Source organism: Pseudophryne corroboree, chromosome 2 (genome assembly GCF_028390025.1).
Source record: "Pseudophryne corroboree isolate aPseCor3 chromosome 2, aPseCor3.hap2, whole genome shotgun sequence".
NCBI classification, from domain to species: domain Eukaryota; kingdom Metazoa; phylum Chordata; class Amphibia; order Anura; family Myobatrachidae; genus Pseudophryne; species Pseudophryne corroboree.
The window spans coordinates 319,062,475-319,206,653 of record NC_086445.1 but is presented as its reverse complement, the minus strand read 5'-3'; the positions used below and the strand labels follow the sequence as shown (position 1 = coordinate 319,206,653).

At 48.1% G+C, this 144,179-nt stretch overlaps 1 protein-coding gene across 1 annotated transcript; it reads left to right on the top strand.

Annotated features, from left to right (window-relative positions):
- The first annotated feature begins 66,743 nt into the window (after positions 1 to 66,743).
- On the top strand, positions 66,744 to 137,503 carry FBXL3 (F-box and leucine rich repeat protein 3). The gene is made up of 5 exons (XM_063952966.1): positions 66,744 to 67,093; positions 125,504 to 125,870; positions 133,776 to 133,898; positions 135,844 to 136,015; positions 136,378 to 137,503. The coding sequence occupies exons 2-5, from the start codon at positions 125,505 to 125,507 to the stop codon at positions 137,019 to 137,021; spliced, it is 1,305 nt and encodes a 434-aa protein (XP_063809036.1). The 5' UTR covers positions 66,744 to 67,093; position 125,504; the 3' UTR covers positions 137,022 to 137,503.
- The last annotated feature ends 6,676 nt before the right edge of the window (positions 137,504 to 144,179 follow it).

The window sequence follows — 144,179 nt, the reverse complement described above, 5'->3', positions numbered from 1 at the left end:
CCCCTCGGGCAGCCGCCCAAGATGAGCCCACCTTCCTTGTGGAATGGGCTTTTAGAGATTTAGGCTGCGGTAGGCCCACCGCAGAATGCGCAAGCTGAATAGTGCTACAAATCCAGCGCGCTATAGTCTGCTTAGAAGCAGGAGCACCCAGCTTGTTGGGTGCATCTAGGATAAACAGCTAGTCAGTTTTCCTGACTCCAGCCGTCCTGGAAATATAATTTTTCAGGGCCCTGACTACATCCAGTAACTTGGAATCCTCCAGGTCCCTAGTAGCCGCAGGCACCACAATAGGTTGGTACAAGTGAAAACCTGATACCACCTTCGGGAGAAAGTGAGGACGAGTCCTCAACTCTGCCCTATCCATATGGAAAGTCAGGTAAGGGCCTTTTTTATGACAAAGCCGCCAATTCTGACACATGCCTGGCCGAAGCCAGAGCCAACACATGACCACTTTTCATGTGAGATATTTCAAATCCACGGTTTTAAGTGGCTCAAACCAATGTGATTCCAGGAACTCCAAAACCACATTGAGATCCCAAGGTGCCACTGGGGCACAAAGAAGGGGCTGAATATGCAGCACTCCCTTACAACGTCTGAACTTCAGGCTGACATCCTTCCTGGCTTTGATCAGGATAAGAATGACTTCCTCCGGAATGCCTTTTACACTCAGGATCCGGTGTTCAACCGCCATGCCGTCAATGCAGCCGCGGTAAGTCTTTGAACAGACAGGGCCCCTGCTGCAGCAGATCCTGTCTGAGTGACAGAGGCCATGGGTCCTCTGAGATCATCTCCTGAAGTTCCAGGTACCAAGTCCTTCTTGGCCAATCCGGAACAATGAGTATAGTTCTTACTCCTCTTTTTCTTATTATCATCAGTACCTTGGGTAAAAGAGGGAGAGGAGGGAACACATAAACCGACTGGTACACCCGCTGTGTCACTAGAGCGTCCACAGCGATCGCCTGAGGTTCTCTTGACCTGGCGCAATATCTTTTTTATTGAGGCGGGACGCCATCATGTCCACCTGTGGTCTTTCCCAACGGTTTACCAGCATTTGGAAGACTTCTGGATGAAGTTCCTATTCTCCCGGGTGGAGTCTGCTGCGGAAGTCTGCTTCCCAGTTGTCCACTCCCAGAATGAACACTGCTGCCAGTGCTACCACATGATTTTCCGCCCAACGGGGAATCCCTGTGGCTTCTGCCATCGCCCTCCTGCTTCTTGTGCCGCCCTGCCTGTTTACATGGGCGAGCGCCGTGATGTTGTCTGATTGGATCAGTACGGCTGGTGAAGCAGGGGCCTTGTTTTGCTTAGGGCCTTGTAAATGGCTCTTATCTCCAGAAAATTTATGTTAAGTGAAAAACTCCTGTTTGGACATAGTCCTTGGAATTTTATTCCCTGTGTGACTGCACCCCAGCCCCGAAGGCTGGCATCTGTGGTCACCAGGACCCAGTCCTGTATTCCGAATCTGCGGCCCTCTAGTAGATGAGCCCTCTGCAGCCACCACCGCAGCGACACCCTGGTTCTTGCCGACCGGGTTATCTGCTGCTGTATCTGGAGATGGGACCCGGACCATTTGTCCAACAGGTCCCACTGGAAAATCCTTGCGTGGAACTTTCCGAATGGAATTGCTTCGTACGAAGCTACCATTTTTCCCAGGACTCGTGTGCATTGATGTACCGACACCTGTCCCGGTCTTAGGAGGTTTCTGACTAGAGATGACAACTCCTCGGCTTTTTCCATTGGAAGAAATACTTTCTTCTGGTCTGTTTCCAGAATCATTCCCAGGAACAGAAGACGTGTCGTCGGGACCAGCTGTGACTTTGGAATTGAGAATCCAGTCCTGCTGTTGCAGCACTTCCCGAGAAAGTGCTACCCCCTTACCAACTGTTCCTTGGACCTCGCCTTTATCAGGAGATCATCCAAGTACGGGATAATTAAAACTCCCTTCTTGCGAAGGAGTATCATCATTTCGGTCATTACCCATGGTAAAGACCCTCGGTGCCGTGGATAATCCAAACGGCAGCGTCTGGAACTGATAGTGACAGTCCTGTACCACAATCTGGAGGTACTCCTGGTGAGGAGGGTAAATGGGGACATGCAGGTAAGTATCCTTGATGTCCAGAGAGACCCTGTAATCCCCCTCGTCCAGGATCGCAATAATCGCCCTGAGCGATTCCATCTTGAACTTGAATCTTTTGTTATATGTGTTCAAGGATTTTAAAGTTAAGATGGGTCTCACCGAACCGTCCGGTTTCGGTACCACAAACATTGTGGAAAAGTAACCCTTTTCCTGTTGAAGGAGGGGTACCTTGATAATCACTTGCTGTGAATACAGTTTTTTGGATAGCCACCAACACTGCCTCCCTGGCAGAGGGAGTTGCCGGTAAGGCAGATTTTAGGAAACGGCGGGGGGGGAGACGTCTCGAATTCCAGCCTGTACCTCTGAGATACTGTTTGAAGAACCCAGGGATCCACCTGTGAGAGAGCCCACTGTGCGCTGAAATTTCTGAGACGGGCCCCCACCGTACCCGGGTCCGCCTGAGCAGCCCCAGCGTCATGCTGTGGACTTACCGGACGCAGGGGAGGACTTCTGCTCCCGGGAACTAGCTGTGTGCTGCAGCTTTTTCCCTCTACCTTTTCCTCTTGGCAGAAAAGATGAGCCTCTAGCCCTCTACTTTTCTGGGGCCGAAGGGACTGTACCTGATAATACAGTGCTTACTTTTGCTGTGGGGTAGCTTGTGGCAAAAGTTTTGATTTCCCAGCCGTAGCTGTGGAAACGAGGTCTGAAAGACCATCCCCAAACAGTTCCACCCCCTTCTAGGGCAAACTTCCATGTGCCGTTTTGAACCGGCATCGCCCGACCATTGCCGAGTCCATAACCCCCGTCTGGCGGCAATGGTTTTACATAGCGCTTATTAGTGATGCCAGTCGGCAAATATCCCTCTGTGCATCACGCATGTATAAGACAGCGTCTTTTATATGCTCTATTTTCAGCAAAATATTGTCCCTATCTATAGTATAAATATTATCCGACAGGGAATCTGACCACGCAGCTGCCGCACTGCACATCCATGCCGAGGCAATAGCAGGTCTCAATATAATGCCCGTGTGTGTGTATATAGCTTTAAGGGTAGTTTTCTGCTTTCTATCAGCAGGTCCTTCAGGGCGGCCGTATCCGTGACGGTAGTGCCACCTTTTTTAATAAGCGTGTAACCGCTTTATCTACCCTAGGGGTTATTTCCCAACGTGACCTATCCTCTGGCGGAAAAGGGTACGCTGCTTAGAAATTATCAATTTCTTATCGGGGGAAGTCCACGCTTCCTCACACACCTCATATCAATTCCTCAGATGCAGGAAAACTACTGGTAGTTTTCTGTCACCAAACATAATACCCTTTTTTGTGGTATCTGGGGTATTATCAGAAATGTGTAATACATTTTTCATTGCCTCAATCATGTAACGGGTGGCCCTATTGGAAGGTACACTAGTCTCATCGTCGTCGACACTGGAGTCGGTATCCGTGTCAACATCTGTGTCTGCCATCTGAGGTAGCGGGCGTTTTAGAGCCCCTGATGACATGTGAGACGCTTGGACAGGCACAAGCTGAGCAGCCGGCTGTCCTATGTCGTCAAACCTTTTATGTAAGGAGTTGACACTGTCACGTAATTCCTTCCATAAGTCCATCCACACCGGTGTCGACCCCGCATGGGGGTGACATCCCATTCACAGGCATTTGCTCCGCCTCCACATCATTATACTCATCATACATGTCGACACAGCAGTACCGACACACAGCACACACACAGGGAATGCTCTGACAGAGGACAGGACCCCACAAAGCCCTTTGGGGAGACAGAGGGAGAGTATGCCAGCACACACCAGAGCGCTATATATCACAGGGATATCACCTATAGAGAGTGTTTTCCCTTATAGCTGCATAATAATAAGAATTTACTTACCGATAATTCTATTTCTCGTAGTCCGTAGTGGATGCTGGGGACTCCGTAAGGACCATGGGGAATAGCGGCTCCGCAGGAGACTGGGCACAAAAGTAAAGCTTTAGAACTACCTGGTGTGCACTGGCTCCTCCCCCTATGACCCTCCTCCAAGCCTCAGTTAGGATACTGTGCCCGGACGAGCGTACACAATAAGGAAGGATTTTGAATCCCGGGTAAGACTCATACCAGCCACACCAATCACACCGTACAACTCGTGATCTAAACCCAGTTAACAGCATGATAACAGAGGAGCCTCTAGAAAAGATGGCTCACTACAGCAAATTCCCGATTTTTTGGTAACAATAACTATGTACCAGTATTGCAGACAATCCGCACTTGGGATGGGCGCCCAGCATCCACTACGGACTACGAGAAATAGAATTATCGGTAAGTAAATTCTTATTTTCTCTAACGTCCTAAGTGGATGCTGGGAACTCCGTAAGGACCATGGGGATTATACCAAAGCTCCCAAACGGGCGGGAGAGTGCGGATGACTCTGCAGCACCAAATGAGAGAACTCCAGGTCCTCCTCAGCCAGGGTATCAATTTTGTAGAATTTTACAAACTTATTTGCTCCTGACCAAGTAGCTGCTCGGCAAAGTTGTAAAGCCGAGACCCCTCGGGCAGCCGCCCAAGATGAGCCCATCTTCCTTGTGGAGTGGGCATTTACAGATTTTTGGCTGTGGCAGGCCTGCCACAGAATGTGCAAGCTGAATTGTACTACAAATCCAACGAGCAATAGTCAGCTTAGAAGCAGGAGCACCCAGCTTGTTGGGTGCATACAGGATAAACAGCGAGTCAGATTTTCTGACTCCAGTCGTCCTGGAACATATATTTTCAGGGCCCTGATAACGTCTAGCAACTTGGAGTCCTCCAAGTCCCTAGTAGCCGCAGGCACCACAATAGGTTGGTTCAGGTGAAACGCTGAAACCACCTTAGGGAGAAACTGAGGACGAGTCCTCAATTCCGCCCTGTCCGAATGGAAAATCAGATAAGGGCTTTTACAGGATAAAGCCGCCAATTCTGACACGCGCCTGGCCCAGGCCAGGGCCAACAGCATGACCACTTTCCATGTGAGATATTTTAACTCCACAGATTTAAGTGGTTCAAACCAATGTGACTTTTGGAACCCAAAAACTACATTGAGATCTCAAGGTGCCACTGGAGGCACAAAAGGAGGCTGTATATGCAGTACCCCTTTTACAACGTCTGAACTTCAGGGACTGAAGCTAGTTCTTTTTGGAAGAAAATTGACAGGGCCGAAATTTGAACCTTAATGGACCCCAATTTCAGGCCCATAGACACTCCTGTTTGCAGGAAATGTAGGAATCGACCCAGTTGAATTTCCTCCGTCGGGCCTTACTGGCCTCGCACCACGCAACATATTTTCGCCAAATGCGGTGATAATGTTTTGCGGTTACATCCTTCCTGGCTTTGATCAGGATAGGGATGACTTCATCCGGAATGCCTTTTTTCCTTCAGGATCCGGCGTTCAACCGCCATGCCGTCAAACGCAGCCGCGGTAAGTCTTGGAACAGACAGGGTCCTTGCTGGAGCAGGTCCCTTCTTAGAGGTAGAGGCCACGGATCCTCCGTGAGCAGCTCTTGAAGTTCCGGTTACCAAGTCCTTCTTGGCCAATCCGGAGCCACGAATATAGTGCTTACTCCTCTCCATCTTATCAATCTCAGTATCTTGGGTATGAGAGGCAGATGAGGGAACACATACACTGACTGGTACACCCACGGTGTTACCAGAGCGTCTACAGCTATTGCCTGAGGGTCCCTTGACCTGGCGCAATACCTGTCGAGTTTTTCCCAACGGTTTATAATCATGTGGAAGACTTCTGGGTGAAGTCCCCACTCTCCCGGGTGGAGGTCGTGTCTGCTGAGGAAGTCTGCTTCCCAGTTGTCCACTCCCGGAATTGCTGACAGTGCTATCACATGATTTTCCGCCCAGCGAAGAATCCTTACAGCTTCTGCCATTGCCCTCCTGCTTCTTGTAAACAACAAAATGGTAGTACTTTCAAATGAGCGCAGTAAGTAATAGAGTGCTGCCCAGGTCCAAAAACAAAGGAGACAAACACAAATCTCCAGCAGTAGATACAAGAAAAAAGTGATATTGGACCCCTGGCGCACTGTAATAGTAGACGCTATTTCTTACTCCTATTACTAAATAATGGAGTCAACATGTGCTGATTATCACACAACACTAGCAATATTTATTAAAACACAATCCCCAGCTGGGAATGGACAATGGTATTAAAACAAACAGGTAATAAAAGGAAAAATCTCTCACCATATTGCATAGCCGCGGTGGGCTAGCTTTAAAGAGATAGCTGGGGTCCTAGGCTGAATTGCCCAGCACCACCGCAGCAGGATTGGATAAGGACAGACGTGGTGGTGATTCGGGAACCGGTGACTGTAAGCTGATACGCCTGCTGCGGTGGTGCTGGGCAATTCAGCCTAGGACCCCAGCTATCTCTTTAAAGCTAGCCCACCGCGGCTATGCAATATGGTGAGAGATTTTTCCTCAATTTAAGAAGGACTTTGAGCACGGAAAGCACTTTATGAAAGCACTGGGTTCCCTTCCATTCACCGCATTTCTGTATATTTGTTTTATTACCTGTTTGTTTTAATACCATTGTCCACTCCTGCTTCTTGTGCCACCCTGTCTGTTTACGTGGGTGACTGCCGTGATGTTGTCCGACTAGATCAACACCGGCTGACCTTGAAGCAGAGGTCTTGCTAAGCTTAGAGCATTGTAAATGGCCCTTAGCTTCAGGATATTTATGTGAAGTGATGTCTCCAGGCTTGACCATAAGCCCTGGAAATTCCTTCCCTGTGTGACTGCTCCCCAGCCTCGCAGGCTGGCATCCGTGGTCACCAGGACCCAGTCCTGAATGCCGAATCTGCGGCCCTCTAGAAGATGAGCACTCTGCAACCAACACAGGAGGGACACCCTTGTTCTTGGTGACAGGGTTATCCGCTGATGCATCTGAAGATGCGACCCGGACCATTTGTCCAGCAGGTCCCACTGGAAAGTTCTTGCGTGGAATCTGCCGAATGGGATTGCTTCGTAGGAAGCCACCATTTTACCCAGAACCCTTGTGCATTGATGCACTGAGACTTGGCTCGGTTTTAGGAGGTTCCTGACTAGCTCGGATAACTCCCTGGCTTTCTCCTCCGGGAGAAACACCTTTTTCTGGACTGTGTCCAGGATCATCCCTAGGAACAGAAGACGAGTCGTCGGAACCAGCTGCGATTTTGGAATATTGAGAATCGAATCGTGCTGCCGCAACACTACCTGAGATAGTGCTACACCGACCTCCAACTGTTCCCTGGATCTTACCCTTATCAGGGAATCGTCCAAGTAAGGGATAACTAAAATTCCCTTCCTTCGAAGGAATATCATCATTTCGGCCATTACCTTGGTAAAGACCCGGGGTGCCGTGGACCATCCATACGGCAGCGTCTGAACTGATAGTGACAGTTCTGTACCATAAACCTGAGGTACCCTTGGTGAGAAGGGTAAATTTGGACATGAAGGTAAGCATCCTCGATGTCCCGAGACATCATGTAGTCCCCTTCTTCCAGGTTCGCAATCACTGCTCTGAGTGACTCAATCTTGAATTTGAACCTCTGTATGTAAGTGTTCAAAGATTTTAGATTTAGAATCGGTCTCACCGAGCCGTCCGGCTTCGGTACCACAACAGTGTGGAATAATACCCCGTTCCCTGTTGCAGGAGGGGTACCTTGATTATCACCTGCTGGGAATACAGCTTGTGAATGGCTTCCAAAACTGTCTCCCTGTCAGAAGGAGACATCGGTAAAGCCGACTTTAGGAAACGGCGAGGGGGAGACGTCTCGAATTCCAATTTGTACCCCTGAGATATCACCTGAAGGATCCAGGGGTCTACTTGCGAGTGAGCCCACTGCGCGCTGAAATTCATTGAGACGGGCCCCCCACCGTGCCTGATTCTGCTTGTAAAGCCCCAGCGTCATACTGAGGGCTTGGCATAGGCGGGAGAGGGTTTCTGTTCCTGGGAACTGGCTGATTTCTGCAGCCTTTTTCCTCTCCCTCTGTCACGGGGCAGAAATGAGGAACCTTTTGCCCGCTTGTCCACGAAAAGACTGCGCCTGATAATACGGCGTCTTCTCATGTTGCTTCCAAATGCCGTTTGAAATCCGCATCACCTGACCACTGTCGTGTCCATAACCCTCTACTGGTAGAAATGGACAACGCACTTAGACTTGATGCCAGTCGGCAAATATTCCGCTGTGCATCACGCATATATAGAAATGCATCTTTTAAATGCTCTATAGGCAAAAATATACTGTCCCTATCTAGGGTATCAATATTTTCAGTCAGGGAATCCGACCACGCCAACCCAGCACTGCACATCCAGGCTGAGGCGATTGCTGGTCGCAGTATAACACCAGTATGTGTGTAAATACATTTTAGGATACCCTCCTGCTTTCTATCAGCAGGATCCTTAAGGGCGGCCATCTCAGGAGAGGGTAGAGCCCTTACAAGCGTGTGAGCGCTTTATCCACCCTAGGGGGTGTTTCCCAACGCACCCTAACCTCTGGCGGGAAAGGATATAATGCCAATAACATTTTAGAAATTATCAGTTGTTATCGGGGGAAACCCACGCATCATCACACACCTCATTTAATTTCTCAGATTCAGGAAAAATAAGAATTTACTTACCGATAATTCTATTTCTCGTAGTCCGTAGTGGATGCTGGGAACTCCGTAAGGACCATGGAGAATAGCGGCTCCGCAGGAGACTGGGCACAAAAGTAAAAGCTTTCTGACTAGCTGGTGTGCACTGGCTCCTCCCCCTATGACCCTCCTCCAAGCCTCAGTTAGGATACTGTGCCCGGACGAGCGTACATAATAAGGAAGGATCTTGAATCCCGGGTAAGACTCATACCAGCCACACCAATCACACTGTACAACTTGTGATCTGAACCCAGTTAACAGTATGATAAACGTAGGAGCCTCTGAAAAGATGGCTCACAACAATAAACAACCCGATTTTTGTAACAATAACTATATACAAGTATTGCAGACAATCCGCACTTGGGATGGGCGCCCAGCATCCACTACGGACTACGAGAAATAGAATTATCGGTAAGTAAATTCTTATTTTCTCTGACGTCCTAGTGGATGCTGGGAACTCCGTAAGGACCATGGGGATTATACCAAAGCTCTCAAACGGGCGGGAGAGTGCGGATGACTCTGCAGCACCGAATGAGAGAACTCCAGGTCCTCCTCAGCCAGGGTATCAAATTTGTAAAATTTAGCAAACGTGTTTGCCCCTGACCAAGTAGCTGCTCGGCAAAGTTGTAAAGCCGAGACCCCTCGGGCAGCCGCCCAAGATGAGCCCACTTTCCTTGTGGAATGGGCTTTTACAGATTTTGGCTGTGGCAGGCCTGCCACAGAATGTGCAAGCTGAATTGTACTACAAATCCAACGAGCAATCGTCTGCTTAGAAGCAGGAGCACCCAGCTTGTTGGGTGCATACAGGATAAACAGCGAGTCAGATTTTCTGACTCCAGCCGTCCTGGAAACATATATTTTCAGGGCCCTGACTACGTCCAGCAACTTGGAGTCCTCCAAGTCCCTAGTAGCCGCAGGCACCACAATAGGCTGGTTCATGTGAAACGCTGAAACCACCTTAGGGAGAAATTGAGGGCGAGTCCTCAGTTCTGCCCTGTCTGAATGAAAAATTAGGTAAGGGCTTTTATATGACAAAGCCGCCAATTCTGAGACACGCCTGGCTGAAGCCAGGGCTAACAGCATGACCACTTTCCATGTGAGATATTTCAATTCCACAGTGGTGAGTGGTTCAAACCAATGTGATTTTAGGAGACTCAACACTACATTGAGATCCCAAGGTGCCACTGGAGGCACAAAAGGAGGCTGTATATGCAGTACCCCTTTGACAAACGTCTGAACTTCAGGCACTGAAGCCAGTTCTTTTTGGAAGAAGATCGACAGGGCCGAAATTTGAACCTTAATGGACCCTAATTTTAGGCCCATAGATAGTCCTGTTTGCAGGAAATGCAGGAAACGACCCAGTTGAAATTCCTCTGTAGGGGCCTTCTTGGCCTCACACCACGCAACATATTTTCGCCAAATGCGGTGATAATGTTTTGCGGTTACATCCTTCCTGGCCTTGACCAGGGTAGGGATGACTTCATCTGGAATGCCTTTTTCCTTCAGGATCCGGCGTTCAACCTCCATGCCGTCAAACGCAGCCGCGGTAAGTCTTGGAACAGACAAGGTCCCTGCTGGAGCAGGTCCTTCCTTAGAGGTAGAGGCCACGGGTCCTCTGTGAGCATCTCTTGAAGTTCCGGGTACCAAGTCCTTCTTGGTCAATCCGGAGCCACGAGTATAGTTCTTACTCCTCTCCGTCTTATAATTCTCAATACCTTGGGTATGAGAGGCAGAGGAGGGAACACATACACTGACTGGTACACCCACGGTGTTACCAGAGCGTCCACAGCTATTGCCTGAGGGTCCCTTGACCTGGCGCAATACCTGTCTAGTTTTTTGTTGAGGCGGGACGCCATCATGTCCACCTTTGGTTTTTCCCAACGGTTTACAATCATGTGGAAGACTTCTAGATGAAGTCCCCACTCTCCCGGGTGGAGGTCGTGTCTGCTGAGGAAGTCTGCTTCCCAGTTGTCCACTCCCGGAATGAACACTGCTGACAGTGCTATCACATGATTTTCCGCCCAGCGAAGAATCCTTGCAGCTTCTGCCATTGCCCTCCTGCTTCTTGTGCCGCCCTGTCTGTTTACGTGGGCGACTGCCGTGATGTTGTCCGATTGGATCAATACCGACTGACCCTGAAGCAGAGGCCTTGCTTGGCTTAGGGCATTGTAAATTGCCCTTAGTTCCAGGATATTTATGTGAAGAGACGTTTCCATGCTTGACCACAAGCCCTGGAAATTTCTTCCCTGTGTGACTGCTCCCCAGCCTCTCAGGCTGGCATCCGTGGTTACCAGAATCCAGTCCTGAATGCCGAATCTGCGGCCCTCTAGAAGATGAGCACTCTGCAACCACCACAGGAGAGACACCCTTGTCCTTGGAGATAGGGTTATCCGCTGATGCATCTGAAGATGCGATCCGGACCATTTGTCCAGCAGATCCCACTGAAAAGTTCTTGCATGGAATCTTCCGAATGGAATCGCTTCGTAAGAAGCCACCATCTTTCCCAGGACCCTTGTGCATTGATGCACTGACACTTGTCCAGGTTTCAGGAGGTTCCTGACTAGCTCGGATAACTCCCTGGCCTTCTCCTCCGGGAGAAACACCTTTTTCTGGACTGTGTCCAGAATCATCCCTAGGAACAGTAGACGTGTTGTTGGAATCAGCTGCGATTTTGGAATATTTAGAATCCACCCGTGCTGACGTAGCACCACCTGAGATAGTGCTACTCCGACCTCTAACTGTTCCCTCGATCTTGCCCTTATCAGGAGATCGTCCAAGTAAGGGATAATTAAGACGCCTTTTCTTCGAAGAAGAATCATCATTTCGGCCATTACCTTGGTAAAGACCCGTGGTGCCGTGGACAATCCAAACGGCAGCGTCTGAAACTGATAATGACAGTTCTGTACCACAAACTAGAGATGAGCGCCTGAAATTTTTCGGGTTTTGTGTTTTGGTTTTGGGTTCGGTTCCGCGGCCGTGTTTTGGGTTCGAACGCGTTTTGGCAAAACCTCACCGAATTATTTTTGTCGGATTCGGGTGTGTTTTGGATTCGGGTGTTTTTTTCCAAAAACACTAAAAAACAGCTTAAATCATAGAATTTGGGGGTCATTTTGATCCCAAAGTATTATTAACCTCAAAAACCATAATTTACACTCATTTTCAGTCTATTCTGAATACCTCACACCTCACAATATTATTTTTAGTCCTAAAATTTGCACCGAGGTCGCTGTGTGAGTAAGATAAGCGACCCTAGTGGCCGACACAAACACCGGGCCCATCTAGGAGTGGCACTGCAGTGTCACGCAGGATGTCCCTTCCAAAAAACCCTCCCCAAACAGCACATGACGCAAAGAAAAAAAGAGGCGCAATGAGGTAGCTGTGTGAGTAAGATTAGCGACCCTAGTGGCCGACACAAACACCGGGCCCATCTAGGAGTGGCACTGCAGTGTCACGCAGGATGGCCCTTCCAAAAAACCCTCCCCAAACAGCACATGACGCAAAGAAAAAAAGAGGCGCAATGAGGTAGCTGACTGTGTGAGTAAGATTAGCGACCCTAGTGGCCGACACAAACACCGGGCCCATCTAGGAGTGGCACTGCAGTGTCACGCAGGATGGCCCTTCCAAAAAACCCTCCCCAAACAGCACATGACGCAAAGAAAAAAAGAGGCGCAATGAGGTAGCTGACTGTGTGAGTAAGATTAGCGACCCTAGTGGCCGACACAAACACCGGGCCCATCTAGGAGTGGCACTGCAGTGTCACGCAGGATGTCCCTTCCAAAAAACCCTCCCCAAACAGCACATGACGCAAAGAAAAAAAGAGGCGCAATGAGGTAGCTGTGTGAGTAAGATTAGCGACCCTAGTGGCCGACACAAACACCGGGCCCATCTAGGAGTGGCACTGCAGTGTCACGCAGGATGTCCCTTCCAAAAAACCCTCCCCAAACAGCACATGACGCAAAGAAAAAAAGAGGCGCAATGAGGTAGCTGTGTGAGTAAGATTAGCGACCCTAGTGGCCGACACAAACACCGGGCCCATCTAGGAGTGGCACTGCAGTGTCACGCAGGATGTCCCTTCCAAAAAACCCTCCCCAAACAGCACATGACGCAAAGAAAAAAAGAGGCGCAATGAGGTAGCTGACTGTGTGAGTAAGATTAGCGACCCTAGTGGCCGACACAAACACCGGGCCCATTTAGGAGTGGCACTGCAGTGTCACGCAGGATGTCCCTTCCAAAAAACCCTCCCCAATCAGCACATGATGCAAAGAAAAAGAAAAGAAAAAAGAGGTGCAAGATGGAATTATCCTTGGGCCCTCCCACCCACCCTTATGTTGTATAAACAAAACAGGACATGCACACTTTAACCAACCCATCATTTCAGTGACAGGGTCTGCCACACGACTGTGACTGATATGACGGGTTGGTTTGGACCCCCCCCAAAAAAAGAAGCAATTAATCTCTCCTTGCACAAACTGGCTCTACAGAGGCAAGATGTCCACCTCATCTTCACCCTCCGATATATCACCGTGTACATCCCCCTCCTCACAGATTATCAATTCGTCCCCACTGGAATCCACCATCTCAGCTCCCTGTGTACTTTGTGGAGGCAATTGCTGCTGGTCAATGTCTCCGCGGAGGAATTGATTATAATTCATTTTAATGAACATCATCTTCTCCACATTTTCTGGATGTAACCTCGTACGCCGATTGCTGACAAGGTGAGCGGCGGCACTAAACACTCTTTCGGAGTACACACTTGTGGGAGGGCAACTTAGGTAGAATAAAGCCAGTTTGTGCAAGGGCCTCCAAATTGCCTCTTTTTCCTGCCAGTATAAGTACGGACTGTGTGACGTGCCTACTTGGATGCGGTCACTCATATAATCCTCCACCATTCTATCAATGTTGAGAGAATCATATGCAGTGACAGTAGACGACATGTCCGTAATCGTTGTCAGGTCCTTCAGTCCGGACCAGATGTCAGCATCAGCAGTCGCTCCAGACTGCCCTGCATCACCGCCAGCGGGTGGGCTCGGAATTCTGAGCCTTTTCCTCGCACCCCCAGTTGCGGGAGAATGTGAAGGAGGAGATGTTGACAGGTCGCGTTCCGCTTGACTTGACAATTTTGTCACCAGCAGGTCTTTCAACCCCAGCAGACCTGTGTCTGCCGGAAAGAGAGATCCAAGGTAGGCTTTAAATCTAGGATCGAGCACTGTGGCCAAAATGTAGTGCTCTGATTTCAACAGATTGACCACCCGTGAATCCTTGTTAAGCGAATTAAGGGCTGCATCCACAAGTCCCACATGCCTAGCGGAATCGCTCCCTTTTAGCTCCTTCTTCAATGCCTCCAGCTTCTTCTGCAAAAGCCTGATGAGGGGAATGACCTGACTCAGGCTGGCAGTGTCTGAACTGACTTCACGTGTGGCAAGTTCAAAGGGCATCAGAACCTTGCACAACGTTGAAATCATTCTCCACTGCACTTGAGACAGGTGCATTCCATCTCCTATATCGTACTCAATTGTATAGGCTTGAATGGCCTTTTGCTGCTCCTCCAACCTCTGAAGCATATAGAGGGTTGAATTCCACCTCGTTACCACTTCTTGCTTCAGATGATGGCAGGGCAGGTTCAGTAGTTTTTGGTGGTGCTCCAGTCTTCTGTACGTGGTGCCTGTACGCCGAAAGTGTCCCGCAATTTTTCTGGCCACCGACAGCATCTCTTGCACGCCCCTGTCGTTTTTAAAAAAATTCTGCACCACCAAATTCAAGGTATGTGCAAAACATGGGACGTGCTGGAATTTGCCCATATTTAATGCACACACAATATTGCTGGCGTTGTCCGATGCCACAAATCCACAGGAGAGTCCAATTGGGGTAAGCCATTCCGCGATGATCTTCCTCAGTTGCCGTAAGAGGTTTTCAGCTGTGTGCGTATTCTGGAAAGCGGTGATACAAAGCGTAGCCTGCCTAGGAAAGAGTTGGCGTTTGCGAGATGCTGCTACTGGTGCCGCCGCTGCTGTTCTTGCGGCGGGAGTCCATACATCTACCCAGTGGGCTGTCACAGTCATATAGTCCTGACCCTGCCCTGCTCCACTTGTCCACATGTCCGTGGTTAAGTGGACATTGGGTACAACTGCATTTTTTAGGAGACTGGTGAGTCTTTTTCTGACGTCCGTGTACATTCTCGGTATCGCCTGCCTAGAGAAGTGGAACCTAGATGGTATTTGGTAACGGGGGCACACTGCCTCAATAAATTGTCTAGTTCCCTGTGAACTAACGGCGGATACCGGACGCACGTCTAACACCAACATAGTTGTCAAGGACTCAGTTATCCGCTTTGCAGTAGGATGACTGCTGTGATATTTCATCTTCCTCGCAAAGGACTGTTGAACAGTCAATTGCTTACTGGAAGTAGTACAAGTGGGCTTACGACTTCCCCTCTGGGATGACCATCGACTCCCAGCGGCAACAACAGCAGCGCCAGCAGCAGTAGGCGTTACACGCAAGGATGCATCGGAGGAATCCCAGGCAGGAGAGGACTCGTCAGACTTGCCAGTGACATGGCCTGCAGGACTATTGGCATTCCTGGGGAAGGAGGAAATTGACACTGAGGGAGTTGGTGGGGTGGTTTGCGTGAGCTTGGTTACAAGAGGAAGGGATTTACTGGTCAGTGGACTGCTTCCGCTGTCACCCAAAGTTTTTGAACTTGTCACTGACTTATTATGAATGCGCTGCAGGTGACGTATAAGGGAGGATGTTCCGAGGTGGTTAACGTCCTTACCCCTACTTATTACAGCTTGACAAAGGGAACACACGGCTTGACACCTGTTGTCCGCATTTCTGGTGAAATACCTCCACACCGAAGAGCTGATTTTTTTGGTATTTTCACCTGGCATGTCAACGGCCATATTCCTCCCACGGACAACAGGTGTCTCCCCGGGTGCCTGACTTAAACAAACCACCTCACCATCAGAATCCTCCTGGTCAATTTCCTCCCCAGCGCCAGCAACACCCATATCCTCCTCATCCTGGTGTACTTCAACACTGACATCTTCAATCTGACTATCAGGAACTGGACTGCGGGTGCTCCTTCCAGCACTTGCAGGGGGCGTGCAAATGGTGGAAGGCGCATGCTCTTCACGTCCAGTGTTGGGAAGGTCAGGCATCGCAACCGACACAATTGGACTCTCCTTGTGGATTTGGGATTTCAAAGAACGCACAGTTCTTTGCGGTGCTTTTGCCAGCTTGAGTCTTTTCAGTTTTCTAGCGAGAGGCTGAGTGCTTCCATCCTCATGTGAAGCTGAACCACTAGCCATGAACATAGGCCAGGGCCTCAGCCGTTCCTTGCCACTCCGTGTGGTAAATGGCATATTGGCAAGTTTACGCTTCTCCTCCGACAATTTTATTTTAGGTTTTGGAGTCCTTTTTTTACTGATATTTGGTGTTTTGGTTTTGACATGCTCTGTACTATGCCATTGGGCATCGGCCTTGGCAGACGACGTTGCTGGCATTTCATCGTCTCGGCCATGACTAGTGGCAGCAGCTTCAGCACGAGGTGGAAGTGGATCTTGATCTTTCCCTAATTTTGGAACCTCAACATTTTTGTTCTCCATATTTTAATAGGCACAACTAAAAGGCACCTCAGGTAAACAATGCAGATGGATGGATTGGATACTAGTATACAATTATGGACGGGCTGCCGAGTGCCGACACAGAGGTAGCCACAGCCGTGAACTACCGCACTGTACTGTGTCTGCTGCTAATATATAGACTGGTTGATAAAGAGATAGTATACTCGTAACTAGTATGTATGTATAAAGAAAGAAAAAAAAACCACGGTTAGGTCACTGGTATATACAATTATGGACGGGCTGCCGAGTGCCGACACAGAGGTAGCCACAGCCGTGAACTACCGCACTGTACTGTGTCTGCTGCTAATATATAGACTGGTTGATAAAGAGATAGTATACTCGTAACTAGTATGTATGTATAAAGAAAGAAAAAAAAACCACGGTTAGGTGGTATATACAATTATGGACGGGCTGCCGAGTGCCGACACAGAGGTAGCCACAGCCGTGAACTACCGCACTGTACTGTGTCTGCTGCTAATATATAGACTGGTTGATAAAGAGATAGTATACTCGTAACTAGTATGTATGTATAAAGAAAGAAAAAAAAACCACGGTTAGGTCACTGGTATATACAATTATGGACGGGCTGCCGAGTGCCGACACAGAGGTAGCCACAGCCGTGAACTACCGCACTGTACTGTGTCTGCTGCTAATATATAGACTGGTTGATAAAGAGATAGTATACTCGTAACTAGTATGTATGTATAAAGAAAGAAAAAAAAACCACGGTTAGGTCACTGGTATATACAATTATGGACGGGCTGCCGAGTGCCGACACAGAGGTAGCCACAGCCGTGAACTACCGCACTGTACTGTGTCTGCTGCTAATATATAGACTGGTTGATAAAGAGATAGTATACTCGTAACTAGTATGTATGTATAAAGAAAGAAAAAAAACCCACGGTTAGGTCACTGGTATATACAATTATGGACGGGCTGCGGAGTGCCGACACAGAGGTAGCCACAGCCGTGAACTACCGCACTGTACTGTGTCTGCTGCTAATATATAGACTGGTTGATAAAGAGATAGTATACTCGTAACTAGTATGTATGTATAAAGAAAGAAAAAAAAACCACGGTTAGGTGGTATATACAATTATGGACGGGCTGCCGAGTGCCGACACAGAGGTAGCCACAGCCGTGAACTACCGCACTGTACTGTGTCTGCTGCTAATATATAGACTGGTTGATAAAGAGATAGTATACTCGTAACTAGTATGTATGTATAAAGAAAGAAAAAAAAACCACGGTTAGGTCACTGGTATATACAATTATGGACGGGCTGCCGAGTGCCGACACAGAGGTAGCCACAGCCGTGAACTACCGCACTGTACTGTGTCTGCTGCTAATATATAGACTGGTTGATAAAGAGATAGTATACTCGTAACTAGTATGTATGTATAAAGAAAGAAAAAAAAACCACGGTTAGGTCACTGGTATATACAATTATGGACGGGCTGCCGAGTGCCGACACAGAGGTAGCCACAGCCGTGAACTACCGCACTGTACTGTGTCTGCTGCTAATATATAGACTGGTTGATAAAGAGATAGTATACTCGTAACTAGTATGTATGTATAAAGAAAGAAAAAAAACCCACGGTTAGGTCACTGGTATATACAATTATGGACGGGCTGCGGAGTGCCGACACAGAGGTAGCCACAGCCGTGAACTACCGCACTGTACTGTGTCTGCTGCTAATATATAGACTGGTTGATAAAGAGATAGTATACTCGTAACTAGTATGTATGTATAAAGAAAGAAAAAAAAACCACGGTTAGGTGGTATATACAATTATGGACGGGCTGCCGAGTGCCGACACAGAGGTAGCCACAGCCGTGAACTACCGCACTGTACTGTGTCTGCTGCTAATATATAGACTGGTTGATAAAGAGATAGTATACTCGTAACTAGTATGTATGTATAAAGAAAGAAAAAAAAACCACGGTTAGGTCACTGGTATATACAATTATGGACGGGCTGCCGAGTGCCGACACAGAGGTAGCCACAGCCGTGAACTACCGCACTGTACACTGGTTGATAAAGAGATAGTAGTATACTCGTAACAACTAGTATGACGACGGTATAAAGAATGAAAAAAAAACCACGGTTAGGTGGTATATAATACAATTATGGTTGGACGGACTGCCTGCCGAGTGCCGACACAGAGGTAGCCACAGCCGTGAACTACCGCACTGTACACTGGTTGATAAAGAGATAGTAGTATACTCGTAACAACTAGTATGACGACGGTATAAAGAATGAAAAAAAAACCACGGTTAGGTGGTATATAATACAATTATGGTTGGACGGACTGCCTGCCGAGTGCCGACACAGAGGTAGCCACAGCCGTGAACTACCGCACTGTACACTGGTTGATAAAGAGATAGTAGTATACTCGTAACAACTAGTATGACGACGGTATAAAGAACGAAAAAAAAACCACGGTTAGGTGGTATATATTATAATACAATTATGGATGGACGGACTGCCTGCCGAGTTCCGACACAGAGGTAGCCACAGCCGTGAACTACCGCACTGTACACTGGTTGATAAAGAGATAGTAGTATACTCGTAACAACTAGTATGACGACGGTATAAAGAACGAAAAAAAAACCACGGTTAGGTGGTATATATTATAATACAATTATGGATGGACGGACTGCCTGCCGAGTGCCGACACAGAGGTAGCCACAGCCGTGAACTACCGCACTGTACTGTGTCTGCTGCTAATATAGACTGGTTGATAAAGAGATAGTATACAATACTACTAATATACTGGTGGTCAGGCACTGGTCACCACTAGTCACACTGGCAGTGGCACTCCTGCAGCAAAAGTGTGCACTGTTTAATTTTAATATAATATTATTTATCATGTACTCCTGGCTCCTGCTATAACAACCTGCAGTGCTCCCCAGTCTCCCCCACAATTATAAGCTTTATATACAATACATTGATGTGCAGCACACTGGGCTGAGCAGTGCACACAGACTGAGTCACTGTGTGACTGTGTATCGTTTTTTTCAGGCAGAGAACGGATATATTAAATAAAACAAACAACTGCACTGTCTCTGGTGGTCACTGGTCACTGTGGTCGTCAGTCACTAAACTCTGTCTGCACTCTGCACTCTCTTCTAATCTACAGTATCACAGCAATCTCTCTCTCTCTTCTAAATCTAATCTAAATGGAGAGGACGCCAGCCACGTCCTCTCCCTATCAATCTCAATGCACGTGTGAAAATGGCGGCGACGCGCGGCTCCTTATATAGAATCCGAGTCTCGCGAGAATCCGACAGCGTCATGATGACGTTCGGGCGCGCTCGGGTTAACCGAGCAAGGCGGGAAGATCCGAGTCGCTCGGACCCGTGAAAAAAAAAGTGAAGTTCGTGCGGGTTCGGATTCAAAGAAACCGAACCCGCTCATCTCTACCACAAACCTGAGGTACCCTTGGTGAGAAGGGTAGATTGGGACATGATCGCTGAAATTTTTGAGGCGGCCCCCCACCGTACCTGGCTCCGCCTGTGGAGCCCCACCGTCATGCGGCGGACTTGGAAGAAGCGGGGGAGGACTTTTGATCCTGGGAACCTGCTGTTTGTTGCAGCCTTTTTCCCCTACCTCTGCCTCTGGACAGAAAAGACCCGCCTTTTCCTCGCCTGTTTTTCTGGGTCCGAAAGGACTGTACCTGATAAAACGGCGCTTTCTTAGGCTGTGAGGGAACATGGGGTAAAAATGCTGACTTCCCAGCTGTTGCTGTGGAAACTAGGTCCGAGAGACCATCCCCGAATAACTCCTCACCCTTATAAGGCAAAACTTCCATGTGCCTTTTGGAATCTGCATCCCCTGTCCACTGCCGAGTCCATAAGCCTCTCCTAGCAGAAATGGACAATGCACTTATTTTAGATGCCAGCCGGCAGATCTCCCTCTGTGCATCTCTCATGTATAAGACTGAGTCTTTTATATGCTCTATGGTTAGCAGAATAGTGTCCCTGTCTAGGGTGTCAATATTTTCTGACAGGGAATCTGACCATGCAGCGGCAGCACTGCACATCCATGCTGACGCAATAGCTGGTCTAAGTATAATGCCTGAGTGTGTATATACAGACTTCAGGATCGCCTCCTGCTTTCTATCCGCAGGCTCCTTCAGGGCGGCCGTATCCGGAGACGGAAGTGCCACCTTTTTAGACAAACGTGTGAGCGCTTTATCCACCCTAGGAGGTGTTTCCCAACGTGCCCTATCCTCTGGCGGGAAAGGGAACGCCATTAGTAATTTTTTAGAGATTACCAATCTTTTATCGGGGAAAGCCCACGCTTCTTCACACACTTCATTTAATTCTTCAGATGGGGGAAAAAAATAAGATTTTACTAACCGGTAAATCTATTTCTCGTAGTCCGTAGTGGATGCTGGGGACTCCGTAAGGACCATGGGGAATAGACGGCTCCGCAGGAGACTGGGCACATCTAAAGAAAGCTTTAGGACTATCTGGTGTGCACTGGCTCCTCCCCCTATGACCCTCCTCCAAGCCTCAGTTAGGACACTGTGCCCGGAAGAGCTGACACAATAAGGAAGGATTTTGAATCCCGGGTAAGACTCATACCAGCCACACCAATCACACCGTATAACTCGTGATAGGAACCCCGGTTAACAGTATGATAACAATGGAACCTCTGAATAGATGGTTCGCAATAACAACCCGATTTGTGTAACAATAACTATTTACAAGTATTGCAGACAATCCGCACTTGGGATGGGCGCCCAGCATCCACTACGGACTACGAGAAATAGATTTACCGGTGAGTAAAATCTTATTTTCTCTGACGTCCTAGTGGATGCTGGGGACTCCGTAAGGACCATGGGGATCATACCAAAGCTCCCAAACGGGCGGGAGAGTGCGGATGACTCTGCAGCACCGAATGAGAGAACTCCAGGTCCTCCTCAGCCAGGGAATCAAATTTATAAAATTTTGCAAACGTGTTTGCCCCTGACCAAGTAGCAGCTCGGCCAAGTTGTAAAGCCGAGACCCCTCGGGCAGCCGCCCAAGATGAGCCCACCTTCCTTGTGGAATGGGCTTTTAGAGATTTAGGCTGCGGTAGGCCCACCGCAGAATGCGCAAGCTGAATAGTGCTACAAATCCAGCGCGCTATAGTCTGCTTAGAAGCAGGAGCACCCAGCTTGTTGGGTGCATCTAGGATAAACAGCTAGTCAGTTTTCCTGACTCCAGCCGTCCTGGAAATATAATTTTTCAGGGCCCTGACTACATCCAGTAACTTGGAATCCTCCAGGTCCCTAGTAGCCGCAGGCACCACAATAGGTTGGTACAAGTGAAAACCTGATACCACCTTCGGGAGAAAGTGAGGACGAGTCCTCAACTCTGCCCTATCCATATGGAAAGTCAGGTAAGGGCCTTTTTTATGACAAAGCCGCCAATTCTGACACATGCCTGGCCGAAGCCAGAGCCAACACATGACCACTTTTCATGTGAGATATTTCAAATCCACGGTTTTAAGTGGCTCAAACCAATGTGATTCCAGGAACTCCAAAACCACATTGAGATCCCAAGGTGCCACTGGGGCACAAAGAAGGGGCTGAATATGCAGCACTCCCTTACAACGTCTGAACTTCAGGCTGACATCCTTCCTGGCTTTGATCAGGATAAGAATGACTTCCTCCGGAATGCCTTTTACACTCAGGATCCGGTGTTCAACCGCCATGCCGTCAATGCAGCCGCGGTAAGTCTTTGAACAGACAGGGCCCCTGCTGCAGCAGATCCTGTCTGAGTGACAGAGGCCATGGGTCCTCTGAGATCATCTCCTGAAGTTCCAGGTACCAAGTCCTTCTTGGCCAATCCGGAACAATGAGTATAGTTCTTACTCCTCTTTTTCTTATTATCATCAGTACCTTGGGTAAAAGAGGGAGAGGAGGGAACACATAAACCGACTGGTACACCCGCGGTGTCACTAGAGCGTCCACAGCGATCGCCTGAGGTTCTCTTGACCTGGCGCAAAATCTTTTTTATTGAGGCGGGACGCCATCATGTCCACCTGTGGTCTTTCCCAACGGTTTACCAGCATTTGGAAGACTTCTGGATGAAGTCCCTATTCTCCCGGGTGGAGTCTGCTGCGGAAGTCTGCTTCCCAGTTGTCCACTCCCAGAATGAACACTGCTGCCAGTGCTACCACATGATTTTCCGCCCAACGGGGAATCCCTGTGGCTTCTGCCATCGCCCTCCTGCTTCTTGTGCCGCCCTGCCTGTTTACATGGGCGAGCGCCGTGATGTTGTCTGATTGGATCAGTACGGCTGGTGAAGCAGGGGCCTTGTTTTGCTTAGGGCCTTGTAAATGGCTCTTATCTCCAGAAAATTTATGTTAAGTGAAAAACTCCTGTTTGGACATAGTCCTTGGAATTTTATTCCCTGTGTGACTGCACCCCAGCCCCGAAGGCTGGCATCTGTGGTCACCAGGACCCAGTCCTGTATTCCGAATCTGCGGCCCTCTAGTAGATGAGCCCTCTGCAGCCACCACCGCAGCGACACCCTGGTTCTTGCCGACCGGGTTATCTGCTGCTGTATCTGGAGATGGGACCTGGACCATTTGTCCAACAGGTCCCACTGGAAAATCCTTGCGTGGAACTTTCCGAATGGAATTGCTTCGTACGAAGCTACCATTTTTCCCAGGACTCGTGTGCATTGATGTACCGACACCTGTCCCGGTCTTAGGAGGTTTCTGACTAGAGATGACAACTCCTCGGCTTTTTCCATTGGAAGAAATACTTTCTTCTGGTCTGTTTCCAGAATCATTCCCAGGAACAGAAGACGTGTCGTCGGGACCAGCTGTGACTTTGGAATTGAGAATCCAGTCCTGCTGTTGCAGCACTTCCCGAGAAAGTGCTACCCCCTTACCAACTGTTCCTTGGACCTCGCCTTTATCAGGAGATCGTCCAAGTACGGGATAATTAAAACTCCCTTCTTGCGAAGGAGTATCATCATTTCGGTCATTACCCATGGTAAAGACCCTCGGTGCCGTGGATAATCCAAACGGCAGCGTCTGGAACTGATAGTGACAGTCCTGTACCACAATCTTGAGGTACTCCTGGTGAGGAGGGTAAATGGGGACATGCAGGTAAGTATCCTTGATGTCCAGAGAGACCCTGTAATCCCCCTCGTCCAGGATCGCAATAATCGCCCTGAGCGATTCCATCTTGAACTTGAATCTTTTGTTATATGTGTTCAAGGATTTTAAAGTTAAGATGGGTCTCACCGAACCGTCCGGTTTCGGTACCACAAACATTGTGGAAAAGTAACCCTTTTCCTGTTGAAGGAGGGGTACCTTGATAATCACTTGCTGTGAATACAGTTTTTTGGATAGCCACCAACACTGCCTCCCTGGCAGAGGGAGTTGCCGGTAAGGCAGATTTTAGGAAACGGCGGGGGGGAGACGTCTCGAATTCCAGCCTGTACCTCTGAGATACTGTTTGAAGAACCCAGGGATCCACCTGTGAGAGAGCCCACTGTGCGCTGAAATTTCTGAGACGGGCCCCCACCGTACCCGGGTCCGCCTTAGCAGCCCCAGCGTCATGCTGTGGACTTACCGGACGCAGGGGAGGACTTCTGCTCCCGGGAACTAGCTGTGTGCTGCAGCTTTTTCCCTCTACCTTTTCCTCTTGGCAGAAAAGATGAGCCTCTAGCCCTCTACTTTTCTGGGGCCGAAGGGACTGTACCTGATAATACAGTGCTTACTTTTGCTGTGGGGTAGCTTGTGGCAAAAGTTTTGATTTCCCAGCCGTAGCTGTGGAAACGAGGTCTGAAAGACCATCCCCAAACAGTTCCACCCCCTTCTAGGGCAAACTTCCATGTGCCGTTTTGAACCGGCATCGCCCGACCATTGCCGAGTCCATAACCCCCGTCTGGCGGCAATGGTTTTACATAGCGCTTATTAGTGATGCCAGTCGGCAAATATCCCTCTGTGCATCACGCATGTATAAGACAGCGTCTTTTATATGCTCTATTTTCAGCAAAATATTGTCCCTATCTATAGTATAAATATTATCCGACAGGGAATCTGACCACGCAGCTGCCGCACTGCACATCCATGCCGAGGCAATAGCAGGTCTCAATATAATGCCCGTGTGTGTGTATATAGCTTTAAGGGTAGTTTTCTGCTTTCTATCAGCAGGTCCTTCAGGGCGGCCGTATCCGTGACGGTAGTGCCACCTTTTTTAATAAGCGTGTAACCGCTTTATCTACCCTAGGGGTTATTTCCCAACGTGACCTATCCTCTGGCGGAAAAGGGTACGCTGCTTAGAAATTATCAATTTCTTATCGGGGGAAGTCCACGCTTCCTCACACACCTCATATCAATTCCTCAGATGCAGGAAAACTACTGGTAGTTTTCTGTCACCAAACATAATACCCTTTTTTGTGGTATCTGGGGTATTATCAGAAATGTGTAATACATTTTTCATTGCCTCAATCATGTAACGGGTGGCCCTATTGGAAGGTACACTAGTCTCATCGTCGTCGACACTGGAGTCGGTATCCGTGTCAACATCTGTGTCTGCCATCTGAGGTAGCGGGCATTTTAGAGCCCCTGATGACATGTGAGATGCTTGGACAGGCACAAGCTGAGCAGCCGGCTGTCCTATGTCGTCAAACCTTTTATGTAAGGAGTTGACACTGTCACGTAATTCCTTCCATAAGTCCATCCACACCGGTGTCGACCCCGCAGGGGGTGACATCCCATTCACAGGCATTTGCTCCGCCTCCACATCATTATACTCATCATACATGTCGACACAGCAGTACCGACACACAGCACACACACAGGGAATGCTCTGACAGAGGACAGGACCCCACAAAGCCCTTTGGGGAGACAGAGGGAGAGTATGCCAGCACACACCAGAGCGCTATATATCACAGGGATATCACCTATAGAGAGTGTTTTCCCTTATAGCTGCATAATAATAAGAATTTACTTACCGATAATTCTATTTCTCGTAGTCCGTAGTGGATGCTGGGGACTCCGTAAGGACCATGGGGAATAGCGGCTCCGCAGGAGACTGGGCACAAAAGTAAAGCTTTAGAACTACCTGGTGTGCACTGGCTCCTCCCCCTATGACCCTCCTCCAAGCCTCAGTTAGGATACTGTGCCCGGACGAGCGTACACAATAAGGAAGGATTTTGAATCCCGGGTAAGACTCATACCAGCCACACCAATCACACCGTACAACTCGTGATCTAAACCCAGTTAACAGCATGATAACAGAGGAGCCTCTAGAAAAGATGGCTCACTACAGCAATAACCCGATTTTTTGGTAACAATAACTATGTACCAGTATTGCAGACAATCCGCACTTGGGATGGGCGCCCAGCATCCACTACGGACTACGAGAAATAGAATTATCGGTAAGTAAATTCTTATTTTCTCTAACGTCCTAAGTGGATGCTGGGAACTCCGTAAGGACCATGGGGATTATACCAAAGCTCCCAAACGGGCGGGAGAGTGCGGATGACTCTGCAGCACCAAATGAGAGAACTCCAGGTCCTCCTCAGCCAGGGTATCAATTTTGTAGAATTTTACAAACGTATTTGCTCCTGACCAAGTAGCTGCTCGGCAAAGTTGTAAAGCCGAGACCCCTCGGGCAGCCGCCCAAGATGAGCCCATCTTCCTTGTGGAGTGGGCATTTACAGATTTTTGGCTGTGGCAGGCCTGCCACAGAATGTGCAAGCTGAATTGTACTACAAATCCAACGAGCAATAGTCTGCTTAGAAGCAGGAGCACCCAGCTTGTTGGGTGCATACAGGATAAACAGCGAGTCAGATTTTCTGACTCCAGTCGTCCTGGAACATATATTTTCAGGGCCCTGATAACGTCTAGCAACTTGGAGTCCTCCAAGTCCCTAGTAGCCGCAGGCACCACAATAGGTTGGTTCAGGTGAAACGCTGAAACCACCTTAGGGAGAAACTGAGGACGAGTCCTCAATTCCGCCCTGTCCGAATGGAAAATCAGATAAGGGCTTTTACAGGATAAAGCCGCCAATTCTGACACGCGCCTGGCCCAGGCCAGGGCCAACAGCATGACCACTTTCCATGTGAGATATTTTAACTCCACAGATTTAAGTGGTTCAAACCAATGTGACTTTTGGAACCCAAAAACTACATTGAGATCTCAAGGTGCCACTGGAGGCACAAAAGGAGGCTGTATATGCAGTACCCCTTTTACAACGTCTGAACTTCAGGGACTGAAGCTAGTTCTTTTTGGAAGAAAATTGACAGGGCCGAAATTTGAACCTTAATGGACCCCAATTTCAGGCCCATAGACACTCCTGTTTGCAGGAAATGTAGGAATCGACCCAGTTGAATTTCCTCCGTCGGGCCTTACTGGCCTCGCACCACGCAACATATTTTCGCCAAATGCGGTGATAATGTTTTGCGGTTACATCCTTCCTGGCTTTGATCAGGATAGGGATGACTTCATCCGGAATGCCTTTTTTCCTTCAGGATCCGGCGTTCAACCGCCATGCCGTCAAACGCAGCCGCGGTAAGTCTTGGAACAGACAGGGTCCTTACTGGAGCAGGTCCCTTCTTAGAGGTAGAGGCCACGGATCCTCCGTGAGCATCTCTTGAAGTTCCGGTTACCAAGTCCTTCTTGGCCAATCCGGAGCCACGAATATAGTGCTTACTCCTCTCCATCTTATCAATCTCAGTATCTTGGGTATGAGAGGCAGATGAGGGAACACATACACTGACTGGTACACCCACGGTGTTACCAGAGCGTCTACAGCTATTGCCTGAGGGTCCCTTGACCTGGCGCAATACCTGTCGAGTTTTTCCCAACGGTTTATAATCATGTGGAAGACTTCTGGGTGAAGTCCCCACTCTCCCGGGTGGAGGTTGTGTCTGCTGAGGAAGTCTGCTTCCCAGTTGTCCACTCCCGGAATTGCTGACAGTGCTATCACATGATTTTCCGCCCAGCGAAGAATCCTTACAGCTTCTGCCATTGCCCTCCTGCTTCTTGTAAACAACAAAATGGTAGTACTTTCAAATGAGCGCAGTAAGTAATAGAGTGCTGCCCAGGTCCAAAAACAAAGGAGACAAACACAAATCTCCAGCAGTAGATACAAGAAAAAAGTGATATTGGACCCCTGGCGCACTGTAATAGTAGACGCTATTTCTTACTCCTATTACTAAATAATGGAGTCAACATGTGCTGATTATCACACAACACTAGCAATATTTATTAAAACACAATCCCCAGCTGGGAATGGACAATGGTATTAAAACAAACAGGTAATAAAAGGAAAAATCTCTCACCATATTGCATAGCCGCGGTGGGCTAGCTTTAAAGAGATAGCTGGGGTCCTAGGCTGAATTGCCCAGCACCACCGCAGCAGGATTGGATAAGGACAGACGTGGTGGTGATTCGGGAACCGGTGACTGTAAGCTGATACGCCTGCTGCGGTGGTGCTGGGCAATTCAGCCTAGGACCCCAGCTATCTCTTTAAAGCTAGCCCACCGCGGCTATGCAATATGGTGAGAGATTTTTCCTCAATTTAAGAAGGACTTTGAGCACGGAAAGCACTTTATGAAAGCACTGGGTTCCCTTCCATTCACCGCATTTCTGTATATTTGTTTTATTACCTGTTTGTTTTAATACCATTGTCCACTCCTGCTTCTTGTGCCACCCTGTCTGTTTACGTGGGTGACTGCCGTGATGTTGTCCGACTGGATCAACACCGGCTGACCTTGAAGCAGAGGTCTTGCTAAGCTTAGAGCATTGTAAATGGCCCTTAGCTTCAGGAAATTTATGTGAAGTGATGTCTCCAGGCTTGACCATAAGCCCTGGAAATTCCTTCCCTGTGTGACTGCTCCCCAGCCTCGCAGGCTGGCATCCGTGGTCACCAGGACCCAGTCCTGAATGCCGAATCTGCGGCCCTCTAGAAGATGAGCACTCTGCAACCAACACAGGACCAACAATGTGATTTTAGGAGACTCAACACTACATTGAGATCCCAAGGTGCCACTGGGGCACAAAGAAGGGGCTGAATATGCAGCACTCCCTTACAACGTCTGAACTTCAGGCTGACATCCTTCCTGGCTTTGATCAGGATAAGAATGACTTCCTCCGGAATGCCTTTTACACTCAGGATCCGGTGTTCAACCGCCATGCCGTCAATGCAGCCGCGGTAAGTCTTTGAACAGACAGGGCCCCTGCTGCAGCAGATCCTGTCTGAGTGACAGAGGCCATGGGTCCTCTGAGATCATCTCCTGAAGTTCCAGGTACCAAGTCCTTCTTGGCCAATCCGGAACAATGAGTATAGTTCTTACTCCTCTTTTTCTTATTATCATCAGTACCTTGGGTAAAAGAGGGAGAGGAGGGAACACATAAACCGACTGGTACACCCGCGGTGTCACTAGAGCGTCCACAGCGATCGCCTGAGGTTCTCTTGACCTGGCGCAATATCTTTTTTATTGAGGCGGGACGCCATCATGTCCACCTGTGGTCTTTCCCAACGGTTTACCAGCATTTGGAAGACTTCTGGATGAAGTCCCTATTCTCCCGGGTGGAGTCTGCTGCGGAAGTCTGCTTCCCAGTTGTCCACTCCCAGAATGAACACTGCTGCCAGTGCTACCACATGATTTTCCGCCCAACAGGGAATCCCTGTGGCTTCTGCCATCGCCCTCCTGCTTCTTGTGCCGCCCTGCCTGTTTACATGGGCGAGCGCCGTGATGTTGTCTGATTGGATCAGTACGGCTGGTGAAGCAGGGGCCTTGTTTTGCTTAGGGCCTTGTAAATGGCTCTTATCTCCAGAAAATTTATGTTAAGTGAAAAACTCCTGTTTGGACATAGTCCTTGGAATTTTATTCCCTGTGTGACTGCACCCCAGCCCCGAAGGCTGGCATCTGTGGTCACCAGGACCCAGTCCTGTATTCCGAATCTGCGGCCCTCTAGTAGATGAGCCCTCTGCAGCCACCACCGCAGCGACACCCTGGTTCTTGCCGACCGGGTTATCTGCTGCTGTATCTGGAGATGGGACCCGGACCATTTGTCCAACAGGTCCCACTGGAAAATCCTTGCGTGGAACTTTCCGAATGGAATTGCTTCGTACGAAGCTACCATTTTTCCCAGGACTCGTGTGCATTGATGTACCGACACCTGTCCCGGTCTTAGGAGGTTTCTGACTAGAGATGACAACTCCTCGGCTTTTTCCATTGGAAGAAATACTTTCTTCTGGTCTGTTTCCAGAATCATTCCCAGGAACAGAAGACGTGTCGTCGGGACCAGCTGTGACTTTGGAATTGAGAATCCAGTCCTGCTGTTGCAGCACTTCCCGAGAAAGTGCTACCCCCTTACCAACTGTTCCTTGGACCTCGCCTTTATCAGGAGATCGTCCAAGTACGGGATAATTAAAACTCCCTTCTTGCGAAGGAGTATCATCATTTCGGTCATTACCCATGGTAAAGACCCTCGGTGCCGTGGATAATCCAAACGGCAGCGTCTGGAACTGATAGTGACAGTCCTGTACCACAATCTTGAGGTACTCCTGGTGAGGAGGGTAAATGGGGACATGCAGGTAAGTATCCTTGATGTCCAGAGAGACCCTGTAATCCCCCTCGTCCAGGATCGCAATAATCGCCCTGAGCGATTCCATCTTGAACTTGAATCTTTTGTTATATGTGTTCAAGGATTTTAAAGTTAAGATGGGTCTCACCGAACCGTCCGGTTTCGGTACCACAAACATTGTGGAAAAGTAACCCTTTTCCTGTTGAAGGAGGGGTACCTTGATAATCACTTGCTGTGAATACAGTTTTTTGGATAGCCACCAACACTGCCTCCCTGGCAGAGGGAGTTGCCGGTAAGGCAGATTTTAGGAAACGGCGGGGGGGAGACGTCTCGAATTCCAGCCTGTACCTCTGAGATACTGTTTGAAGAACCCAGGGATCCACCTGTGAGAGAGCCCACTGTGCGCTGAAATTTCTGAGACGGGCCCCCACCGTACCCGGGTCCGCCTGAGCAGCCCCAGCGTCATGCTGTGGACTTACCGGACGCAGGGGAGGACTTCTGCTCCCGGGAACTAGCTGTGTGCTGCAGCTTTTTCCCTCTACCTTTTCCTCTTGGCAGAAAAGATGAGCCTCTAGCCCTCTACTTTTCTGGGGCCGAAGGGACTGTACCTGATAATACAGTGCTTACTTTTGCTGTGGGGTAGCTTGTGGCAAAAGTTTTGATTTCCCAGCCGTAGCTGTGGAAACGAGGTCTGAAAGACCATCCCCAAACAGTTCCACCCCCTTCTAGGGCAAACTTCCATGTGCCGTTTTGAACCGGCATCGCCCGACCATTGCCGAGTCCATAACCCCCGTCTGGCGGCAATGGTTTTACATAGCGCTTATTAGTGATGCCAGTCGGCAAATATCCCTCTGTGCATCACGCATGTATAAGACAGCGTCTTTTATATGCTCTATTTTCAGCAAAATATTGTCCCTATCTATAGTATAAATATTATCCGACAGGGAATCTGACCACGCAGCTGCCGCACTGCACATCCATGCCGAGGCAATAGCAGGTCTCAATATAATGCCCGTGTGTGTGTATATAGCTTTAAGGGTAGTTTTCTGCTTTCTATCAGCAGGTCCTTCAGGGCGGCCGTATCCGTGACGGTAGTGCCACCTTTTTTAATAAGCGTGTAACCGCTTTATCTACCCTAGGGGTTATTTCCCAACGTGACCTATCCTCTGGCGGAAAAGGGTACGCTGCTTAGAAATTATCAATTTCTTATCGGGGGAAGTCCACGCTTCCTCACACACCTCATATCAATTCCTCAGATGCAGGAAAACTACTGGTAGTTTTCTGTCACCAAACATAATACCCTTTTTTGTGGTATCTGGGGTATTATCAGAAATGTGTAATACATTTTTCATTGCCTCAATCATGTAACGGGTGGCCCTATTGGAAGGTACACTAGTCTCATCGTCGTCGACACTGGAGTCGGTATCCGTGTCAACATCTGTGTCTGCCATCTGAGGTAGCGGGCGTTTTAGAGCCCCTGATGACATGTGAGACGCTTGGACAGGCACAAGCTGAGCAGCCGGCTGTCCTATGTCGTCAAACCTTTTATGTAAGGAGTTGACACTGTCACGTAATTCCTTCCATAAGTCCATCCACACCGGTGTCGACCCCGCAGGGGGTGACATCCCATTCACAGGCATTTGCTCCGCCTCCACATCATTATACTCATCATACATGTCGACACAGCAGTACCGACACACAGCACACACACAGGGAATGCTCTGACAGAGGACAGGACCCCACAAAGCCCTTTGGGGAGACAGAGGGAGAGTATGCCAGCACACACCAGAGCGCTATATATCACAGGGATATCACCTATAGAGAGTGTTTTCCCTTATAGCTGCATAATAATAAGAATTTACTTACCGATAATTCTATTTCTCGTAGTCCGTAGTGGATGCTGGGGACTCCGTAAGGACCATGGGGAATAGCGGCTCCGCAGGAGACTGGGCACAAAAGTAAAGCTTTAGAACTACCTGGTGTGCACTGGCTCCTCCCCCTATGACCCTCCTCCAAGCCTCAGTTAGGATACTGTGCCCGGACGAGCGTACACAATAAGGAAGGATTTTGAATCCCGGGTAAGACTCATACCAGCCACACCAATCACACCGTACAACTCGTGATCTAAACCCAGTTAACAGCATGATAACAGAGGAGCCTCTAGAAAAGATGGCTCACTACAGCAATATAACCCGATTTTTTGGTAACAATAACTATGTACCAGTATTGCAGACAATCCGCACTTGGGATGGGCGCCCAGCATCCACTACGGACTACGAGAAATAGAATTATCGGTAAGTAAATTCTTATTTTCTCTAACGTCCTAAGTGGATGCTGGGAACTCCGTAAGGACCATGGGGATTATACCAAAGCTCCCAAACGGGCGGGAGAGTGCGGATGACTCTGCAGCACCAAATGAGAGAACTCCAGGTCCTCCTCAGCCAGGGTATCAATTTTGTAGAATTTTACAAACGTATTTGCTCCTGACCAAGTAGCTGCTCGGCAAAGTTGTAAAGCCGAGACCCCTCGGGCAGCCGCCCAAGATGAGCCCATCTTCCTTGTGGAGTGGGCATTTACAGATTTTTGGCTGTGGCAGGCCTGCCACAGAATGTGCAAGCTGAATTGTACTACAAATCCAACGAGCAATAGTCTGCTTAGAAGCAGGAGCACCCAGCTTGTTGGGTGCATACAGGATAAACAGCGAGTCAGATTTTCTGACTCCAGTCGTCCTGGAACATATATTTTCAGGGCCCTGATAACGTCTAGCAACTTGGAGTCCTCCAAGTCCCTAGTAGCCGCAGGCACCACAATAGGTTGGTTCAGGTGAAACGCTGAAACCACCTTAGGGAGAAACTGAGGACGAGTCCTCAATTCCGCCCTGTCTGAATGGAAAATCAGATAAGGGCTTTTACAGGATAAAGCCGCCAATTCTGACACGCGCCTGGCCCAGGCCAGGGCCAACAGCATGACCACTTTCCATGTGAGATATTTTAACTCCACAGATTTAAGTGGTTCAAACCAATGTGACTTTTGGAACCCAAAAACTACATTGAGATCTCAAGGTGCCACTGGAGGCACAAAAGGAGGCTGTATATGCAGTACCCCTTTTAAAACGTCTGAACTTCAGGGACTGAAGCTAGTTCTTTTTGGAAGAAAATTGACAGGGCCGAAATTTGAACCTTAATGGACCCCAATTTCAGGCCCATAGACACTCCTGTTTGCAGGAAATGTAGGAATCGACCCAGTTGAATTTCCTCCGTCGGGCCTTACTGGCCTCGCACCACGCAACATATTTTCGCCAAATGCGGTGATAATGTTTTGCGGTTACATCTTCCTGGCTTTGATCAGGATAGGGATGACTTCATCCGGAATGCCTTTTTTCCTTCAGGATCCGGCGTTCAACCGCCATGCCGTCAAACGCAGCCGCGGTAAGTCTTGGAACAGACAGGGTCCTTGCTGGAGCAGGTCCCTTCTTAGAGGTAGAGGCCACGGATCCTCCGTGAGCATCTCTTGAAGTTCCGGTTACCAAGTCCTTCTTGGCCAATCCGGAGCCACGAATATAGTGCTTACTCCTCTCCATCTTATCAATCTCAGTATCTTGGGTATGAGAGGCAGATGAGGGAACACATACACTGACTGGTACACCCACGGTGTTACCAGAGCGTCTACAGCTATTGCCTGAGGGTCCCTTGACCTGGCGCAATACCTGTCGAGTTTTTCCCAACGGTTTATAATCATGTGGAAGACTTCTGGGTGAAGTCCCCACTCTCCCGGGTGGAGGTTGTGTCTGCTGAGGAAGTCTGCTTCCCAGTTGTCCACTCCCGGAATTGCTGACAGTGCTATCACATGATTTTCCGCCCAGCGAAGAATCCTTACAGCTTCTGCCATTGCCCTCCTGCTTCTTGTAAACAACAAAATGGTAGTACTTTCAAATGAGCGCAGTAAGTAATAGAGTGCTGCCCAGGTCCAAAAACAAAGGAGACAAACACAAATCTCCAGCAGTAGATACAAGAAAAAAGTGATATTGGACCCCTGGCGCACTGTAATAGTAGACGCTATTTCTTACTCCTATTACTAAATAATGGAGTCAACATGTGCTGATTATCACACAACACTAGCAATATTTATTAAAACACAATCCCCAGCTGGGAATGGACAATGGTATTAAAACAAACAGGTAATAAAAGGAAAAATCTCTCACCATATTGCATAGCCGCGGTGGGCTAGCTTTAAAGAGATAGCTGGGGTCCTAGGCTGAATTGCCCAGCACCACCGCAGCAGGATTGGATAAGGACAGACGTGGTGGTGATTCGGGAACCGGTGACTGTAAGCTGATACGCCTGCTGCGGTGGTGCTGGGCAATTCAGCCTAGGACCCCAGCTATCTCTTTAAAGCTAGCCCACCGCGGCTATGCAATATGGTGAGAGATTTTTCCTCAATTTAAGAAGGACTTTGAGCACGGAAAGCACTTTATGAAAGCACTGGGTTCCCTTCCATTCACCGCATTTCTGTATATTTGTTTTATTACCTGTTTGTTTTAATACCATTGTCCACTCCTGCTTCTTGTGCCACCCTGTCTGTTTACGTGGGTGACTGCCGTGATGTTGTCCGACTGGATCAACACCGGCTGACCTTGAAGCAGAGGTCTTGCTAAGCTTAGAGCATTGTAAATGGCCCTTAGCTTCAGGAAATTTATGTGAAGTGATGTCTCCAGGCTTGACCATAAGCCCTGGAAATTCCTTCCCTGTGTGACTGCTCCCCAGCCTCGCAGGCTGGCATCCGTGGTCACCAGGACCCAGTCCTGAATGCCGAATCAGCGGCCCTCTAGAAGATGAGCACTCTGCAACCAACACAGGACCAACAATGTGATTTTAGGAGACTCAACACTACATTGAGATCCCAAGGTGCCACTGGGGCACAAAGAAGGGGCTGAATATGCAGCACTCCCTTACAACGTCTGAACTTCAGGCTGACATCCTTCCTGGCTTTGATCAGGATAAGAATGACTTCCTCCGGAATGCCTTTTACACTCAGGATCCGGTGTTCAACCGCCATGCCGTCAATGCAGCCGCGGTAAGTCTTTGAACAGACAGGGCCCCTGCTGCAGCAGATCCTGTCTGAGTGACAGAGGCCATGGGTCCTCTGAGATCATCTCCTGAAGTTCCAGGTACCAAGTCCTTCTTGGCCAATCCGGAACAATGAGTATAGTTCTTACTCCTCTTTTTCTTATTATCATCAGTACCTTGGGTAAAAGAGGGAGAGGAGGGAACACATAAACCGACTGGTACACCCGCGGTGTCACTAGAGCGTCCACAGCGATCGCCTGAGGTTCTCTTGACCTGGCGCAATATCTTTTTTATTGAGGCGGGACGCCATCATGTCCACCTGTGGTCTTTCCCAACGGTTTACCAGCATTTGGAAGACTTCTGGATGAAGTCCCTATTCTCCCGGGTGGAGTCTGCTGCGGAAGTCTGCTTCCCAGTTGTCCACTCCCAGAATGAACACTGCTGCCAGTGCTACCACATGATTTTCCGCCCAACAGGGAATCCCTGTGGCTTCTGCCATCGCCCTCCTGCTTCTTGTGCCGCCCTGCCTGTTTACATGGGCGAGCGCCGTGATGTTGTCTGATTGGATCAGTACGGCTGGTGAAGCAGGGGCCTTGTTTTGCTTAGGGCCTTGTAAATGGCTCTTATCTCCAGAAAATTTATGTTAAGTGAAAAACTCCTGTTTGGACATAGTCCTTGGAATTTTATTCCCTGTGTGACTGCACCCCAGCCCCGAAGGCTGGCATCTGTGGTCACCAGGACCCAGTCCTGTATTCCGAATCTGCGGCCCTCTAGTAGATGAGCCCTCTGCAGCCACCACCGCAGCGACACCCTGGTTCTTGCCGACCGGGTTATCTGCTGCTGTATCTGGAGATGGGACCCGGACCATTTGTCCAACAGGTCCCACTGGAAAATCCTTGCGTGGAACTTTCCGAATGGAATTGCTTCGTACGAAGCTACCATTTTTCCCAGGACTCGTGTGCATTGATGTACCGACACCTGTCCCGGTCTTAGGAGGTTTCTGACTAGAGATGACAACTCCTCGGCTTTTTCCATTGGAAGAAATACTTTCTTCTGGTCTGTTTCCAGAATCATTCCCAGGAACAGAAGACGTGTCGTCGGGACCAGCTGTGACTTTGGAATTGAGAATCCAGTCCTGCTGTTGCAGCACTTCCCGAGAAAGTGCTACCCCCTTATCAACTGTTCCTTGGACCTCGCCTTTATCAGGAGATCGTCCAAGTACGGGATAATTAAAACTCCCTTCTTGCGAAGGAGTATCATCATTTCGGTCATTACCCATGGTAAAGACCCTCGGTGCCGTGGATAATCCAAACGGCAGCGTCTGGAACTGATAGTGACAGTCCTGTACCACAATCTTGAGGTACTCCTGGTGAGGAGGGTAAATGGGGACATGCAGGTAAGTATCCTTGATGTCCAGAGAGACCCTGTAATCCCCCTCGTCCAGGATCGCAATAATCGCCCTGAGCGATTCCATCTTGAACTTGAATCTTTTGTTATATGTGTTCAAGGATTTTAAAGTTAAGATGGGTCTCACCGAACCGTCCGGTTTCGGTACCACAAACATTGTGGAAAAGTAACCCTTTTCCTGTTGAAGGAGGGGTACCTTGATAATCACTTGCTGTGAATACAGTTTTTTGGATAGCCACCAACACTGCCTCCCTGGCAGAGGGAGTTGCCGGTAAGGCAGATTTTAGGAAACGGCGGGGGGGAGACGTCTCGAATTCCAGCCTGTACCTCTGAGATACTGTTTGAAGAACCCAGGGATCCACCTGTGAGAGAGCCCACTGTGCGCTGAAATTTCTGAGACGGGCCCCCACCGTACCCGGGTCCGCCTGAGCAGCCCCAGCGTCATGCTGTGGACTTACCGGACGCAGGGGAGGACTTCTGCTCCCGGGAACTAGCTGTGTGCTGCAGCTTTTTCCCTCTACCTTTTCCTCTTGGCAGAAAAGATGAGCCTCTAGCCCTCTACTTTTCTGGGGCCGAAGGGACTGTACCTGATAATACAGTGCTTACTTTTGCTGTGGGGTAGCTTGTGGCAAAAGTTTTGATTTCCCAGCCGTAGCTGTGGAAACGAGGTCTGAAAGACCATCCCCAAACAGTTCCACCCCCTTCTAGGGCAAACTTCCATGTGCCGTTTTGAACCGGCATCGCCCGACCATTGCCGAGTCCATAACCCCCGTCTGGCGGCAATGGTTTTACATAGCGCTTATTAGTGATGCCAGTCGGCAAATATCCCTCTGTGCATCACGCATGTATAAGACAGCGTCTTTTATATGCTCTATTTTCAGCAAAATATTGTCCCTATCTATAGTATAAATATTATCCGACAGGGAATCTGACCACGCAGCTGCCGCACTGCACATCCATGCCGAGGCAATAGCAGGTCTCAATATAATGCCCGTGTGTGTGTATATAGCTTTAAGGGTAGTTTTCTGCTTTCTATCAGCAGGTCCTTCAGGGCGGCCGTATCCGTGACGGTAGTGCCACCTTTTTTAATAAGCGTGTAACCGCTTTATCTACCCTAGGGGTTATTTCCCAACGTGACCTATCCTCTGGCGGAAAAGGGTACGCTGCTTAGAAATTATCAATTTCTTATCGGGGGAAGTCCACGCTTCCTCACACACCTCATATCAATTCCTCAGATGCAGGAAAACTACTGGTAGTTTTCTGTCACCAAACATAATACCCTTTTTTGTGGTATCTGGGGTATTATCAGAAATGTGTAATACATTTTTCATTGCCTCAATCATGTAACGGGTGGCCCTATTGGAAGGTACACTAGTCTCATCGTCGTCGACACTGGAGTCGGTATCCGTGTCAACATCTGTGTCTGCCATCTGAGGTAGCGGGCGTTTTAGAGCCCCTGATGACATGTGAGACGCTTGGACAGGCACAAGCTGAGCAGCCGGCTGTCCTATGTCGTCAAACCTTTTATGTAAGGAGTTGACACTGTCACGTAATTCCTTCCATAAGTCCATCCACACCGGTGTCGACCCCGCAGGGGGTGACATCCCATTCACAGGCATTTGCTCCGCCTCCACATCATTATACTCATCATACATGTCGACACAGCAGTACCGACACACAGCACACACACAGGGAATGCTCTGACAGAGGACAGGACCCCACAAAGCCCTTTGGGGAGACAGAGGGAGAGTATGCCAGCACACACCAGAGCGCTATATATCACAGGGATATCACCTATAGAGAGTGTTTTCCCTTATAGCTGCATAATAATAAGAATTTACTTACCGATAATTCTATTTCTCATAGTCCGTAGTGGATGCTGGGGACTCCGTAAGGACCATGGGGAATAGCGGCTCCGCAGGAGACTGGGCACAAAAGTAAAGCTTTAGAACTACCTGGTGTGCACTGGCTCCTCCCCCTATGACCCTCCTCCAAGCCTCAGTTAGGATACTGTGCCCGGACGAGCGTACACAATAAGGAAGGATTTTGAATCCCGGGTAAGACTCATACCAGCCACACCAATCACACCGTACAACTCGTGATCTAAACCCAGTTAACAGCATGATAACAGAGGAGCCTCTAGAAAAGATGGCTCACTACAGCAATAACCCGATTTTTTGGTAACAATAACTATGTACCAGTATTGCAGACAATCCGCACTTGGGATGGGCGCCCAGCATCCACTACGGACTACGAGAAATAGAATTATCGGTAAGTAAATTCTTATTTTCTCTAACGTCCTAAGTGGATGCTGGGAACTCCGTAAGGACCATGGGGATTATACCAAAGCTCCCAAACGGGCGGGAGAGTGCGGATGACTCTGCAGCACCAAATGAGAGAACTCCAGGTCCTCCTCAGCCAGGGTATCAATTTTGTAGAATTTTACAAACTTATTTGCTCCTGACCAAGTAGCTGCTCGGCAAAGTTGTAAAGCCGAGACCCCTCGGGCAGCCGCCCAAGATGAGCCCATCTTCCTTGTGGAGTGGGCATTTACAGATTTTTGGCTGTGGCAGGCCTGCCACAGAATGTGCAAGCTGAATTGTACTACAAATCCAACGAGCAATAGTCTGCTTAGAAGCAGGAGCACCCAGCTTGTTGGGTGCATACAGGATAAACAGCGAGTCAGATTTTCTGACTCCAGTCGTCCTGGAACATATATTTTCAGGGCCCTGATAACGTCTAGCAACTTGGAGTCCTCCAAGTCCCTAGTAGCCGCAGGCACCACAATAGGTTGGTTCAGGTGAAACGCTGAAACCACCTTAGGGAGAAACTGAGGACGAGTCCTCAATTCCGCCCTGTCCGAATGGAAAATCAGATAAGGGCTTTTACAGGATAAAGCCGCCAATTCTGACACGCGCCTGGCCCAGGCCAGGGCCAACAGCATGACCACTTTCCATGTGAGATATTTTAACTCCACAGATTTAAGTGGTTCAAACCAATGTGACTTTTGGAACCCAAAAACTACATTGAGATCTCAAGGTGCCACTGGAGGCACAAAAGGAGGCTGTATATGCAGTACCCCTTTTAAAACGTCTGAACTTCAGGGACTGAAGCTAGTTCTTTTTGGAAGAAAATTGACAGGGCCGAAATTTGAACCTTAATGGACCCCAATTTCAGGCCCATAGACACTCCTGTTTGCAGGAAATGTAGGAATCGACCCAGTTGAATTTCCTCCGTCGGGCCTTACTGGCCTCGCACCACGCAACATATTTTCGCCAAATGCGGTGATAATGTTTTGCGGTTACATCTTCCTGGCTTTGATCAGGATAGGGATGACTTCATCCGGAATGCCTTTTTTCCTTCAGGATCCGGCGTTCAACCGCCATGCCGTCAAACGCAGCCGCGGTAAGTCTTGGAACAGACAGGGTCCTTGCTGGAGCAGGTCCCTTCTTAGAGGTAGAGGCCACGGATCCTCCGTGAGCATCTCTTGAAGTTCCGGTTACCAAGTCCTTCTTGGCCAATCCGGAGCCACGAATATAGTGCTTACTCCTCTCCATCTTATCAATCTCAGTATCTTGGGTATGAGAGGCAGATGAGGGAACACATACACTGACTGGTACACCCACGGTGTTACCAGAGCGTCTACAGCTATTGCCTGAGGGTCCCTTGACCTGGCGCAATACCTGTCGAGTTTTTCCCAACGGTTTATAATCATGTGGAAGACTTCTGGGTGAAGTCCCCACTCTCCCGGGTGGAGGTCGTGTCTGCTGAGGAAGTCTGCTTCCCAGTTGTCCACTCCCGGAATTGCTGACAGTGCTATCACATGATTTTCCGCCCAGCGAAGAATCCTTACAGCTTCTGCCATTGCCCTCCTGCTTCTTGTAAACAACAAAATGGTAGTACTTTCAAATGAGCGCAGTAAGTAATAGAGTGCTGCCCAGGTCCAAAAACAAAGGAGACAAACACAAATCTCCAGCAGTAGATACAAGAAAAAAGTGATATTGGACCCCTGGCACACTGTAATAGTAGATGCTATTTCTTACTCCTATTACTAAATAATGGAGTCAACATGTGCTGATTATCACACAACACTAGCAATATTTATTAAAACACAATCCCCAGCTGGGAATGGACAATGGTATTAAAACAAACAGGTAATAAAAGGAAAAATCTCTCACCATATTGCATAGCCGCGGTGGGCTAGCTTTAAAGAGATAGCTGGGGTCCTAGGCTGAATTGCCCAGCACCACCGCAGCAGGATTGGATAAGGACAGACGTGGTGGTGATTCGGGAACCGGTGACTGTAAGCTGATACGCCTGCTGCGGTGGTGCTGGGCAATTCAGCCTAGGACCCCAGCTATCTCTTTAAAGCTAGCCCACCGCGGTTATGCAATATGGTGAGAGATTTTTCCTCAATTTAAGAAGGACTTTGAGCACGGAAAGCACTTTATGAAAGCACTGGGTTCCCTTCCATTCACCGCATTTCTGTATATTTGTTTTATTACCTGTTTGTTTTAATACCATTGTCCACTCCTGCTTCTTGTGCCACCCTGTCTGTTTACGTGGGTGACTGCCGTGATGTTGTCCGACTGGATCAACACCGGCTGACCTTGAAGCAGAGGTCTTGCTAAGCTTAGAGCATTGTAAATGGCCCTTAGCTTCAGGATATTTATGTGAAGTGATGTCTCCAGGCTTGACCATAAGCCCTGGAAATTCCTTCCCTGTGTGACTGCTCCCCAGCCTCGCAGGCTGGCATCCGTGGTCACCAGGACCCAGTCCTGAATGCCGAATCTGCGGCCCTCTAGAAGATGAGCACTCTGCAACCAACACAGGAGGGACACTCTTGTTCTTGGTGACAGGGTTATCCGCTGATGCATCAGAAGATGCGACCCGGACCATTTGTCCAGCAGGTCCCACTGGAAAGTTCTTGCGTGGAATCTGCCGAATGGGATTGCTTCGTAGGAAGCCACCATTTTACCCAGAACCCTTGTGCATTGATGCACTGAGACTTGGCTCGGTTTTAGGAGGTTCCTGACTAGCTCGGATAACTCCCTGGCTTTCTCCTCCGGGAGAAACACCTTTTTCTGGACTGTGTCCAGGATCATCCCTAGGAACAGAAGACGAGTCGTCGGAACCAGCTGCGATTTTGGAATATTGAGAATCCAATCGTGCTGCCGCAACACTACCTGAGATAGTGCTACACCGACCTCCAACTGTTCCCTGGATCTTACCCTTATCAGGGAATCGTCCAAGTAAGGGATAACTAAAATTCCCTTCCTTCGAAGGAATATCATCATTTCGGCCATTACCTTGGTAAAGACCCGGGGTGCCGTGGACCATCCATACGGCAGCGTCTGAACTGATAGTGACAGTTCTGTACCATAAACCTGAGGTACCCTTGGTGAGAAGGGTAAATTTGGACATGAAGGTAAGCATCCTCGATGTCCCGAGACATCATGTAGTCCCCTTCTTCCAGGTTCGCAATCACTGCTCTGAGTGACTCAATCTTGAATTTGAACCTCTGTATGTAAGTGTTCAAAGATTTTAGATTTAGAATCGGTCTCACCGAGCCGTCCGGCTTCGGTACCACAACAGTGTGGAATAATACTCCGTTCCCTGTTGCAGGAGGGGTACCTTGATTATCACCTGCTGGGAATACAGCTTGTGAATGGCTTCCAAAACTGTCTCCCTGTCAGAAGGAGACATCGGTAAAGCCGACTTTAGGAAACGGCGAGGGGGAGACGTCTCGAATTCCAATTTGTACCCCTGAGATATCACCTGAAGGATCCAGGGGTCTACTTGCGAGTGAGCCCACTGCGCGCTGAAATTCATTGAGACGGGCCCCCCACCGTGCCTGATTCTGCTTGTAAAGCCCCAGCGTCATACTGAGGGCTTGGCATAGGCGGGAGAGGGTTTCTGTTCCTGGGAACTGGCTGATTTCTGCAGCCTTTTTCCTCTCCCTCTGTCACGGGGCAGAAATGAGGAACCTTTTGCCCGCTTGTCCACGAAAAGACTGCGCCTGATAATACGGCGTCTTCTCATGTTGCTTCCAAATGCCGTTTGAAATCCGCATCACCTGACCACTGTCGTGTCCATAACCCTCTACTGGTAGAAATGGACAACGCACTTAGACTTGATGCCAGTCGGCAAATATTCCGCTGTGCATCACGCATATATAGAAATGCATCTTTTAAATGCTCTATAGGCAAAAATATACTGTCCCTATCTAGGGTATCAATATTTTCAGTCAGGGAATCCGACCACGCCAACCCAGCACTGCACATCCAGGCTGAGGCGATTGCTGGTCGCAGTATAACACCAGTATGTGTGTAAATACATTTTAGGATACCCTCCTGCTTTCTATCAGCAGGATCCTTAAGGGCGGCCATCTCAGGAGAGGGTAGAGCCCTTACAAGCGTGTGAGCGCTTTATCCACCCTAGGGGGTGTTTCCCAACGCACCCTAACCTCTGGCGGGAAAGGATATAATGCCAATAACATTTTAGAAATTATCAGTTGTTATCGGGGGAAACCCACGCATCATCACACACCTCATTTAATTTCTCAGATTCAGGAAAAATAAGAATTTACTTACCGATAATTCTATTTCTCGTAGTCCGTAGTGGATGCTGGGAACTCCGTAAGGACCATGGAGAATAGCGGCTCCGCAGGAGACTGGGCACAAAAGTAAAAGCTTTCTGACTAGCTGGTGTGCACTGGCTCCTCCCCCTATGACCCTCCTCCAAGCCTCAGTTAGGATACTGTGCCCGGACGAGCGTACATAATAAGGAAGGATCTTGAATCCCGGGTAAGACTCATACCAGCCACACCAATCACACCGTACAACTTGTGATCTGAACCCAGTTAACAGTATGATAAACGTAGGAGCCTCTGAAAAGATGGCTCACAACAATAAACAACCCGATTTTTGTAACAATAACTATATACAAGTATTGCAGACAATCCGCACTTGGGATGGGCGCCCAGCATCCACTACGGACTACGAGAAATAGAATTATCGGTAAGTAAATTCTTATTTTCTCTGACGTCCTAGTGGATGCTGGGAACTCCGTAAGGACCATGGGGATTATACCAAAGCTCCCAAACGGGCGGGAGAGTGCGGATGACTCTGCAGCACCGAATGAGAGAACTCCAGGTCCTCCTCAGCCAGGGTATCAAATTTGTAAAATTTAGCAAACGTGTTTGCCCCTGACCAAGTAGCTGCTCGGCAAAGTTGTAAAGCCGAGACCCCTCGGGCAGCCGCCCAAGATGAGCCCACTTTCCTTGTGGAATGGGCTTTTACAGATTTTGGCTGTGGCAGGCCTGCCACAGAATGTGCAAGCTGAATTGTACTACAAATCCAACGAGCAATCGTCTGCTTAGAAGCAGGAGCACCCAGCTTGTTGGGTGCATACAGGATAAACAGCGAGTCAGATTTTCTGACTCCAGCCGTCCTGGAAACATATATTTTCAGGGCCCTGACTACGTCCAGCAACTTGGAGTCCTCCAAGTCCCTAGTAGCCGCAGGCACCACAATAGGCTGGTTCATGTGAAACGCTGAAACCACCTTAGGGAGAAATTGAGGGCGAGTCCTCAGTTCTGCCCTGTCTGAATGAAAAATTAGGTAAGGGCTTTTATATGACAAAGCCGCCAATTCTGAGACACGCCTGGCTGAAGCCAGGGCTAACAGCATGACCACTTTCCATGTGAGATATTTCAATTCCACAGTGGTGAGTGGTTCAAACCAATGTGATTTTAGGAGACTCAACACTACATTGAGATCCCAAGGTGCCACTGGAGGCACAAAAGGAGGCTGTATATGCAGTACCCCTTTGACAAACGTCTGAACTTCAGGCACTGAAGCCAGTTCTTTTTGGAAGAAGATCGACAGGGCCGAAATTTGAACCTTAATGGACCCTAATTTTAGGCCCATAGATAGTCCTGTTTGCAGGAAATGCAGGAAACGACCCAGTTGAAATTCCTCTGTAGGGGCCTTCTTGGCCTCACACCACGCAACATATTTTCGCCAAATGCGGTGATAATGTTTTGCGGTTACATCCTTCCTGGCCTTGACCAGGGTAGGGATGACTTCATCTGGAATGCCTTTTTCCTTCAGGATCCGGCGTTCAACCTCCATGCCGTCAAACGCAGCCGCGGTAAGTCTTGGAACAGACAAGGTCCCTGCTGGAGCAGGTCCTTCCTTAGAGGTAGAGGCCACGGGTCCTCTGTGAGCATCTCTTGAAGTTCCGGGTACCAAGTCCTTCTTGGCCAATCCGGAGCCACGAGTATAGTTCTTACTCCTCTCCGTCTTATAATTCTCAATACCTTGGGTATGAGAGGCAGAGGAGGGAACACATACACTGACTGGTACACCCACGGTGTTACCAGAGCGTCCACAGCTATTGCCTGAGGGTCCCTTGACCTGGCGCAATACCTGTCTAGTTTTTTGTTGAGGCGGGACGCCATCATGTCCACCTTTGGTTTTTCCCAACGGTTTACAATCATGTGGAAGACTTCTGGATGAAGTCCCCACTCTCCCGGGTGGAGGTCGTGTCTGCTGAGGAAGTCTGCTTCCCAGTTGTCCACTCCCGGAATTGCTGACAGTGCTATCACATGATTTTCCGCCCAGCGAAGAATCCTTACAGCTTCTGCCATTGCCCTCCTGCTTCTTGTAAACAACAAAATGGTAGTACTTTCAAATGAGCGCAGTAAGTAATAGAGTGCTGCCCAGGTCCAAAAACAAAGGAGACAAACACAAATCTCCAGCAGTAGATACAAGAAAAAAGTGATATTGGACCCCTGGCGCACTGTAATAGTAGATGCTATTTCTTACTCCTATTACTAAATAATGGAGTCAACATGTGCTGATTATCACACAACACTAGCAATATTTATTAAAACACAATCCCCAGCTGGGAATGGACAATGGTATTAAAACAAACAGGTAATAAAAGGAAAAATCTCTCACCATATTGCATAGCCGCGGTGGGCTAGCTTTAAAGAGATAGCTGGGGTCCTAGGCTGAATTGCCCAGCACCACCGCAGCAGGATTGGATAAGGACAGACGTGGTGGTGATTCGGGAACCGGTGACTGTAAGCTGATACGCCTGCTGCGGTGGTGCTGGGCAATTCAGCCTAGGACCCCAGCTATCTCTTTAAAGCTAGCCCACCGCGGTTATGCAATATGGTGAGAGATTTTTCCTCAATTTAAGAAGGACTTTGAGCACGGAAAGCACTTTATGAAAGCACTGGGTTCCCTTCCATTCACCGCATTTCTGTATATTTGTTTTATTACCTGTTTGTTTTAATACCATTGTCCACTCCTGCTTCTTGTGCCACCCTGTCTGTTTACGTGGGTGACTGCCGTGATGTTGTCCGACTGGATCAACACCGGCTGACCTTGAAGCAGAGGTCTTGCTAAGCTTAGAGCATTGTAAATGGCCCTTAGCTTCAGGATATTTATGTGAAGTGATGTCTCCAGGCTTGACCATAAGCCCTGGAAATTCCTTCCCTGTGTGACTGCTCCCCAGCCTCGCAGGCTGGCATCCGTGGTCACCAGGACCCAGTCCTGAATGCCGAATCTGCGGCCCTCTAGAAGATGAGCACTCTGCAACCAACACAGGAGGGACACCCTTGTTCTTCGTGACAGGGTTATCCGCTGATGCATCTGAAGATGCGACCTGGACCATTTGTCCAGCAGGTCCCACTGGAAAGTTCTTGCGTGGAATCTGCCGAATGGGATTGCTTCGTAGGAAGCCACCATTTTACCCAGAACCCTTGTGCATTGATGCACTGAGACTTGGCTCGGTTTTAGGAGGTTCCTGACTAGCTCGGATAACTCCCTGGCTTTCTCCTCCGGGAGAAACACCTTTTTCTGGACTGTGTCCAGGATCATCCCTAGGAACAGAAGACGAGTCGTCGGAACCAGCTGCGATTTTGGAATATTGAGAATCCAATCGTGCTGCCGCAACACTACCTGAGATAGTGCTACACCGACCTCCAACTGTTCCCTGGATCTTACCCTTATCAGGGAATCGTCCAAGTAAGGGATAACTAAAATTCCCTTCCTTCGAAGGAATATCATCATTTCGGCCATTACCTTGGTAAAGACTCGGGGTGCCGTGGACCATCCATACGGCAGCGTCTGAACTGATAGTGACAGTTCTGTACCATAAACCTGAGGTACCCTTGGTGAGAAGGGTAAATTTGGACATGAAGGTAAGCATCCTCGATGTCCCGAGACATCATGTAGTCCCCTTCTTCCAGGTTCGCAATCACTGCTCTGAGTGACTCAATCTTGAATTTGAACCTCTGTATGTAAGTGTTCAAAGATTTTAGATTTAGAATCGGTCTCACCGAGCCGTCCGGCTTCGGTACCACAACAGTGTGGAATAATACCCCGTTCCCTGTTGCAGGAGGGGTACCTTGATTATCACCTGCTGGGAATACAGCTTGTGAATGGCTTCCAAAACTGTCTCCCTGTCAGAAGGAGACATCGGTAAAGCCGACTTTAGGAAACGGCGAGGGGGAGACGTCTCGAATTCCAATTTGTACCCCTGAGATATCACCTGAAGGATCCAGGGGTCTACTTGCGAGTGAGCCCACTGCGCGCTGAAATTCATTGAGACGGGCCCCCCACCGTGCCTGATTCTGCTTGTAAAGCCCCAGCGTCATACTGAGGGCTTGGCATAGGCGGGAGAGGGTTTCTGTTCCTGGGAACTGGCTGATTTCTGCAGCCTTTTTCCTCTCCCTCTGTCACGGGGCAGAAATGAGGAACCTTTTGCCCGCTTGTCCACGAAAAGACTGCGCCTGATAATACGGCGTCTTCTCATGTTGCTTCCAAATGCCGTTTGAAATCCGCATCACCTGACCACTGTCGTGTCCATAACCCTCTACTGGTAGAAATGGACAACGCACTTAGACTTGATGCCAGTCGGCAAATATTCCGCTGTGCATCACGCATATATAGAAATGCATCTTTTAAATGCTCTATAGGCAAAAATATACTGTCCCTATCTAGGGTATCAATATTTTCAGTCAGGGAATCCGACCACGCCAACCCAGCACTGCACATCCAGGCTGAGGCGATTGCTGGTCGCAGTATAACACCAGTATGTGTGTAAATACATTTTAGGATACCCTCCTGCTTTCTATCAGCAGGATCCTTAAGGGCGGCCATCTCAGGAGAGGGTAGAGCCCTTACAAGCGTGTGAGCGCTTTATCCACCCTAGGGGGTGTTTCCCAACGCACCCTAACCTCTGGCGGGAAAGGATATAATGCCAATAACATTTTAGAAATTATCAGTTGTTATCGGGGGAAACCCACGCATCATCACACACCTCATTTAATTTCTCAGATTCAGGAAAAATAAGAATTTACTTACCGATAATTCTATTTCTCGTAGTCCGTAGTGGATGCTGGGAACTCCGTAAGGACCATGGAGAATAGCGGCTCCGCAGGAGACTGGGCACAAAAGTAAAAGCTTTCTGACTAGCTGGTGTGCACTGGCTCCTCCCCCTATGACCCTCCTCCAAGCCTCAGTTAGGATACTGTGCCCGGACGAGCGTACATAATAAGGAAGGATCTTGAATCCCGGGTAAGACTCATACCAGCCACACCAATCACACCGTACAACTTGTGATCTGAACCCAGTTAACAGTATGATAAACGTAGGAGCCTCTGAAAAGATGGCTCACAACAATAAACAACCCGATTTTTGTAACAATAACTATATACAAGTATTGCAGACAATCCGCACTTGGGATGGGCGCCCAGCATCCACTACGGACTACGAGAAATAGAATTATCGGTAAGTAAATTCTTATTTTCTCTGACGTCCTAGTGGATGCTGGGAACTCCGTAAGGACCATGGGGATTATACCAAAGCTCCCAAACGGGCGGGAGAGTGCGGATGACTCTGCAGCACCGAATGAGAGAACTCCAGGTCCTCCTCAGCCAGGGTATCAAATTTGTAAAATTTAGCAAACGTGTTTGCCCCTGACCAAGTAGCTGCTCGGCAAAGTTGTAAAGCCGAGACCCCTCGGGCAGCCGCCCAAGATGAGCCCACTTTCCTTGTGGAATGGGCTTTTACAGATTTTGGCTGTGGCAGGCCTGCCACAGAATGTGCAAGCTGAATTGTACTACAAATCCAACGAGCAATCGTCTGCTTAGAAGCAGGAGCACCCAGCTTGTTGGGTGCATACAGGATAAACAGCGAGTCAGATTTTCTGACTCCAGCCGTCCTGGAAACATATATTTTCAGGGCCCTGACTACGTCCAGCAACTTGGAGTCCTCCAAGTCCCTAGTAGCCGCAGGCACCACAATAGGCTGGTTCATGTGAAACGCTGAAACCACCTTAGGGAGAAATTGAGGGCGAGTCCTCAGTTCTGCCCTGTCTGAATGAAAAATTAGGTAAGGGCTTTTATATGACAAAGCCGCCAATTCTGAGACACGCCTGGCTGAAGCCAGGGCTAACAGCATGACCACTTTCCATGTGAGATATTTCAATTCCACAGTGGTGAGTGGTTCAAACCAATGTGATTTTAGGAGACTCAACACTACATTGAGATCCCAAGGTGCCACTGGAGGCACAAAAGGAGGCTGTATATGCAGTACCCCTTTGACAAACGTCTGAACTTCAGGCACTGAAGCCAGTTCTTTTTGGAAGAAGATCGACAGGGCCGAAATTTGAACCTTAATGGACCCTAATTTTAGGCCCATAGATAGTCCTGTTTGCAGGAAATGCAGGAAACGACCCAGTTGAAATTCCTCTGTAGGGGCCTTCTTGGCCTCACACCACGCAACATATTTTCGCCAAATGCGGTGATAATGTTTTGCGGTTACATCCTTCCTGGCCTTGACCAGGGTAGGGATGACTTCATCTGGAATGCCTTTTTCCTTCAGGATCCGGCGTTCAACCTCCATGCCGTCAAACGCAGCCGCGGTAAGTCTTGGAACAGACAAGGTCCCTGCTGGAGCAGGTCCTTCCTTAGAGGTAGAGGCCACGGGTCCTCTGTGAGCATCTCTTGAAGTTCCGGTTACCAATTCCTTCTTGGCCAATCCGGAGCCACGAGTATAGTTCTTACTCCTCTCCGTCTTATAATTCTCAATACCTTGGGTATGAGAGGCAGAGGAGGGAACACATACACTGACTGGTACACCCACGGTGTTACCAGAGCGTCCACAGCTATTGCCTGAGGGTCCCTTGACCTGGCGCAATACCTGTCTAGTTTTTTGTTGAGGCGGGACGCCATCATGTCCACCTTTGGTTTTTCCCAACGGTTTACAATCATGTGGAAGACTTCTGGATGAAGTCCCCACTCTCCCGGGTGGAGGTCGTGTCTGCTGAGGAAGTCTGCTTCCCAGTTGTCCACTCCCGGAATGAACACTGCTGACAGTGCTATCACATGATTTTCCGCCCAGCGAAGAATCCTTGCAGCTTCTGCCATTGCCCTCCTGCTTCTTGTGCCGCCCTGTCTGTTTACGTGGGCGACTGCCGTGATGTTGTCCGATTGGATCAATACCGACTGACCCTGAAGCAGAGGCCTTGCTTGGCTTAGGGCATTGTAAATTGCCCTTAGTTCCAGGATATTTATGTGAAGAGACGTTTCCATGCTTGACCACAAGCCCTGGAAATTTCTTCCCTGTGTGACTGCTCCCCAGCCTCTCAGGCTGGCATCCGTGGTCACCAGAATCCAGTCCTGAATGCCGAATCTGCGGCCCTCTAGAAGATGAGCACTCTGCAACCACCACAGGAGAGACACCCTTGTCCTTGGAGATAGGGTTATCCGCTGATGCATCTGAAGATGCGATCCGGACCATTTGTCCAGCAGATCCCACTGAAAAGTTCTTGCATGGAATCTTCCGAATGGAATCGCTTCGTAAGAAGCCACCATCTTTCCCAGGACCCTTGTGCATTGATGCACTGACACTTGTCCTGGTTTCAGGAGGTTCCTGACTAGCTCGGATAACTCCCTGGCCTTCTCCTCCGGGAGAAACACCTTTTTCTGGACTGTGTCCAGAATCATCCCTAGGAACAGTAGACGTGTTGTTGGAATCAGCTGCGATTTTGGAATATTTAGAATCCACCCGTGCTGACGTAGCACCACCTGAGATAGTGCTACTCCGACCTCTAACTGTTCCCTCGATCTTGCCCTTATCAGGAGATCGTCCAAGTAAGGGATAATTAAGACGCCTTTTCTTCGAAGAAGAATCATCATTTCGGCCATTACCTTGGTAAAGACCCGTGGTGCCGTGGACAATCCAAACGGCAGCGTCTGAAACTGATAATGACAGTTCTGTACCACAAACCTGAGGTACCCTTGGTGAGAAGGGTAGATTGGGACATGGAGATAAGCATCTTTGATGTCCAGAGACACCATATAGTCCCCTTCTTCCAGGTTCGCTATCACTGCTCTGAGTGATTCCATCTTGAATTTGAACCTTTTTATGTAAGTGTTCAATGATTTCAGATTTAAAATCGGTCTCACCGAGCCGTCCGGCTTCGGTACCACAAACAGCGTGGAATAATACCCCTTTCCCTGTTGTAGGAGGGGTACCTTGATTATCACCTGCTGGGAATACAGCTTGTGAATAGCTTCCAATACTGCCTCCCTGTCGGAGGGAGACGTTGGTAGAGCAGACTTCAGGAACCGGCGAGGGGGAGACGTCTCGAATTCCAATTTGTACCCCTGTGATACTACCTGCAGGATCCAGGGGTCCACTTGCGAGTGAGCCCACTGCGCGTTGAAATTTTTGAGACGGGCCCCCACCGTGCCTGAGTCCGCTTGTAAAGCCCCAGCGTCATGCTGAAGACTTGCCAAAAGCGGGGGAGGGCTTCTGATCCTGGGACGAGGCTGCCTGCTGCAGTCTTTTTCCCCTTCCTCTGCCCCGGGGCAGAAATGAGTGGCCTTTTGCCCGCTTGCCCTTATGGGGACGAAAGGACTGAGTTTGAAAAGACAGTGTCTTTTTCTGCTGAGAGGTGACCTGGGGTAAAAAGGTGGATTTCCCAGCCGTCGCCGTGGCCACCAGGTCTGACAGACCGACCCCAAATAACTCCTCCCCTTTATACGGCAAAACTTCCATATGCCGTTTGGAATCCGCATCACCTGACCACTGTCGTGTCCATAAACTTCTTCTGGCAGAAATGGACAACGCACTTACTCTTGATGCCAGGGTGCAAATATCCCTCTGTGCATCTCGCATATATAGTAATGCATCCTTTAAATGCTCTATAGTCAATAATATACTGTCCCTATCCAGGGTATCAATATTTTCAGTCAGGGAATCCGACCAAGCCACTCCAGCGCTGCACATCCAGGCTGAGGCGATTGCTGGTCGTAGTATAACACCAGTATGTGTGTATATACCTTTTAGGATATTTTCCAGCTTTCTATCAGCTGGTTCCTTGAGGGCGGCCGTTTCTGGGGACGGTAACGCCACTTGTTTTGATAAGCGTGTGAGCGCCTTATCTACCCTAGGGGGTGTTTCCCAGCGCGCCCTAACCTCTGGCGGGAAAGGGTATAATGCCAATAACTTCTTTGAAATTAGCAGTTTTTTATCGGGGTTAACCCACGCTTCATCACACACTTCATTCAATTCATCTGATTCAGGAAAAACTACAGGTAGTTTTTTCACACCCCACATAATACCCCTTTTTGTGGTACTTGCAGTATCAGAAATATGTAAAGCCTCCTTCATTGCCGTGATCATGTAACGAGTGGCCCTACTGGAAAATACGTTTATTTCTTCACCGTCGACACTGGAGTCAGTGTCCGTGTCGGTGTCCGTATCGACCGACTGAGGTAATGGGCGTTTTAAAGCCCCTGACGGTGTCTGAGACGCCTGGACAGGTACTAATTGGTTTGTCGGCCGTCTCATGTCGTCAACCGACTTCTGCAGCGTGCTGACATTATCACGTAATTCCATAAACAAAGCCATCCATTCCGGTGTCGACTCCCTAGGGGGTGACATCACCACTACAGGCAATTGCTCCGCCTCCACACCAACATCGTCCTCATACATGTCGACACACACGTACCGACACACAGCAGACACACAGGGAATGCTCTGATAGAAGACAGGACCCCACTAGCCCTTTGGGGAGACAGAGGGAGAGTTTGCCAGCACACACCCAAGCGCTATAAATATATAGGGACAACCTTAAATAAGTGTGTTCCCCTTATAGCAGCTTAAATATTATGAATATCGCCAAATAAGTGCCCCTCCTCTCTGATTTTACCCTGTTTCTGTAGTGCAGTGCAGGGGAGAGCTTGGGAGTCTTCCTACCAGCGGAGCTGTGTGGGAAAAATGGCGCTGTGTGCTGAGAAGATAGGCCCCGCCCCCTTTTCGGCGGGCTCTTCTCCCGGGTTTTTCTGAAATCCTGGCAGGGGTTAAATACATCCATATAGCCCAGGGGCTACATGTGATGTATTTTTAGCCAGTATAGGTAATCTCATTGCTGCCCAGGGCGCCCCCCCCCCCAGCGCCCTGCACCCTCAGTGACCGCGGTGTGAAGTGTGCTGAGAGCAATGGCGCACAGCTGCAGTGCTGTGCGCTACCTTAAGAAGACTGGAAAGTCTTCAGCCGCCGATTTCTGGACCTCTTCTCACTTCAGCATCTGTAAGGGGGACGGCGGCGCGGCTCCGGTGACCCATCCAGGCTGTACCTGTGATCGTCCCTCTGGAGCTAGTGTCCAGTAGCCTAAGAAGCCCAATCCATCCTGCACGCAGGTGAGTTCGCTTCTTCTCCCCTTAGTCCCTCGATGCAGTGAGCCTGTTGCCAGCAGGACTCACTGAAAATAAAAAAATAAGAATTTACTCACCGGTAATTCTATTTCTCGTAGTCCGTAGTGGATGCTGGGAACTCCGTAAGGACCATGGGGAATAGCGGGCTCCGAAGGAGGCTGGGCACTCTAGAAAGATCTTAGACCACCTGGTGTGCACTGGCTCCTCCCACTATGACCCTCCTCCAAGCCTCAGTTAGGTACTGTGCCCGGACGAGCGTACACAATAAGGAAGGATTTTGAATCCCGGGTAAGACTCATACCAGCCACACCAATCACACCGTACAACTCGTGATATGAAACACAGTTAACAGTATGAAACAATAGAGCCTCTCAACAGATGGCTCAACAATAACCCGATTTAGTTAACAATAACTATGTACAAGTATTGCAGATAAACCGCACTTGGGATGGGCGCCCAGCATCCACTACGGACTACGAGAAATAGAATTACCGGTGAGTAAATTCTTATTTTCTCTAACGTCCTAGTGGATGCTGGGAACTCCGTAAGGACCATGGGGATTATACCAAAGCTCCCAAACGGGCGGGAGAGTGCGGATGACTCTGCAGCACTGAATGAGAGAACTCCAGGTCCTCCTCAGCCAGGGTATCAAATTTGTAGAATTTTGCAAACGTGTTTGCCCCTGACCAAGTAGCTGCTCGGCAAAGTTGTAAAGCCGAGACCCCTCGGGCAGCCGCCCAAGATGAGCCCACCTTCCTTGTGGAATGGGCATTGACAGATTTTGGCTGTGGCAGGCCTGCCACAGTATGTGCAAGCTGAATTGTACTACAACTCCAACGAGCAATAGTCTGCTTAGAAGCAGGAGCACCCAGCTTGTTAGGTGCATATAGGATAAACAGCGAGTCAGATTTTCTGACTCTAGCCGTTCTGGAAACATATATTTTCAGTGCCCTGACAACGTCTAGCAACTTGGAGTCCTCCAAGTCCCTAGTAGCCTAGGCACCACAATAGGCTGGTTCAGGTGAAACGCTGACACCACCTTTGGGAGAAACTGGGGACGAGTCCTCAATTCTGCCCTATCCATATGGAAAATCAAATAAGGGCTTTTACAAGACAAAGCCGCCAACTTTGATACTCGCCTGGCAGAAGCCAAGGCCAATAACATAACCACCTTCCACGTGAGATATTTCAGATCCACGGTTTTTAGTGGTTCAAACCAATGTGATTTTAAGAAACTCAACACCACGTTGAGATCCCAAGGTGCCACAGGAGGCACAAACGGGGGCTGACTCTGCAGCACTCCTTTTATAAATGTCTGAACTTCAGGTACTGAAGCTAGTTCTTTTTGAAAGAAAATCGACAGAGCCGAGATCTGTACCTTAATGGAACCCAATTTAAGGCCCATAGTCACTCCTGCTTGCAGGAAATGCAGAAATCGACCTAGTTGAAATTCCTCTGTTGGGGCCCTTTCGGCCTCACACCATGCAACATATTTTCGCCATATGCGGTGATAATGAGTTGCTGTAACCTCTTTCCTGGCTTTAGTAAGCGTAGGAATGACTTCCTCCGGAATGCCCTTTTCCTTCAGGATCCGGCGTTCAACCGCCATGCCGACAAACGCAGCCGCGGTAAGTCTTGGAACAGACAGGGCCCCTGCTGCCGCAGGTCCTGTCTGAGTGGCAGAGGCCATGGGTCCTCTGATATAAATTCTTGAAGTTCCGGGTACCAAGCTCTTCTTGGCCATCCACGAGTATCGTTCTTACTCCTCGCCTTCTTATTATTCTCAGTACCTTTGGTATGAGAGGCAGAGGGGAGAACACATAAACCGACTGGTACACCCACGGTGTTACCAGAGCGTCCATAGCTATCGCCTGAGGGTCCCTTGACCCGGTGCAATATCTTTTATAGCTTTTTGTTGAGGCGGGACGCCATCATGTCCACCTGTGGCCTTTCCCAATGGTGTACAATCCTATTGGAAGACTTCTGGAGGAAGTCCCCATTCTCCCGGGTGGAGGTCGTGTCTGTTGAGAAGATCTGCTTCCCAGTTGTCCACTCCGGGAATGAACACTGCTGACAGTGCTAACACATGATTTTCCGCCTATCGGAGAATCCTTGTGGCTTCTGCCATCGCCATCCTGCTTCTTGTGCCGCCCTGTTGGTTTACATGGGCGACTGCCGTGATGTTGTCTGATTGGATCAGTACCGGCTGGTTTTGAAGCAGAGGCCTTGCCGGCCTCAGGGCATTGTAAATGGCCCTCAGGTCCAGAATATTTATGTGTAGGGAAATAACCTGACTTGACCAAAGTCCCTGGAAATTTCTTCCCTGTGTGACTGCCTCCCAGCCTCAAAGGCTGGAATCCATGGTCACTAGGACCTAGTCCTGTATGCCGAACCTGCGGCCCTCTTGAAGATGGGCACTCTGCAGCCACCACAGTAGAGATACCCTGGTCCTTGGAGACAGGGTTATCAGCCTATGCATCGGAAGATGCGATCCGGACCACTTGTCCAACAGGTCCCTCTGAAAAGTTCTTGTATGGAACCTGCCTAATGGGATTGCTTCGTAGGAAGCTACCATTTTTCCCAGTACTCGCGTGCAATGATGCACCGCTACCTATTTTGGCTTCAGGAGGTCTCTGACTAGAGATGACAACTCCTTGGCTTTCTCCTCCGGGAGAAACACTATTTCTGGTTTATGTCCAGAACCATCCCCAGGAACAGTAGACGTGTCATAGGAACCAGCTGTGACTTTGGACTGTTTAGAATCCAACCATGCTGTTGTAGCACTTTCCAAAATAGTGCTACCCCGACTACCAACTGCTCCTTGGACCTCGCCCTTATAACGAGATTGTCCAAGTACGGGATAATTACAACTCCCTTTTTTTTAAGGAGTATCAACATTTCGGCCATTACCTTGATAAAACACCCTCGGTGCCATGTACAGTCCAAACGGCAGTGTCTGGACTTGGTAATGGTAATCCTGTACCACAAATCTGAGGTACTCCTGGCGAGGATGGTAAATGGGGACATGCAGGTAAGCATCCTTGATGTCCCAGGATACCATGTAATCCCCCTCGTCCAGGCTTGGAATAACCGCCCTGAGCGATTCCATCTTGAACTTGAATTTTTGTGTTCAAGGATTTTAAATATAAAATGGGTCACACCGAACCATGCGGTTTCGGTACCCCAACCCGTGTGGAATAGTAACCCCGTCCTTGTTGAAGTAGGGGCACCTTGAGTATTACCTGCTGGGAATACCGCTTATTAATTGCCTCTAGCACAGCCTCCCTGCCTGAGGGAGTTGTCAGCAAGGCATATTTTAGGAAACGGCTGGGGGGAGACATCTCGAATTCCAGCTTGTACCCCTGAAATACTACTTGAAAGAAACAGGGATCCACCTGTGAGCGAGCCCACTAATTGCTGAAATTTTTGAGACGGCCCCCCACCGTACCTGGCTACACCTGTGGAGCACCCGCGTCATGGTGTGGCCTCACAGGAGGCGGGGGAAGAATCTTGATTCTGGGAACAGGCTGACTGGTGCAGCTTTTTTCCCTCTACCCTTGTCTCTGTACAGAAAGGAAGCGCCATTTGACCCGCTTGCTTTTCTGAAGCCGAAAGGACTGTACCTTTGTCTGTGAGGAAACCTGAGGTAAAATTATTTCTTCCCAGCAGTTGCTGTGGATACGAGGTCCCAGAGACCATCCCCAAATAATTCCTCACCCTTATAAGGCTCTCTATGCGCTTTTTAAGTCAGCATCACCTGTCCAGTGACAGGTCTCTAATACCCTCCTGACAGAATGGACATTACATTTATTTTGGATGCCAGCCGGCAAAATATCCCTCTGTGCATCCCCCATATATAAGACGACGTCTTTAATATGTTTTTATGTTTGCCAACTAGTATCCCTGTTTGACAGGGTCACCGACCACGCTGCAGCAGCACTATCTGCAGGTCTCAGTCTAGTACCTGAGTGTGTAAATACAGACTTCAGGATAGCCTCCTGTTTTTTATCAACAGGTACCTATTAAAGTGGCCGTATCCTAAGACGGCAGTGCCACCTTTTTTGACAAACGTGTGAGCGCCTTATCCACCCTAGGGGATATCTCCCAGCGTAACTTATCCACCTGGCGGGAAAGGGTACGCCATCAGTAACTTTTTATAAATTACCAGTTTCTTAACGGGGGAACCCACGCTTTCACACACTTCATTTATTCATCTGATGGGGGAACAAAACACTGCCTGTTTTTTCTCCCCAAACCTAAAACCCATTTTTAGAGGTGCTTGGGTTAAAGTCAGAAATGTATAACACATTTTTTATTGCCGGGATCACGTCACGGATGTTCCTAGTGGATTGTGTATATGTCTCCACCTTGTCGACACTGGAGTCAGACTCCGTGTCGACATCTGTGTCTGCCATCTGAGAGAGCGGGCGTTTTTGAGCCCCTGATGGCCTTTGAGACGCCTGGGCAGGCGCGGGCTGCGAAGCCGGCTGTCCCACAGCTGTTACGTCATCCACCCTTTTATGTAAGGAGTTGACACTGTCGGTTAATACCTTTCACCTATCCATCCACTCTGGTGTCGGCCCCACAGGGGGCGACATCACATATATCGGCCTCTGTTCTGTCACCATATAAGCCTCCTCATTCAACATGTCGACACAGCCGTACCGACACACCGCAGACACACAGGGAATGCTCTAAACGAGGACAGGACCCACAAAAGCTCTTTGGGGGGACAGAGTAAGAGTATGCCAGCACACACCAGAGCGCTATATATATACAGGGACTAACTGAGTTATGTCCCTAATAGCTGCTTTTTATATAATATACTGTATACAGTGCCAATTTTAATGCCCCCCCTCTCTTTTCCCTCTTACTGTACTGTAGAATTGCAGGGAAGAGCCAGGGAGCTTCCTTCCAGCCGAGCTGTGAGGGAAAAATGGCGCCAGTGTGCTGAGGAGTTAGGCTCCGCCCCTTTTTCGTGGCCTATTCTCCCATTTTTTATGGAATTCTGGCAGGGGTATTTACCTCATATATAGCCCCTGGGGCCATATATTGAGGTATTTTAGCCAGCCAAGGTGTTTTTATTGCTGCCTCAGGGCGCCCCCCCCAGCGCCCTGCACCCTCAGTGACCGGAGTGTGAAGTGTGTGAGAGGAGCAATGGCGCACAGCTGCAGTGCTGTGCGCTACCTTGGTGAAGACAGAGTCTTCATGCCGCCGATTTTCCGGACCATCTTCTTGCTTCTGGCTCTGTAAGGGGGACGGCGGCGCGGCTCCGGGACCGAACATCAAGGCTGGGCCTGCGGTCGATCCCTCTGGAGCTAATGGTGTCCAGTAGCCTAAGAAGCCCAATCCGGCTGCAAGCAGGCGAGTTCGCTTCTTCTCCCCTTAGTCCCTCGCTGCAGTGAGCCTGTTGCCAGCAGGTCTCACTGAAAATAACAAATTCTAAGACTATAACTTTCTAAGAGCTCAGGAGAGCCCCTAGTGTGCATCCAACCTCGGCCGGGCACGAAATCTAACTGAGGCTTGGAGGAGGGTCATAGTGGGAGGAGCCAGTGCACACCAGGTGGTCTAAGATCTTTCTAGAGTGCCCAGCCTCCTTCGGAGCCCGCTATTCCCCATGGTCCTTACGGAGTTCCCAGCATCCACTAAGACGTTAGAGAAAAACCTAACAAACTTTTATTCTAAGCAACTCTTTAGGAGAGCCACCCAGATTGCACCCTTCTCGGCCGGGCACAAAAATCTAACTGAGGCTTGGAGGAGGGTCATAGGGGGAGGAGCCAGTGCACACCACCTAGTGGTCAAACTTTTAATTTTGTGCCCTGTCTCCTGCGGAGCCACTATTCCCCATGGTCCTGACGGAGTCCCCAGCATCCACTTAGGACGTCAGAGAAATTATTTTAATCATTATGACAGGGGAGGCACTGCCTCCCCTGCCTTCCTTGACTGCACGTCCCTGGCTCCCCCCCCCTTTTTTTAAAGTCGAATTGAGATGGTCGAAAAAGGGGGCCAAAACTGCAGTTTTCGACACAACCACGCAGATCGGCAGCTATTCCGCCGATCCACGTGCTTTTCGACACGTCGAATTCATCGACTTGTTGAATAATTTGGGGTTAGATTGAATAGGTTGGAACCCCTTCCAACCTAAAAAAGCCGAAAACTGCCGTCTTTTCGACAGAAGGCAGCTTCCGACTTCAATTGAATATACCCCCTGACGTAGCTAACCTAATGGTGCATACACACGGGGAGATTTTGACTATGAGAGATTTTGACTAACTTTTCCCTTGAACTGGCAGTAGGAGATTTTGACTAACTTTACCAGAGATTTTGTTTAACTATGCAAGAGATTTTGGCTATGGGAGATTTTGGCTATCTCATTTAAATAAGGGGATGAGTGTCATATATAGGACGATTTTACAGGGTGGCTGGTATTTAAATAGCTAAAAGTTAAAAAAAATAATTTGCGTGGGGTCCCCCCTCCTATGTAAAACCAGCCTCGGGCTCTTTGAGCCAGTCCTGGTTGTTAAAAATAAGAATTTACTTACCGATAATTCTATTTCTCGTAGTCCGTAGTGGATGCTGGGAACTCCGTAAGGACCATGGGGAATAGCGGCTCCGCAGGAGACAGGGCACATCTAAAGAAAGCTTTAGGATCACCTGGTGTGCACTGGCTCCTCCCCCTATGACCCTCCTCCAAGCCTCAGTTAGGATACTGTGCCCGGACGAGCGTACACAATAAGGAAGGATTTTGAATCCCGGGTAAGACTCATACCAGCCACACCAATCACACTGTACAACTTGTGATCTGAACTCAGTTAACAGCATGATAATAGAGAAGCCTCTCGAAAAGATGGCTCACTACAACAATAACCCGAATTTTTTGGTAACAATAATTATGTACCAGTATTGCAGACAATCCGCACTTGGGATGGGCGCCCAGCATCCACTACGGACTACGAGAAATAGAATTATCGGTAAGTAAATTCTTATTTTCTCTGACGTCCTAGTGGATGCTGGGAACTCCGTAAGGACCATGGGGATTATACCAAAGCTCCCAAACGGGCGGGAGAGTGCGGATGACTCTGCAGCCCCCAATGAGAGAACTCCCGGTCCTCCTCAGCCAGGGTATCAAATTTGTAGAATTTTACAAACGTATTTGCTCCTGACCAAGTAACTGCTCGGCAAAGTTGTAAAGCCGAGACCCCTCGGGCAGCTGCCCAAGATGAGCCCACCTTCCTTGTGGAGTGGGCATTTACAGATTTTTGGCTGTGGCAGGCCTGCCACAGAATGTGCAAGTTGAATTGTACTACAACAAATCCAACGAGCAATAGTCTGCTTAGAAGCAGGAGCACCCAGCTAGTTGGGTGCATAGAGGATAAACAGCGAGTCAGATTTCCTGACTCCAGCCGTCCTGGAAACATATATTTTCCGGGTCCTGACAACGTCTTGCAACTTGGAGTCCTCCAAGACCCTAGTAGCCGCAGGCACCACAATAGGTTTGGTTCAGGTGAACGCTGAAACCACCTTAGGGAGAAACTGAGGACGAGTCCTCAATTCCGCCCTGTCCGAATGGAAAATCAGATAAGGGCTTTTACAGGATAAAGCCACCAATTCTGACACGCGCCTGGCCCAGGCCAGAGCCAACAGCATGACCACTTTTTCTGTGAGATATTTTAACTCCACAGATTTAAGTGTGTCAAACCAATGTGACTTTTGGAACCCAAAAACCACCTGGAGATCCCAAAAGTGCCACTAAAGGCACAAAAGGAGGCTGTATATGCAGTACCCCTTTAACAAATGTCTGAACTTCAGGGACTGAAGCTAGTTCTTTTTTGGAAGAAAATTGACAGAGCCGAAATTTGAACCTTAATGGACCCCAATTTCAGGCCCATAGATACTCCTGTTTGCAGGAAATGTAGGAATCGACCCAGTTGAATTTTCTCCGTCGAGCCTTACTGGCCTCGCACCACGCAACATATTTTCGCCAAATGCGGTGATAATGTTTTGCGGTTACATCCTTCCTGGCTTTGATCAGGATAGGGATGACTTCATCCGGAATGCCTTTTTCCTTCAGGATCCGGCGTTCAACCGCCATGCCGTCAACGCAGCCGCGGTAAGTCTTGGAACAGACAAGGTCCTTGCTGGAGCAGGTCCCTTCTTAGAGGTAGAGGCTACGGATCCTCCGTGAGCATCTCTTGAAGTTCCGGTTACCAATTCCTTCTTGGCCAATCCGGAGCCACTAATATAGTGCTTACTCCTCTCCATCTTATCAATCTCAGTACCTTGGGTATGAGAGGCAGAGGAGGGAACCCATACACTGATTGGTACACCCACGGTGTTACCAGAGCATCTACAGCTATTGCCTGAGGGTCCCTTGACGTGGCGCAATACCTGTCGAGTTTTTCCCAACGGTTTATAATCATGTGGAAGACTTCTGGGTGAAGTCCTTACTCTCCCGGGTGGAGGTTGTGCTGAGGAAAACTGCTTCCCAGTTGTCCACTCCCGGAATGAAAACTGCTGACAGTGCTATCACATGGTTTTTCGCCCCGCGAAGAATCCTTGCAGCTTCTGCCATTGCCCTCCTGCTTCTTGTGGCACCCTGTCTGTTTACGTGGGTGACTGTCGTAATGTTGTCCGACTGGATCAACACCGGCTGACCTTGAAGCAGAGGTCTTGCTAAGCTTAGAGCATTGAAAATGGCCCTTAGTTTCAGGACATTTATGTGAAGTGATGTCTCCAGGCTTGACCATAAGCCCTGGATATTCCTTCCCTGTGTGACTGCTCCCCAGCCTCGCAGGCTGGCATCCGTGGCCACCAGGACCCAGTCCCGCATGCCGAATCTGCGGCCCTCTAGAAGATGAGCACTCTGCAACCACCACAGGAGGGATACCCTTGTCCCTGGTGACAGGGTTATCCGCTGAAGCATCTGAAGATGAGACCCGGACCATTTGTCCAGTAGGTTCCACTGGAAAGTCTTGCGTGGAATCTGCCGAATGGGATTGCTTCGTAGGAAGCCACCATTTTTACCCAGAACCCTTGTGCATTGATGCACTGAGACTTGGTTCGGTTTTAGGAGGTTCCTGACTAGCTCGGATAACTCCCTGGCTTTCTCCTCCGGGAGAAACACCTTCTTTCTGGACTGTGTCCAGGATCATCCCTAGGAACAGAAGACAAGTCGTCGGAACCAGCTGCGATTTTGGAATATTGAGAATCCAATCGTGCTGCCGCAACACTACCTGAGGTAGTGCTACACCGATCTCCAACTGTTCCCTGGATCTCACCCTTATCAGGGAATCGTCCAAGTAAAGGATAACTAAAATTCCCTTCCTTCGAAGGAATATCATCATTACGGTCATTACTTCAGTAAAGACCCGGGGTGCCGTGGACCATCCCTACGGCAGCGTCTGAACTGATAGTGACAGTTCTGTACCATAACCTGAGATACCCTTGGTGAGAAGGGTAAATTTTGACATGAAGGTAAGCATCCTTGATGTCCCGAGACATCATGTAGTCCCCTTCTTCCAGGTTTGCAATCACTGCTCTGAGTGACTCAATTTTGAATTTGAACCTCTGTATGTAAGTGTTCAAAGATTTTAGATTTTAAAATCGGTCTCACCGAGCCGTCTGGCTTCGGTACCACAATAGTGTGGAATAATACCCCGTTCCCTGTTGCAGGAGGGGTACCTTAATTATCACCTGCTGGGAATACAGCTTGTGAATGGCTTCCAAAACTGCCTCCCTGTCAGCGGGAGACGTCGGTAAAACAGACTTTTGGAAACGGCGAGGGGAATACGTCTCGAATTCCAATTTGTACCCCTGAAATATTACCTGAAGGATCCAGGGGTCTACTTGCGAGTGAGCCCACTGAAATTCATTGAGAACGGGCCCCCACCGTGCCTGAACTTGTAAAGCCCTAGCGTCATACTGAGAGCTTGGCAGAGGCGGAAAAGGGTTTCTGTTCCTGGGAACTGGCTGATCTCTGCAGCCATTTTCCTCTCCCTCTGTCACGAGCAGAAAAGAGGAACCCTTTTGTCCGCTTGCCAACCAGGACTGCGCCTGATAATACGGCGTCTTATTTTGAGAGGCGACCTGGGGTACATCCCCTTTTTTTTTTTTTTTTTTTTTTTTTTTAAGGCAATACTTCCAAATGCCGTTTGGAATCCGCATCACCTGACCACTTTACTGGTATAATTGGACAACGCACTTATACTTGATGCCAGTCGGCAAATATTCCGCTGTGCATCATGCATATATAGAAATGCATCTTTTAATTGCTCTATAGGCAATAATATACTGTCCTTATCTAGGATATCAAATTTCCAGTCAGGGAATCCGACCACGCCAACCCAGCACTGCACATCCAGGCTGAGGCGATTGCTGGTCGCAGTATAACACCAGTATGTGTGTAAATACATTTTAGGATACCCTCCTGCTTTCTATCAGCAGGATCCCTAAGGGCGGCCATCTCCAGAGAGGGTAGAGCCCTTGTTCTTACAAGCGTGTGAGCGCCTTATCCCCCCTAGGGGGTGTTTCCCAACGCACCCTAACCTCTGGCGGGAAAAGGTATACTGCCAATAACTTTTTAGAAATTATCAATTGTTATCGGGGGGAAACCCACGCATCATCACACACCTCATTTTATTTCTCAGATTCAGGAAAACTACAGGAAGTTTTTCCTCACCAAACATAATACCCCTTTTTTTGGTGGTATTTATATTATCAGAAGAGTGTAAACTTTTTCCATTGCCTCAATCATGCAATGTGTGGCCCTATTGGAAATCACGGTTGTCTCTTCACCGTCGACACAGGAGTCAGTATCCGTGTCGGCGTCTGTATCTGAGGTAACGGGCGCTTTAGAGCCCCTGTATGAGACGTCTGGACATGCACAAGCTGAGTAGCCGGCTGTCTCATGTCAACCACTGTCTTTTATACAAAGCTGACACTGTCACGCAATTTCAACAGTACATCCACTCAGGTGTCGACCCCCCAGGGGGTGACAACACTATTACAGACACTCTACTCCGTCTCCTCATCATTTTTCTCCTCATACATGTCGACACAAACGTACCGACACACAGCACACACACAGGGAATGCTCTGATAGAGGACAGGACCCCACTAGCCCTTTGGGGAGACAGAGGGAGAGTTTGCCAGCACACACCAGAGCGCTATATATATACAGGGATAACCTTATATAAGTGTTTTTCCCTTTATAGCTGATGTATTGTTTATACTGCGCCTAATTTGTGCCCCCCTCTCTTTTTTAACCCCTTTCTGTAGTGTAGTGACTGCAGGGGAGAGCCAGGGAGCTTCCCTCCAACTGAGCTGTGAGGGAAAATGGCGCCAGTGTGCTGAGGAGATAGGCTCCGCCCCTTTCTCGGCGTCCTTATCATCCGTTTTCTTGTATGTTTTGGCAGGGGTTAAATGCATCCATATAGCCCAGGAGTTATATGTGATGCATTTATTTTAGCCATAAAAGGTTTTCTATCGATTTATTGCGTCTCAGGGCGCTGCCCCCCCAGCGCCCTGCACCCTCAGTGACCGGAGTGTGAAGTGTGCTGAGAGCAATGGCGCACAGCTGCGGTGCTGTGCGCCTACCTTTATCTGAAGACAGGAAAGTCTTCTGCCGCCGATTTTTCCGGACCTCTTCGCTGTTCTGGCTCTGTAAGGGGGCCGGCGGCGCGGCTCCGGTGACCCATCCAGGCTGAACCTGTGATCGTCCCTCTGGAGCTAATGTCCAGTAGCCTAAGAAGCCCAATCCACTCTGCACGCAGGTGAGTTCGCTTCTTCTCCCCTTAGTCCCTCGATGCAGTGAGCCTGTTGCCAGCAGGTCTCACTGAAAATAATAAACCTAAACTAAAACTTTCACAAAGAGCTCAGGAGAGCCCCTAGTGTGCACCCTTCTCGTCGGGCACAGAAAATCTAACTGAGGCTTGGAGGAGGGTCATAGGGGGAGGAGCCAGTGCACACCAGGTGATCCTAAAGCTTTCTTTAGATGTGCCCTGTCTCCTGCGGAGCCGCTATTCCCCATGGTCCTTACGGAGTTCCCAGCATCCACTGGGACGTCAGAGAAATACAGAGGAAAAAATGAGTAGGGTTCCCCCATATTTAGACAACCAGCACCGGGCCCTGCGTCCGGTCCTGGTTTAAAAAATACGGGGGACAAAAGACATAAGGTTCCCCCGTATTTTTAAAACCAGCACCGGGCTCCACTAGCCAGGGAGATAATGCCACAGCCGAGGGACACTTTTATATTGGTCCCTGCGGCCGTGCCATTACCCCCCCAACTAGTCACCCCTGGCCGGGGTACACTGGAGGAGTGAGGACCCCTTAAATCAAGGGGTCCCCCCCCTCCAGCCACCCAAGGGCCAGGGGTGAAGCCCGAGGCTGTCCCCCCCATCCGTGGGCGGTGGATGGGAGGCTGATAGCCTTTCAATAGTAATATTGTTCTTTACAGGTGGCCTACAGGTCCCAGCAAGCCTGCCCCAGCATGCTGGCACTTGGAGAACCACAAGTTCCAGCATGCCCGGACATAAAGGGCCCACTGGCACCTGTACTCCACCTGTAAAGAAAATATTGGAAAAAAACCACGACACGTTCTTTAAAAAATCCTTTATTAAACTGGGTCTTCACCTGGGAGGCGGCGGCCTTTAAGCTCTTTTGCATGGCCGCCGCCTTCCCAGGGCTTCCGGCGTCTTCACCTGGGGGGGCGCCACCTCCCCAGGGCTTCTGGGGTCTTGCTCCGGCGTCTTCACCTGGTGGGCGGCGGCTGCTAAGCTCTTTTGCATAGCCGCCGCCCATCCAGGACTTCCACGGCGTCTTCAGTCTTCAGGAGCTCTTCTCCGCTCCTCCTCCGCCGTCGGACTGAAAGCCGCTGCCTCGCGCTGGCTTATATAAGTCAGCGGGAGGGGGCGGGGCGATGACGCGGCGAGCCGTGATTGGCTCGTGGCGGCCATCTTGAATTTCAAAAATGACGCTGAGGCGCCATTTTTGAAACTGGTACCGCTCCGCTGCCAAACTCTGCAAGATAAAGGTAAATTTCCGCCGCCCGCACCACCGCCTCAACCCGCCGCCGCCCACACCGCAACCCGCCGCCGCCCGCACCGCCGCCACAACCCGCCGCTGCCCACACCGCCACCCGCCGCCGCCCGCACCGCCGCCGCCCGCACCACCGCCGCCGGCAACATCGCTATCGCTGGGAAAAATCGCTGGCCTCTAGCGATTTTAACTAACTTTCCCAGCGACATAGCCAAAATTGACTTGCCTGCACTGACTATTTTTCCCAGCGATAGTGACCTGGCGGGGACGCGCATCGCTATCGCTGCCTGTGTACACACGGAGCGATCTGCACTAACTTTCTGAGCGATTTTGACTATATAGTCAAAATCGCTCAGTTATATCGCTCCGTGTGTATGCACCTTTAAGGTGTGTTTTCCGTAGCTGTCTGTAAGAAGTTCTTACTGCAAACAAGTGGGATGATTAATGGCGCAGCACCACACAGGAGGTAGCCCGAGACCTGCTGCTGCTGCTGCTGAGCTGAGGAGATGTGACAGTGACAGTCTGACAGAACAGCAGGGCGACTGTGCAGTTCGCGCTCCTACGAGTAGGACACGCCCCCGACGCGCGCGACCGTACTAGTCCGTCATTCCACAACAACTGAAATCTCTGGACGGGTTACGCGCAATCGCCGCCATTTTACCAGAGGGAACAGCAACAACAATAACAATGCGAGGCTGACAACCGCCACAGCTACCCGTACAGAAAAAAGGCTTTGTCGTGATTGGATCTGTGCCCCTGCGGTGACCATCGGCGGCCTCCTCGCTGTTGTGTTTTTGGCCGTGTTGAGTGGCAAGGAGATATTTGTCTAATGAGTGCGGGAGGAGGGCTGCGTTGTGACGGGGAGCTGAGCCACAATACTGTGGTGCCGGGCTAATGTAACTAGGAGGCGAGAGCAATCCGCGATCATCATACACGCCATACAGGTACTGTATATACTGCGCGGCTCCGCCAGCAGCTGGGGAGGGGGGCTGCGTGCTGAAGCGGTAGATGCTAGAATCAATCTGCGTGCTGTGCTGTCACTGCTGCTGCTGGGTGGTCACATGACCCCGCTGTGTGTGCGTGTCCGACTGCTGATCATGTGTCACAGGAATGGCCAAATGCAACTTTCCTGTCTAGTCTCATGCCCTGTACGTGTATGTTTTTAGTGCATGATGACCTTTTGCCACCTTGAAAAAAAATTATATAAATATTTATAAATAAATATATATTTCCACAGTAGGAGACTGTGGAAAGTTCTGCACTCGGCTGGCAAAACAGGGCGACGGACAGTGGTGATGCGGGTGAGAGCATCAGCGGTCACCGCTCATCGCTAAAACTAAGAGATTTTGAGCTCAAAAAGTCTAAAGAAGTGAGCTACTTTGAGCTCAAAATCGCCTAGTGTATACTATACGCTCCTTATATCAGTGCACTGTGGAAGTGGCCGCATACACCTATCCTTCAGCCCTGTTTAGCGGCTCCACTATGAGGATCGGGAGGTCGGCTGTGCAGCACATGATAAGATGCAACAATATGCAGGAGCGTTATAAGCCATTTATCGGGTAACGCTTCTGCATCAGTGCAGAGTACACACCTATACAATTGTTCACCCGATATCAGGTGAACAGCCTGACAATTGTAGAGGTGTGTCCCACCTGCAGTGCAACATAGTTTCTCTGACGTCCTAAGTGGATGCTGGGGACTCCGTAAGGACCAAGGGGAATAGCGGCTCCGCAGGAGACAGGGCACAAAAGTAAAAGCTTTAGGATCAGGTGGTGTGCACTGGCTCCTCCCCCTATGACCCTCCTCCAAGCCTCAGTTAGGTTTTTGTGCCCGGCCGAGAAGGGTGCAATCTAGGTGGCTCTCCTAAAGAGCTGCTTAGAGTAAAAGTTAGGTTTTTTATTTTCAGTGAGTCCTGCTGGCAACAGGCTCACTGCAACGAGGGACTTAGGGGAGAAGAAGTGAACTCACCTGCGTGCAGGATGGATTGGCTTCTTAGGCTACTGGACACTAGCTCCAGAGGGACGATCACAGGTACAGCCTGGATGGGCCACCGGAGCCGCGCCGCCGACCCCCTTGCAGATGCTGAAGAGAGAAGAGGTCCAGAAATCGGCGGCTGAAGACTTCCCAGTCTTCTTAAGGTAGCGCACAGCACGGCAGCTGTGCGCCATTGCTCTCAGCACACTTCACACCAACGGTCACTGAGGGTGCAGGGCGCTGGGGGGGGGCGCCCTGGGCAGCAATGAAAGTACCTATGCTGGCTAAAAATACATCACATATAGCCTCTGGGGCTATATGGATGTATTTAACCCCTGCCAGGTTGTCAGAAAAACGGGAGAAGAAGCCCGCCGAAAAGGGGGCGGGGCCTATTCTCCTCAGCACACAGCGCCATTTTCCTACACAGCTCCGCTGCTAGGAAGGCTCCCAGGCTCTCCCCTGCACTGCACTACAGAAACAGGGTTAAAACAGAGAGGGGGGGCACTTATTTGGCGATATTATTATATATTAAGATGCTATAAGGGAAAACACTTATATAAGGTTGTCCCTGTATAATTATAGCGTTTTGGTGTGTGCTGGCAAACTCTCCCTCTGTCTCCCCAAAGGGCTAGTGGGGTCCTGTCCTCTATCAGAGCATTCCCTGTGTGTGTGCTGTGTGTCGGTACGTGTGTGTCGACATGTATGAGGACGATGTTGGTGAGGAGGCGGAGCAATTGCCTGTAATGGTGATGTCACTCTCTAGGGAGTCGACACCGGAATGGATGGCTTATTTAGGGAATTACGTGATAATGTCAACACGCTGCAAGGTCGGTTGACGACATGAGACGGCCGGCAAACCAATTAGTACCTGTCCAGGCGTCTTAAACACCGTCAGGGGCTTTAAAACGCCCATTTACCTCAGTCGGTCGACACAGACACGGACACTGACTCCAGTGTCGACGGTGAAGAAACAAACGTATTTTCCATTAGGGCCACACGTTACATGTTAAGGGCAATGAAGGAGGTGTTACATATTTCTGATACTACAAGTACCACAAAAAAGGGTATTATGTGGGGTGTGAAAAAACTACCTGTAGTTTTTCCTGAATCAGATAAATTAAATGAAGTGTGTGATGATGCGTGGGTTTCCCCCGATAGAAAATTATTGGCGTTATACCCTTTCCCGCCAGAAGTTAGGGCGCGTTGGGAAACACCCCTTAGGGTGGATAAGGCGCTCACACGCTTATCAAAACAAGTGGCGTTACCGTCTCCAGATACGGCCGCCCTCAAGGAGCCAGCTGATAGGAGGCTGGAAAATATCCTAAAAAGTATATACACACATACTGGTGTTATACTGCGACCAGCGATCGCTTCAGCCTGGATGTGCAGCGCTGGGGTGGCTTGGTCGGATTCCCTGACTGAAAATATTGATACCCTTGACAGGGACAGTATTTTATTGACTATAGAGCATTTAAAGGATGCATTTCTATATATGCGTGATGCACAGAGGGATATTTGCACTCTGGCATCAAGAGTAAGTGCGATGTCCATATCTGCCAGAAGATGTTTATGGACACGACAGTGGTCAGGTGATGCAGATTCCAAACGGCACATGGAAGTATTGCCGTATAAAGGGGAGGAGTTATTTGGGGTTGGTCCATCGGACCTGGTGGCCACGGCAACAGCTGGAAAATCCACCTTTTTTACCCCAAGTCACATCTCAGCAGAAAAAGACACCGTCTTTTCAGCCTCAGTCCTTTCGTCCCCATAAGGGCAAGCGGGCAAAAGGCCAGTCATATCTGCCCAGGGGTAGAGGAAAGGGAAGAAGACTGCAGCAGGCAGCCCCTTCCCAGGAACAGAAGCCCTCCACCGCTTCTGCCAAGTCCTCAGCATGACGCTGGGGCCGTACAAGCGGACTCAGGTGCGGTGGGGGGTCGTCTCAAGAGTTTCAGCGTGCAGTGGGCTCACTAGCAAGTGGACCCCTGGATCCTACAAGTAGTATCCCAGGGGTACAGATTGGAAATTCGAGACGTCTCCCCCTCGCAGGTTCCTGAAGTCTGCTTTACCAACGTCTCCCTCCGACAGGGAGGCAGTATTGGAAACAATTCACAAGCTGTATTCCCAGCAGGTGATAATCAAAGTACCCCTCCTACAACAAGGAAAGGGGTATTATTCCACACTATTTGTGGTACTGAAGCCAGACGGCTCGGTGAGACCTATTCTAAATCTGAAATCTTTGAACACTTACATACAAAGGTTCAAATCAAGATGGAGTCACTCAGAGCAGTGATAGCGAACCAGGAAGAAGGGGACTATATGGTGTCCCTGGACATCAAGGATGCTTACCTCCATGTCCCAATTTGCCCTTCTCACCAAGGGTACCTCAGGTTCGTGGTACAGAACTGTCACTATCAGTTTCAGACGCTGCCGTTTGGATTGTCCACGGCACCCCGGGTCTTTACCAAGGTAAAGGCCGAAATGATGATTCTTCTTCAAAGAAAAGGCGTCTTAATTATCCCTTACTTGGACGATCTCCTGATAAGGGCAAGGTCCAGAGAACAGTTGGAGGTCGGAGTAGCACTATCTCAAGTAGTTCTACGACAGCACGGGTGGATTCTAAATATTCCAAAATCGCAGCTGATTCCGACGACACGTCTGCTGTTCCTAGGGATGATTCTGGACACAGTCCAGAAAAAGGTGTTTCTCCCGGAGGAGAAAGCCAGGGAGTTATCCGAGCTAGTCAGAAACCTCCTAAAACCAGGCCAAGTGTCAGTGCATCAATGCACAAGAGTCCTGGGAAAAATGGTGGCTTCTTACGAAGCGATTCCATTCGGCAGATTTCACGCAAGAATTTTTCAGTGGGATCTGCTGGACGAATGGTCCGGATCGCATCTTCAGATGCATCAGCAGATAATCCTGTCTCCAAGGAAAAGGGTGTCTCTTCTGTGGTGGCTGCAGAGTGCTCATCTACTAGAGGGCAGCACATTCGGCATTCAGGACTGGGTTCTGGTGACCACGGATGCCAGCCTGAGAGGCTGGGGAGCAGTCACACAGGGAAGAAATCTCCAAGGAGTGTGGTCAAGTCTGGAGACTTCTCTCCACATAAATATACTGGAGCTAAGGGCAATTTACAATGCTCTGAGCCTAGGAAGACCTCTGCTTCAAAGTCAACCGGTGCTGATCCAGTCGGACAACATCACGGCAGTCGCCCACGTAAACAGACAGGGCGGCACAAGAAGCAGGAGGGCAATGGCAGCAAGGATTCTTCGCTGGGCGAAAAATCATGTGATAACACTGTCAGCGGTGTTCATTCCGGGAGTGGACAACTGGGAAGCAGACTTCCTCAGCAGGAACGACCTCCACCCGGGAGAGTGGGGACTTCATCTGGAAGTCTTCCACATGATTGTGAACCGTTGGGAAAGACCAAAGGTGGACATGATGGCGTCCCGTCTGAACAAAAAACTGGACAGGTATTGCGCCAGGTCAAGAGACCCTCAGGCAATAGCTGGGACGCTCTGGTAACACCGTGGGTGTACCAGTCGGTGTATGTGTTCCCTCCTCTGCCTCTCATACCCAAGGTACTGAGAATTATAAGACGGAGAGGAGTAAGAACTATACTCGTGGCTCCGGATTGGCCAAGAAGGACTTGGTACCCGGAACTTCAAGAGATACTAAGAAGGGACTTGCTTCAGCAAGGATCATGTCTGTTCCAAGACTTACCGCGGCTGCGTTTGACGGCATGGCGGTTGAACGCCGGATCCTAAGGGAAAAAGGCATTCCGGAAGAGGTCATCCCTACCCTGGTCAGAGCCAGGAAGGAGGTGACCGCACAACATTATCACCGCATTTGGCGAAAATATGTTGCATGGTGTGAGGCCAGGAAGGCCCCCACGGAGGAATTTCAACTCGGTCGATTCCTGCATTTCCTGCAAACAGGAGTGTCTATGGGCCTCAAATTGGGGTCCATTAAGGTTCAAATTTCGGCCCTGTCTATTTTCTTCCAGAAAGAATTGGCTTCAGTTCCTGAAGTCCAGAAGTTTGTCAAGGGAGTACTGCATATACAACCCCCTTTTGTGCCTCCAGTGGCACTGTGGGATCTCAACGTAGTTCTGGGATTCCTCAAATCACATTGGTTTAAACCGCTCAAATCTGTGGATTTTAAATATCTCACATGGAAAGTGACCATGCTGTTGGCCCTGGCCTCGGCCAGGCGAGTGTCAGAATTGGCGGCTTTGTCTCACAAAAGCCCATATCTGATTGTCCATTCGGACAGGGCAGAGCTGCGGACTCGTCCCCAGTTTCTCCCTAAGGTGGTGTCAGCGTTTCACCTGAACCAGCTTATTGTGGTACCTGCGGCTACTAGGGACTTGGAGGACTCCAAGTTGCTAGATGTTGTCAGGGCCCTGAAAATATAGGTTTCCAGGACGGCTGGAGTCAGGAAAACTGACTTGCTGTTATCCTGTATGCACCCAACAAACTGGGTGCTCTTGCTTCTAAGCAGACGATTGCTAGTTGGATGTGTAGTACAATTCAGCTTGCACATTCTGTGGCAGGCCTGCCACAGCCAAAAATCTGTAAATGCCCACTCCACAAGGAAGGTGGGCTCATCTTGGGCGGCTGCCCGAGGGGTCTCGGCTTTACAACTTTGCCGAGCTGCTACTTGGTCAGGGGCAAACACGTTTGAAAAATTCTACAAATTTGATACCCTGGCTGAGGAGGACCTGGAGTTCTCTCATTCGGTGCTGCAGAGTCATCCGCACTCTCCCGCCCGTTTGGGAGCTTTGGTATAATCCCCATGGTCCTTACGGAGTCCCCAGCATCCACTTAGGACGTCAGAGAAAATAAGAATTTACTTACCGATAATTCTATTTCTCGTAGTCCGTAGTGGATGCTGGGCGCCCATCCCAAGTGCGGATTGTCTGCAATACTTGTACATAGTTATTGTTACAAAAATCGGGTTATTATTGTTGTGAGCCATCTTTTCAGAGGCTCCGCTGTTATCATGCTGTTAACTGGGTTCAGATCACAGGTTGTACAGTGTGATTGGTGTGGCTGGTATGAGTCTTACCCGGGATTCAAAATCCTTCCTTATTGTGTACGCTCGTCCGGGCACAGTATCCTAACGGAGGCTTGGAGGAGGGTCATAGGGGGAGGAGCCAGTGCACACCACCTGATCCTAAAGCTTTTACTTTTGTGCCCTGTCTCCTGCGGAGCCGCTATTCCCCTCGGTCCTTACGGAGTCCCCAGCATCCACTACGGACTACGAGAAATAGAATTATCGGTAAGTAAATTCTTATTTTTGCCCAGTAGTGTGCTTTTGTTTGTTTCCTAACAGACCTGAATAACCCCCTAAGATGTAAAAGGAACCAAGCACAGCACGGGAATCACATCATTACTCCGACTTCTGATGACCATGATCTGATGATGGTGATCCAATGCTGCATCTTCGGGCGCAGACAGTATCTGTGATGGCATTTGCATATGCGCTCACATCTGCATCCAAAGACGCAGCACCGAGCTGGACTGTATTCCTCTCTGAATCATGCCCAGATTTCTATAGATTTATACTTGCTGTTAGGGTAGGTTCCAAATCAGAGTGCACAAGACAGAATTTTTATATTTACTTAGATAATATAGCCACAGTGTTAATAGAAATATATATTCAAAAATGACATACAGTAATAAAATGTTTAGAAGAGTAGTAAAACATTGGTATTGCAACTAAAAAATACTAGGCCCCATGCAAGTTTGTAGAATCAATTCTGGTAACTTGCAACAAGAGATGTTGTCTTGTTACTTTCTTACAGTATAAAAAACAAAACAAAAAACATTGTACTAGTTATTGACAAAGGAACCACCCTGGTGTGTGAGAGTAGCAGCATTCCCCATTCACTTTAATATCCTGCTGGTTCAGCATGACCTCCTGACTGCTGTGTTTTCATGGCTGGACAGTTATAGACTCCTAAAGCTTCTGTGCGGGCTCTCCATGGGGGTCATTCAGATCTGATCACTGCTGTGCATTAGCGGGTGATCAGATCCGAGCTGCACTGCTGCAACGGGGATCGGCGCCCTGTGACGGGATTGTGTGAATGATCCATTTACACAGGCGTTCTTGCTTGCTGGAGCCGTGTGGACGCTGCTCAGCGGCAGCTGTGACACATCCTCTGGCGCTGCTCTCCCCGTCTGACTGCGGCTCTTCCCCTTCAGGAGATTGACAGGAAGAAGGCGTTTGTGGGTGGCAACTGACCGTTTTCAGGGAGTGTCTGGAAAAATGCAGGTGTGTCCAAGCATTTGAAGGGAGGGTGTCTGATGTCAATCCTGGTCCCGAACAGACTGATGTGATCACAGCGGCCGAGTAAGTCCCGGGCCTCGCAGAGACTGCACAAAATCAGTTTGCGCAGCTCTGCTACACATGCGTTCGCACACTTGCACAGCTAAAATACACTCACACTGTAGGCGGCGACTATCTGAACGCAGGACAACAAAAATCGCTGCCTAGTGATCAGATCTGAATGACCCCCCATGTCATGTGTTTGTTCACTGGATGACCTCTCGCCTAGACATTTTCTTATGCAAGTTAATTGTGTTTTCATCACTGATAAAGGATGTTCCATCTGTTGCATTTTATTACTCTCTCAATACAGTAATAGGTGAAAAGTTAGCCCTCTTCATATACTAGCTACAGCCATTTTGAATTCAATAGAATAGTGTTTCTCTATCGTCCTAGTGGATGCTGGGGTTCCTGAAAGGACCATGGGGAATAGCGGCTCCGCAGGAGACAGGGCACAAAAAGTAAAGCTTTTTCCGATCAGGTGGTGTGCACTGGCTCCTCCCCCTATGACCCTCCTCCAGACTCCAGTTAGATTTTGTGCCCGGCCGAGAAGGGTGCAATCTAGGTGGCTCTCCTAAAGAGCTGCTTAGAAAAAGTTTAGCTAGGTTTTTTATTTTACAGTGATTCCTGCTGGCAACAGGATCACTGCAGCGAGGGACTGAGGGGAGAAGGAGTCAACTCACCTGCGTGCAGGATGGATTGGCTTCTTGGCTACTGGACATCAAGCTCCAGAGGGACGATCACGGGTACAGCCTGGATGGTCACCGGAGCCACGCCGCCGGCCCCCTTGCAGATGCTGAAGACAGAAGAGGTCCAGAATCGGCGGCTGAAGACTCCTGCAGTCTTCAAAAGGTAGCGCACAGCACTGCAGCTGTGCGCCATTTTCCTCTCAGCACACTTCACACGGCAGTCACTGAGGGTGCAGGGCGCTGGGAGGGGGGCGCCCTGGGAGGCAAAATGATTACCTATAAAGGCTAAAAATACCTCACATATAGCCCTAGAGGCTATATGGAGATATTTAACCCCTGCCTAATTTCTCTAAATAGCGGGAGACGAGCCCGCCAGAAAAGGGGCGGGGCCTATCTCCTCAGCACACGGCGCCATTTCCTCTCACAGTTCCGCTGGTCAGGACGGCTCCCAAGTCTCTCCCCTGCACTGCACTACAGAAACAGGGTAAAACAGAGAGGGGGGGGCACATTTATGGCGATAATTTGATATAACAAAGCAGCTATAAGGGAGCACTTATTATAAGGCTATCCCTGATATATATATAGCGCTTTTGGTGTGTGCTGGCAAACTCTCCCTCTGTCTCCCCAAAGGGCTAGTGGGTCCTGTCTTCGTTAGGAGCATTCCCTGTGTGTCTGCTGTGTGTCGGTACGTGTGTGTCGACATGTATGAGGACGATATTGGTGTGGAGGCGGAGCAATTGCCAAATATGAGGATGTCACCCCCTAGGGAGTCGACACCGGAATGGATGCCTTTATTTATGGAACTACGGGATAGTGTCAACACGCTAAAGCAGTCGTTTGACAACATGAGGCGGCCGGACAATCAATTAGTGCCTGTCCAGGCGACTCAAACACCGTCAGGGGCTGTGAAACGCCCTTTGCCTCAGTCGGTCGACACAGACCCAGACACAGGCGATGACTCCAGTGGTGACGGTGACGAATCAACCGTATTTTCCAGTAGGGCCACACGTTATATGATTTTGGCAATGAAGGAGGCGTTACATTTAGCTGATACTACAGGTACCACTAAACAGGGTATTATGTGGGGTATGAAAAAACTACCTATAGTTTTTCCTGAATCAGAAGAATTAAATGACGTGTGTAATGAAGCGTGGGTTGCCCCTGATAAAAAACTGATAATTTCAAAGAAATTATTGGCATTATACCCTTTCCCGCCAGAGGTTAGGGAGCGCTGGGAAACACCTCCTAGGGTGGACAAGGCGCTAACACGCTTATCTAAACAAGTGGCGTTACCCTCTCCTGAGACGGCCGCACTTAAAGATCCATCAGATAGGAGGATGGAAAATATCCAAAAAAGTATATACACACATGCAGGTGTTATACTACGACCAGCTGTAGCGACTGCCTGGATGGGCAGTGCTGGGGTAGTTTGGTCAGAGTCCCTGATTGAAAATATTGATACCCTGGACAGGGACAATATTTTACTGTCGTTAGAACAAATAAAGGATGCATTTCTTTATATGCGTGATGCACAGAGGGATATCTGCACACTGGCATCACGGGTAAGTGCTATGTCCATTTCGGCCAGAAGAGCTTTATGGACGCGACAGTGGTCAGGTGATGCGGATTCAAAACGGCATATGGAAGTTTTGCCGTATAAAGGGGAGGAGTTATTTGGAGTCGGTCTATCAGATTTGGTGGCCACGGCTACAGCCGGGAAATCCACCTTTCTACCTCAAGTCACTCCCCCACAGAAAAAGGCACCGACTTTTCAACCGCAGCCCTTTCGTTCCTTTAAAAATAAGAGAGCAAAGGGCTATTCATATCTGCCACGAGGCAAAGGTCGAGGGAAGAGACTGCAACACGCAGCTCCTTCCCAGGAACAGAAGCCCTCCCCGGCTTCTACAAAAGCCTCAGCATGACGCTGGGGCTCCTCAAGCGGACTCGGGGATGGTGGGCGGTCGTCTCAAAAATTACAGCGCGCAGTGGGCTCACTCGCAGGTAGATCCCTGGATCCTGCAGATAATATCTCAAGGGTACAGGTTGGAATTAGAGACGGATCCACCTCGCCGTTTCCTGAAGTCTGCTTTACCAACGTCCCCCTCCGAAAGGGAGACGGTTTTGGAAGCCATTCACAAGCTGTACTCTCAGCAGGTGATAGTCAAGGTACCTCTTCTACAACAAGGGAAGGGGTATTATTCCACTCTTTTTGTGGTACCGAAGCCGGATGGCTCGGTAAGGCCTATTCTAAATCTGAAGTCCTTGAACCTGTACATAAAGAAGTTCAAGTTCAAAATGGAGTCACTCAGAGCAGTGATAGCGAACCTGGAAGAGGGGGACTTTATGGTATCCTTGGACATCAAGGATGCGTATCTCCTCGTTCCAATTTACCCCTCACACCAGGGGTACCTCAGGTTCGTTGTACAAAACTGTCACTATCAGTTTCAGACGCTGCCGTTCGGATTGTCCACGGCACCTCGGATCTTTACAAAGGTAATGGCCGAGATGATGATTCTTCTTCGAAGAAAAGGCGTATTAATTATCCCATACTTGGACGATCTCCTAATAAGGGCGAGGTCCAGAGAACAGCTAGAGATGGGATTAGCACTGTCTCAAGAAGTGCTAAAACAGCACGGGTGGATTCTGAATATTCCAAAATCCCAGTTAATGCCGACAACTCGTCTGCTGTTCCTAGGGATGATTCTGGACACGGTTCAGAAAAAGGTTTTTCTCCCGGAGGAAAAAGCCAAGGAGTTATCCGAGCTTGTCAGGAACCTCCTAAAACCAGGAAAGGTGTCTGTACATCAATGCACAAGAGTCCTGGGAAAAATGGTAGCTTCTTACGAAGCAATTCCATTCGGCAGATTCCACGCAAGAATTTTCCAAAGGGATCTGTTGGACAAATGGTCAGGGTCGCATCTTCAGATGCACCTACGGATAACCCTGTCTCCAAGGACAAGGGTGTCTCTTCTGTGGTGGTTGCAGAGTCCTCATCTATTGGAGGGCCGCAGATTCGGCATACAGGATTGGATCCTGGTGACCACGGACGCCAGCCTGAGAGGCTGGGGAGCAGTCACACAAGGAAGAAACTTCCAGGGAGTATGGACGAGCCTGGAAACGTCTCTTCACATAAACATTCTGGAACTAAGAGCAATATACAATGCTCTAAGCCAGGCAGAACCTCTGCTTCAGGGAAAACCGGTGTTGATCCAGTCGGACAACATCACGGCAGTCGCCCATGTGAACAGACAGGGCGGCACAAGAAGCAGGAGTGCAATGGCAGAAGCTGCAAGGATTCTTCGCTGGGCAGAGAATCATGTGATAGCGCTATCAGCAGTGTTCATCCCGGGAGTGGACAACTGGGAAGCAGACTTCCTCAGCAGACACGATCTTCACCCGGGAGAGTGGGGACTTCATCCAGAAGTCTTCCACATGCTGGTAACCCATTGGGAAATACCAATGGTGGACATGATGGCGTCTCGCCTCAACAAAAAACTGGACAGGTATTGCGCCAGGTCAAGAGATCCGCAGGCAATAGCTGTGGACGCGCTGGTAACGCCTTGGGTGTACCAGTCGGTGTATGTGTTTCCTCCTCTGCCTCTCATACCAAAAGTATTGAGAATTATACGGCAAAGAGGCGTAAGAACGATACTAGTGGTTCCGGATTGGCCAAGAAGGACTTGGTACCCGGAACTTCAAGAGATGATCACGGAAGATCCGTGGCCTCTACCTCTAAGGAGGGACTTGCTTCAGCAGGGTCCCTGTCTGTTTCAAGACTTACCGCGGCTGCGTTTGACGGCATGGCGGTTGAACGCCGGATCCTAATGGAAAAAGGCATGCCGGAAGAAGTCATTCCTACTTTGATTAAAGCAAGGAAAGAAGTAACCGTGCAACATTATCACCGAATTTGGCGAAAATATGTTGCGTGGTGCGAAGATCGGAGTGCTCCGACGGAGGAATTTCAACTGGGTCGATTCCTACATTTCCTGCAATCAGGATTGTCTATGGGTCTCAAATTGGGATCTATTAAGGTTCAAATTTCGGCCCTGTCGATTTTTCTTTCAAAAAGAATTGGCTTCAGTCCCTGAAGTCCAGACCTTTGTGAAGGGAGTGCTGCATATACAGCCTCCTGTGGTGCCTCCAGTGGCACCGTGGGATCTCAATGTAGTTTTGGATTTTCTAAAATCTCATTGGTTTGAACCACTAAATAAGGTGGATTTGAAATATCTCACTTGGAAAGTGACCATGCTTCTAGCCCTGGCTTCTGCCAGGAGAGTGTCAGAATTGGCAGCTTTATCTTACAAAAGCCCATATCTGATTTTCCATTCGGACAGGGCAGAACTGCGGACTCGTCCGCATTTTCTCCCTAAGGTGGTGTCAGCATTTCATCTGAACCAGCCTATTGTAGTGCCTGCGGCTACAAGTGACTTGGAGGACTCCAAGTTACTGGACGTTGTCAGAGCATTAAAAATATATATTGCAAGAACAGCTGGAGTCAGAAAATCTGACTCGTTGTTTATATTGTATGCACCCAACAAGATGGGTGCTCCTGCGTCTAAGCAGACGATTGCTCGTTGGATCTGTAGCACAATCCAACTGGCACATTCTGTGGCAGGCCTGCCACAGCCTAAATCTGTAAAGGCCCACTCCACAAGGAAGGTGGGCTCATCTTGGGCGGCTGCCCGAGGGGTCTCGGCATTACAACTTTGCCGAGCAGCTACGTGGTCAGGGGAGAACACGTTTGTAAAATTTTACAAATTTGATACTCTGGCTAAGGAGGACCTGGAGTTCTCTCATTCGGTGCTGCAGAGTCATCCGCACTCTCCCGCCCGTTTGGGAGCTTTGGTATAATCCCCATGGTCCTTTCAGGAACCCCAGCATCCACTAGGACGATAGAGAAAATAAGATTTTACTTACCGATAAATCTATTTCTCGGAGTCCGTAGTGGATGCTGGGCGCCCATCCCAAGTGCGGATTATCTGCATAAATTGTACATAGTTATTGTTAACTTATTCGGGTTATTGTTGTAGGAAGCCATCTTTCAGAGGCTCCGCTGTTATCATACTGTTAACTGGGTTTAGATCACAAGTTGTACGGTGTGATTGGTGTGGCTGGTATGAGTCTTACCCGGGATTCAAAATCCTCCCTTATTGTGTACGCTCGTCCGGGCACAGTACCTAACTGGAGTCTGGAGGAGGGTCATAGGGGGAGGAGCCAGTGCACACCACCTGATCGGAAAAAGCTTTACTTTTTGTGCCCTGTCTCCTGCGGAGCCGCTATTCCCCATGGTCCTTTCAGGAACCCCAGCATCCACTACGGACTCCGAGAAATAGATTTATCGGTAAGTAAAATCTTATTTTTAATAGAAAATTTGCAAACTTCTTGTTCTGTTATCTATTTCAAAATATGTATCTATATATGTGAATAGTAATCTCAAAGTCTATGTAAAAATTATATATGGGACAGTGATATGGTACCATTAAATAATTGACAATATAATATTAGAGAAGTCTATTGTGCCTTAGATATAGCCTCTATTTGTCTTATTGAGATTGGGAATTGATGACCATGTTTCTGGGAGAGGGTGGATCCCTTGTTGCCTTCGAATCAATGAAGACCCTCATTCACTGACTGATCATACCGTAATTTTCTCTATCGTCCTAGTGGATGCTGGGGTTCCTGAAAGGACCATGGGGAATAGCGGCTCCGCAGGAGACAGGGCACAAAAAGTAAAGCTTTTCCGATCAGGTGGTGTGCACTGGCTCCTCCCCCTATGACCCTCCTCCAGACTCCAGTTAGATTTTTGTGCCCGGCCGAGAAGGGTGCAATCTAGGTGGCTCTCCTAAAGAGCTGCTTAGAGAAAGTTTAGCTAGGTTTTTTATGTTACAGTGATTCCTGCTGGCAACAGGATCACTGCAGCGAGGGACTGAGGGGAGAAGGAGTCAACTCACCTGCGTGCAGGATGGATTGGCTTCTTGGCTACTGGACATCAAGCTCCAGAGGGACGATCACAGGTACAGCCTGGATGGTCACCGGAGCCGCGCCGCCGGCCCCCTTGCAGATGCTGAAGACAGAAGAGGTCCAGAATCGGCGGCTGAAGACTCCTGCAGTCTTCTAAAGGTAGCGCACAGCACTGCAGCTGTGCGCCATTTTCCTCTCAGCACACTTCACACGGCAGTCACTGAGGGTGCAGGGCGCTGGGAGGGGGGCGCCCTGGGAGGCAAAATAGTACCTATAAAGGCTAAAAATACCTCACATATAGCCCTAGAGGCTATATGGAGATATTTAACCCCTGCCTGATTTCTCAAAATAGCGGGAGACGAGCCCGCCGGAAAAAGGGCGGGGCCTATCTCCTCAGCACACGGCGCCATTTCCTCTCACAGCTCCGCTGGTCAGGACGGCTCCCAGGTCTCTCCCCTGCACTGCACTACAGAAACAGGGTAAAACAGAGAGGGGGGGCAAATTTATGGCGATATTTTTATATAACAAAGCAGCTATAGGGGAGCACTTATTATAAGGCTATCCCTGATATATATATAGCGCTTTTGGTGTGTGCTGGCAAACTCTCCCTCTGTCTCCCCAAAGGGCTAGTGGGTCCTGTCTTCATTAGGAGCATTCCCTGTGTGTCTGCTGTGTGTCGGTACGTGTGTGTCGACATGTATGAGGACGATATTGGTGTGGAGGCGGAGCAATTGCCAAATATGGGGATGTCACCTCCTAGGGGGTCGACACCAGAATGGATGCCTTTATTTATGGAACTACGGGATAGTGTCAACACGCTAAAGCAGTCGTTTGACGACATGAGACGGCCGGACAATCAATTAGTGCCTGTCCAGGCGACTCAAACACCGTCAGGGGCTGTGAAACGCCCTTTGCCTCAGTCGGTCGACACAGACCCAGACACAGGCGATGACTCCAGTGGTGACGGTGACGAATCAACCGTATTTTCCAGTAGGGCCACACGTTATATGATTTTGGCAATGAAGGAGGCGTTACATTTAGCTGATACTACAGGTACCACTAAACAGGGTATTATGTGGGGTATGAAAAAACTACCTATAGTTTTTCCTGAATCAGAAGAACTAAATGACGTGTGTAATGAAGCGTGGGTTGCCCCTGATAAAAAGCTGATAATTTCAAAGAAATTATTGGCATTATACCCTTTCCCGCCAGAGGTTAGGGAGCGCTGGGAAACACCTCCTAGGGTGGACAAGGCGCTAACACGCTTATCTAAACAAGTGGCGTTACCCTCTCCTGAGACGGCCGCACTTAAAGATCCATCAGATAGGAGGATGGAAAATATCCAAAAAAGTATATACACACATGCAGGTGTTATACTACGACCAGCTGTAGCAACTGCCTGGATGGGCAGTGCGGGGGTAGTTTGGTCAGAATCCCTGATTGAAAATATTGATACCCTGGACAGGGACAATATTTTACTGTCGTTAGAACAAATAAAGGATGCATTTCTTTATATGCGTGATGCACAGAGGGATATATGCACACTGGCATCACGGGTAAGTGCTATGTCCATTTCGGCCAGAAGAGCTTTATGGACGCGACAGTGGACAGGCGATGCGGATTCAAAACGGCATATGGAAGTTTTGCCGTATAAGGGGGAGGAGTTATTTGGAGTCGGTCTATCAGATTTGGTGGCCACGGCTACAGCCGGGAAATCCACCTTTCTACCTCAAGTCACTCCCCAACAGAAAAAGGCACCGACTTTTCAACCGCAGCCCTTTCGTTCCTTTAAAAATAAGAGAGCAAAGGGCTATTCATATTTGCCACGAGGCAAAGGTCGAGGGAAGAGACAGCAACACGCAGCTCCTTCCCAGGATCAGAAGCCCTCCCCGGCTTCTACAAAAGCCTCAGCATGACGCTGGGGCTTCTCAAGCGGACTCGGGGACGGTGGGCGGTCGTCTCAAAAATTACAGCGCGCAGTGGGCTCACTCGCAAGTAGATCCCTGGATCCTGCAGATAATATCTCAGGGATACAGGTTGGAATTAGAGACAGATCCACCTCGCCGTTTCCTGAGGTCTGCTTTACCAACGTCCCCCTCCGAAAGGGAGACGGTGTTGGAAGCCATTCACAAGCTGTACTCTCAGCAGGTGATAGTCAAGGTACCTCTTCTGCAACAAGGGAAGGGGTATTATTCCACTCTTTTTGTGGTACCGAAGCCGGATGGCTCGGTAAGGCCTATTCTAAATCTGAAGTCCTTGAACCTGTACATAAAGAAGTTCAAGTTCAAAATGGAGTCACTCAGAGCAGTGATAGCGAACCTGGAAGAGGGGGACTTTATGGTATCCTTGGACATCAAGGATGCGTATCTCCACGTTCCAATTTACCCCTCACACCAGGGGTACCTCAGGTTCGTTGTACAAAACTGTCACTATCAGTTTCAGACGCTGCCGTTCGGATTGTCCACGGCACCTCGGATCTTTACAAAGGTAATGGCCGAGATGATGATTCTTCTTCGAAGAAAAGGCGTATTAATTATCCCATACTTGGACGATCTCCTAATAAGGGCGAGGTCCAGAGAACAGCTAGAGATGGGATTAGCACTGTCTCAAGAAGTGCTAAAACAGCACGGGTGGATTCTGAATATTCCAAAATCCCAGTTAATGCCGACAACTCGTCTGCTGTTCCTAGGGATGATTCTGGACACGGTTCAGAAAAAGGTTTTTCTTCCGGAGGAAAAAGCCAAGGAGTTATCCGAGCTTGTCAGGAACCTCCTAAAACCAGGAAAGGTGTCTGTACATCAATGCACAAGAGTCCTGGGAAAAATGGTGGCTTCTTACGAAGCGATTCCATTCGGCAGATTCCACGCAAGAATTTTCCAAAGGGATCTGTTGGACAAATGGTCAGGGTCGCATCTTCAGATGCACCTACGGATAACCCTGTCTCCAAGGACAAGGGTGTCTCTTCTGTGGTGGTTGCAGAGTGCTCATCTATTGGAGGGCCGCAGATTCGGAATACAGGATTGGATCCTGGTGACCACGGACGCCAGCCTGAGAGGCTGGGGAGCAGTCACACAAGGAAGAAACTTCCAGGGAGTATGGACGAGCCTGGAAACGTCTCTTCACATAAACATTCTGGAACTAAGAGCAATATACAATGCTCTAAACCAGGCAGAACCTCTGCTTCAGGGAAAACCGGTATTGATCCAGTCGGACAACATCACGGCAGTCGCCCATGTGAACAGACAGGGCGGCACAAGAAGCAGGAGGGCAATGGCAGAAGCTGCAAGGATTCTTCGCTGGGCAGAGAATCATGTGATAGCACTGTCAGCAGTGTTCATCCCGGGAGTGGACAACTGGGAAGCAGACTTCCTCAGCAGACACGATCTTCACCCGGGAGAGTGGGGACTTCATCCAGAAGTCTTCCACATGCTGGTAACCCGTTGGGAAAGACCAATGGTGGACATGATGGCGTCTCGCCTCAACAAAAAACTGGACAGGTATTGCGCCAGGTCAAGAGATCCGCAGGCAATAGCTGTGGACGCGCTGGTAACGCCTTGGGTGTACCAGTCGGTGTATGTGTTTCCTCCTCTGCCTCTCATACCAAAAGTATTGAGAATTATACGGCAAAGAGGCGTAAGAACGATACTAGTGGTTCCGGATTGGCCAAGGAGGACTTGGTACCCGGAACTTCAAGAGATGATCACGGAAGATCCGTGGCCTCTACCTCTAAGGAGGGACTTGCTTCAGCAGGGTCCCTGTCTGTTTCAAGACTTACCGCGGCTGCGTTTGACGGCATGGCGGTTGAACGCCGGATCCTAAAGGAAAGAGGCATGCCGGAAGAAGTCATTCCTACTTTGATTAAAGCAAGGAAGGAAGTAACCGTGCAACATTATCACCGAATTTGGCGAAAATATGTTGCGTGGTGCGAAGATCGGAGTGCTCCGACGGAGGAATTTCAACTGGGTCGATTCCTACATTTCCTGCAATCAGGATTGTCAATGGGTCTCAAATTGGGATCTATTAAGGTTCAAATTTCGGCCCTGTCGATTTTCTTTCAAAAAGAATTGGCTTCAGTCCCTGAAGTCCAGACCTTTGTTAAGGGAGTGCTGCATATTCAGCCTCCTGTGGTGCCTCCAGTGGCACCGTGGGATCTAAATGTGGTTTTGGACTTCCTAAAATCTCATTGGTTTGAACCACTAAAAAAGGTGGATTTGAAATATCTCACATGGAAAGTGACCATGCTTCTAGCCCTGGCTTCTGCCAGGAGAGTGTCAGAATTGGCAGCTTTATCTTACAAAAGCCCATATCTGATTTTCCATTCGGACAGGGCAGAACTGCGGACTCGTCCGCATTTTCTCCCTAAGGTGGTGTCAGCATTTCATCTGAACCAGCCTATTGTAGTGCCTGCGGCTACAAGTGACTTGGAGGACTCCAAGTTACTGGACGTTGTCAGAGCATTAAAAATATATATTGCAAGGACAGCTGGAGTCAGAAAATCTGACTCGTTGTTTATATTGTATGCACCCAACAAGATGGGTGCTCCTGCGTCTAAGCAGACGATTGCTCGTTGGATCTGTAGCACAATCCAACTTGCACATTCTGTGGCAGGCTTGCCACAGCCTAAATCTGTAAAGGCCCACTCCACAAGGAAGGTGGGCTCATCTTGGGCGGCTGCCCGAGGGGTCTCGGCATTACAACTTTGCCGAGCAGCTACGTGGTCAGGGGAGAACACGTTTGTAAAATTTTACAAATTTGATACTCTGGCTAAGGAGGACCTGGAGTTCTCTCATTCGGTGCTGCAGAGTCATCCGCACTCTCCCGCCCGTTTGGGAGCTTTGGTATAATCCCCATGGTCCTTTCAGGAACCCCAGCATCCACTAGGACGATAGAGAAAATAAGATTTTACTTACCGATAAATCTATTTCTCGGAGTCCGTAGTGGATGCTGGGCGCCCATCCCAAGTGCGGATTATCTGCATAAGTTGTACATAGTTATTGTTAACTAATTCGGGTTATTGTTAAAGGAAGCCATCTTTCAGAGGCTCCGCTGTTATCATACTGTTAACTGGGTTTAGATCACAAGTTGTACGGTGTGATTGGTGTGGCTGGTATGAGTCTTACCCGGGATTCAAAATCCTCCCTTATTGTGTACGCTCGTCCGGGCACAGTACCTAACTGGAGTCTGGAGGAGGGTCATAGGGGGAGGAGCCAGTGCACACCACCTGATCGGAAAAGCTTTACTTTTTGTGCCCTGTCTCCTGCGGAGCCGCTATTCCCCATGGTCCTTTCAGGAACCCCAGCATCCACTACGGACTCCGAGAAATAGATTTATCGGTAAGTAAAATCTTATTTTCTGTTATCTAACGCCATCATTTCCTGCCACACCAAGGTCTATCCTCATTGCTGCTGCTCAGCTCATCTTCCTGTCCAAATGTAATGCTTCTGCCTAGGGATGGTCTATGACCGATGGTAACTACTTTTACCATTGATGGGGGAGAACCAGATGGTTTCCATTGATGATAAACAGCTGTCAAATGTATATATATATTTCTCTGACGTCCTAGTGGATGCTGGGAACTCCGTAAGGACCATGGGGAATAGATGGCTCCGCAGGAGACTGGGCACATCTAAAGAAAGAATTAGGACTATCTGGTGTGCACTGGCTCCTCCCCCTATGACCCTCCTCCAAGCCTCAGTTAGATTTCTGTGCCCGGCTGAGCTGGATGCACACTAGGGGCTCTCCTGAGCTCCTAGAAAGAAAGTATAATTTAGGTTTTTTATTTTACAGTGAGACCTGCTGGCAACAGGCTCACTGCACCGAGGGACTAAGGGGAGAAGAAGCGAACCTACCTAAGTGGTGGTAGCTTGGGCTTCTTAGGCTACTGGACACCATTAGCTCCAGAGGGATCGCACACAGGACCCGACCTCGTCGTCCGTTCCCGGAGCCGCGCCGCCGTCCCCCTTACAGAGCCAGAAGCAAGAAGGTCCGGAAACTCGGCGGCTGAAGACTTCTGTCTTCTCCAAGGTAGCGCACAGCACTGCAGCTGTGCGCCATTGCTCCTCATGCACACCACACACTGCGGTCACTGATGGGTGCAGGGCGCTGGGGGGGGGGGGGGGGGGTGGCGGCGCCCTGAGCAGCAATAAATAACACCTTGGCTGGCAAACTGACACCATATATAGCCCCAGAGGCTATATAGGTGTATATTAACCCCTGCCAGAAATCTTAAAATTGCGGGAGAAAGCCAGCCAAAAAAGGGGCGGGGCCATCTCCCTCAGCACACTGGCGCCATTTTCCCTCACAGCTCCGCTGGAAGGATCGCTCCCTGGCTCTCCCCTGCAGTCCTGCATTACAGAAAGGGTAAAAAAAGAGAGGGGGGGCACAAATTTAGGCGCAGTATAATATATATGCAGCTATAAGGGGAAAACACACTTTATAGGTGATATCCCTGTGGTATATAGCGCTCTGGTGTGTGCTGGCATACTCTCCCTCTGTCTCCCCAAAGGGCTTTGTGGGGTCCTGTCCTCTGTCAGAGCATTCCCTGTGTGTGTGCTGTGTGTCGGTACCGCTGTGTCGACATGTATGATGAGGAAAATGATGTGGAGGCAGAGCAAATGCCTGTAAGTGTGTTGTCACCCCCTGAAGGGTCGACACCTGTGTGGATGGACTTATGGAAGGAATTACGTGACAGTGTCAGCTCCTTACATAAAAGGTTTGACGACATAGGACAGCCGGCTTCTCAGCTTGTGACTGTTCCAGCGTCTCAAATGTCATCAGGGGCTTTAAAACGCCCGCTACCTCAGATGGCAGACACAGATGTCGACACGGATACCGACTCCAGTGTCGACGACGATGAGACTAATGTACCCTCCAATAGGTCCACCCGTTACATGATTGAGGCAATGAAAAATGTATTACACATTTCTGATAGTACCCCAGGTACCACAAAAAAGGGTATTATGTTCGGTGAGAAAAAACTCCCAGTAGTTTTTCCTGCGTCTGAGGAATTAAATGAGGTGTGTGCGGAAGCCTGGACTTCCCCCGATAAGAAATTGATAATTTCTAAACGGTTATTGGCAGCGTACCCTTTCCCGCCAGAGGATAGGTCACGTTGGGAAACATCCCCTAGGGTAGATAAAGCGCTTACACGTTTATCAAAACAGGTGGCACTACCGTCTCCGGATACGGCCGCCCTAAAGGACCCTGCCGATAGAAAGCAGGAAGCTACCCTAAAAGCTATATATACACACACGGGCATTATATTGCGACCAGAGATTGCATCAGCATGGATGTGCAGTGCTGCTGCCGCGTGGTCAGATTCCCTGTTTGATAATATTGATACCCTGGATAGGGACAATATTTTGCTGACAGTAGAGCATATTAAAGACGCTGTCTTATACATGCGTGATGCACAGAGGGATATTTGCCGGCTGGCATCAAAAATAAGTGCAATGTCCATTGCCGCCAGAAGGGGGTTATGGACTCGGCAATGGTCAGGTGATGCCGATTCAAAAAGGCACATGGAAGTTTTGCCTTATAAGGGGGTGGAACTGTTTGGGGATGGTCTTTCAGACCTCGTTTCCACAGCTACGGCTGGGAAATCGACATTTTTGCCACAAGCTACCCCACAGCAAAAGAAAGCACCGTATTATCAAGTACAGTCCTTTCGGCCCCAAAAACACAAGAGGGCTCGAGGCGCGTCCTTTCTGCCGAGAGGCAAAGGTAGGGGAAAAAGCTGCAGCATACAGCCAGTTCCCAAGAGCAAAAGTCCTCCCCCGCGTCCGGTAAGTCCACAGCATGACGCTGGGGCTTCACAGGCGGACCCGGGTACGGTGGGGGCCCGTCTCAGAAATTTCAGCACACAGGGGGCTCTCTCACAGGTGGATCCCTGGACCCTTCAAGTAGTATCTCAGGGGTACAGGCTGGAATTCGAGATGTCCCCCCCCCCCCCCCGCCGTTTTCTAAAATCTGCCTTACCAGCAACTCCCTCTGCCAGGGAGGCAGTGTTGGTGGCTATCCAAAAACTGTATTCACAGCAAGTGATTGTCAAGGTACCCCTCCTTCAGCAAGGAAAGGGTTACTATTCCACAATGTTTGTGGTACCGAAACCGGACGGTTCGGGAGACCCATCTTAAATTTAAAAGCCTTGAACACTTATATCAAAAGGTTCAAGTTCAAGATGGAATCGCTCAGGGCGGTTATTGTGAGCCTGGACGAGGGGGATTACATGGTCTCCCTGGACATCAAGGATGCGTACCTACATGTCCCCATTTACCCCCCTCACCAGGAGTACCTCAGATTTGTGGTACAGGACTGTCACTATCAGTTCCAGACGCTGCCGTTGGGTTATCCACGGCGCCGAGGGTCTTTACCAAGGTAATGGCCGAAATGATGATACTCCTTCGCAAGAAGGGAGTTTTAATTATCCCGTACTTGGACGATCTCCTGATAAAGGCGAGGTCCAAAGAACAGTTGGTAGTGGGGGTAGCACTTTCTTGGTAAGTGCTACAACAGCACGGCTGGATTCTCAATATTCCAAAGTCACAGCTGGTCCCGACGACACGTCTTCTGTTCCTGGGAATGATTCTGGACACAGACCAGAAAAAAGTGTTTCTTCCAGTGGAAAAAGCCGAGGAGTTGTCATCTCTAGTCGGAGACCTCCTAAAACCGGGACAGGTGTCGGTACATCAATGCACACGAGTCCTGGGAAAAATGGTAGCTTCGTACGAAGCAATTCCATTCGGAAGGTTCCACGCAAGGACTTTCCAGTGGGACCTGTTGGACAAATGGTCCGGGTCCCATCTCCAGATGCAACAGCGGATAACCCTGTCGGCAAGGACCAGGGTGTCGCTGCTGTGGTGGCTGCAGAGGGCTCATCTACTAGAGGGCCGCAGATTCGGAATACAGGACTGGGTCCTGGAGACCACGGATGCCAGCCTTCGGGGCTGGGGGGCAGTCACACAGGGAAGAAATTTCCAAGGACTGTGGTCAGATCAGGAGATTTCGCTTCACATAAATATTCTGGAGCTAAGGGCCATCTACAATGCCCTAAGCCAAGCAAGGCCCCTGCTTCAGAACCAGTCGGTACTGATCCAATCAGACAACATCACGGCGGTCGCCCATGTAAACAGACAGGGCGGCACAAGAAGCAGGAGGGCAATGGCAGAAGCCACAAGGATTCTCCGATGGGCGGAAAATCATGTGTTAGCACTGACAGCAGTGTTCATTTCGGGAGTGGACAACTGGGAAGCAGACTTCCTCAGCAGGCACGACCTCCACCCGGGAGAATGGGGACTTCATCCAGAAGTTTTCCAAATGCTGGTAAACCGGTGGGAAAGACCACAGGTGGACATGATGGCGTCCCGCCTCAACAAAAAGCTAAAAAGATATTGCGCCAGGTCAAGGGACCCTCAGGCGATCGCTGTGGACGCTCTAGTAACACCGTGGGTGTACCAGTCGGTTTATGTGTTTCCTCCTCTGCCTCTCATTCCCAAGGTACTGAGAATAATACGAAGGCGAGGAGTGAAAACTATACTCGTGGTTCCGGATTGGCCAAGAAGAGCTTGGTACCCGGAACTTCAAGAGATGCTTTCAGAGGACCCTTGGCCTCTGCCGCTCAGACAGGACCTGCTGCAGCAGGGGCCCTGTCTGTTCCAAGACTTACCGCGGCTGCGTTTGACGGCATGGCGGTTGAACACCGGATCCTGAAGGAAAAGGGTATTCCGGAGGAAGTCATTCCTACCCTGATCAAAGCCAGGAAGGATGTCACCGCAAACCATTATCACCGCATTTGGCGAAAATATGTTGCGTGGTGTGAGGCCTGGAAGGCCCCAACGGAGGAATTTCAACTGGGTCGATTCCTGCATTTCCTGCAAACAGGGGTGACGTTGGGCCTCAAATTGGGGTCCATTAAGGTCCAGATTTCGGCCCTGTCGATTTTCTTCCAGAAAGAACTGGCTTCCCTGCCTGAAGTTCAGACTTTTGTCAAGGGAGTTCTGCATATTCAGTCTCCTTTTGTGCCCCCAGTGGCACCTTGGGATCTCAATGTGGTTTTGGAGTTCCTGAAATCACATTGGTTTGAACCACTTAAGACTGTGGATTTGAAATATCTCACGTGGAAAGTGGTAATGCTGTTGGCCCTGGCTTCGGCCAGGCGTGTGTCAGAATTGGCTGCTTTGTCCTATAAAAGCCCTTATCTGATTTTCCATATGGATAGGGCAGAATTGAGGACTCGTCCTCAGTTTCTCCCGAAGGTGGTATCAGCGTTTCACTTGAACCAGCCTATTGTGGTGCCTGCGGCTACTGGGAACGTGGAGGATTCCAAGTTACTGGACGTAGTCAGGGCCCTGAAAATGTATGTTTCCAGGACGGCTGGAGTCAGGAAAACTGACTCACTGTTTATCCTGTATGCACCCAACAAACTGGGTGCTCCTGCTTCTAAGCAGACTATTGCGCGCTGGATTTGTAGCACTATTCAGCTGGCGCATTCTGCGGTAGGACTACCGCAGCCTAAATCTGTAAAAGCCCATTCCACAAGGAAGGTGGGCTCATCTTGGGCGGCTGCCCGAGGGGTCTCGGCTTTACAACTTTGCCGAGCTGCTACTTGGTCAGGGGCAAACACGTTTGCAAAATTCTACAAATTTGATACCCTGGCTGAGGAGGACCTGGAGTTCTCTCATTCGGTGTTGCAGAGTCGTCCGCACTCTCCCGCCCGTTTGGGAGCTTTGGTATAATCCCCATGGTCCTTACGGAGTTCCCAGCATCCACTAGGACGTCAGAGAAAATAAGAATTTACTCACCGGTATTTCTATTTCTCGTAGTCCGTAGTGGATGCTGGGCGCCCATCCCAAGTGCGGATTGTCTGCAATACTTGTAAATAGTTATTGTTATACAAATCGGGTTATTATTGCGAGCCATCTGTTCAGAGGCTCCTTTTGTTATCATACTGTTAACCGGGGTTCCTATCACAAGTTATACGGTGTGATTGGTGTGGCTGGTATGAGTCTTACCCGGGATTCAAAATCCTTCCTTATTGTGTCAGCTCTTCCGGGCACAGTGTCCTAACTGAGGCTTGGAGGAGGGTCATAGGGGGAGGAGCCAGTGCACACCAGATAGTCCTAATTCTTTCTTTAGATGTGCCCAGTCTCCTGCGGAGCCGTCTATTCCCCATGGTCCTTACGGAGTTCCCAGCATCCACTACGGACTACGAGAAATAGAATTATCGGTGAGTAAATTCTTATTTTTTCTCCAGGGTGTCAGGGACCTGTATTATAGATCCGACACCAATGAAGCCACGCTTCCAGGCCCTGATTGGCCCGCGACTCGCTCAATACGAAAGTAAGGGTGACCATCGATGGGCAAAACCATTGATGGTTCACTAACAGATGGTTTCCCTTCATCGGGGTTATCCATCAATGGTAGCCATCGATGGATAACCCACTGATGGCAACCATCGATGGATAATCCACCGATGGCCATCGCTACTTCTGCCTCCTCCCTTACAATGGCTCACCTTTGTCATTTAGAATCCAATTTATACTCCTCTCCCTCAGCCCTCCGTTAGATTCTCCACCACTTTTCAAACTTTCAAACAGGCTCTCAAAACCCATTTCTTCAAACCCTTCCACTCTCATCCAAACCACCACTCTATGCTCCTCAGTGACTGTCTCTCCCCTCTGTGTCACCCTTGTCTGTCTGCCACAACCCTTAAATTATAAGCTCTTACCAGCAGGACCCTCTTCCCTCCTTCACTTATGCTAACATCTTTCACCATTGCCAACCAGCAGTACTGGAGCTTTTTGTTCAGGTGCTGCTGTTTGTTGGTATTATGACTGAATGTGCATCAATGGTTGTATTCCATGTTATTCAATGTTTTGCTGGTAGCTCTATGTAATAGGTCATTATTATTCCATTCGGGCGAGAAATCGCATTTCTGCTTGCAGCCTCCTGAAGTGGTGATTAGACATGTGTGAAAAGTGTACCGGTGGATGTCCAAACGGTACTTTTTGCTGCGAGGCCAGTACTTTTCTCTGATTTAGCAACTATACTCGGCCAAACCCGGTCTATTTGGGCATGTCAAGCACAGTAATAAATGGGCGCTTGGACAATTGAATTGCTCCATTCATTATTGTGGCTGTTAAAACAAATTGAATCTTTTGCACTGCTTCTGTTCATGTGCTGCGGACCCTTTGTGGCACCATATAAATAGAGGATAGTACAACTTAATTCTGCTATCCCCGAATATTGATTATCAGAAGACAAAACTTGTCTGGAACAGTACGGTTTTGTTGCTGGGTTTCTTTACAACCTCGAGCATTTATTTCCCCATTATTTGAAACTAATTATTTATGTTTAAAAATCAGTCGTCGGCAACAACCAAAAAATGAAATAAAATTCCTTTCGTCATGTGATTGCCACTGTAAAGGATTTTGTTGCCATGAGTCTTATTTGCAGAGAAAGTGTGCTCATATCCGGCACTTATGGTCACCCTGGACTCATAGAATTTTGTTTGCAGCCCTTGTAATGGCACTTTGTCCCGCTCACCTCTAATTTATTCAACACCTAAGTATTTATTTGTTTGGTACTTCTTATTTTCTTTTCTGCCTTATAATTTATATCTGGAGAAATGAAAGCTAAGCAGAAGAGATGAGTAAATAAAATGCCTAAATGTGCTGGTGTTCAAACACAACAATATATGCTGCATCACTATTCTCAGATATCCATATATGAACTGACTGCGTAATGTGGAGCAAATGCTTTTTGGTTTTTGCAGTAGTCTGGCACTGGCTGACATTTCATGGTTGGCACTACAAGCAATATACCAGCTCTTATTAGGAGTGAATAAAGTTTGTGCAGATTAAAGCTCATATGTTTTAGCATTTTACATGTCGTCTTTTCCATTGGTCTATACAGTACGTGCTTATTTCCTGCTGTCTGGCTTTATTGCAACTGAAAATAAAACATTCCTTGAATTGTGTTTAATTGACTTGTTTCCTACATAATATTTGGAAAATATCTAAACTGTTATTTATTCTTTAAATTATTTAGTATGATATTCATTAGTATGTGTATTGGGTGTGGACCAAGGAATGTAATGACTTCCTGTTTTTCCTTCTATAATTATTACAAAAGAAATATCTGTGCTGATGTTTTTGTGTTGTGTCACGTGCTGAGTAAGTGTTGTGTAATCTCATCTTTCCAGCATTGGGGGTAGATGCATTTAATTAAAACTTGTGTTTAATATTCCACTTGTACATTGCATAGGGTGTTTATTAGTTTTTTTTTAATAGATATGGTATGACGAGAAGTTAATTCCACCTTCTAGTTTATTTGTAGCGTTTAGGGTCAATTGAATGCTGTAATTACTGTATCATAAACTTTATTTTGCACTTCAGAATGTTTGGCTTTTTTTACATTTTTACTATGTGTGTGTGAACAGAAAGTATATATTTTTGTTTTTTTTTAAATAAATTATTTTCAAAAGGAACAAGTACATTGCTGAAATATACATTACAATGAAACACACAAGATGCCATGTTCATAACTGAGAGAGAAAAAGAAATAAAAGGCATATCAAACCTATCATGTTGTCAGTCATATTTCCTTGCACATAATCACAGTCTTATATAATGTATGAAGAATAAGCATCAAAAAATGTACATAAAAAGACAATAACAAGAAATAGTCGACTTGTAACAGGCAGATGAAAAGACAAGATAAAGGAATGCGCAAAAGGGGGGAAAGCAAGAATTAAGGCCCATACACACTAGCCGATTTTGAGCTCAAAGTAGCTCACTTTTGGCGTTTTGAGCTACTTTAAGCTCAAACACGGCCAGTGTGTATGGGCAGGCGTTGAGCGGTGGACACTGATGCGCGCTCCCGCATCATTGCCAGCCGCTGCCATCTGTCGGGCTGTTTGTACAGCCGAGTGAAGCACTTTCCACAGTCTCCTTTAACCATCAAGTATGCACCTTTAACCATCAAGTAGTAAAATAGTTAGAGGTCTATACGGTCAATCAGAAAAATGAGTAACCAATCAAGTCGAAGGTACGTAACACCCTAGGTTTGAGTAGGGGGAACAAATATAATATATGTCAGTGAAGATTTAAATTCCATCCATCTAAACCATGTGGTAACATAGGGGGTCATTCCGAATTGATCGCTCGCTAGCTACTTTTTGCAGCCGTGCAAATGCATAGTCGCCGCCCATGGGGGAGTGTATTTTAGCTTTTCGAGTGTGCGAACGCTTGTGCAGCCGAGCAGTACAAAAACAGTTTGTGCAGTTTCTGAGTAGATCAGAACTTACTCAGCTGCTGCCTGTCCTGTCCCGGAATTGACTTCAGACACTCGCCCTGCAAACGCTTGGACACGCCTACATTTTTCCAACCACTCCACCACCTTCTTCCTGTCAATCCTCTGCGATCGGCTTTGTGAATGGATTCTTTGTTAAATCCATCGCCTAGCAACGATACGCTTTGTACCCGTACGACGCTCCTGTGCATTGCGGTGCATACGCATGCGCAGTAGTGACCTGATCGCTGTGCTGCGAAAAACGGCAGATCAGGTCGGAATGACCCCCATAGTCCGAGTGTTTTCCAAAGCTTTGTAAAGTACATCATCCATATACATATAAAAATGAACCCGTTGGCACCATTCCCATATCGTAGTGGTGTCACCGATCTGCAGTGAACAAGTACAATGGCTCCTTGCTGCATTACATAAGTGCTTAAGAAGAAATGTTATATAGGTAGACAAAGATATAGTAGAATATGATTAATAGGACAGTTGGTGCTATCTGATGGACATGAGATGTTGGTGCTGTAACCATAACTCCTGCATTTTACTGTATCGAAAGTGGGACATTAAGTGCAAACAAAGCACTGTGGGGTAGATGTATTAAACCTTAAGTGATAATGTGTAGAGAGATAAACTACTAACCAGCTCATAATGGTCATTTTTAAAATACAGCCTTTAACATGGCAGTTAGGAGCTGCCTGCCATGTTAGTCTATCTCTCTCCAAGGCTTAGTACATCTCCCCCTCCTCACGGCCAATCTTCTTTCTAAAGTGATCCCCGTTATCGCAGCCATAGTAATAAGGTTTAGCTGCGTAAAGGGTTGGGCGCCCTCGCTACACTGGGGGTAGCGAGCTGAAATGATTATACCATGCCCGTCAGCAGAAACAGAATGGGTGTGGAAGGGGGTGAAAAGAATTGAATACCGCCCTAAGCGTCTCATAAGTCTGGGCTGTACGTACAAATCAAATATGTCCTGTGTGTCTATGTAAAAGTGAGAGACTGGCCCATGACTGGCCCATCTCTAAAAGGTAGTTTTAGTTGCAAAACACAGAGGCTGATTTACTGAAGGGAGGAACCCCCTTCTGTTGGAGAAAACCTGAGAAAATTGTTTGTTTCCAGTTTGATCTGTACAATTATGAGGTTGTTCCTGCCTATAAACCATACTTGCCAACTCCCCTGGATGGTCTAGGAGAGTCCAGAGTTTGGTGGGGCCCTCCTGGCTTCCTCACAGTTGGCAAGTCTCTTGGTTCCACCAACCTCTCAACTAAAGTTGAAGATTGGATAATGCATTTTGCATTGATTTGCATCTACCTAACCCCACTCCTACTGTAGAATACCATGAATTGTGGTTTTGAACAGTGGGAGCAGCATCACAATGAAATGTAGCCCTGCCTTCCACTGTAAAGTGCGGCTGTAACTGCCATGGGATATGGTTGCCTGTACATGCATCATGCGTCACTGATATTTGTACAGCTATGGCCATAGGTTTTGAGAATGACACAAGTATTTGTTTTCACAAAGTTTGCTGCTTCATTGTTTTTAGACTTTTGTTTGTCAATATTTGCAATGTTGACCCTTGTTTTTCAAGACCTCTGCAATTCGCCCTGGCATGCTGTCAATCAACTTCTGGGCCACATACTGACTGATGGCCGCCCATTCTTGCCTTGTCAATGCTTGGAGTTTGTCAAAATTTGTGAGTTTTTGTTTGTCTTCCTGCTTATTGATGATTGACTATAAGATCTCAACGGGATTAAGCTCTGGGGAGTTTCCTGGCCATGGACCCAAAATGTTGATGTTTTGTTCCGGAGCCACCTAGTTATCACTTTTGCCTTATGGCAAGGTGCTTCATCTTGCAGTAAAAATCATTGTTCTTCACCAAACTGTTCTTAGATGGTTGGGAGAAGTTGCTCTTGGAGGATGTTTTGGTGCCATTTTTTATTCATGGCTGTGTTCCCACTCCCTTGGCTGAGAAGCAACCCTACACATGATTGGTCTCTGGATGCTTTACTGTTGGCTTGACACAGGACTGATGGTTGCGCTCACCTTTCCTTCTCCGGACAAGCGTTTTTACAGGGTTACGGTCATTAGGTCGACCACTATTGGTCGACATGCATTAGGTCAACATGGAAAAAGGTTGACATGATTTTTTTTTTTTTGAACTTTTTCATACTTTACGATCCATGTGGACTACAATTGGAAACGGTAACATGTGCCGAGCGCAGTGGTAGCGGAGCGAGGCACCTTGCCCCGAAGCATGGCGAGGGGACACGGTGCACTAATTGGGGTTCCCCGTCACTTTACGAAGAAAACGACACCAAGAACAGTCAAACTCATGTCTACCTTTTTCCATGTCTACCTAGTACAGCTAGGAGTATTGTTGGCTGTGAGCTTCCGTCAATTGATGATATTTATGTTGAAAATTGCCTCCGCAAAGGAAAAAGCATTGTACAAGATTGTTATCATCCTAACCATTGCATATTCTCCCTTCTTCCTTCTGGTAGACGCTTCAGGTGTATTAGAACGAGAACATCTCGTTTTAAGTACAGTTTCTTTCCATCTGTTATTGTTCGTCTTAATTTGACCGGTGATTTATAATGGCTTATGTGAATGTCCCAGATCTTAATTTCGTTGTTTCTTTTTACAATGAAAATAAAAATTTCTCTATCGTCCTAGTGGATGCTGGGGTTCCTGAAAGGACCATGGGGAATAGCGGCTCCGCAGGAGACGGGGCACAAAAAGTAAAGCTTTAGGATCAGGTGGTGTGCACTGGCTCCTCCCCCTATGACCCTCCTCCAAGCCTCAGTTAGGTTTTTGTGCCCGGCCGAGAAGGGTGCAATCTAGGTGGCTCTCCTAAAGAGCTGCTTAGAAAAGTTTAGCTTAGGTTTTTTATTTTACAGTGAGTCCTGCTGGCAACAGGATCACTGCATCGAGGGACTTAGGGGAGAAGAAGTGAACTCACCTGCGTGCAGGATGGATTGGCTTCTTTGGCTACTGGACATTAGCTCCAGAGGGACGATCACAGGTACAGCCTGGATGGTCACCGGAGCCTCGCCGCCGGCCCCCTTGCAGATGCTGAAAAGAGAAGAAGGTCCAGAATCGGCGGCAGAAGACTCCTCAGTCTTCTTAAGGTAGCGCACAGCACTGCAGCTGTGCGCCATTGCTCTCAGCACACTTCACACGGCAGTCACTGAGGGTGCAGGGCGCTGGGGGGGGGCGCCCTGGGAAGCAATGTAAACCTATTTTTTGGCATAAAATACCTCACATATAGCCTCCGGGGGCTATATGGAGATATTTAACCCCTGCCAGAATCCGTTAAAGAGCGAGAGACGAGCCCGCCGAAAAAGGGGCGGGGCCTATCTCCTCAGCACACAGCGCCATTTCCTCACACAGTTCCGCTGGTCAGGAAGGCTCCCAGGCTCTCCCCTGCACTGCACTACAGAAACAGGGTTAAATCAAGAGAGGGGGGGCAAAATTTGGCGAAATTGTGATTTTATAAAAGCAGCTATAAGGGAGCACTTATTATAAGGCTATCCCTGTAAAATATAGCGCTTTGGTGTGTGCTGGCAAACTCTCCCTCTGTCTCCCCAAGGGGCTAGTGGGGTCCTGTCCTCTATCAGAGCATTCCCTGTGTGTGTGTGCTATATGTCGGTACGTGTGTGTCGACATGTATGAGGACGATGTTGGTGAGGAGGCGGAGCAAATTGCCTGTAATGGTGATGTCACTCTCTAGGGAGTCGACACCGGAATGGATGGCTTATTTATGGAATTACGTTATAATGTCAACACGCTGCAAGGTCGGTTGGCGACATGAGACGGCTGGCAAACAAATTAGTACCTGTCCAGGCGTCTCAAACACCGTCAGGGGCGTTAAAACGTCCTTTTACCTCAGTCGGTCGACAGACACAGACACGGACACTGATTTCAGTGTCGACGGTGAAGAAACAAACGTATTTCCCTTTAGGGCCACACGTTACATGTTAAGGGCAATAAAGGAGGTGTTACATATTTCTGATACTACAAGTACCACAAAAGAGGGTATTATGTGGGATGTGAAAAAACTACCTGTAGTTTTTCCTGAATCAGATAAATTAAAGGAAGTGTGTGATGATGCGTGGGTTCCCCCCGATAGAAAATTATTGGCGGTATACCCTTTCCCGCCAGAAGTTAGGGCGCGTTGGGAAACACCCCTTAGGGTGGATAAGGCGCTCACACGCTTATCAAAACAAGTGGCGGTACCGTCTATAGATAGGGCCGTCATCAAGGAGCCAGCTGACAGGAGGCTGGAAAATATCATAAAAAGTATATACACACATACTGGTGTTATACTGCGACCAGCGATCGCCTCAGCCTGGATGTGCAGAGCTGGGGTGGCTTGGTCGGATTCCCTGACTAAAAATATTGATACCCTTGACAGGGACAGTATTTTATTGACTATAGAGCATTTAAAGGATGCATTTCTATATATACGAGATGCACAGAGGGATATTTGCACTCTGGCATCAAGAGTAAGTGCGATGTCCATATCTGCCACAAGATGTTTATGGACACGACAGTGGTCAGGTGATGCAGATTCCAAACGGCACAAAGGTGTATTGCCGTATAAAGGAAGAGGAGTTATTTGGGGTCGGTCCATCGGACCTGGTGGCCACGGCAACTGCTGGAAAATCCACCGTTTTTACCCTAAGTCACATCTCTGCAGACAAAGACACCGTCTTTTCAGCCTCAGTCCTTTCGTCCCTATAAGAGTCATATCTGCCCAGGGATAGAGGAAAGGGAAGAAGACTGCAGCAGGCAGCCCATTCCCAGGAACAGAAGCCTTCCACCGCTTCTGCCAAGCTCTCAGCATGACGCTGGGACCGTACAGGACCCCTGGATCCTACAAGTAGTATCCCAGGGGTACAGATTGGAATGTCGAGACGTTTCCCCCTCGCAGGCTCCTGAAGTCTGCTTTACCAAGGTCTCCCTCCGACAAGGAGGCAGTATGGGAAACAATTCACAAGCTGTATTCCCAGCAGGTGATAATTAAATTACCCCTCCTACAACAAGGAAAGGGGTATTATTCCACACTATATTGTGGTACTGAAGCCAGAAGGCTAGGTGAGACCTATTCTAAATCTAAAAAATTTGAACACTTACAAAGGTTCAAATCAAGATGGAGTCACTCAGAGCAGTGATAACGAACCAGGAAGAAGGGGACTATATAGTGTCCCGGGACATCAGGGATGCTTACTTCCATGTCCCAAATTTGCCCTTCTCACTAAGGGTACTTCAGGTTCGTGGTACAGAACTGTCACTATCAGTTTCAGACGCTGCCGTTTGGATTGTCCACGGCACCCCGGGTCTTTACCAAGGTAATGGCCGAAATGATGATTCTTCTTCAAAGAAAAGGCGTCTTAATTATCCCTTACTTGGACGATCTCCTGATAAGGGCAAAGTCCAGGGAACAGTTGGAGGTCGGAGTAGCACTATCTCGGATACTGCTACAACAGCACGGGTGGATTCTAAATATTCCAAAATCGCAGCTGTTCCCGACGACACGTCTGCTGTGCCTAGGGATGATTCTGGACACAGTCCAGAAAAAGGTGTTTCTCCCGGAAGAGAAAGCCAGGGAGTTATCCGAGCTAGTCAGGAACCTCCTAAAACCAGGAAAAGAGGCTTCCTACGAAGCAATTCCATTCGGCAGATTTCACGCAAGAACTTTTCAGTGGGATCTGCTGGACAAATGGTCCGGATCGCATCTTCAGATGCATCAGCGGATAACCCTATATCCAAGGACAAGGGTGTCTCTCCTGTGGTGGTTACAGAGTGCTCATCTTCTAGAGGGCCGCAGATTCGGCATTCAGGATTGGATGCTGGTGACCACGGAGGCCAGCCCGAGAGGCTGGGGAGCAGTCACACAAGGAAAAAATTTCCAGGGAGTGTGATCAAGTCTGGAGATTTTTCTCCACATAAATATACTGGAGCTAAGGGTAATTTTATAATGCTCTAAGCTTAGCAAGACCTCTGCTTCAAGGTCAGCCGGTATTGATCCAGTGGGAAAACATCACGGCAGTCGCCCACGTAAACAGACAGGGCGGCACAAGAAGCAGGAGGGCAATGGCAAAAACTGCAAGGACTTTTCGCTGGGCGGAAAATCATGTGATAGCACTGTCAGCAGTGTTTCATTCCGGGAATGGAAACTGGGAAGCAGACTTCCTCAGCAGGCACGACCTCCACCCGGGAGAGTGGAAACTTCATCGGGAAGTTTTTCCACATGATTGTGAACCGTTGGGAAATACCAAAGGTGGACATGATGGCGTCCCGTCTGAACAAAAAACGGGACAGGTATTGCGCCAGGTCAAGAGACCCTCAGGCAATAGCTGTGGACGTTCTGGTAACACCGTGGGTGTACCAGTCGGTGTATGTGTTCCCTCCTCTGCTTCTCATACCTAAGGTACTGAGAATTATAAGACGTAGAGGAGTAAGAACTATACTCATGGCTCCGGATTGGCCAAGAAGGACTTGGTACCCGGAACTTCAAGAGATGCTCACAGAGGACTTATGGCCTCTGCCGCTAAGAAGGGACTTGCTTCAGCAAGTACCATGTCTGTTCCAAGATTTACCGCAGCTGCGTTTGACGGCATGGCGGTGGAACGCCGGATCCTAAGGGAAAAAGGCATTCCGGAAGAGGTCATTCCTACCCTGGTCAAAGCCAGGAAGGAGGTGACCGCACAGCATTATCGCCACATGGGGCGAAAATATGTTGCGTGGTGTGAGGCCAGGAAGGCCCCACGAGGAAATTTCAACTCGGTCGATTCCTGCATTTCCTGCAAACAGGAGTGTCTATGGGCCTCAAATTGGGGTCCATTAAGGTTCAAATTTCGGCCCTGTCGATTTTCTTCCAGAAAGAATTGGCTTCAGTTCCTGAAGTCCAGAAGTTTGTCAAGGGAGTATTGCATATACAACCCCCTTTTGTGCCTCCAGTGGCACTGTGGGATCTCAACGTAGTTCTGGGATTCCTCAGATCACATTGGTTTACAACCAGTCAAATCTGTGGATTTGAAGCATCTCACATGAAAAGTGACCATGCTCTTGGCCCTGGCCTGGGCCAGGCGAGTGTCAAATTGGTGTTTTTTTTTCTCAAAAAAGCCCATATCTGTTTGTCCATTCGGACAGGGCAGAGCTGCGGACTCGTCCCCAGTTCTCTCCCTAAGGTGGTGTCAGTGTTTCACCTGAACCAGCTTATTGTGGTGCCTTGCGCCTACTAAGGACTTGGAGGACTCCAAGTTGCTAGATGTTGTCAGGGCCCTGAAAATATAGGTTCCAGGACGGCTGGAGTCAGGAAAACTGACTTGCTGTTATCCTGTATGCACCCAACAAACTGGGTGCTCTTGCTTCTAAGCAGACTATTGCTAGTTGGATGTGTAATACAATTCAGCTTGCACATTCTGTGGCAGGCCTGCCACAGCCAAAATATGTAAATGCCCATTCCACAAGGAAGGTGGGCTCATCTTGGGCGGCTGCCCGAGGGGTCTCGGCTTTACAACTTTGCCGAGCGGCTACTTAGTCAGGGGCAAACACGTTTGTAAAATCCTACAAATTTGATACCCTGGCTAAGGAGGACCTGGAGTTCTCTCATTCGGTGCTGCAGAGTCATCCGCACTCTCCCGCCCGTTTGGGAGCTTTGGTATAATCCCCATGGTCCTTTCAGGAACCCCAGCATCCACTAGGACGATAGAGAAAATAAGAATTTACTTACCGATAATTCTATTTCTCGGAGTCCGTAGTGGATGCTGGGCGCCCATCCCAAGTGCGGATTATCTGCAATACTTGTACATAGTTACAAAAATCGGGTTATTGCTGTAGTGAGCCATCTTTTCAGAGGCTCCGCTGTTATCATACTGTTAACTGGGTTCAGATCACAGGTTGTACAGTGTGATTGGTGTGGCTGGTATGAGTCTTACCCGGGATTCAAAATCCTTCCTTATTGTGTACGCTCGTCCGGGCACAGTATCCTAACTGAGGCTTGGAGGAGGGTCATAGGGGGAGGAGCCAGTGCACACCACCTGATCCTAAAGCTTTACTTTTTGTGCCCTGTCTCCTGCGGAGCCGCTATTCCCCATGGTCCTTTCAGGAACCCCAGCATCCACTACGGACTCCGAGAAATAGAATTATCGGTAAGTAAATTCTTATTATCTATATCTATGTAGTACATGTCGGCCTATTGACCATGTCGACCTAATGACTGTCAACCTGAGTTTGGTCAACTTAATAACCCATACCCTTTTTCCAGATGCCTCAAACAATCTGTATGGGGACTCATCAGAGAAAATTACTTTACCCCAGGCCTCAGCAGTCCAATCCCTGTACCTTTTGCAGAATATCAGTCTGTCTCTGATGTTTTTCCTGGAGAGAAGTGGCTTCTTTGCTGCCCTTCTTGACACCAGACCATACTCCAAAAGTCTTTGCCTCACTGTGCACGAAGATGCACTCATACCTGCCTGCTGCCATTCCTGAGCGAACTCTGCACTGGTGGTGCCCCGATCCCGAATCTGAATCAACTTTAGGAGAAGGTCCTGGTGCTTGCAGGATGTTCTTGGGTGCCCTGAAGCCTTATTCATAACTATTGAACCTCTCTCTCCTTGAAGTTCTTGATGATCAGATAAATGGTTGATTTAGGTGCAATCTTGCTAGCAGCAATATCCTTGCTTTTGAACCCCGTTTGTACAAAGTAATGATGACTGCACGTGTTTCCTTGCAGGTAACCATGGTTACCAGAGGAAGAACAGTTATTTTGAGCACCACTCTCCTTTTTAAAGATTCCAGTTTTGTTATTCTAACTCAATCAGCATGACACAGTGAGCTCAAGTCTTGTCCTCGTCAACACTGCCACCTGTGTTAACGAGAGAATCACTGACATGATGTCAGCTGGTCCTTCTGTGGCAGGGCTGAAATGCAGTGGAACTGTTGTTTTGGGGATTAAGGGGCAGATGTATTAACCTGGAGAAGGTATAAGGAAGTGATAAACCAGTGATATGTGCAAGGTGATAAAGGCACCAGCCAATCAGAACCTAACTGTTAATTTACATATTGGAGCTGATTGGCTGGTGCCTTTATCACCTTGCACATATCACTGGTTTATCACTTCCTTATGCCTTCTCCAGGTTAATACATCTGCCCCTAAGTTCATTGTCATGGCAAAGAGGGACTTTGCTATTCATATGATCACTCTTCTGGAGTATATGCAAATGGCCATCATAAAAACTGAGGCAACAGACTTTGTGAAAATTTATATTTGTGTCATTCTTAAAACTTTTGTCCATGGCTGTATAATATTGTACGTTTTTTATTTTGAAGCTAGAATCGGTACATTGCTACCGACTTCACAGTCCTGGAATAAAGTGTTATTTTAATGTAGTACACTGAAAATTATATATATATATATATATATATATATATATATATATATATATATATATATATATATATACACACAGAGAAAACCACAGCACTCGCCACCCCAGAAGCGGGGCACAGCTATGCACTTACCACTCACAGGGTGGGGTGCATGTAACACAGCACTCTCCACCACACAAGCGGGGTACACAGCTGTACTTACCACTCAGAGGGAGGGGTGCATGTAGCCCATGACCACATCGCTCTAATAAATACAAACAAAAAACCCAGCACTCACCAAAGTAAGCTCACTTATCCTCAACAATTCAATAAATAAATGATGGGGGTTTAGTTAGTGGATTGGCCAATGCACGGAAGCCTGCATACCGATCTCCAAGGTACCCCACCTTCATGCAGGTCCTACACTATCACAGAGTCTCAAAACCTGACTACTTCACTGCTGTTACACACATCATCTGCCTGCTAGATTTAATGTGTACCTGCCACAGACTTTATGGCTTTTAAAGGCACACTAGTCACCTTTTGCACTGGCTCAGAGATGATTGCTAAGGAACAGCTGAGACAGGTTCAGGATAATAAAGTCCACACGGGTGCATGAGAAAGCTAGTGGCCACGGTTAATAAGAGTTAACCATAGATTAACCCCATCGTATACACACAGAGAGAAAACCACAGCACTCGCCACCCCAGAAGTGGGGCACAGCTATGCACTTACCACTCACAGGGTGGGGTGCATGTAACACTGCACTCTCCACCACACAAGCGGGGTACACAGCTGTACTTACCACTCACAGGGCGGGGTGCATGTAGCCCATGACCACATCGCTCTAATAAATACAAACAAAAAACCCAGCATTCACCAAAGTAAGCTCACTTATCCTCAACAATACAATAAATGGAGATCAGTATGCAGGCTTCCGTGCATTGGCCAATCCACTAACTAAACCCCCATCATTTATTTATTGAATTGTTGAGGATAAGTGAGCTTACTTTGGTGAGTGCTGGGTTTTTTGTTTTTGTTTGTATTTATTTATTATCCTGAACCTGTCTCAGCTGTTCCTTAGCAATCATCTCTGAGCCAGTGCAAGGTGACTAGTGTACCTTTAAAAGCCATAAAGGATGTGGCAGGTACACATTAAATCTAGCAGGCAGATGATGGGGTATATGCAATTGCGGTCGAATTCCCGAAATTGTCGAATTTCGGGACTTTTTCGACCAAAAAAAAAAATCGCCAATGCAATTCAGTACTTTCCGACAAAAAAACGGACTTTCAAAATTCGACTTTTTGAAATTCGACTTTTGACAAATTCGACTTTTTTGCAATGATACACATGCTGCAATTCGACCAAAGTCTATTCAATGGAAGTTTGGAAATTCGACAACAGTGCTTTTAGACAGTAAATTCGTCATTTTCAATCCGACACACTTTGGAGGGTGAAACTAATAAAAAAAATTTAAAACATGTTTTTTTTGTGTTTTTTTTTTCTTGGTAATATCATATCTATTTATATTAGAAGGGATTAGGTACTTGGTTTGTCTTTTTTGGAGGCACAAGTATTATTTATATATTTTTAAAAATATATATTTTTTTTTTTTTGGATGGAATGGTAAAATCCCTGAAAAAAATGGCGTGGGGTCCCCCTCCAAAGCATAACCAGCCTCGGGCTCTTCGAGCTGGTCCTGGTTCTAAAAATGCGGGGGAAAAATTGACAGGGGTTCCCCCGTATTTTTAAAACCAGCACCGGGCTCTGCGCCTGATTCTGGTGCAAAAAATACGGGGGACAAAAAGAGTAGGGGTCCCCCGTATTTTATACACCAGCATCGGGCTCCACTAGCTGGACAGATAATGCCACAGCCGGAGGTCACTTTTATACAGCGCCCTGCGGCCGTGGCATTAAATATCCAACTAGTCACCCCTGGCCGGGGTACCCTGGGGGAGTGGGGACCCCTTCAATCAAGGGGTCCCCCCCCCAGCCACCCAAGGGCCAGGGGTGAAGCCCGAGGCTGTCCCCCCATCCAAGGGCTGCGGATGGGAGGCTGATAGCCTTGAGAAAAATGTCAGAATATTGTTTTTTCCAGTAGTACTACAAGTCCCAGCAAGCCTCCCCCGCAAGCTGGTACTTGGAGAACCACAAGTACCAGCATGCGGGTGGAAAAACGGGCCCGCTGGTACCTGTAGTTCTACTGGAAAAAAAATACCCAAATATAAACAGGAGACCGACACCGTGAAAGTAAAACTTTATTTCATACGTCGACACACATACTTACCTATGTTCACACGCCGACATCGGTCCTCTTCTCCAAGTAGAATCCAGGGGTACCTGAAAAGAAAAGATAAATACACTCACCTCATCCATGGTCCAGAGGTAAATCCACGAACTTGTCAAAAAAACAAACCGGACACCCGTACCACATGGACTGAAAGGGGTCCCATGTTGACACATGGGACCCCTTTCCACGAATGCAGAGAGACCCCCCCCCGTGACAGCTGTCACTGAAAGGTCTCGTAAGCCAATCAGCGAGCGCAACGTCCTTGCACTCTGCTGATTGGCTCTGTGCGCGTCTGAGCTGACAGCGCATCGCAAAGCCTCTCCATTATATTCAATGGTGGGAACTTTGCGGCTAGCGGTGGGGTCACCCGCCGGTCAGCGGCTGACCGCGGGTAACCCCACCGCTGACGGCAAAGTTCCCACCATTGAAAGTAATGGGAGAGGCTTTGCGATGCGCTGTCTGAGGTCACACGCGCACAGCCAATCAGGTGAGCGCCACGGAAGTAGCGCTTCCTGATTGGCTGAAGGGACCTCAGTGACAGGAGTCACGTGGTGTCCCGGCATTCGGGGAAATGGGTCTGATGTGTCAACATGGGACCCCTTTCAGTCCGGCATGGTACGGGTGTTCGTGTTATTTTTTTAACAAGTACGTGGATTATCTCCCGGACACTGGATTGAGGTGAGTCTAATTTTTTTCACAGGTACCTCGGATCGTCGGAGACTGTGGCAGTCGGCGTGTCAACATAGGTAAGTATGTGTGTGTCGGCAGTGTGTAATAAAGTTGTACTTGTCACGGTGTGTGTGTCCTGTTTTTATTTGGGTATTTTTTTCCCAGTAGTACTACAGGTACCAGCGGGCCCGTTTTTCTCCCGCATGCTGGTACTTGTGGTTCTCCAAGTACCAGCTTGCGGGGAGGCTTGCTGGGACTTGTAGTACTACTGGAAAAAACAATATTCTGTCATTTTACTCAAGGCTATCAGCCTCCCATCTGCAGCCTTTGGATGGGGGGGACAGCCTCGGGCTTCACCCCTGGCCCTTGGGTGGCTGGGGGGGGACCCCTTGATTGAAGGGGTCCCCACTCCCCCAGGGTACCCCGGCCAGGGGTGACTAGTTGGATATTTAATGGCAGGGCGCTGTATAAAAGTGACCCCCGGCTGTGGCATTATCTGTCCAGCTAGTGGAGCCCGATGCTGGTGTATAAAATACGGGGGGACCCCTACTCTTTTTGTCCCCCGTATTTTTTGCACCAGCATCAGGCGCAGAGCCCGGTGCTGGTTTTAAAAATACGGGGGATCCCATGTCCATTTTGTCCCCGCATTTTTAGAACCAGGACCAGCTCGAAGAGCCCGAGGCTGGTTATGCTTTGGAGGGGGGACCCCACGCCATTTTTTTCCGGGTTTTTTCCCGTTTTTTTTAATTCGCGGCAAAATCCGGCAAATCGGCCGTTTTTCGCCCGCGGGACTGTCGAATCCGTTTTTCATTGAATATGGTGAATTCCGGCAGCCACCTGCCGGAATTCACCTGTCGAATTAAAAAACGGCGATAATTTGCCGCGATTCGCCGTGAATTGCATATACCCCGATGTGTGTAACAGCAGTGAAGTAGTCAGGTTTTGAGACTCTGTGATAGTGTAGGACCTGCATGAAGGTGGGGTACCTTGGAGATCGGTATGCAGGCTTCCGTGCATTGGCCAATCCACTAACTAAACCCCCATCATTTATTTATTGAATTGTTGAGGATAAGTGAGCTTACTTTGGTGAGTGCTGGGTTTTTTGTTTGTGTGTATGTATGTATATATATATATATATATATATATATATATATATATATATATATATATATATATATATATATATTTCTCTAACGTCCTAGTGGATGCTGGGACTCCGTCAGGACCATGGGGAATAGCGGGCTCCGCAGGAGACAGGGCACATCTAAAAAAGCTTTTAGGTCACATGGTGCGTACTGGCTCCTCCCCCTATGACCCTCCTCCAAGCCTCAGTTAGGTTTTTGTGCCCGTCCGAGAGGGTGCAATCTAGGTGGCTCTCCTAAAGAGCTGTTTAGAAAAGTTTTTTTTTAGGTTTCAATCTCAGTGATTCCTGCTGGCAACAGGATCACTGCATCGAGGGACTTAGGGGAGAGATTTCCAACTCACCTGCGTGCAGGATGGATTGGAGTCTTAGGCTACTGGACACTTAGCTCCAGAGGGAGTCGGAACACAGGTCAGCCTGGGGTTCGTCCCGGAGCCGCGCCGCCGATCCCCCTTACAGACGCTGAAGAGACGGCAGAACGGAGGTCCGGAAAGCAGGCGGCAGAAGACTCCTCAGTCTTCTTGAAGGTAGCGCACAGCACGGCAGCTGTGCGCCATTGTTGTCACACAGCTCACTGACTCAGTCACGGAGGGTGCAGGGCGCTGCTGGGGGCGCCCTGGGCAGCAATATAATTACCTTTAGTGGCAAAATAAATACATCACATATAGCCATTAAGGCTATATGTATGTATTTTAACCCAGGCCAGTTTCTTAAAAACCGGGGAAAAGCCCGCCGAAAAAGGGGCGGAGCTTATTCTCCTCAGCACTCAGCGCCATTTTCCTGCTCAGCTCCGCTGGTGAGGAAGGCTCCCAGGTCTCTCCCCTGCACTGCACTACAGAAACAGGGTAACAAAGAGAAGGGGGGCATAAATTGGCGATATTTATATATTAAGAGCGCATATATAGTAAACAACACCTTCTAGGGTTGTTTATATACATTTATAGCGCTTTTGGTGTGTGCTGGCAAACTCTCCCTCTGTCTCCCCAAAGGGCTAGGGGGTCCTGTCTTCGATTAGAGCATTCCCTGTGTGGCTGCTGTGTGTCGGTACGTGTGTGTCGACATGTATGAGGACGATGTTGGTGTGGAGGCAGAGCAATTGCCGATGATGGTAATGTCACCCCCTAGGGAGTCGACACCGGAATGGATGGCTTTAGTTATGGAATTACGTGATAATGTCAGCACATTACAAAAGTCAGTTGACGAAATAAGACGCCCGGCAAACCAGTTAGTACCGGTTCAGGCGTCTCAGACACCGTCAGGGGCTGTAAAACGTCCTTTACCTCAGTCAGTCGACACGGGTACCGACACAGATGAATCTAGTGTCGACGGTGAAGAAACAAACGTATTTTCCAATAGGGCCACACGTTATATGATCACGGCAATGAAGGAGGCTTTGCAGATCTCTGATACTGCTGGTACCTCAAAAAGGGGTATTATGTGGGGGGTGAAAAAACTACCTGTATTTTTTCCAGAATCAGAGGAATTGAATGACGTGTGTGATGAAGCGTGGGTTAACCCCGATAGAAAACTGCTAATTTCCAAGAAGTTATTGGCATTATACCCTTTCCCACCAGAGGTTAGGGCGCGCTGGGAAACACCCCCTAGGGTGGATAAGGCGCTCACACGTTTATCAAAGCAAGTGGCGTTGCCGTCTCCTGATACGGCCGCCCTCAAGGATCCAGCAGATAGGAGGCTGGAAACTACACTGAAGAGTATATACACACATACTGGTGTTATACTGCGACCGGCAATAGCCTCAGCCTGGATGTGCAGTGCTGGGGTAGTGTGGTTGGATTCTCTGACTGAAAATATTGATACCCTGGATAGGGACAGTATTTTATTGACTCTAGAGCAATTAAAGGATGCTTTCCTTTATATGCGAGATGCTCAGAGGGATGTTTGTACTCTAGCATCAAGAGTAAGCGCGATGTCCATATCTGCCAGAAGAAGTTTATGGACGCGACAGTGGTCAGGTGATGCGGATTCCAAGAGGCATATGGAAGTATTGCCATATAAAGGAGAGGAATTGTTTGGGGTCGGTCTTTCGGACCTGGTGGCCACGGCAACTGCCGGCAAATCCACTTTTTTACCTCAGACCCCCTCCCAACAGAAAAAGACACCGTCTTTTCAGCCGCAGTCCTTTCGCTCCTATAAAAAGCGACCAAAAGGACAGTCTTATCTGCCGCGAGGCAGAGGAAAGGGTAAGAAAGGGCAGCAAGCAGCCCCTGCCCAGGAACAGAAGCCCGCCCCGGCTTCTACAAAGCCATCAGCATGACGCTGGGGCTTTACAAGCGGACTCCGGAACGGTGGGGGGTCGACTCAAGATTTTCAGCAATCAATGGGTTCACTCACAAGTGGACCCGTGGGTCCTGCAGATAGTATCTCAGGGTTACATGCTGGAGTTCGAAAGGTCTCCCCCTCGCCGGTTCCTAAAGTCTGCTTTACCAACGTCTCCCTCAGAAAGGACGTCGGTTTTGGAAGCCATTCACAAGCTGTATTCTCAGCAGGTGATAGTCAAGGTACCCCTCCTACAACAGGGAAAGGGGTATTATTCCACACTATTTGTGGTACCGAAACCGGACGGTTCGGTAAGGCCTATTCTAAATCTGAAATCCTTGAACCTGTACATAAAGAAATTCAAGTTCAAGATGGAGTCACTCAGAGCAGTGATAGCGAATCTGGAAGAAGGAGACTTCATGGTGTCCTTGGACATAAAAGATGCTTATCTACATGTCCCGATTTACCCCTCACACCAAGGGTATCTCAGGTTCGTGATACAAGACTGTCATTATCAGTTTCAAACGCTGCCGTTTGGGTTGTCCACGGCCCCTCGGGTCTTTACCAAGGTAATGACCGAAATGATGGTTCTTCTACGAAGAAAAGGCGTATTAATTATCCCTTACTTGGACGATCTCCTGATAAGGGCAAAGTCCAGAGAACAGCTGGAAGTCGGTGTAGCGCTAACACAAGTAGTGCTTCAGCAACACGGGTGGATTCTAAATCTTCCAAAATCTCAATTGACCCCGACAACACATCTGCTGTTCCTGGGCATGATTCTGGACACGGTTCAGAAAAAGGTATTTCTCCCGGAAGAGAAAGCAAGGGAGTTATCCGAACTTGTCAAGAACCTCCTAAAACCAGGAACTGTGTCAGTACATCAATGCACAAGAGTCCTGGGAAAGATGGTGGCTTCGTACGAAGCGATTCCATTCGGCAGATTCCATGCACGAACATTTCAGTGGGATCTGCTGGACAAATGGTCCGGATCGCATCTGCACATGCATCAGCGGATAACACTGTTACCGAGAACAAGGTTGTCTCTCCTGTGGTGGTTGCAGACTGCCCATCTGTTAGTGGGCCGCAGATTCGGCATACAGGACTGGGTCCTGGTGACTACGGATGCCAGCCTACGAGGTTGGGGAGCAGTCACAAAGGGAAGAAACTTCCAGGGCGTGTGGTCAAACCTGGAGACGTCTCTTCACATAAATATACTGGAGCTAAGAGCGATCTACAATGCTCTAAGCCTGGCAAAATCGCTGCTTCAGGGTCAGCCGGTGTTGATCCAGTCCGACAACATCACGGCAGTCGCCCACGTAAACCGACAAGGCGGCACGAGAAGCAGGAGTGCAATGGCAGAAGCTGCAAGGATTCTGCGCTGGGCGGAGAATCATGTCGTAGCACTGTCAGCAGTGTTCATCCCGGGAGTGGACAACTGGGAAGCAGATTTCCTCAGCAGACACGACCTTCACCCGGGAGAGTGGGGACTTCATCCAGAAGTTTTCCACATGATTGTGAACCGTTGGGAAAAACCAAAGGTGGACATGATGGCGTCTCGCCTCAACAAAAAATTGGACAGGTATTGCGCCAGGTCAAGAGACCCTCAGGCAATAGCTGTGGACGCTCTGGTAACACCGTGGGTGTACCAGTCAGTGTATGTGTTCCCTCCTCTGCCTCTCATACCAAAGGTACTGAGAATTATACGGAAAAGAGGAGTAAGAACAATACTGGTAGCTCCGGACTGGCCAAGAAGAACTTGGTATCCGGAACTTCAAGAGATGCTCACGGAGGATCCGTGGCCTCTACCTCTAAGAAGGGATCTGCTTCAGCAGGGACCTTGTATGTTCCAAGACTTACCGCGGCTGCGTTTGACGGCATGGCGGTTGAACGCCGGATTCTAAAAGAGAAGGGCATTCCTGAGGAAGTTATTCCTACTTTAATTAAAGCCAGGAAAGAAGTGACCGCACAACATTATCACCGCATTTGGAGAAAATATGTTGCGTGGTGTGAGGCCAAGAAGGCTCCAACGGAAGAATTTCAATTGGGTCGATTCTTACATTTCCTGCAAGCAGGATTGTCTATGGGCCTCAAATTGGGGTCCATTAAAGTTCAAATTTCGGCCTTATCAATTTTCTTCCAGAAGGAATTGGCGTCAGTGCCTGAAGTACAAACTTTTGTCAAAGGTGTACTACATATACAACCCCCAATAGTGCCTCCAGTGGCACCGTGGGATTTGAACGTGGTTCTAAATTTTCTCAAATCTCATTGGTTTGAGCCTTTAAAATCGGTAGATTTAAAATACCTTACATGGAAGGTAACCATGCTGTTGGCCCTGGCTTCAGCCAGGAGAGTTTCGGAGTTGGCAGCTTTGTCATACAAAAGCCCATATCTGATATTCCATTCGGACAGGGCAGAATTGAGGACACGTCCTCAATTTCTCCCTAAGGTGGTTTCGGCATTTCACTTGAACCAGCCTATTGTGGTGCCTGCGGCTACTAGCGACTTGGAGGACTCCAAGTTACTGGACGTTGTCAGAGCATTAAAAATATATATTTCAAGGACAGCTGGAGTCAGAAAATCTGACTCGTTGTTTACATTGTATGCACCCAACAAGTTGGGTGCTCCTGCGTCTAAACAGACGATTGCACGTTGGATATGTAGTACAATCCAACTTGCACATTCTGTGGCAGGCCTGCCACAGCCTAAATCTGTAAAGGCCCATTCCACAAGGAAAGTGGGCTCATCCTGGGCGGCTGCCCGAGGAGTCTCGGCATTACAACTTTGCCGAGCAGCTACGTGGTCAGGGGAGAACACGTTTGTAAAATTTTACAAATTTGATACTCTGGCTAAAGAGGACCTGGAGTTCTCTCATTCGGTGCTGCAGAGTCATCCGCACTCTCCCGCCCGTTTGGGAGCTTTGGTATAATCCCCATGGTCCTGACGGAGTCCCAGCATCCACTAGGACGTTAGAGAAAATAAGAATTTACTTACCGATAATTCTATTTCTCATAGTCCGTAGTGGATGCTGGGCGCCCATCCCAAGTGCGGATTGTCTGCAATGCTTGTACATAGTTATTGTTACAAAAATCGGGTTATTACTGTTGTTGTGAGCCATCTGTTCAGAGGCTACTTCGTTTGTGTTATCATACTGTTAACTGGGTTCAGATCACAAGTTGTACGGTGTGATTGGTGTGGCTGGTATGAGTCTTACCCGGGATTCAAGATCCTTCCTTATTGTGTACGCTCGTCCGGGCACAGTACCTAACTGAGGCTTGGAGGAGGGTCATAGGGGGAGGAGCCAGTACGCACCATGTGACCTAAAAGCTTTTTTAGATGTGCCCTGTCTCCTGCGGAGCCCGCTATTCCCCATGGTCCTGACGGAGTCCCAGCATCCACTACGGACTATGAGAAATAGAATTATCGGTAAGTAAATTCTTATATATATATATATATATATATATATATGGTAAAAAAAAGTCAGTGCGCAAGTCTATTTTCCAGTCCGTGGAACCATAAGTCCCAGCTTCAAAAATACAATTCTAAGACCAACCAGGTGTGTTCTATGGTATGAATAAGGTCTACGTAGCACTTTTAATCCTTGAGATCGGCGTCTCCTTTAAACCAGTATCCACTACCAGCAGAAAGTAATTTCTAGAATGAGAATGAGAAAGGGCGCCTCATAGTGCATCAACCAATTTCAAGCAAGATTTATTTCCACTTCTTTACACACAATCGGTTTAAAAGTGACGTACCAAATGCGGCGGTCTCAACCACCGTAGGTATAATCATATAGTAACAGATATTTAGTGGATATACCACAAGCAGTAACGATCAGCAGGCTCACCACCGCCGTCTGCTCCTTCACGCCAGGCCACAAATCTACGCGTTTCGTCACGCTGGACTTCGTCAGAGGGTTGGCCCGGCGTAGCACAACCTTCCAATAAATAGTAACACTTCCACCAATCAAATAGTGGCATTGTTACCAGATTATAATCATACCTAAGACAAACTTCAGCATGAATATAAAGCAATTTTGCTCTTGCTTAAATATACATCTAAACACATACAATTAATTTAATACCAACCATAATTGTTTTAAGGCATTAAAAATGAATAAAATAAAGCGAAACTTAAAACCTCTTATAACCACCTGTGGGTCATTACAATAAACCACCCCTATAGTTCCAATAATCTATAAACCTCTCTACAAAGGTAATATTTTAGACTGGATGATTGATTAAAAAAGGAAGAACCTCACCCCAAATTTTCAGCTCAAAAATGGGGTGATTTCGAAGCCCTCATTTAAGCCTGCTGGATGTAATGTATTGAGGGTCATTATCCAAAAGGTCTCTCTTCTGGCTAACAATTTAAGCCGATCTCCTCCTCCTTTATCCAACTTAACGTTTTCAAACCCTACAAATTTCATTGTACTCGGGTTACTTTTCTGACACTTTTTAAAGTGTCTGGGGACGCTGTGATTTTCAAGATTATTTTTAATATTCCTATAGTGCTCTAAAATACGTAGTTTCTCTAACGTCCTAAGTGGATGCTGGGGACTCCGTAAGGACCATGGGGAATAGCGGCTCCGCAGGAGACTGGGCACATCTAAAGAAAGCTTTAGGACTATCTGGTGTGCACTGGCTCCTCCCCCTATGACCCTCCTCCAAGCCTCAGTTAGATCTCTGTGCCCGAACGAGAAGGGTGCACACTAGGGGCTCTCCTGAGCTTCTTAGTGAAAGTTTTAGTTTAGGTTTTTTATTTTCAGTGAGACCTGCTGGCAACAGGCTCACTGCATCGAGGGACTAAGGGGAGAAGAAGCGAACTCACCTGCGTGCAGAGTGGATTGGGCTTCTTAGGCTACTGGACATTCGCTCCAGAGGGACGATCACAGGCCCAGCCATGGATGGGTCCCAGAGCCGCGCTGCCGGCCCCCTTACAGAGCCAGAAGACAGAAGAGGTCCGGAAAATCGGCGGCAGAAGACATCCTGTCTTCACCAAGGTAGCGCACAGCACTGCAGCTGTGCGCCATTGCTCCTCAGCACACTTCGGTCACTGAGGGTGCAGGGCGCTAGGGGGGGGCGCCCTGAGCAGCAATAAAAACACCTTGGCTGGCGAAAATACATCACATATAGCCCCCAGGGCTATATGGATGAATTTTAACCCCTGCCAGAATCCATAAAAAAGCAGGAGAAAAGTCCGCGAAAAAGGGGCGGAGCCTATCTCCTCAGCACACTGGCGCCATTTTCCCTCACAGCTCAGTTGGAGGGAAGCTCCCCTGGCTCTCCCCTGCAGTCACTACACTACAGAAAGGGTTAAAAAAGAGAGGGGGGCACTAATTAGGCGCAGTATTAACAATACAGCAGCTATAAGGGGAAAAACACTTATATAAGGTTATCCCTGTATATATATAGCGCTTTGGTGTGTGCTGGCAAACTCTCCCTCTGTCTCCCCAAAGGGCTAGTGGGGTCCTGTCCTCTATCAGAGCATTCCCTGTGTGTGTGCTGTGTGTCGGTACGTTTGTGTCGACATGTATGAGGAGAAAAATGATGTGGAGACGGAGCAGATTGCCTGTAATAGTGATGTCACCCCCTAGGGGGTCGACACCTGAGTGGATGAACTGTTGGAAGGAATTACGTGACAGTGTCAGCTCTGTATAAAAGACAGTGGTTGACATGAGACAGCCGGCTACTCAGCTTGTGCCTGTCCAGACGTCTCATAGGCCATCAGGGGCTCTAAAGCGCCCGTTACCTCAGATGGCAGATATAGACGCCGACACGGATACTGACTCCAGTGTCGACGGTGAAGAGACAAATGTGACTTCCAGTAGGGCCACACGTTACATGATTGAGGCAATGAAAAATGTTTTACACATTTCTGATAGTACGAGTACCACCAAAAAGGGGTATTATGTTCGGTGAGGAAAAACTACCTGTAGTTTTCCTGAATCTGAGAAATTAAATGAGGTGTGTGATGATGCGTGGTTTTCCCCCGATAACAACTGATAATTTCTAAAATGTTATTGGCATTATATCCTTTCCCGCCAGAGGTTAGGGTGCGTTGGGAAACACCCCCTAGGGTGGATAAAGCGCTCACACGCTTGTAAGGGCTCTACCCTCTCCTGAGATGGCCGCCCTTAAGGATCCTGCTGATAGAAAGCAGGAGGGTATCCTAAAATGTATTTACACACAGCATTCGCCTCAGCCTGGATGTGCAATGCTGGGTTGGCGTATTCGGATTCCCTGACTGAAAATATTGATACCCTAGATAGGGACAGTATATTTTTGCCTATAGAGCATTTAAAAGATGCATTTCTATATATGCGTGATGCACAGCGGAATATTTGCCGACTGGCATCAAGTCTAAGTGCGTTGTCCATTTCTACCAGTAGAGGGTTATGGACACGTCAGTGGTCAGGTGATGCGTATTCCAAACGGCATTTGGAAGTATTGCCTTAATAAGGGGAGGAGTTATTTGGGGTCGGTCTTTCAGACCTGGTGGCCACGGCAACAGCTGGGAAATCCACGTTTGTACCCCAGGTCGCCTCTCAACATGAGAAGACGCCGTATTATCAGGCGCAGTCTTTTCGTGGGCAAGCGGGCAAAATGTTCCTCATTTCTGCCCCGTGACAGAGGGAGAGGAAAAAGGCTGCAGAAATCAGCCAGTTCCCAGGAACAGAAACCCTCTCCCGCCTCTGCCAAGCCCTCAGTATGACGCTGGGGCTTTACAAGCAGAATCAGGCACGGTGGGGGGCCCGTCTCAATGAATTTCAGCGCACAGTGGGCTCACTCGCAAGTAGACCCCTGGATCCTTCAGGTGATATCTCAGGGGTACAAATTAGAATTCGAGACGTCTCCCCCTCGCCGTTTTCCTAAAGTCGGCTTTACCGATGTCTCCTTCTGACAGGGAGACAGTTTTGGAAGCCATTCACAAGCTGTATTCCCAGCAGGTGATAATCAAGGTACCCCTCCTGCAACAGGGAACGGGGTATTATTCCACACTGTTGTGGTACCGAAGCCGGATGGCTCGGTGAGACCGATTCTAAATCTAAAATCTTTGAACACTTACATACAGAGGTTCAAATTCAAGATTGAGTCACTCAGAGCAGTGATTGCGAACCTGGAAGAAGGGGACTACATGATGTCTCGGGACATCAAGGATGCTTACCTTCATGTCAAAATTTACCCTTCTCACCAAGGGTACCTCAGGTTTATGGTACAGAACTGTCACTATCAGTTCAGACGCTGCCGTATGGATGGTCCACGGCACCCCGGGTCTTTACCAAGGTAATGGCCGAAATGATGATATTCCTTCGAAGGAAGGGAATTTTAGTTATCCCTTACTTGGACGATTCCCTGATAAGGGTAAGATCCAGGGAACAGTTGGAGGTCGGTGTAGCACTATCTCAGGTAGTGTTGCGGCAGCACGATTGGATTCTCAATATTTCAAAATCGCAGCTGGTTCCGACGACTTGTCTTCTGTTCCTAGGGATGATCCTGGACACAGTCCAGAAAAAGGTGTTTCTCCCGGAGGGGAAAGACAGGGAGTTATCCGAGCTAGTCAGGAACCTCCTAAAACCGAGCCAAGTCTCAGTGCATCAATGCACAAGGGTTCTGGGTAAAATGGTGGCTTCCTACGAAGCAATCCCATTCGGCAGATTCCACGCAAGAACTTTCCAGTGGGACCTGCTGGACAAATGGTCCGGGTCGCATCTTCAGATGCATCAGCGGATAACCCTGTCACCAAGGACAAGGGTGTCCCTCCTGTGGTGGTTGCAGAGTGCTCATCTTCTAGAGGGCCGCATATTCGGCATTCAGGACTGGGTCCTGGTGACCACGGATGCCAGCCTGCGAGGCTGGGGAGCAGTCACACAGGGAAGGAATATCCAGGGCTTATGGTCAAGCCTGGAGACATCACTTCACATAAATATCCTGAAGCTAAGGGCCATTTACAATGCTCTAAGCTTAGCAAGACCTCTGCTTCAAGGTCAGCCGGTGTTGATCCAGTCGGACAACATCACGGCAGTCACCCACGTAAACAGACAGGGTGGCACAAGAAGCAGGAGGGCAATGGCAGAAGCTGCAAGGATTCTTCGCTGGGCGGAAGATCATGTGATAGCACTGTCAGCAGTATTCATTCCGGGAGTGGACAACTGGGAAGCAGACTTCCTCAGCACGACCTCCACCCGGGAGAGTGGGGACTTCACCCAGAAGTCTTCCACATGATTATAAACCGTTGGGAAAAACTCAACAGGTATTGCGCCAGGTCAAGGGACCCTCAGGCAATAGCTGTAGACGCTCTGGTAACACCGTGGGTGTACCAGTCAGTGTATGTGTTCCCTCCTCTGCCTCTCATACCCAAGGTACTGAGATTGATAAAATGGAGAGGAGTAAGCACTATATTCGTGGCTCCGGATTGGCCAAGAAGGACTTGGTAACCGGAACTTCAAGAGATGCTCACGGAGGATCCTTGGCCTCTACCTCTAAGAAGGGACCTGCTCCAACAAGGACCCTGTCTGTTCCAAGACTTACCGCGGCTGCGTTTGACGGCATGGCGGTTGAACGCCGGATCCTGAAGGAAAAAAGGCATTCCGGATGAAGTCATCCCTATCCTGATCAAAGCCAGGAAGAATGTAACCGCAAAACATTATCACCGCATTTGGCGAAAATATGTTGCGTGGTGCGAGGCCAGTAAGGCCCGACGGAGGAAATTCAACTGGGTCGATTCCTACATTTCCTGCAAACAGGAGTGTCTATGGGCCTGAAATTGGGGTCCATTAAGGTTCAAATTTCGGCCCTGTCAATTTTCTTCCAAAAAGAACTAGCTTCAGTCCCTGAAGTTCAGACGTTTGTAAAAGGGGTACTGCATATACAGCCTCCTTTTGTGCCTCCAGTGGCACTTTGGGATCTCAATGTAGTTTTTTGGGTTCCAAAAGTCACATTGGTTTGAACCACTTAAATCTGTGGAGTTAAAATATCTCACATGGAAAGTGGTCATGCTGTTGGCCCTGGCCTGGGCCAGGCGCGTGTCAGAATTGGCGGCTTTATCCTGTAAAAGCCCTTATCTGATTTTCCATTCGGACAGGGCGGAATTGAGGACTCGTCCTCAGTTTCTCCCTAAGGTGGTTTCAGCGTTTCACCTGAACCAACCTATTGTGGTGCCTGCGGCTACTAGGGACTTGGAGGACTCCAAGTTGCTAGACGTTGTCAGGGCCCTGAAAATATATGTTTCCAGGACGGCTGGAGTCAGAAAATCTGACTCGCTGTTTATCCTGTATGCACCCAACAAGCTGGGTGCTCCTGCTTCTAAGCAGACTATTGCTCGTTGGATTTGTAGTACAATTCAGCTTGCACATTCTGTGGCAGGCCTGCCACAGCCAAAAATCTGTAAATGCCCACTCCACAAGGAAGGTGGGCTCATCTTGGGCGGCTGCCCGAGGGGTCTCGGCTTTACAACTTTGCCGAGCAGCTACTTGGTCAGGAGCAAATACGTTTGTAAAATTCTACAAAATTGATACCCTGGCTGAGGAGGACCTGGAGTTCTCTCAATTGGTGCTGCAGAGTCATCCGCACTCTCCCGCCCGTTTGGGAGCTTTGGTATAATCCCCATGGTCCTTACGGAGTCCCCAGCATCCACTTAGGACGTTAGAGAAAATAAGAATTTACTTACCGATAATTCTATTTCTCGTAGTCCGTAGTGGATGCTGGGCGCCCATCCCAAGTGCGGATTGTCTGCAATACTGGTACATAGTTATTGTTACCAAAAAAATCGGGTTATTGCTGTAGTGAGCCATCTTTTCTAGAGGCTCCTCTGTTATCATGCTGTTAACTGGGTTCAGATCACAAGTTGTACAGTGTGATTGGTGTGGCTGGTATGAGTCTTACCCGGGATTCAAAATCCTTCCTTATTGTGGACGCTCGTCCGGGCACAGTATCCTAACTGAGGCTGGGAGGAGGGTCATAGGGGGAGGAGCCAGTGCACACCAGATAGTCCTAAAGCTTTCTTTAGATGTGCCCAGTCTCCTGCGGAGCCGCTATTCCCCATGGTCCTTACGGAGTCCCCAGCATCCACTACGGACTACGAGAAATAGAATTATCGGTAAGTAAATTCTTATTTTTAAAACTCTTTTTGTTTTGCCCACGTATTTTTTACCGCAACCACATATCAGCATATAAACCACAAATGTGGTATTACAATTAATAAATTGCTTTATCTGATATTCCCTTTTCCCCCACTATCTAAAAATGTTTGTTTACCTGTTAACCCATGTGTACACATTTTACAATTGCCGCAATTATAAAAACCAATAGTTTTCTTCAAAAAAGGTACTACATGGAGTGCCAATTTCCTTAATTAAAGGGAGTTCACTCGGAGCAAGATGATTTTTCAGAGTTTTAGCTCTTCTGAACACTAGACTAGGTTTCTCTGTTATTACATTTCCCAACACTGAATCCATTTTTAATATATGCCAGTGTCTTTCCAAGCTTTTACGAATGTCATTCACCTTTGCATTATACTGCGTAACAAACGGACACTCCAGTTTTGTTTTTCCTTTCATGGGTTCCATATTTTTATCTTTATATTGGATTAACTGTTTCGTATTTAATGATCTAATATATACACGTACGTACGTACGTACGTACGTACGTACGTACGTACGTACGTACATACACTGCTCAAAAAAATAAAGGGAACACTTAAACAACACAATGTAACTCCAAGTCAATCACACTTCTGTGAAATCAAACTGTCCACTTAGGAAGCAACACTGATTGACAATCAATTTCACATGCTGTTGTGCAAATTGAAGAGACAACAGGTGGAAATTATAGGCAATTAGCAAGACACCCCCAATAAAGGAGTTGTTCTGAAGGTGGTGACCACAGACCACTTCTCAGCTCCTATGCTTTCTGGCTGATGTTTTGGTCACTTTTGAAAGCTGGCGGTGCTTTCACTCTAGTGGTAGCATGAGACGGAGTCTACAACCCACACAAGTGGCTCAGGTAGTGCAGCTCATCCAGGATGGCACATCAATGCGAGCTGTGGCAAGAAGGTTTGCTGTGTCTGTCAGCGTAGTGTCCAGAGCATGGAGGCGCTACCAGGAGACAGGCCAGTACATCAGGAGACGTGGAGGAGCCGTAGGAGGGCAACAACCCAGCAGCAGGACCGCTACCTCTGCCTTTGTGCAAGGAGGAACAGGAGGAGCACTGCCAGAGCCCTGCAAAATGACCTCCAGCAAGCCACAAATGTGCATGTGTCTACTCAAACAATCAGAAACAGACTCCATGAGGGTGGTATGAGGGCCCAACTTCCACAGGTGGGGGTTGTGCTTACAGCCCAACACCGTGCAGGACGTTTGGCATATGCCAGAGAACACCCAGATTGGCAAATTCACCACTGGCGCCCTGTGCTCTGCACAGATGAAAGCAGGTTCTCACTGAGCACATGTGACAGACGTGACAGAGTCTGGAAACGCCAAGGAGAACGTTCTGCTGCCTGCAACATCCTCCAGCATGACCGGTTTGGCAGTGGGTCAGTAATGGTGTGGGGTGGCATTTCTTTGGTGGGCCGCACAGCCCTCCATGTGCTCGCCAGAGGTAGCCTGACTGCCATTAGGTACCGAGATGAGATCCTCAGACCCCTTGTGAGACCATATGCTGGTGCGGTTGGCCCTGGGTTCCTCCTAATGCAAGACAATGCTAGAACTCATGTGGCTGGAGTGTGTCAGCAGTTCCTGCAAGACGAAGGCATTGATGCTATGGACTGGCCCGCCCGTTCCCCAAACCTGAATCCAATTGAGCACATCTGGGACATCATGTCTCGCTCCATCCACCAACGCCACGTTGCACCACAGACTGTCCAGGAGTTGGCGGATGCTTTAGTCCAGGTCTGGGAGGAGATCCCTCAGGAGATCATCCGCCACCTCATCAGGAGCATGCCCAGGCATTGTAGGGAGGTCATACAGGCACGTGGAGGCCACCACACACACTACTGAGCCTCATTTTGACTTGTTTTAAGGACATTACATCAAAGTTGGATCAGCCTGTAGTGCGTTTTTCCACTTTCATTTTGAGTGTGACTCCAAATCCATACCTCCATGGGCTAATAAATTTGATTTCCATTGATAATTTTTGTGTGATTTTGTGGTCAGCACATTCAACTATGTAAAGAACAAAGTATTTAATATGAATATTTCATTCAGATCTAGGATGTTATTTTAGTGTTCCCTTTATTTTTTTGAGCAGTGTGTGATATATATATAACATTTTTTTTTTCTTCATAATTTTTTTAAAGTAGATACTTGTTAATTATAAGGGCACCACTTTAGCTCATCAACACTCTGGCACAAATCCTAGCGCAGCACAAACAGCATCGTGGCAGGGCACATATGTCGGAGAATGCCTAATCTCAAACCTAAACACCCTGTTTAAAGCGCGAGTACGGACATTCTCCGTCAAAGCAGCACGCTGAATTGATAAGCGTAGGGACCGCCTTCCCAGCGCTATTCAATTAGCGTTCAATTGAATCAACCCCAAAGTGAGTGTACCTTAAGTTAAAGATTTGGGTTGGTGCTGAGTCATTAATTGCTAAATTCTCACTGAATATTGACGGCGCCTAGCTTGTTTTCTTAATACATTTTGTGCCAATCCTTTTATGTAGTTGTTTATTTGTTTTTTTTTTATGTTAAAAGCTACTGATGAATTAACTTTTGGGAGCTTGAGTTCTTTTGTGGATATGTGTGTGTGGTGGGGGGGGGGCTTTTTATTTGTTTTGGTGCCAGCCTCCACGTTTGTACAGTTGATGTAAGGGCTATATATAAATAAAAGCATAAGAAAAACTAATAATAGACATTCATTAACATGGATGTGTAGTGCAGGGACGTGCGGTGAGGTAAATGGCTGAGGAGGCACTGGCTAGTACCAGAGCCAGATTTACACACGCTATGGGGTAAATTTACTAAGATTCGTGTTTTCCCGTTTGAGGTCAAAGTTCAATCACGAATGACATCGAAAGTGTAAATATGCAACTTTTTGAATTGATTACGACTAATTTACTAAGCTGCCGTATTCTGCATTTTCGGGTTTTCCGATGTCGATGTCATTCGTTTTTTTTGGCAGTGTTTTACGTGAGTGACTTGTAAAACACTGCCGACTTTAATACAATGAATCTCGGCCGGATCTGAGAGATCCGTGCTGGGCTTTATTGTGCACCTTGTTAAAAATAAAAAATATGTTTAAATGTTAAAAAAAAATTGCGTGGGGTCCCCCCTCCTAAGGCAAACCAGCCTCGGGCTCTTTGAGCCGATCCTGGTTGCAGAAATATGGGGAAAAAATGGACAGGGGTTCCCCCATATTTAAACAACCAGCATCGGGCTCTGCGCCTGGTCCTGGTTCCAAAAATACGGGTAACAAAAAGAGTAGGGGTCCCCCGTATTTTAGAAACCAGCATCGGGCTCCACTAGCTGGACAGATAATGCCACAGCCGGGGGTCACTTTTATACAGTGCCTTGCGGCCGTGGCATCAAATATCCAACTAGTCGCCCCCATCCAATGGGCTGCGGATGGGAGGCTGATAGCCTTTGTTGAAAGTGAATGATATTGTTTTTAGTAGCAGTACTACAAGGCCCAGCAAGCCTCCCCCGCAAGCTGGTACTTGGAGAACCACAAGTACCAGCATGCGGCGGAAAAATGGGCCCGCTGGTACCTGTAGTACTACTACTAAAAAAATACCCCAATAAAGACAACTCACACACACACACCTTGAAAGTATAACTTTAATACATCCATCCACACCTCCATATACACATACTTACCTTATGTTCACACGCAGGTCGGTCCTCTTCTCCAGTAGAATCCATGGTGTACCTGTAGAAAAAATTATACTCACATAATCCAGTGTCTTAGGCTCCTCGGTAAATCCTTTTGTAATCCACGTACTTGTAAAAATAAAAAAACGGATACCCGACCTCGCACTGAAAGGGGCCCCATGTTTTCACATGGGTCCCCTTTCCCCGAATGCCTGGAACCCCCTCTGACTGATATCTAAGTGGGTTTCTTCAGCCAATCACACTTATTTAATTGTACAATAGTTCACAAGCTTGTATCTTTCTACTGCCAACACAACAATTGAGGCGCGGTGGTGTGACAGTCTGCTGTTTCCTAAAGAGGGATTGCCAGAAACCCTCACGAACGTAATAAACAAACAAAGAACTATTTAAATCCAATACCCTAACCCCTAAACCAAGCCCATGACCCTAATACACTAACCTTAAAGGGCAGACTAGATGGTCCGTGTGGTTCTTATCTGCCATCAAATTCTATGTAAATATGTGTAACTTGTGTCATTTACTTACAGGATGAAAAGAGGAAGAATGGACTGTCACACCAGCATAAGTGCGTCAGTCGGAGAGATGGAGGAATTGTCAAAGAAAGCAAGAAATTTAGGGGATGAATCTGCGACGATATCCAAGGTTCATGACTGGGGAAATCTACTTCCTGACATATTACTACAGATTTTTCAGTATTTGCCTCTTCTGGATCGTGCACATGCCTCACAAGTGTGCAGAAACTGGAATCATGTTTTTCACATGCCTGACCTGTGGAGATGCTTTGAATTTGAATTAAATCAACCAGCAACATCTTACCTGAAGGCCACACATCCTGACCTGATCAAACAGATTATTAAGAGGCACTCAAATCACCTACAGTATGTCAGCTTTAAGGTATGTTGTCGCATTGTCATTATCAGAACGTTCATATATTACTGAAGTGAGCAGTAGAATTAGAATGTTTCTTTTGACATTGTATTTTCATTTCACATTTTGAAACCTGTTGTTTGTATGAGGCAATGCACATTTGTAGCAATAGTTTTGCTTTTTAACGGTTATTATTTCTGAATGACAAACAGGTTGTATGTATGAGTTTAATTTTGTACATAGGTGATTTTGACACTATAATCCGGCATCATTGTGACAGGTGCCTCACAGTAGTACGAAGTTGTACTGAAGAACCTGCACCTTCTCTAATGTGATCTGTGACTTATTGCTGATCTCCTTATATCTCAGCCCTTTCCACAACTCTCTGAAAATTGTAATGTGGTCCGGTCACAAACACAAAGTACCCCTGGCCATTAAGGGGTTAGTGTTTTACCTTGGTGAAATTCATTTTTACACTATCCTGTTAGCCATGGTAAAACATTGTGTCTGTTTTCACCGTTTTTTTCCGATGTTTCACCAATATTTTTTTTACAGGCGATCCCATTAGACCGTCCATAAAAAAAAAAATGCTCCTGAAAACACACAAGTTAAGTGAGACCTGTGTGGTTTCGTGAGAAACAGCCCTGTTTTCGCTTGAAAATTAAGCTGTTTCCGGGGCTTTGGTTTTGCCCTCCTGAGGCAGGTGAAACGAAATCCCAGATACTCTGCTGCTAATAGGACAGCCCCCGACGAGACCTTTAGCCGCGGTCATTTACCACGGATTATAGGATACCGCCCAATTATTCTTATTTGTTTTTTTATATAATTCCCTGTAAGTTTTGAGTAATTGAGTTAAGATATTTTCTAGTATTTCATTTGCATTACTTATCCCAGTATTCAGTGTAACATGATAGATCCTTTTTTTATTTTATTTATGAAATTGCTTTCTTTTATCTGTGTCATTTTACTTTCACCATCCTTTTTCTTTTCTTATTCAGAACTTACTCCTACACCTTCAAGTACACACTTGACCCTATGTAATATTCAGCTGCCCATCAATCTAAAAGATAGGTTTTCTTAAGTAAGACCCCTCTGTGTCCATTACAGCTGATCACCCCAGTATGAGCATATAGGGGCCCAAGATGTTCAAAGTAAGTATACATTCTGTTCAGGGCAATTCAATATAAAGGAATGTTTTAGCTCTGTTCCAATGAGTTGTTGTGTCAAACTGTCCACGTGGCACATAACTATTACTTATTGGCCTACTAAGAAAATCCAGCACAGGGCAAGTCCACCCCCCATGCCGGGTCCTGCCAAATCTCCAACCTCCGCAAACATGCGAGTGCATCACACTACGATGCAGCCTAGCTTTTGAGGCAGACGGCAACCCTCCATCTTTTGGGTCGCAAACGGTACAGACACACTTGAGTTGGTCGGACTGCCGCCCCCAACGCTGTGCAACGTCCCCTTCCGTCACATCTCGCTGTGTGCACACGCGCCATGTGGCTTTTGCGCATGTACACACTGCGGCGGGATTCAGCATGCAAACGTTTTCGGACCTGGGTTCCATGCTGAATTAGGCCCTTAATACCAACCGATTTGGTTTGGGAAGAACTGGATGGAAGTGTTGAAGGTAAAGCAATCTACAGATGTGTCCTCCATACACTGTTACTACAGTCGCGCAAAACACCCCTTCCCAGCGTGACAGGTCCCGTGCAACTCTGCTTGCATTTTATTTTTTGCTTAACTTTGCGTTTTAGCGGGTTGCAATGCAACAAAACTGCTTCACAAGTCTGCACTGATTAATTTCACATATGCCACATGTATGTCTGCCTTTGACGTAGTCTGAATCTGTATACGAAGTGCTCGGATGTAGTGACTGCAGCTTTTTTTTTAATGCCAAGTGTCGTTATGCTTCATATACAGATTCAGACGATTGTGACGGAGACATAAATTCTGGTGAAAAAGACACTACACCACTCAGCATGACTCACTCGCGACTCATAGCGTGTTGAGGCTACACGTATGAGGACACATCTGTACGAGTGAAACATCACCTGAAATGAACAACTTTGTGTCTGAAAAGCATCAGATATGACCAAAGAAAAAGACCTTTATAGAATAAGTAACTTTCATGATAGTTCTCAAATTTTAAAATACTCCAAGATGAATTTTTTTTTTTTTAAATTTCTACTCATTTTCTAAATGCATAGTATTATTGTCTTGGCAATCAGAAAAATCACATTATGTACGTCAAGTTGGTACATATCTTCAGCACTGCCATCACCACAAGGGGAAATTCTACTAATGTACAGTATATACACCATCTTCCCTCTGTTTCTCTATCGTCCTAGTGGATGCTGGGGTTCCTGAAAGGACCATGGGGAATAGCGGCTCCGCAGGAGACAGGGCACAAAAGTAAAGCTTTCCGATCAGGTGGTGTGCACTGGCTCCTCCCCCTATGACCCTCCTCCAAGCCAGTTAGATTTTTGTGCCCGGCCGAGAAGGGTGCAATCTAGGTGGCTCTCCTAAAGAGCTGCTTAGAAAAGTTTAGCTTAGGTTTTTTATTTTACAGTGAGTCCTGCTGGCAACAGGATCACTGCAACGAGGGACTTAGGGGAGAAGAAGTGAACTCACCTGCGTGCAGGATGGATTGGCTTCTTGGCTACTGGACATCAGCTCCAGAGGGACGATCACAGGTACAGCCTGGATGGTCACCGGAGCCTTGCCGCCGGCCCCCTTGCAGATGCTGAAGTAAGAAGAGGTCCAGAATCGGCGGCAGAAGACTCCTCAGTCTTCTAAAGGTAGCGCACAGCACTGCAGCTGTGCGCCATTTTCCTCTCAGCACACTTCACACGGCAGTCACTGAGGGTGCAGGGCGCTGGGAGGGGGGCGCCCTGGGAGGCAAATGAATACCTATTTTGGCTAAAAATACCTCACATATAGCCTCCGGAGGCTATATGGAGATATTTAACCCCTGCCAGAATCCGTTAAGAGCGGGAGACGAGGCCGCCGAAAAAGGGGCGGGGCCTATCTCCTCAGCACACAGCGCCATTTTCCCTCACAGAAAGGCTGGAGGGAAGGCTCCCAGGCTCTCCCCTGCACTGCACTACAGAAACAGGGTTAAAACAGAGAGGGGGGGCACTAATTTGGCGTTAGAAATATATAAAAAAGATGCTATAAGGGAAAACACTTATATAAGGTTGTCCCTATATAATTATAGCGTTTTTGGTGTGTGCTGGTAAACTCTCCCTCTGTCTCTCCAAAGGGCTAGTGGGTCCTGTCCTCTATCAGAGCATTCCCTGTGTGTGTGCTGTGTGTCGGTACGTGTGTGTCGACATGTATGAGGACGATGTTGGTGAGGAGGCGGAGCAATTGCCTGTAATGGTGATGTCACTCTCTAGGGAGTCGACACCGGAATGGATGGCTTATTTAGGGAATTACGTGATAATGTCAACACGCTGCAAGGTCGGTTGACGACATGAGACGGCCGACAAACAATTAGTACCGGTCCAGACGTCTCAAAAACACCGTCAGGGGTTTTAAAACGCCCGTTTACTTTAGTCGGTCGACACAGACACAGACAGGGACACTGAATCCAGTGTCGACGGTGAATAAACAAACGTATTCCTTATTAGGGCCACACGTTAAAGGCAATGAAGGAGGTGTTACATATTTCTGATACTACAAGTACCACAAAAGAGGGTATTATGTGGGATGTGAAAAAACTACCGTAGTTTTTCCTGAATCAGATAAATTAAATAAAGTGTGTGATGATGCGTGGGTTCCCCCCGATAGAAAATTATGGGCGGTATACCCTTTCCCGCCAGAAGTTAGGGCGCGTTGGGAAACACCCCTTAGGGTGGATAAGGCGCTCACACGCTTATCAAAACAAGTGGCGGTACCGTCTATAGATAGGGCCGCCATCAAGGACCAGCTGACAGGAGGCTGGAAAATATCATAAAAAGTATATACACACATACTGGTGTTATACTGCGACCAGCGATCGCCTCAGCCTGGATGTGCAGAGCTGGGGTGGCTTGGTCGGATTCCCTGACTAAAAATATTGATACCCTTGACAGGGACAGTATTTTATTGACTATAGAGCATTTAAAGGATGCATTTCTATATATGCGAGATGCACAGAGGGATATTTGCACTCTGGCATCAAGAGTAAATGCGATGTCCATATCTGCCAGAAGATGTTATGGACACGACAGTGGTCAGGTGATGCAGATTCCAAACGGCACAAAGGTGTATTGCCGTATAAAGGAAGAGGAGTTATTTGGGGTCGGTCCATCGGACCTGGTGGCCACGGCAACTGCTGGAAAATCCGCCGTTTTTACCCTAAGTCACATCTCTGCAGAAAAAGACACCGTCTTTTCAGCCTCAGTCCTTTCGTCCCTATAAGATCATATCTGCCCAGGGATAGAGGAAAGGGAAGAAGACTGCAGCAGGCAGCCCATTCCCAGGAACAGAAGCGTTCCACCGCTTCTGACAAGTTCTCAGCATGGCGCTGAGACCGTACAGGACCCCTGGATCCTACAAGTAGTATCCCAGGGGTACAGATTGGAATGTCGAGACGTTTCCCCTTCGCAGGCTCCTGAAGTCTGCTTTACCAAGGTCTCCCTCCGACAAGGAGGCAGTATGGGAAAAAATTCACAAGCTGTATTCCCAGCAGGTGATAATTAAATTACCCCTCCTACTACAAGAAAAGGGGTATTATTCCACACTATATTGTGGTACTGAAGCCAGAAGGCTAGGTGAGACTTATTCTAAAAATTTTTTTGAACACTTACAAAGGTTCAAATCAAGATGGAGTCACTCAGAGCAGTGATAACGAACCAGGAAGAAGGGGACTATATAGTGTCCCGGGACATCAGGGATGCTTACCTCTATGTCCCAAATTTGCCCTTCTCACTAAGGGTACCTCAGGTTCGTGGTGCAGAACTGTCACTATCAGTTTCAGACGCTGCCGTTTGGATTGTCCACGGCACCCCGGGTCTTTACCAAGGTAATGGCCGAAATGATGATTCTTCTTCGAAGAAAAGGCGTCTTAATTATCCCTTACTTGGACGATCTCCTGATAAGGGCATAGTCCAGGGAACAGTTGGAGGTCGGAGTAGCACTATCTCGGATACTGCTACAACAGCACGGGTGGATTCTAAATATTCCAAAATCGCAGCTGATCCCGACGACACGTCTGCTGTGCCTAGGGATGATTCTGGACACAGTCCAGAAAAAGGTGTTTCTCCCGGAAGAGAAAGCCAGGGAGTTATCCGAGCTAGTCAGGAACCTCCTAAAAACAGTGCATCATTGCACAAGGGTCCTGGTAAAAATGGTGGCTTCCTACGAAGCAATTCCATTCGGCAGATTTCACGCAAGAACTTTTCAGTGGGATCTGCTGGACAAATGGTCCGGATCGCATCTTCAGATGCATCAGCGGATAACCCTATATCCAAGGACAAGGGTGTCTCTCCTGTGGTGGTTATAGAGTGCTCATCTTCTAGAGGGCCGCAGATTCGGCATTCAGGATTGGATGCTGGTGACCACGGAGCCCAGCCCGAGAGGCTGGGGAGCAGTCACACAAGGAAAAAATCTCCAGGGAGTGTGATCAAGTCTGGAGACTTTTCTCCACATAAATATACTGGAGCTAAGGGTAAATTTATAATGCTCTAAGCTTAGCAAGACCTCTGCTTCAAGGTCAGCCGGTATTGATCCAGTGGGAAAAACATCACGGCAGTCGCCCACGTAAACAGACAGGGCGACACAAGAAGCAGGAGGGCAATGGCAAAAACTGCAAGGACTTTTCGCTGGGCGGAAAATCATGTGATAGCACTGTCAGCAGTGTTTCATCCCGGGAATGGAAACTGGGAAGCAGACTTCCTCAGCAGGCACGACCTCCACCCGGGAGAGTGGAAACTTCATCGGGAAGTTTTTTTCCACATGATTGTAAACCGTTGGGAAATACCAAAGGTGGACATGATGGCGTCCCGTCTGAACAAAAAACGGGACAGGTATTGCGCCAGGTCAAGAGACCCTCAGGCAATAGCTGTGGACGTTCTGGTAACACCGTGGGTGTACCAGTCGGTGTATGTGTTCCCTCCTCTGCTTCTCATACCTAAGGTGCTGAGAATTATAAGACGTAGAGGAGTAAGAACTATACTCATGGCTCCGGATTGGCCAAGAAGGACTTGGTACCCGGAACTTCAAGAGATGCTTACAGAGGTCTTATGGCCTCTGCCGCTAAGAAGGGACTTGCTTCAGCAAGTACCATGTCTGTTCCAAGACTTACCGCAGCTGCGTTTGTCGGCATGGCGGTGGAAAGCCGGATCCTAAGGGAAAAAGGCATTCCGGAAGAGGTCATTCCTACCCTGGTCAAAGCCAGAAAGGAGGTGACCGCACAACATTATCACCACATGTGGCGAAAATATGTTGCGTGGTGTGAGGCCAGGAAGGCCCCACAAAGAAATTTCAACTCGGTCGTTTCCTGCATTTCCTGCAAACAGGAGTGTCTATGGGCCTCAAATTGGGGTCCATTAAGGTTCAAATTTCGGCCCTGTCGATTTTCTTCCAGAAAGAATTGGCTTCAGTTCCTGAAGTCCAGAAGTTTGTCAAGGGAGTATTGCATATACAACCCCCTTTTGTGCCTCCAGTGGCACTGTGGGATCTCAACGTAGTTCTGGGATTCCTCAAATCACATTGGTTTAAAACCAGTCAAATCTGTGGATTTGAAGCATCTCACATGAAAAGTGACCATGCTCTTGGCCCTGGCCTGGACCAGGCGAGTGTCAAATTGGTGGTTTTTTCTCAAAAAAGCCCATATCTGTTTGTCCATTCGGACAGGGCAGAGCTGCGGACTCGTCCCCAGTTCTCTCCCTAAGGTGGTGTCAGTGTTTCACCTGAACCAGCTTATTGTGGTGCCTTGCACCTACTAGGGACTTGGAGGACTCCAAGTTGCTAGATGTTGTCAGGGCCCTGAAAATATGTTCCAGGACGGCTGGAGTCAGGAAAACTGACTTGCTGTTATCCTGTATGCACCCAACAAACTGGGTGCTCTTGCTTCTAAGCAGACTATTGCTAGTTGGATGTGTAATACAATTCAGCTTGCACATTCTGTGGCAGGCCTGCCACAGCCAAAATATGTAATTGCCCATTCCACAAGGAAGGTGGGCTCATCTTGGGCGGCTGCCCGAGGGGTCTCGGCTTTACAACTTTGCCGAGCAGCTACTTGGTCAGGGGCAAACACGTTTGCTAATTTCTACAAATTTGATACCCTGGCTAAGGAGGACCTGGAGTTCTCTCATTCGGTGCTGCAGAGTCATCCGCACTCTCCCGCCCGTTTGGGAGCTTTGGTATAATCCCCATGGTCCTTTCAGGAACCCCAGCATCCACTAGGACGATAGAAAAAATAAGAATTTACTTACCGATAATTCTATTTCTCGGAGTCCGTAGTGGATGCTGGGCGCCCATCCCAAGTGCGGATTATCTGCAATACTTGTACATAGTTACAAAAATCGGGTTATTGCTGTAGTGAGCCATCTTTTCAGAGGCTCCGCTGTTATCATACTGTTAACTGGGTTCAGATCACAGGTTGTACAGTGTGATTGGTGTGGCTGGTATGAGTCTTACCCGGGATTCAAAATTCCTCCCTTATTGTGTACGCTCGTCCGGGCACAGTACCTAACTGGCTTGGAGGAGGGTCATAGGGGGAGGAGCCAGTGCACACCACCTGATCGGAAAGCTTTACTTTTGTGCCCTGTCTCCTGCGGAGCCGCTATTCCCCATGGTCCTTTCAGGAACCCCAGCATCCACTACGGACTCCGAGAAATAGAATTATCGGTAAGTAAATTCTTATTTTTACATGTATGTAAATGTGTAGTCTTGATAGAAATATTAGGTGATTAATTACTACTTTATTTTTATTTTCAGGTTGATAGCAGTAAGGAGTCGGCAGAAGCTGCTTGCAATATCCTATCACAGCTGGTTAATTGCTCTTTGAAAACACTTGGACTTATTTCAACTGCTCGACCAAGTTTTATGGATTTACCAAAGGTACAGGTTATGTTTGATATACATGTCAATTTCACCTTTTCTAAAGGAATTACAATAATTGTCTTTATACAGTATATACAGTCATGTATTAAAAAGTAGAAATCAGATCATTAACCACTTAACTGGCATGGTCGCATTAGATGCGACCACACCAGACTGGGCTTTCCCTGACATGGTCGCATCTGATGCGACCAGTCAGAAATGCCCACTGTGCTGCTGTGGGAAGAGATTCTTCCCACAACCGGCAATGTAAGAGGGACCTCCCGGCCCCTATGGAGCTTATGGCTCCTTCTCTATTGTGTCCCGATCACTGTGGTAACAGTGATCGGGAAGCCCGGCATCACCCCCTCCCACCCAGCGGCTACTGAGACTGAGCAGCAGCCGCCGGGATGTCAGCGCCGCTCCCCCCTCTATGTGCCTGGCGGTTGCAGAGTACAGCAGCTGCAGGGATGTCAGCACCGCTCCCCCGTATATGTGCCCGGCGGTTGCAGAGTTTAGCAGCCGCCGGGATGTCAGAGCTGTTGCCCCTGCAGTGGAGCATGTTCCCAGCAGCAGCTGCTCTCTGCATAATGGGGGGAATCCTTGATAAGCCGCCGCGGCTTACCAAAGATTCTGTTTCACATGCCTCAAGCAGGCGAAGCAAAATCCGAGATAAGTGCCAGCTTTTCGGGGCTGTGGCAGTGAAAACACACAGGTTTTACAAAACCTGTGTGTTCTTGCCTGAAGAAGTATTATTTTTTTTTTTTTTTTATGGGAGATCTAATTAAATACCCCATGAAAAAAAAATCTGTGAAACATTGGGAAAAACTCCAGTACTTCGTTCCTGGTATTTCATCATAGGTAATTGGATACCCCCTCAGTCAGTAAAATGACTAAAGGCTAAAAACAAACATACACAATGAGCAATGGTGACAACCGTAAAGGAATATTATAATTACTAATATTGTCAGTAACATAATCACTTGCAATTGTATTCCTATGAGAAACTGAATCTGATAAATTTGTATTGTCTAATGGATATTTTGGATCTTTTTTTTTTTTTGGTTATAACATCAAGTGATATGTAGTGGATAGGTAGATATAAACACCAAGTCGATGTTTTGCTCTGATACTTCTGGGCCGCCCACAGTGTTATATAGTTGTTTAGTTACAAGTAATTGCTAGTGTAATAATTAGTATATAATTGTTGTTGTAATAGTCATCTACCAATCCCATTCAGCTGCTGGAGCACCCATGTACTGTAAACGGAGATCTTGGTAGCAGCTTTGGCTATTAGCATCTGTATACTCACAGGGGGATATCCTATTAGCAGCGGTACTTTACCGCTATTAATAGGTTCTCCGGGGGCTATCCTATGATAGCCCCGACACCAGCACTTATTGGGCAAAGCATAATCCCCGATAAGGAGCTGCGATAACACATGGAATCGGAAACTTATCCCTGATTTAATGTGTTTCATGCAATCGCGGGCCCATTATTGGCAGTTAAAAACTGCCTCTAATTAGATACCGCGATAATGACCATCAGTCATAAATCGTGATATCCGTCCGTTTTTATCGGCTGAAAATGCATCTGTGTCCATTTGAAATGAAGCCGCAGCTTTAATTACCGCGTTCGAGATGCTGGAGTGTGGACTAAATCCAGAGCCGCTCCAGATAGTCTCCTGTTCCTGTAAAACTGCTTCTGGGAACGACCTGAAATGGAAACCGTATAATACAACCAAATACTGTAGTTCACATGCACAAAAAGTCTTCAATAATTTTAATACTCATATCTGATTTTATATAATTGAAGGAAAATAATTGTTAATAGACCACTATTTATATAAAAAAAAATATTTTGTGGTGATCATCTCTCACTTAGGCATTGTGAACAGGCATGAGTTACATCACAGTAATGTTATTTTGCAGAAATAATAATTGCTTGCTTTGTTTCTGTTTTGTAGTCGCACTTCATATCTGCACTTACTGTTGTGTTTGTCAATTCAAAATCACTCTCCTCACTTAAAATTGACGATACACCGGTTGATGATCCATCTTTAAAAGTACTGGTGGCGAACAACAGCGACTCATTGAAACTTCTGAAAATGAGCAGTTGCCCGCATGTTTCTCCTGAAGGTAATGGCATGTATTTTGATCTGTTTAAAGTAAAATTTGTAGGCCATTAGCCTAAATTTATTATGCTGTGCTTCTAATGAACTTTAGCAGTTTTATTTTTGTGCGGAATATAGTTTCTTATTTTAAGAACAGCTGAATATAGTTATAGAATGTTGTGCATGTAAGCTACATTGGAAAACATCTTGAGCACAAATGGTATGAGATAACCTTCTTTAGAAGTCGCATTGAATTTTTGTTGTTTTTTTAATTGTCATACTGACCAGTATTTACTCAGACCTTAGGTTAGTGAAATGAAAAAGAATATTAATGCTGAAATGTAACCTCTTTAGTCAATGACTGAACTATTTCAAATCCAATTTCAGGAATTTTGTGTGTAGCAGATCAGTGTCACGGTCTGCGGGAGCTGGCGCTGAACTATTACTTGCTGAGCGATGAGCTTCTACTGGCACTGTCTTCAGAAAAACATGTCCGTCTGGAACACCTGCGAATTGATGTTGTAAGCGAGAACCCAGGACAAACTCCATTTCACACCATTCAGAAAAGCAGCTGGGATGCTTTAATAAAACACTCTCCCAAGGTGAATTTGGTCATGTACTTTTTCCTCTACGAAGAGGAGTTTGATCCATTTTTCCGTTATGAAACCCCAGTCACACACCTATACTTTGGGAGATCTGTAAGCAAGGAAGTGCTTGGTCGTGTTGGCATGACCTGTCCTCGGCTAGTGGAACTGGTCGTGTGCGCTAATGGACTTCGGCCTCTTGATGAGGAACTGATTCGTATTGCAGAGCGTTGCAAAAGTCTGACAGCCATTGGACTTGGGGAGTGTGAAGTCTCTTGCTCTGCTTTTGTAGAGTTTGTAAAGATGTGTGGTGGCCGCTTGTCCCAGCTTTCTATAATGGAAGAAGTATTAATTCCGGATCAGAAGTATAATCTGGAGCAAATTCATTGGGAAGTTTCAAAGCATCTTGGCAGAGTCTGGTTTCCAGACATGATGCCTACTTGGTAACGATCTGAAACCGGTTTAATTCCAGTGGATATATGGAATAGCACCTTAAATCTTCAGTATATTGCATGGCGAGCTGATAAACTAATCTGCAGATTTATTTTTCTTTCTTCCTCATTTTCGCTTTATTTAAAATATATGGAGAGGTAATTTTATTCCAATTTGAAACCACCATTTGAAAAAATGTAGGGCCCATAACACTGCTTTCTGTTTTATGTAAAGTCTATAGATTGGATTAAAATATATTTGTAAGGAAGCTAGGCTAAAAGTATGTTGTCTGCTCAAAATACTTAGGATTCATTTTGAAGCATTCCGTATAACGCAAAGCATAATATACGTTTTCATAGCCTGAAATGGTACGCAATTTAGTTTGCACAGTTCTGCTACTATGTGTATTTTGCCAAAAGCAAATACCAGTTTTGTACTTACATAATGCAGCTATCATTTTATTTACCCAATAAACAGGCCCTGCCCACTTGTGTCAACGTGATCATTTTTTAAAACGTCTACGTCTGGAGCCAGTACTGTACCATCGGTGGCAGCCCGCAATGTCAACATTTACAAACTTTCCCAACATGTGTTTCCCTATATGATGTTTTGTTGAGCAATATTCATTGCGCTTACATTACAATGTTACAATGCTTTGAAGATAACATTCTCCTTATTGTAGGAGGAGGCACACTGATTTACTAGATTGCCTATGGGGGTAATTCAGAGTTGATCACAGATGTGCTAAATTTAGCACATCTACGATCATTTACTCTGACATGTCATTTACTCTGACACTGCGGCTATGCTTTTGTACCTGGCGAGTAGCTCCCCTACCTGCGCAGCTCCTCCGCTCTGGCAGGGAGCTACCCACCACGTCACACAGCCGCCGCCCCCACCCCCACCAACGGTCCGGACAAGCCTCCATTGTCCGGACCGTGCCCCGCCATCGGCGTTCTAACGCTGTTGGCACACCCCGCAACCGCCTCTGCCTGTTAATCGGGCAGAGGCGATCGCAGCCAGTGAGATGCTGATAGTATGGTGGGCAATATCTGGATCGGCCGGATCCCGGGATTTAGGGCCAAAAACGTCTGGGATTGGAAGGTCCAATCCCGGGGATTGAGGAATCAGCATTGAGCGTCCACAGGACGCTCAGACACTGCCCGGCTTCCTTCTTCCGGCTCCCCGAGGTCATGCTGCGCTGCCACCACTGGGGAAGAGAGAGAGGCTGTGAAGTTTCCCACATACCCGCCCATGGTATCCGGTTAGTTATGTGTGTGGGGCTGGGGGGTGGCCACATAGTTAAAAGCCAATCCCGGGGATTGGCCATTTTTCAATCCAGATACCCAGGATTGAAAAAATGGCCCAGGATTGGCTTCCCTAGCTGATAGCATCTCGCTGGCCTCCCTGGGTGCGCACGCACAGTGCGGACACTGCGCGTTCGCATTCCACAAAGTAATTCAGGTAATGATCGCTGCAGCAATCCAGTCTGAATTACCCCCTATATCCGGAAGTGTTACGTTTTCTTTATATGGACATTATATACTGTAAGCATCTTGTTACCTGATACAGATGCTGCAAATATCTCTACATGTCACCTGATACAGATGCTGCAAATATCTCTACATGTCAAGACAAAATGACTGTCTTCAAATATTCCCTAAAGTAGATAATGTCACCAGTTGTGGGCAGAACAATGTAGCGTTCAGCAGCCAGACAATCAACGCTAGAATCCAGCAGGTAAGATTAATTAAGGAGGTAGAGGGTATGGACATCTACATTTAATGGCTGACTTAAATTAGATGCCAGTAGTTCTTTTTCCAATATATGGGAAATATGGCTCCTGAGATTTATCCTGCCCTGACTTACACGCTGTTTAGGATCTGAGTGCACATTATCTACAGATCTATGCTTATTGTGCAGTTTCCCATTTAAAGTCCACTGATAAATACTACTATAAATATCCACTACTGGTTTAATTTTATTCCTTCAGGCCCAGTATACTTACAAAAGTAAGATTCATTTTACAGTAGATGAGCTATTTGCACTGTAGGGTACAATAATGTATACTGTATCTGGCCTGTATGAAGCTTGCGGCAGCTTTCTGGTTTTTACTACAATACACAGGACATTTAGAAAGTGGGGAGTGAGAGACGTAAGTACCATAGAGTGTGGTGTCTGCAAGCTAAGTAATACAAAGGTTGTTCATATATCCCTAAATGGTGAAACTCTTGAATTGTAACTCAGAATCTGATAGTAGTATAGTTAACAACAACATTTGAACATTCATCTTACAAGCAGAGATATTATCATAAATGTATCCGTCTTGGCTTATGTCATATGTACTGTAACAATGTTAATGAAAACATTGGGGTGTTCACTATTTGAAAACTAGCTTTAACTTGAGTTTTTAAAAGTCTTAAGTGCCTGTACAGTCTCAATGAGATGGAAGTGTAGCTGTATTTACCAGTTCACACACCATACTGTCCTGCCAGCGGGTGTGCCTATTACATTATTCTTTAAACCACTGATACTGTGAGAAATGCCATCTTTAAAAGAATAGGGAACTGTAATCCATAGAAGACTGTGGGGTATATTCAATTGAAGTCAGATCGGATCCGACCAGGGCTATTCAATGCCATCTCAATTCGACTTTAAATAAAGTCGAATTGAGATGCGGGAGCTGAGACGGGGGAGAGCAGCGCTACAGCAGCGTAGCCGAAGGATGTGTCACAGGCGCCGCTCACGGCAGCATCCACCCGGCTCAAGCAAGCGAGGTCTCGCTTGCTGGAGCCGGGTGGACGCTGCTGTGAGCGGCGGCTGTGACACATCCTCCAGCTATGCTGCTATAGCCGCTGCTCTCCCCCGTCTGCCCGTGGCTCTCCCCGTCTCCTCCTCTCCCCCGTCTCTGCTCCCGCATCTCAATTCGACTTTAAAAAAAGTTGGGGTTAGACTGAATAGGTCGGAACCCCTTCTGACCTAAAAAAGTTGAAAACGGACGTCTTTTTGACAGACGGCAGCTTTCGACTTCAATTGAATATACCCCAGTGACACTTACAGGGTATCCTATTAATGGGCTTTTATGGCGATTTTTGCCCGATGGTCATTATCAGGCTATCCAATTATAGTCATTTTTTTTTTTTTTTTTTCAGTGCAAAAAGTTACCTGTTTTCACACATAAACATATAGGATCCATGAAAAGCCGCAGACCTTTGTGTTTTTCCACAGCTGCGATCATGGAAAACATAGTTGCTTATCGGTGATTTGATAGGTGACTGCATCAGGGCTAATAGGATAATCCCAATTAGCCCCAGTAAATTACCGCGACTAATTGGATACCGCCCTGAGTTGGAATTGATCCATGTTTTAACCATACCAGACATTAAAATGTATTATTTTCTCTATGTGGAAGAAGATAAATATACATTTTAAGAAATAGAACAATGTATTGGGCAGTGTGTGTATAACTTAAAGCTCTAGCACTTTGTTTCATTGCATTTACTACTGTTGTACAGATTTATTTTGTTATTCTTTTGTCATTTAGCTTGCCATGATTTATAGGTTGTCTGGCAAATATTGCTCTACCATTAAACTGTGTCCTTACAGAGCTATTTGATATATTTTGTACTAAAGTATGTCAATCAGTAAGTTTGCTTTCATTTGTATAAAAGTGAGCCACTAAAAAGTTAATTTGAGTTTGTCTGTTTTTATTTTTTTTGTTACATTTTATGGTTTTTATGCATTTAATATAAGTGGATCTGTAATTTCCTTTATTAACACTGCTTGTAAGTTCAGATCAAAGCAAAGTTCAATAGAAGAGCAAAAAGTTCCCATTACAGTGGAGAAATTATAGAGGGGTATTTAGTTATGTGACCAAATTTTTCACCTGTTTTTCCTCACGTTCTAGAGAGGTGCATAGAAACATGAGTGAATGGTTCTTATCGTATTAAACTTAAATGTGCACATCCAGTTGTCGCTGAATTAAATTGCCACCATAGGTGGTCATTCCGAGTTGATCGCACGTAGCAACTTTTTGCTGCTCGTGCGATCAACTTGACGCCGCCTATGGGGGAGTGTATTGCAAAACAAGACCAGCTCTGCACCTACTTACCCAGTGCGACGGATCCAGCGATGAAGGTCCCGGCTGTGATGTCAGACATCCGCCCTCCAAACGCCTGGACACGCCTGCGTTCGCCTTGCCACGCTCGGGAAACTGTGAGTAGATGCCCCGAGCCTCCTTCCTGCTGTCAATCTTCTTGCGATCGGGCCTGCAAATGCTTTCTTCGGTCCTGGCATCGTTGCCCGGCGACTGCCGTCGATGGGCAACAATGCACGTGCACAATAAGGGCGCCGTGCAGAACTGCTGTGTGCGAACGGGTCAGAATGACCCCCATAGTCTTTACCGAATGTAGCTGAGGAAACTTGCATTGCATTCCTTTGCAGATGTGGAAGAAAAGGATGCCAAGAAACTCACACATCTAAAGATAATTTATTAATATGCATGCTTATTAATATACAATGTATGTAGCCATCACGGTGCATTGAACATATACAACCAAAACAACTATATAAAAAAAAAAACCATTCTGCTGTGCATGCAGCAAATTGAGTTGCACAATATTTTTAACTGAATAAAGATGGCCTGCACCAGTGGCGGAACTAGCGAGCGGTGGGCGCAGGTGTGACAAAATGCTTACATACATAGTGGCGTGGCTTTGTGGGGAAGGGGTGTGGCCACAAAATAATACCAATTCATAAAACGGTGCACAGTAGTCTCCATTATTCAAATTACGCCACACAGTAGCACCACTACACCAGGTAGAGACCCTTTTACACCTTCCGGCGGACAGATTCCTCTTTTCTCTAACGTCCTAGTGGATGCTGGGGACTCCGTAAGGACCATGGGGAATAGACGGGCTCTGCAGGAGACAGGGCACTTTAAGAAAGAAATTGGATACTGGTGTGCTCTGGCTCCTCCCTCTATGTCCCTCCTCCAGACCTCAGTTTGAATCTGTGTCCGGACGAGCTGGGTGCTGTTTAGTGAGCTCTCCTGAGCTTGCTAAAAGAAAGTATTTCTCTAACGTCCTAGTGGATGCTGGGGACTCCGTCAGGACCATGGGGAGTAGCGGCTCCGCAGGAGACAGGGCACAAAAGCAAGCTTTTAGGATCACATGGTGTGTACTTGCTCCTCCCCCTATGACCCTCCTCCAAGCCTCAGTTAGATTTTTGTGCCCGGCCGAGAAGGGTGCAATCTAGGTGGCTCTCTTAAAGAGTTACTTAGAAAAAGTTTTTAGGTTCTTTATTTTCAGTGAGTCCTGCTGGCAACAGGCTCACTGCATCGAGGGACTTAGGGGAGAGATTTTCAACTCACCTGCGTGCAGGATGGATTGGATTCTTAGGCTACTGGACATAGCTCCAGAGGGAGTCGGAACACAGGGCTCGCCCTGGGGTTCGTCCCGGAGCCGCGCCGCCGACCCCCCTTGCAGACGCTGAAGATGAAGAGGTCCGGAACCAGGCGGCAGAAGACTCTCAGTCTTCATCAGGTAGCGCACAGCACTGCAGCTGTGCGCCATTGTTGTCAGCACACTTCACACAGCGGTCACGGAGGGTGCAGGGCGCTGGGGGGGGCGCCCTGGGCAGCAATGTATAATACCTGTATGGCGAAAAATACATCACATATAGCCCTTGAGGCTATATGGATGTATTTAACCCCTGCCAGATATCTAAAACTCCGGAGAAGAAGCCCGCCGAAAAGGGGGCGGGGCCTATTCTCCTCAGCACACAGCGCCATTTTCCCTCACAGAAAGGCTGGTGGGAAGGCTCCCATGCTCTCCCCTGCACTGCACTACAGAAACAGGGTTAAAACAGAGAGGGGGGGCACTGATTTGGCGATATGTATATATATTAAAATGCTATAAGGGAGGAACACTTATATAAAGGTTGTCCCTGGATAATTATAGCGTTTTGGTGTGTGCTGGCAAACTCTCCCTCTGTCTCCCCAAAGGGCTAGTGGGTCCTGTCCTCTATCAGAGCATTCCCTATGTGTGTGCTGTATGTCGGTACGTGTGTGTCGACATGTATGAGGAAAATATTGGTGAGGAGGCGGAGCAAATTGCCTGTAATGGTGATGTCACTCTCTAGGGAGTCGACACCGGAATGGATGGCTTATTTATGGAAATTACGTGACAATGTCAACACGCTGCAAGCCGGTTGACGACATGAGAGGGCCGGCGAACAAATTAGTATCTGTCCAGGCGTCTCAAACACCGTCAGGGGCTGTAAAATGCCCATTTACCTCAGTCGGTCGACACAGACCCAGACACGGACACTGATTTCAGTGTCGACGGTGAAAAAACAAACGTATTTTCTTTTAGGGCCACACGTTAAGGGCAATGAAGGAGGTGTTACATATTTCTGATACTCCAAGTACCACAAAAAAGGGTATTATATGTGAGGTGAAAAAACTACCTGTAGTTTTTCCTGAATCAGATAAATGAAATGAAGTGTGTGATGATGCGTGGGTTTCCCCCGATAGAAAATTATTGGCGGTATACCCTTTCCCGCCAGAAGTTAAGGCGCGGTGGGAAACACCCCTCAGGGTGGATAAGGCGCTCACACGCTTATCAGAACAAGTGGCGGTACCATCTACGGATAGGGCCGTACTTAAGGAGCCAGCTGATAGGAGGCTGAAAAATATCCTAAAAAGTATACACACACATGCTGGTGTTATACTGCGACCAGCGATCGCCTCAGCCTGGATGTGCAGAGCTGAGGTGGCTTGGTCGGATTCCCTGACTAAAAATATTGATACCTTTGACAGGGACAGTATTTTATTGACTATAGAGCATTTAAAGGATGCATTTCTATATATGCGAGATGCGCAGAGGGATATTTGCACTCTGGCATCAAGAGTAAATGCGATGTCCTTATCTGCAAGAAGATGTTTATGGACACGACAGTGGTCAGGTGATGCAGATTCCAAACGGCACAAAGATGTATTGCCGTATAAAGGGGAGGAGTTATTTGGGGTCGGTCCATGGGACCTGGTGGCCAGGGCAACTGCTGGAAAATACACCGTTTTTTACCCTAAGTCACATCTCTGCAGAAAAAGACACCGTCTTTTCAGCCTCAGTCCTTTCGTCCCTATAAGAGTCATATCTGCCCAGGGATAGA

Coding starts and splice junctions, on each gene's coding strand:
- FBXL3 (XM_063952966.1), top strand. CDS start 125,505: ATGAAAAGAGGAAGAATGGACTGTCACACCAGCATAAGTGCGTCAGTC. Junction 133,899..135,843: donor GTTTTATGGATTTACCAAAG/GTACAGGTTATG, acceptor TCTGTTTTGTAG/TCGCACTTCATATCTGCACT. Junction 136,016..136,377: donor CCCGCATGTTTCTCCTGAAG/GTAATGGCATGT, acceptor ATCCAATTTCAG/GAATTTTGTGTGTAGCAGAT.